Below are 144,179 nucleotides of genomic sequence, written 5' to 3' on the forward strand. Positions count from 1 at the left end.
TGTTGGCTACCTCCTCCTACGCCTCTTCCACCTACACCTCCACCTCAACCTCCTCCACCACTTGAACCTCCGCTTCCTCGTTCAACATTATATTTTTTTTCTTTTTATTCTGTTATTTTAAGTTATTCCTTAATACACATTTGTTTACAGGGCAATTGTCCTCCTCCCTACCCCATTTAGCTTCCCTTTGCAGCCGCTAGCCCTTACTATGACCATTTTACAGCCTTTTTAAAGCACCAAAGTTTGGGTCGCCATTGACTTCTATTGGATTTAGGTTCAGGATCAAGTTTGGATACCGAACCATACTTTCAACTGCAGTTCGGTCTAAACCGACAAACCTGAACATCCATAGTTATAAGTTGTGCTACTGGGCCTACGTTTTACATTTTGCAGAGTATAAAAGACAGTCTCACTTCAATCTTGATGTGAATGCAACTCCATGTGATTTGTCAAATAGAAAGGGTGGACACGTTCACTATCCCTATTAGACAGTATTGCAGTCCTATTCTTACTCTGCTAGGTTACCTTACATAGGTCCTTATCGTCTACCTGGTGCCTTTTGTCCTTTATCAAGGACTTGTCAGGGGACATGAGTTTACAGTGAAAGAGCAGCTCCAGCTAATTAGAAATAGAGGACAAGTTTTAGGGTACCGTTACACTATACGATTTACCAACGATCATGACCAGCGATACGACCTGGCTGTGATCATTGGTAAGTCATTGTGTGGTCGCTGGAGAGCTGTCACACAGACAGCTCTCCAGCGACCAACAATGCCGAGGTCCCCGGGTAACCAGGTTAAACATCGGGTTACTAAGCGCAGGGCCGCGCTTAGTAACCCGATGTTTACCCTGGTTACCAGCGTAAAAAAAAAAAACACTACATACTTACATTCCGGTGTCTGTCCCTTGCCGTCTGCTTCCCACACTGACTCTGATTTCACTTTACGGCCGGCAGTCAGTCAGTGCGGGAAGCAGACGGCAAGGGACCTGACAGACACCGGAATGTAAGTATGTACTGTTTGGTTTTTTTTACATTTACGATGGTAACCAGGATAAACATCGGGTTACTAAGCGCGGCCCTGCGCTTAGTAACCCGATGTTTACCCTGGTTACAAGCGAACGCATCGCTGAATCGGTGTCACACACACCGATCCAGCGATGACAGCGGGAGATCCAGCAACGAAAGAATGTTCCAAACGATCTGCTACGACGTACGATTCTCAGCAGGGTCCCTGATCGCTGCTGCGTGTCAGACACAGCGATATCGTATGGATATCGCTGGAACGTCACGAATCGTACCGTCGTAGCGATCAAAATGGCACTGTGTGACGGTACCCTTAGTCTTCTCCGAAATGTTGGACGGCACTTTGGTGTCTAGTCAGGAGCACCTGCGTGGTGACCTCACTTTGGTCTTACAATTGTGATACTTGCAGCAAGTACTTTTTCTTTATTAAATCTACAATCCATGAATTGCAATAATAAGACCGACCGGGATGATACAGCAGGAAATGGACAGCTCTTAAAGTATTTAGAAGTTATTTATTAAGTTGTCATGCTACTGCTGCTGTTCTATTTTCTAAAAATTATGCTGGTGTACGCTACAGGACATCAATGAATAAATGTACTTGCAGTCACACTTCAGCATATCTTGAAAATCTCAGTAATTTATTATTCCAATTTTCTAATTTGTCTTTGTTTAGTGAAATGATGTGACTTTTTTTTATGACAACTCACCAGTAGGGAAGCGCTTGTTAAATGAGTAATAAGCACACCAACAGTAACAAACATTCTTGCCTTTAGGGGACTACATTCACAGTTCAGTACACTTTTTTTTACTGTCACTTTCATTGCAGCTCTATATAGTCAGCTTGTTAGCTGTGTCACAGCTGATCTCTAGTACCAAGAGACCGCCTTGGAACTGCACCAGATTCCTGTTGTCATATTTTCAAGACAGGTTTTAATTTACTCTCTACTTTACTTTCTTACATTCTCCCATCCAACCTGTTCTGATTTATTCACCATGATGTATTATTCTCCCTTAAAAAATGTAATGGTTTGATGTAAAATTGTATGCAGGTGTTCTTGAATATGTGCTGAGTAGATTATTCACTATTTTCAGAAAATATATAGATATTTGGGCATAATGATTTTTTCTCTCATAATTTAGGTTACATTAGTGTTCATGAAAAATGTGAACATTTTTCAGACAGCATTAAAGACTATTCAACATTCAGACAGGGTTAAACGGTATTGATGAATGAAGCCCTACTGTATATCTGACTAATATTTTAAAACATTTTCTTTCTCTATGTGGAGCTTTGCTCTCATAAGATGATGTGCACCTTCTAGAAAATGGTGAAATAAGGTTATTTGGTACATAAGAGGAAGAGCAAGAGTGAATTTCCTCACCCTTCCAGCCTCATAACCACTCCAATTTGACAGTTTTGCCTGTGGCATAGAGGTTGAGTCTATACCTTAGTTGCCCATATAGCACACACCACCACTTGTATTTTACCATGTCTCATTTTATACAGTCATCTGTTTGAAAACTCACTGTAAATAATATAAAAACAAAATAAGCAAATACCCTTCAGCATATATTAAATACTGTAGAAATAGTGTATGAAAATAATATAAGGGACTTGGTTAACATCATTTTGATAAAAGAAACATAATAGCCATCCCACCACGTCAAGGTGACCCTATTCGGGTTGGTCTGAACCTCTAGTATTAAAACCTCATCACTTTGAAAACTCACTGTAAATTATGTAGCATTAAAAGCAGATATGCACCTAGACACCCGCACACTCTCTGACTCCATCCTACCACTGGCATCCACATCCTCACTCCACGACACAGACACTGCCACTGCTTTCTACAATGCCACCCTCGCATCAGCTATTGACACGGTTGCCCCTCTCGTCCATGGCAGAGTGCGACGTATCAATAGACTACCTTGGCACAATATCACCACCAAAAAGCTCCGGCAAGTATCCAGGGTTGCGGAGCGGCATTGGAAGAAAACACACTCGCAAGATGACTTCACTGTATTCAAACAAGCAACACTCGCTTTTAAATCTGCACTCACCTCTGCTAAACAGGCCTACTTCACAACCCTCGTATCTTCCCTATCCTACAAACCCAAACAGTTATTCAAAACCTTTAACTCCCTCCTCCGCCCCCCACTGCCCCCTCCAACCTCCCTCATCTCTGCTGAGGATTTTGCCACACACTTTAAAAATAAGATCGACCAGACAAGGCAAGTCTTTATTGCTCAACCACCACAACCCCTTTGTATACCAGACCAATGCCCAAACCCCATAACCTCCCTATCCAACATCACTGCAGGAGGGCTTAATTGTCTCCTCTCCAAATCGCACCTCACCACCTGTGCGCTCGACCCCATCCCATCCCACCTCCTCCCCAACCTCACCACCACATTTATCCCATCCCTAACCCACCTCTTCAACCTATCACTAACTTCTGGCACCTTCCCCTCTGCGTTCAAACATGCCACAATCACGCCAATCCTTAAAAAGCCAACCCTCGATCCAACTGCTATGTCCAGCTATCGCCCAATATCGCTGCTCCCATTCGCTTCCAAACTCCTGGAGCAGCACGTCCATGCTGAACTCTCCTCCCACCTCTCATCTAACTTGTTGTTTGACAATCTACAATCTGGTTTCCACCCCATCACTCAACTGAGACTGCCCTGACCAAAATCACTATCGACCTACTTACTGCCAAAGCTATTGGACAATACCCTGTACTCCTCCTTCTAGACCTGTCCTCTGCTTTCAACACAGTTGACCACTGCCTCCTACTACAGATCCTCTCCTCCTTTGGCATCAAAGACCTCGCCCTATCCTGGATCGCTTCGTACCTTTCCAACCGCACATTCAGCGTGTCCCACTCCCACACTACCTCCTTATCCCACCCTCTCTCTGTTGGAGTCCCCCAAGGCTCTGTTCTAGGAGCCCTACTCTTCTCAATCTATACACTTGGCTTGGGACAACACATAAAGTCCCATGGATTCCAGTACCACCTCTATGCTGATGACAATCAGATCTACCTCTCTGGCCCAGATGTCACCGCTCTGCTGTCCAGAATCCCAGAGTGCCTATCAGCCATATCCTCCTTCTTCTCCTCTCGCTTCCTCAAACTCAATGTGGACAAATCTGAACTCATCATCTTTCCTCCATCCTACAAATCTTCCTTACCTGACCTATCTATTGCAGTCAATGACATCATGCTTTCCCCTGTACCCGAAGTCCGCTGCCTCGGAGTAACCTTCGACTCTGCCCTGTCCTTCACACCGTACATCCAAGCTCTTTCCACCTCCTGTCGCCTCCAGCTCAAAAATATCTCCAGGATCCGTCCTTTCCTCAACCCCCAATCTACTAAAATACTTGTGCATGCCCTCATCATCTCCCGCCTTGACTACTGCAACATCCTTTTCTGTGGCCTCCCTGCTAACACCCTTGCACCTCTCCAGTCCATCCTTAACTCTGCTGCCCGACTAATCCATCTCTCTCCTCGCTACTCCTCCACTTCCCCCCTCTGCAAATCTCTTCACTGGCTCCCATTCCCTCAGCGTATCCAGTTCAAATTACTAATACTGACCTACAAAGCCATCCACACCCTGTCTCCTCCATATATCTCTGAACTAATCTCCCGATATCTTCCCTCACGCAATCTCCGGCCCTTCCAAGACCTCCTTCTCTCCTCCACACTTATTCACTCCTCATCCAATCGCCTCCAAGACTTCTCCCGAATATCCCCCATCTTCTGGAACTCTCTGCCCCAACAAGTCCGATTATCAACCACAGTCTGATCCTTCAGACGGAACCTTAAAACTCATCTCTTCAGGAAAGCCTACAGCCTGCACTGAACCCGCTGCCTCCTCATCACTACTGGAGCTACCGCCTCACCAACACCGGAGCACCTGCAACCCTCAACCTACTGTCTCCTTCCCCATAATCCTGTAGAATGTAAGCTCGCAAGGGCAGGGTCCTCGCCCCTGTGTATCAGTCCGTCATTGTTAGTTTGTTTACTGTAAGTGATATCTGTAACTTGTATGTAACCCCTTCTCATGTACAGCACCATGGAATCAATGGTGCTATATAAATAAATAATAATAATAATAATATGTTGTTGAAGTCTCTTCAAATGTCACATTCAATTGGTGAAAGAAGAAATCCATGTGTTTCTCAACAAAGCAAGCCTATCAAGGTGAAGGAACTGATATTCATTTGAAGATATTTGTGGAATAAATAAGACATTTGTGGATATCTCGTAAAATCAACAATGTTTGCAACTTCATTAGTATGAATTTAAACCTCTATGACTCACCTGGGCAAAATGCGTCCCATATCGCTTTTGATGTGGGAGCATCAGTACACATTGAAAAGACCGAGGTAGAGCATGTGTGGGCTCATACTGTATATAGAGGACTATGTTTGGCTTACACTTTATACAGGGAGCTATGTGAGGGCTCACACTGTTTATAGGGGCTAATGCTGTATATAGGGGGCTATGTGGGGATTCGTAATGTATATATGGGCTATGTGGTAGCTCATACTGTTTATCCAGTGCTACGTGGGGGCTTTTACTGTATATAGAGGACTGTATGGGGGCTCATACTGCATAAAGAGGGCTGTGTGGGGGCTCATACTGTATATAGAGAAGCTCTGTGAGGGTTTATGTGGAATATAAGGGCTGTCAGCATACTTAATTCTGCCCAATTTTAAGTGATACAATTAATATAAAATGATAATTACAGTAATATGTTAATACTAATATTTAGCAGATTTTTTCAGCTTATTTCAGGACTCTCATGTAGTCCTTAGGCCTTGGGATGTATTAGTTTCTCTCCCCTGCTCTATGAGATATTGCTCCGTGCAGAAAACCTTATTGGCTAAGGAACTATCTGGATTTTACTGGCAGCCTTTGAACATAATTTCTTAAATCCTATATAACATTTAAAATAAACATATCAGGTCCCCCAATTGTCCCAACCACCAATATGGCAGTAAGCATGAGTTTTCTATAATTTGACAAGGCATTTGATGTGGCTTACTAATGCTACAGTGTTTGAAAAATAACTTTTAAATCCTACAGTTTCTCATCTGCTAATGACTCAGGACTAGGGTTGAGCGAAACGGGTCGTTCATTTTCAAAAGTCGCCGACTTTTGGCAAAGTCGGGTTTCATGAAACCCGATCCGACCCCCTTTCGCGCCAAAGTCGCGTTTCAATGACGCGAAAAGCACTATTTCTCAGCCAATGAAGGTAAACGCAGAGTGTGGGCAGCGTGATGACATAGGTCCTGGTCCCCACCATCTTAGAGAAGGGCATTGCAGTGATTGGCTTGCTGTCTGCGGCGTCACAGGGGCTATAAAGGGGAGTTCCCGCCGACCGCCATGTTACTGCTGCTGATCTGAGCTTAGGGAGAGGTTGCTGCCGCTTCGTCAGAAGCAGGGATAGCGTTAGGCAGGGTCCATTAACCACCAAACCGCTTGTGCTGTAGCGATTTCCACTGCCCAACACCACCTTCGGTGTGCAGGGACAGTGGAAGCTACATTTTTTTTTTTTTCCCCCTCAGCGCTGTAGCTCATTGGGCTGCCCTAGAAGGCTCCCTGATAGCTGCATTGCTGTGTGTACGCCGCTGTGCAAACCAACTGCTTTTTTCAAAGCACAAATCCTCTTGTTCCTTCCTTTCTGCACAGCTATCTTTTTGGTTTGTACACACTTTTTATTTAATTTGTGCATCAGTCCACTCCTTATTGCTGCCTGCCATACCTGGCTGAGATTACTGCAGGGAGATAGTAATTGAAGGACACTCCCTGTTTTTTTTTTTTTTTTTGTGGGAGATTAAGATTGACATTTCTGCTAGAGTGCCATCCCTGTCTGTGTCATCTCTCACTCAGTGGGCCATAGAAAGCCTATTTATTTTTTTGCTTGATTTGGGTTATAAAATCTACCTGAAAAAATCACTACATCAATCAGTGGGAGAAAAATATTGGCCTCAGGGCTTGTGTGCCACTCTTGACTCCTGTGTGCATCATCACTCACTCAGTGGGCCATAGAAAGCCTATTTATATTTTTGCTTGATTTTGGTTCTAAAATCTACCTGAAAAAATCACTACATCAATCAGTGGGAGAAAAATATTGGCCTCAGGGCTTGTGTGCCACTCCTGACTCCTGTGTGCATCATCACTCACTCAGTGGGCCATAGAAAGCCCATTTTTTTTTTTTTTTTTGCTTTATTTGGGTTCTAAATTCTACCTGAAAAAATCAATAAATCAATCAGTGGGAGATTAATATTGGCCTTTGGGCTTGTGTGCCAGTCCTAAGCGTGCCATCTCTCTCTCTCAGATAGTGGGCCATAGAAAGCCTATTTATTTATTTTTTTTTTTTATTGGGTTTATAAATTTTCCCTGGAAAAAAAAAAAAAAGTGGGAGATTAATATTGGCCTCTGGGCTTGTGTGCCAGTCCTGAGCGTGCCATCTCTCTCACAAATAGTGGGCCATAGAAAGCCTATTTATTTTTTTTTTTTTGGTTTTATAAATTCTCCCTTAAAAAAAAAAGGGAGATTAATATTGGCCTTTGGGCTTGTGTGCCAGTCCTAAGCGTGCCATCTCTCTCTGTCTCTCAGATAGTGGGCCATAGAAAGCCTATTTATTATTTTTTTTATTGGGTTTATAAATTTTCCCTGGAACAAAAAAAAAAAAGTGGGAGATAAATATTGGCCTCTGGGCTTGTGTGCCACTCCTGACTCCTGTGTGCGTCATCTCTCACTCAGTGGGCCATAGAAAGCCTTTTTTTGTTTTATTTGTTTTCTAAATTCTCCCTGAAAAAATCATTTTATTTTCTTTGGTTTCTAAATTCTTCCTGAAAAAATCATTTTATTCTATTTTTTTTTTTTCCTAAAGTCTCCCTGAAAAAACAAAAACAAAAAACAAATCAGTGGGAGATTAATATTGCCCTTTCTGCTTGTGTGCCAGTCTTGACTCCTGGGTGTGCCATCTCTCTCTCTCTCTCCAATTGTGGGCCATAGAAAGCCTATTATTTTTTTAGCTTGATTTGGGTTCCAAAATCTACCTGAAAAAATCACTACATCAATCAGTGGGAGATAAATATTGGCCTCTGGGCTTGTGTGCCACTCCTGACTCCTGTGTGCGTCATCTCTCACTCAGTGGGCCATAGAAAGCCTTTTTTTGTTTTATTTGTTTTCTAAATTCTCCCTGAAAAAATCATTTTATTTTATTTGGTTTCTAAATTCTTCCTGAAAAAATCATTTTATTCTATTATTTTTTTTTCCTAAAGTCTCCCTTAAAAAAAAAAAAATCAAATAAGTGGGAGATTAATATTTACATTGGTGCTTCAGTGACAGTCCTGCGTGTGTGGCATCTCTCTCATTTGTTGCCACCAACAACAGAGTGTAACATTGTGCCTGATTTTCGTTGTGGTCTCACTCACCTGTAAAGGGGTAGCTAAATCATACTGAAGTTATAGCTCACCGTGTAATTTGTGTGACAGCAACAAATACCGTTAGTTTGTTTACGTTTTTAAACAATGAGGAAGTATGGTGGAAGAGGTCGTGGCCGGGGGCGTTCATTGTCAGCTGGTAATGAGGGTAGTGGTAGTGGTGGAGCATCAGCTGGTCGTGGGAAAAAAAATATTGCACCTAAGTCTGGAGCTGTGGAGCCAGGTTCGTCGTCTGGCTACACAAGGCCTCGAACACTCCCTTTTCTGGGAGTAGAAAAACCGCTTTTAAAGCCGGAGCAGCAAGAGTAAGTTTTGGCTTATCTTGCTGACTCAGCCTCTAGCTCTTTTGCCTCCTCTCGTGAAACTGGTAAATGTCAAAGCAGCGCATCGTTAGTGGATGTTCACGGTCAGGGACAAGTCGCTTCCTTGTCCTCTTCAGCAAAAACAACAACAGAGAAGAATGCAGCAGGCGACACAACGGGTTACTCCATGGAGCTCTTTACACATACCGTCCCTGGCTTAGAAAGTGAAGCAGTTAACAGTCCATGCCCATTACAAGTTGAATCTGACATGGAGTGCACTGATGCACAGCCACAGCCAGACTACTATGCTGGTCCTTTGACTCAGACCACAACATTGCCCTTGCAGGGTGCTGATCAAGAATCAGACCCTGATGAGACTATGTTGCCCCATCACGAACGCTATACCACCGACCGACACGGTGACACAGACGAAGTTGCACACGAGCTACAAGAAGAGGTAATAGATGACCCAGTTCTTGACCCCGATTGGCAGCCATTGGGAGAACAGGGTGCAGGCGGCAGCAGTTCTGAAGCGGAGGAGGAGGGGCCGCAGCAGGCATCAACATCGCAACAGGTTCCATCTGCCGGGCCCGTATCTTGCCCAAAACGCGTGGCAAAGCCAAAACCTGTTGGAGGACAGCGTGGCCATCCGGTTAAAGCTCAGTCTGCAATGCCTGAAAAGGTATCCGATGCTAGAAAGAGTGCAGTCTGGCATTTTTTTAAACAACATCCAATTGATCAGCGCAAAGTCATCTGTCAAAAATGTTCAACTACCTTAAGCAGAGGACAGAATCTGAAAAGTCTCAATACAAGTTGCATGCATAGACATTTAACCACCATGCATTTGCAAGCCTGGACTAACTACCAAACGTCCCTTAAGGTTGTAGCACCCTCGGCCAATGAAGCTAGTCAGCAACGCAACATCCCTTCCGGCAGTGTAGGGCCACCATTTTCCGCACCACCTGCAGTATCTGTGCAGGTTTCTTTGCCAGGCCAAAGCCGTCAGGGTCAGGGAATCACCAGTTTCGTAGTAGGAAACACTGCATCTAGGGCACCGGTGGCAACAATACCATCTCCCACCGTCTCTCAGTCTGCCATGTCCACCGGCACCCCCGCTAGTTCCACGATCTCCAGCTCTCCAGTCCAGCTCACCCTACATGAGACTATGGTTAGAAAAAGGAAGTACTTAGCCTCGCATCCGCGTACACAGGGTTTGAACGCACACATAGCTAGACTAATCTCGTTAGAGATGATGCCCTACCGGTTAGTTGAAAGCGAAGCTTTCAAAGCCCTGATGGACTACGCTGTACCACGCTACGAGCTACCCAGTCGACACTTTTTTTCCAGAAAAGCCATCCCAGCCCTCCACCAGCATGTTAAAGAGCGCATCGTCCATGCACTCAGGCAATCTGTGAGCACAAAGGTGCACCTGACAACAGATGCATGGACCAGTAGGCATGGCCAGGGACGTTACGTGTCCATCACGGCACACTGGGTAAATGTGGTGGATGTAGGGTCCACAGGGGACAGCAAGTTTGGGACAGTTCTGCCTAGCCCACGGTCTAGGAAACAATTGGCTGTAGCCGTTCGCACCCCCTCCTCCTCCTCTTCGTCCTCCTGCAGAAGCAAGAGCTCGTCCACAGACCGCAGTCGCACAACCACTCCATCCGCAGCTGCCACTGTTGCACACCAGGTCTCCCATTATGGGGCAGCTACTGGCAAACGTCAGCAGGCTGTATTGGCTATGAAGTGTTTGGGCGACAACAGACACACCGCGGAAGTTCTGTCCGAGTTCTTGCAGAAAGAAACGCAGTTGTGGCTGGGCACTGTAGATCTTGAGGCAGGCAAGGTAGTGAGTGATAACGGAAGGAATTTCATGGCTGCTATCTCCCTTTCCCAACTGAAACACATTCCTTGCCTGGCTCACACCTTAAACCTGGTGGTGCAGTGCTTCCTGAAAAGTTATTCGGGGTTATCCGACCTGCTCCTCAAAGTGCGTGGACTTTGCTCACATATCCGCCGTTCGCCCGTACACTCCAGCCGTATGCAGACCAATCAGCGTTCTTTGAACCTTCCCCAGCATCGCCTAATCATAGACGTTGCAACAAGGTGGAACTCAACACTGCACATGCTTCAGAGACTGTGTGAACAGAGGCGGGCTGTTATGTTTTTGTGGGAGGATACACATACACGGGCAGGCAGTAGGATGGCAGACATGGAGTTGTCAGGTGTGCAGTGGTCGAAGATTCAAGACATGTGTCAAGTCCTTCAGTGTTTTGAGGAATGCACACGGCTGGTTAGTGCAGACAACGCCATAATAAGCATGAGCATCCCCCTAATGCGTCTGCTGATGCAAAGTTTGACGCACATAAAGGATCAGGCGTCTGCAGCTGAGGAAGAGGAAAGCCTTGATGACAGTCAGCCATTGTCTGGCCAGGGCAGTGTACAGGACGAGGTAGCGGGCGAAGAGGAGGAGGAGGACGAGGAGGATGATGGGGATGATTATATTTTTAATAAGGAAGCTTTTCCGGGGCCACTGGAAATTGGTGGCGCGGCAAGGCCGGGTTCTGGTTTTTTGAGGGACACAAGTGACGTGGATTTGCCTGAAACTGCCCCTCAACCAAGCACAACCGCAGATTTGAGAACTGGAACTTTGGCCCACATGGCGGATTATGCCTTACGTATCCTCAAAAGGGACACACGCATAACTAAAATGATGAATGATGACGATTACTGGTTGGCCTGCCTCCTTGATCCTCGCTATAAAGGCAAATTGCAAAATATAATGCCACATGAGAACTTGGAACTAATATTAGCAACCAAACAATCAACTCTTGTTGACCGTTTGCTTCTGGCATTCCCTACACACAGCGCCCGTGATCGTTCTCACACGAGCTGCAGGGGCCAGCAGACCAGAGGAGTTAGAGGGGCAGAAATCAGAAGTGGCGTTGGCCAGAGGAGTTTTCTGACCAGGTTGTGGAGTGATTTTGCTATGACCGCAGACAGGACAGGTACTGCAGCATCAATTCAAAGTGACAGGAGACAACATTTGTCCAGTATGGTTACAAACTATTTTTCATCCCGTATCGATGTTCTCCCTCAACCGTCATTCCCATTTGATTACTGGGCATCAAAATTAGACACCTGGCCAGAATTGGCAGAATATGCATTGCAGGAGCTTGCTTGCCCGGCAGCTAGTGTCCTATCAGAAAGAGTATTCAGTGCTGCAGGTTCAATACTAACAGAAAAAATGACTCGTCTGGCTACCCAAAATGTAGATGATCTAACCTTCATTAAAATGAACCACAACTGGATTTCGAAATCTTTTGCCCCACCTTGCCCGGCTGACACCTAGCTTTCCTATGAAAAGGTCTTGCCTGTGGACTATTCTGAATGCCTTTTCCAATCTCGTAATTTTCTGCACCTGATTGTCCAGCATATGACATGTTTACACCTCACTAAATGGCCAAACTCCCCACACGGGGCCGTGGTATCGACACTTGGCGACAGCACCCGTGAGAGTGCAGTTTGTCTGAAGAGGTGGGTGAGCCCGCTTTTGGTCGACGGCACTGCCACTGGGTCCCTCCTAGTACAATAAAGTGTCTCTGGCGGTGGTGGTGCACACCCAACGTCAGACACACTGTTGTAATATTAGGGGCCCTGGGCCTGTACCGACGGCCACAAGACAGTTTCCCCCCACCCCAGCTCAAACAGTGCTCTACCACTTGCAAAATTATCTCACAGCTCCACCAATGTTTAGTCTATGCGCTGACATCCTTCAATGCCTGCCACTGACAATACCATTGTATTGACATTTTTGTTATGTTAGGCCTTCGATGCCTGTCTGTGGTCACTCCTTCCAGTAGGCCTCCACTGACCACACCAGTGCTGCCCGTGTACCCCTGTAACCAATTTAAAATTGCCTACAGCCATGTGTTATTATTTTAGGCCTTCGATGCCTGTCTGCGGTGACTCCTTCCACTAGGCCTCCACTGACCACACCACTGCTGCCCGTGTACCCCTGTAACCAATTTAAAATTGCCTACAGCCATGTGTTATTATTTTAGGCCTTTGATGCCTGTCTGCGGTGACTCCTTCCACTAGGCCTCCACTGACCACACGACTGCTGCCCGTGTACCCCTGGAACCAATTTAAAATTGCCTACAGCCATGTGTTATTATTTTAGGCCTTCGATGCCTGTCTGCGGTCACTCCTTCCACTAGGCCTCCACTGACCACACCACTGCTGCTCGTGTACCCCTGGAACCAATTTAAAATTGCCTACAGCCATGTGTTATTATTTTAGGCCTTCGATGCCTGTCTGCGGTCACTCCTTCCACTAGGCCTCCACTGACCACACCACTGCTGCCCGTGTACCCCTGGAACCAATTTAAAATTGCCTACAGCCAACCCAATTTTTTTATTTTAGGCCTTCGATGCCTGTCTGCGGTCCATTCTTTCTACTACTACTACACTGACCAGGGCACTGCTGCCCGTGTACCCCTGGAACCAATTTAAAATTGCCTACAGCCATGTGTTATTATTTTAGGCCTTCGATGCCTGTCTGCGGTCACTCCTTCCACTAGGCCTCCACTGACCACACCACTGCTGCCCGTGTACCCCTGTAACCAATTTAAAATTGCCTACAGCCATGTGTTATTATTTTAGGCCTTCGATGCCTGTCTGCGGTCACTCCTTCCACTAGGCCTCCACTGACCACATCACTGCTGCCCGTGTTCCCCTGGAACCAATTTAAAATTGCCTACAGCCATGTGTTATTATTTTAGGCCTTCGATGCCTGTCTGCGGTCACTCCTTCCACTAGGCCTCCACTGACCACACCACTGCTGCCCGTGTACCCCTGGAACCAACATCAGAAAATATAAAAATAAGTATTTTGCTTATAAAAAAGAAAATACTGGAGAGATATCAAATGCAGACATTTTAACATTAAAAACAAACACATACAACAAAATCTGGTACAGTACTAAAAATGGCCACCAGCTACAATAACTTTCTCCTGCAAGTAGTTAACTGAAAGGTTTTTTCAATTTTAAACACAGATATGGCATCCACCGAGTGTTGTCCTGTCGCGTCTTCTTTATATTATTGCCAAGAAGATGCAAAACAATGAAAATAATAAAATCATTATTTACCAAAAAAATAGAGTAAGTCAAAACCACATTGCAAATAAACATTCATTACAAATAAAGAAGCAGGGCGCGTCCGAGGGTGAGTATATACCTAATAAGAATATAATCACCCTCGGACGCGCCCTGCTTCTTTCCGAGAGCCTTCCTTCCTAAGAATCAGCCCTTCCGTGGTGTAGAGAGAGGGTTTGTTACACTCCAAGGTGTTCCCTAGGTTGCCTTTCCTGAGCTTCGATCTTCCGGCTCTCGTTTAGTAGTTGTTGGAAACTACGCTGCATTGGGCCTACAAATTGGGTATGGGGTGTAGAGAGATGGTGTGTTCCACTCCAAGGTGTTCCCCAGGTTGCCTTTCCTGAGCTTCGATCTTCCGGCTCTCGTTTAGTAGTTGTTGGAAATTACGCTGCATTAGGCCTACAAATTGGGTATGGGGTGTAGAGAGATGGTGTGTTCCACTGTAGAGAGATGGTGTGTTCCACTCCAAGGTGTTCCCCAGGTTTCCTCGCCAATGCTTCGATCATCATGCTCTCGTTTAGTAGTTGTTGGAAACTACGCTGCATTAGGCCTACAAATTGGGTATGGGGTGTAGAGAGATGGTGTATTCCACTCCAAGGTGTTCCCCAGGTTTCCTCTCCATTGCTTCGATCTTCATGCTCTCGTTTAGTAGTTGTTGGAAACTACGCTGCATTAGGCCTACAAATTGGGTATGGGGTGTAGAGAGATGGTGTGTTACACTCCAAGGTGTTCCCCAGGTTTCCTCTCCATTGCTTCGATCTTCCGGCTCTCGTTTAGTAGTTGTTGGAAACTACGCTGCATTAGGCCTACAAATTGGGTATGGGGTGTAGAGAGATGGTGTGTTACACTCCAAGGTGTTCCCCAGGTTTCCTCTCCATTGCTTCGATCTTCCGGCTCTCGTTTAGTAGTTGTTGGAAACTACGCTGCATTAGGCCTACAAATTGGGTATGGGGTGTAGAGAGATGGTGTGTTACACTCCAAGGTGTTCCCCAGGTTTCCTCTCCATTGCTTCGATCTTCCAGCTCTCGTTTAGTAGTTGTTGGAAACTACGCTGCATTGGGCCTACAAATTGGGTATGGGGTGTAGAGAGATGGTGTGTTACACTCCAAGGTGTTCCCCAGGTTTCCTCTCCATTGCTTCGATCTTCCGGCTCTCGTTTAGTAGTTGTTGGAAACTACGCTGCATTAGGCCTACAAATTGGGTATGGAGTGTAGAGAGATGGTGTGTTACACTCCAAGGTGTTCCCCAGGTTTCCTCTCCATTGCTTCGATCTTCCGGCTCTCGTTTAGTAGTTGTTGGAAACTACGCTGCATTAGGCCTACAAATTGGGTATGGGGTGTAGAGAGATGGTGTGTTACACTCCAAGGTGTTCCCCAGGTTTCCTCTCCATTGCTTCGATCTTCCGGCTCTCGTTTAGTAGTTGTTGGAAACTACGCTGCATTAGGCCTACAAATTGGGTATGGGGTGTAGAGAGATGGTGTGTTCCACTCCAAGGTGTTCTCCAGGTTGCCTTTCCTGAGCTTCGATCTTCCGGCTCTCGTTTAGTAGTTGTTGGAAACTACGCTGCATTAGGCCTACAAATTGGGTATGGGGTGTAGAGAGATGGTGTGTTCCACTCCAAGGTGTTCCCCAGGTTGCCTTTCCTGAGCTTCGATCTTCCGGCTCTCGTTTAGTAGTTGTTGGAAACTACGCTGCATTAGGCCTACAAATTGGGTATGGGGTGTAGAGAGATGGTGTGTTCCACTGTAGAGAGATGGTGTGTTCCACTCCAAGGTGTTCCCCAGGTTTCCTCGCCAATGCTTCGATCATCATGCTCTCGTTTAGTAGTTGTTGGAAACTACGCTGCATTAGGCTTACAAATTGGGTATGGGGTGTAGAGAGATGGTGTGTTCCACTCCAAGGTGTTCCCCAGGTTTCCTCTCCATTGCTTCGATCTTCATGCTCTCGTTTAGTAGTTGTTGGAAACTACGCTGCATTAGGCCTACAAATTGGGTATGGGGTGTAGAGAGATGGTGTGTTACACTCCAAGGTGTTCCCCAGGTTTCCTCTCCATTGCTTCGATCTTCCGGCTCTCGTTTAGTAGTTGTTGGAAACTACGCTGCATTAGGCCTACAAATTGGGTATGGGGTGTAGAGAGATGGTGTGTTACACTCCAAGGTGTTCCCCAGGTTTCCTCTCCATTGCTTCGATCTTCCGGCTCTCCTTTAGTAGTTGTTGGAAACTACGCTGCATTATGCCTACAAATTGGGTATGGGGTGTAGAGAGATGGTGTGTTACACTCCAAGGTGTTCCCCAGGTTTCCTCTCCATTGCTTCGATCTTCCGGCTCTCGTTTAGTAGTTGTTGGAAACTACGCTGCATTAGGCCTACAAATTGGGTATGGGGTGTAGAGAGATGGTGTGTTCCACTCCAAGGTGTTCTCCAGGTTGCCTTTCCTGAGCTTCGATCTTCCGGCTCTCGTTTAGTAGTTGTTGGAAACTACGCTGCATTAGGCCTACAAATTGGGTATGGGGTGTAGAGAGATGGTGTGTTCCACTCCAAGGTGTTCCCCAGGTTGCCTTTCCTGAGCTTCGATCTTCCGGCTCTCGTTTAGTAGTTGTTGGAAACTACGCTGCATTAGGCCTACAAATTGGGTATGGGGTGTAGAGAGATGGTGTGTTCCACTGTAGAGAGATGGTGTGTTCCACTCCAAGGTGTTCCCCAGGTTTCCTCGCCAATGCTTCGATCATCATGCTCTCGTTTAGTAGTTGTTGGAAACTACGCTGCATTAGGCCTACAAATTGGGTATGGGGTGTAGAGAGATGGTGTGTTCCACTCCAAGGTGTTCCCCAGGTTTCCTCTCCATTGCTTCAATCTTCATGCTCTCGTTTAGTAGTTGTTGGAAACTACGCTGCATTAGGCCTACAAATTGGGTATGGGGTGTAGAGAGATGGTGTGTTACACTCCAAGGTGTTCCCCAGGTTTCCTCTCCATTGCTTCGATCTTCCGGCTCTCGTTTAGTAGTTGTTGGAAACTACGCTGCATTAGGCCTACAAATTGGGTATGGGGTGTAGAGAGATGGTGTGTTACACTCCAAGGTGTTCCCCAGGTTTCCTCTCCATTGCTTCGATCTTCCGGCTCTCGTTTAGTAGTTGTTGGAAACTACGCTGCATTAGGCCTACAAATTGGGTATGGGGTGTAGAGAGATGGTGTGTTACACTCCAAGGTGTTCCCCAGGTTGCCTCTCCATTGCTTTGATCTTCCGGCTCTCGTTTAGTAGTTGTTGGAAACTACGCTGCATTGGGCCTACAAATTGGGTATGGGGTGTAGAGAGATGGTGTGTTCCACTCCAAGGTGTTCTCCAGGTTGCCTTTCCTGAGCTTTGATCTTCCGGCTCTCGTTTAGTAGTTGTTGGAAACTACGCTGCATTAGGCCTACAAATTGGGTATGGGGTGTAGAGAGATGGTGTGTTCCACTGTAGAGAGATGGTGTGTTCCACTCCAAGGTGTTCCCCAGGTTTCCTCGCCAATGCTTCGATCATCATGCTCTCGTTTAGTAGTTGTTGGAAACTACGCTGCATTAGGCCTACAAATTGGGTATGGGGTGTAGAGAGATGGTGTGTTCCACTCCAAGGTGTTCCCCAGGTTTCCTCGCCAATGCTTCGATCATCATGCTCTCGTTTAGTAGTTGTTGGAAACTACGCTGCATTAGACCTACAAATTGGGTATGGGGTGTAGAGAGATGGTGTGTTCCACTCCAAGGTGTTCTCCAGGTTGCCTTTCCTGAACTTCTATCTTCAGGCTCTCATTAAATTGTGGTTAAACGGAACAACTGCATTTGGCGTACTAGTTGGTTTGGGGCCTACTATCGGTGTCTGCGGCTCCTTGCTGTTCTCCTGGTTTCCTGTCCTGAAATTCCGTTTTCAGGCGCTCGTTAAGTAGTTGTTAATGTTAGACTGCATTTGGCCCACTAGTTGGGTTGGGGCCTACTATCGGTGTCTGCCACTCCTTGCTGTTCTCCTCCACTGAACAAAGCTGTGCCGCCTGTTTACTACTGTTGCCAAATTTGAACTGCATTTCGACTACTTACTGATTTGGGCCTACTCTCTGTGTCAGCCTCTCATTCCAGTTGTCCTCCACTGCAATGCCCCCTGATTAGTCCTGTGTTACCAATTTTGAACTGCATTTAGCCCACTTTATTCTTTGGGCCTATATCTGTGTTTCCTCCTCATCCTGCCCATTGCCCAGCCAGTGATAGATGAGTCTGCTGGTACATTGACCCATAACGCAACATTTCCCGTGCACGCTACACTGCAAGATTGTGACCCTGCTGAAAGTCAGGTCCCCCTTCCCGCATACCATACCACCTTACACGGGGACAAACAGGAAGGTGCAGATGAAAGTGCAGGTTCCTTCATCAGGTGGGGGGAGGAATACTAGTTGGCGACGTCACTGGCACAGGGCCTCTCATGGTACGCAAAAGTGTTGCTGCCGGTGGGAGGCGCCCTCGCCGTGCAAACTCACCGCTGTACTTTGAGGGGCCCTGTGCCAGTGCCAATGCCAACGAGTGGGCCCCCCCTGCTTGCTCAGGTTCACAGCACTTGCAAAGTTGAAATACTTACCTCTCCCTGCTCCACTGCCGTGACGTGGTCCAGATTTCCTGGGCCCACTAATTACTTGAACCAGCCCTACCCACCACAACTTTAGCCAAATGACCCCCAATTTCAAATGCCTTCCAATTATTATAAGGTAAATTACGCTTGACAAGCTTCATTAAGAAGAATGGATGGTTTTGACATTAAAATGGGCACTCTAGGTGTTTTCCTGGCCCCCACTCACTGCCGACTATGCTGCCCCATTGACTTGCATTGGGTTTCGTGTTTCGGTCGATCCCGACTTTACGTCATAATCGGCCGATTTCACTCGACCCGACTTTTGAGATAGTCGGGTTTCGCGAAACCCGGCTCGACTCTAAAAAGGTCAAGGTCGCTCAACTCTACTCAGGACTAATCCAGTGAGGTGTCTATTCCCCAGACTATTCCTGTATCAGATCTTCTAATCACACTTCCTTGATTGACAACCTATGGAATCCTCATTATGGTTGGACCATTATGCATGCTATCAATCTTGCTGAGGAAGATGTGGTTAGAAGATCCAAGGCAGGGCTAATCTTGAGAGGAAAACCATTGCTGGAATAATCCTGCTTCATTTGCATATGCAATATAAGACTAAAATTTAAACATAGCAGCATACAACATGGGCAAATTGATAAAAAATGCAAATGCAAAATAATGTAAGTTAGACGAATCACATAACATGTGCATTACTTTTGATATAATGTGTGAAAAAATGGCGTAATAGAGTATTATTCTCCCTTAAAAATGTAATGGTTTGTGTAAAATTGTATGAAGGTGCTCTTGAATATGTGCTGAAATGAACCAGTTGTCTATTTTCAGAAAACATATACTGTAGACATATGGGCATAATCATTTTTTCTCTTAAAATTAAAGTTATATTAGTGTTTAGAAAAAATGTGAAAATTGATAAGACAGCATTAAAGACAGTCAGATGAAAATTAATGTCATAAAATTAGGAGCAGAGACTACGTGTTTTCAGCTGTAACCCACTCAATCATTTAATGACTATAAGAGCGGGTTATCCCCTTGAAACACATAGGCTCTGCATCTCATTTTGCGATTTGACTGTTACAACGTGTTTTTACTCAACATGCTATAAAGAAGATGTTATGCTTTACTCATACGGCTGGATTAAAGATTTATTTTTGGATACTCATTGTTATTTTACACAGGATCATGGTCCATGCTTTGGATTAAGCCTATCTACATTTGATGAGCTGGCATACTTTTTGGACTCTCTATATGTAACCATTCTTTTAAATAAGTTGTCTTGTTTTGCATGGAGATGGACATGCTGTGCTGCTCATGTTTCCCTCTTTAAGAAACAAGTTTATTGTTATAAAATGTCATGCAATGCAATGTGAACTGTGATGTGTGTTAAAGGTATTGGTGATATTGATGATGTGTGCTGTTTGACTTTAGGGACCGTTAGAGTAAATGTTTTGGACAAGCCCACAGTAGAAGTGACTGAGCTTCAGGTAAGGGGACAGAGAGTGAGATATGGCCTGGAGTGCATAGCAAGTGGACCTAAAAGTCCAAGGTGAGCAGTGCCACATTCTGGAATGAGCCCAAGTGAGAGGAGACCAAAGAAAAGGGATAGCGAGATCTGGAGCAGAAGGAACTAAGAGACAGAGTGACCGAGAATGGGTCCTGAGAGAGGATGCCTAGTCAAAATACTCCGAGTTTGTAACGCTTGAAGGTAATGGGCCTAAGCAGGACTTGTTACGTAGGATGAGTAAAGTGTCCCAGGAAGGAGTTCCAGAGCATGAGCACTACTGGCCAAACTAACATCCTAAGGAGAAAAGAAAACAGGGAAAGCGGCACAAGTAAACAACTCTAATGGTGTTTCCTTATGCACCACTCCACAGGCTCTGTGCTTCCTTTGGGTATGTTAGTTTTATCTGCCATTTTGTTTATGTTTGAAGCAGGTTGCTTGTTGGCCGAAATAACAAGAACATCAAATAATAAAAAATAATAATAATAAAAAATCTTCAAGCTTTATTCCAAATACATATCTTTACTTTAAAAATCAAAAGAAGGATTATGTGGTGCAGGATCCGCTCTGCAACATTTCTGGCACTATCTGCACCCTTATGACTTAGGGCCTGCGCGTCAAGAAAATATTTTGCAAACTCTGTCTGCCAAGACATCAGTCTGTCCAGTGCATAACATTAGTACATCATAGAAATGTGAGCTATGAATTAATCCAGAATTGATCCAGAAGGGAACTGAAGGTAAGTTGATATAGTCACTGCAAACAATGTTTCTGTATGCTTTCACTCTCATCCCTATAATCTTTAACTTTCTCCTAACTCCCCTAATCCCTGCACCTAGTAACGAGCTGGTCATCTCTCCCTCCATCCTACCCATCCATCTCACCTCCTCCTCAGAACTGTTCCTCAACCTAAAATCCTCTGTCGACAAACACAGACAGCCTCCTCATGCTCCTTCCTGCTCCCACCTGCTATCACGGTCTCTGCTCCTCCTCACTGCTGGTGATATCTCTCCAAATCCTGGTCCTCCTCACCACATCCCCACAGTCACTTCCACTTCCCATCCATGCTCTATCACATACATTTCCATAACCTCATAACCTTAAACCCATTCACCCAGCCCCTGCTTCCTCAGTCCCACTAACATAAGCTCTATGGAACGCACATTCAGCAACAAACTTTCCTACATCCGTGATCTTTTTATTACTAAAAAACTTTCCTTCCTCGCCATCACCAAAACCTGGCTCACCCCCTCTGACACAGCCCCTCCTGCTGAACTTTCGTATGGTGGATTCCACCTTTCCCACACACCCTGCCCCAGCAGCGAGCACGGCAGAGGAGTTGGTTTTCTCCTGTCAGAACTGTTCCTTCGCCCAAATCCCACTGACACCCTCTGTTACCCAACCTCTATGTGCATCTACTCACCCTCCAACCCCCAACTGGCTGTTATTTACCACCCCCAGGACCAAACACCATTTTATTTGACCACTTCACTACCTGGCTACTTCATTTCCCCTCAGCTGATTGTGACTTGTAGGATCACTGCTTCCAACAGGTGTTGCTATAGAGTATAAGTCCTTTTATATAATATGGACACTGCTGCCTCTTTATATAACACCACAATAGCTGTAGCTCTGGAATCGGTCTCCCCTATCACACATACCAAAGATCGCAAAATCAACAGATAACCCTGGCAAACCAGCCTTATCAAAGAACTGAGGCAGTTTCCTACGGTTGCTGATCAGAGATGGAAAAGATCCTACTCCAACAAGCAGTTCATCGCATTCAAGCAGTATTCACTGCTCACTACTCACTATTTTCAAGGCCACACTCGCTGTAGCAAAACAAGAAATCTACTTCTCATCTCTCATATCCTCCCTGTCTCACAACCCTAAACAGCTATTCAAAATGTTCAATTTTCTGCTCTGCCCCCAGCATCTTCTCCCTATCCACTCATCTCAGCTGAAGACTTTGCCTCATTCTTTAAGCAGAAGATTAATAACATCAGAGAAAGCTTTGGCCTGCAGTCCCCACAGACCCTCATCATAACTGCTCAGCCCTCCTCCTAAACCAACTTCTCCACCATTACAGAAGATTGACTCTCCACTCTACTCTCAAGATCACATCTCACCACCTGTGATCTTGACCCTATCCCATCCCACTTTATCCCTAACCTCACCACAGCCTTCATCTCAACCCTAACCCATCTTTTCAACCTATCACTTAAAAACTGGTGTTTTCTCCCATGCTTCAAACATGCCTCAATCACACCCATCCTCAAAAAGCCCTCTCTTAACCCATCCTCTGAAGCCAGCTATCGCCCCACACCACTTCTCCCTTACGCCTCAAAACTACTCTAGCAACAAGTCCATCTTGAACTGTCCTCCCACCTCTCTTCCTTCTCCCTCTTTGACCACTTACAATTTGGCTTCCGACCGCATCACTCCAATGAAACTGCCCTAACTAAAGTCACTAGTGATGAGCGAATATACTTGTTACTCGAGATTTCCCGAGCACGCTTGGGTGTCCTCTGAGTATTTTTTAGTGCTCGGAGATTTAGTTTTTTTTGCCACAGCTGAATGATTTACATCTGTTAGCCAGCATACACTGCATGCAGAATATTAGGCAAGTTGTATTTTAGAGGATTATTTTTATTATTGATCAACAAATATGTTCTCAATCAACCCAAAAGACTCATAAATATCAAAGCTTAATATTTTTGGAAGTTGGAGTGGGTTTTTTTTATTTGGCTATCTTAGGAGGGTATCTGTTTGTGCAGGTAACTATTACTGTGCAGAATTATTAGGCAACTTAATAAAAAACAAATATAATCGCATCTCACTTGTTTATTTTCACCAGGTAAACCACTATAACTGCACAAAATTCAGAAATAAACATTTTTGACATGCAAAAACAAAACAAAAAAAATTAGTAACCAATATAGCCACCTTTCTTTATGATGACACTTAACAGCCTTCCATCCATTGATTCTGTCAGTTACTTGATCTGTTTATGATCAACATTGCATGCAGCACCCACCATAGCCTCCCAGACACTGTTCCGAGAGGTGGACTGTTTCCTTCCCTGTAGATCTCACATTTTATGAGGGACTACAGGTTCTCTATGGGGCTCTGATCAGGTGAACAAGGGGGCCATGTCATTATTTTTTCTTCTTTGAGACCTCTATAGGCCAGCCACGCTGTGTAGTAGTTGGAGGCATGTGATGGAGCATTGTCCTGCCTGAAAATCATGTTTTTCTTGAACGATACCGACTTCTTCCTGTACCACTGCTTGAAGAAGTTATCTTCCAGAAACTGGCAGTAGGTCTGGGAGTTAAGCTTCACTCCATCCTCAACCCGAAAAGGTCCCACAAGTTCATCTTTGATGATACCAGCCCATACCAGTACCCCACCTCCACCTGGCGTCTGAGTTGGAGTGAAGCTCTCTGCCCTTTACTTATCCAGCCTCTGGCCCATCCATCTGGCCTATCAAGTGCCACTCTCATTTCATCAGTCCATAAAACCTTTGAAAAGTCAGTTTTAAGATATTTCTTGGCTCAGTCTTGACATTTTATGTTATGTTTCTTGTTCAAAGGAGGTCGTTTTTCAGCCTTCCTTACCTTGGCCATGTCCCTGAGTATTGCACACCTTGTGCTTTTTGATACTCCAGTAATGTTGCAGCTCTGAAATATGGCAAATCTGGTGGCAAATTGCATCTTGGCAGCTTCACGCTTGATTTTCCTCAATTCATGGGCAGTTATTTTGCGCCTTTTTTGCCCACCTTTTCTTGCGACCCTGTTAGCTATTTGCCATGAATCGCTTGATTGTTCGGTGATCACGCTTCAATAGTTTGGCAATTTCAACACTGCTGCATCCCTCTGCAAGATGTCTCACAATTGTGGACTTTTCAGAGCCCGTCAAATCTCTCTTCTGACCCATTTTGCCAAAGGAAAGAAAATTGCCTAATACTTAAGCACACCTTATATAGGGTTTTGATGTCATTAGACAACACCCCTCCTCATTACAGAGATGCACATCACCTGATTTATTTAATTGGTAGTTGGATCTCAAGCCTGAACAGCTTGGAGTAGGACAAAATGTATAAAAAGTATCATATGATCCAAAAAACAACTTGCCTAATAATTCTGCACGCAGTGTAAGTACATGTGGGGGTTGCCTGGTTGCTAAGGAATCCCCACATATACTTATGCTGGCTAACAGATGTAAATCATTCAGCTGCGGCAATGAAAACTAAATTTCCGAGCACCAAAAAATACTCGGAGGACACCCAAGCGTGCTCGGGAAATCTCGAGTAACGAGTATATTCGCTCATCACTAAAAGTCACCAATCACCTATTAACCGCCAAAGCCAAGCGACACTACTCTGTCCTCCTCCTCTAGGACCAGACCTCTGCTTTTGACACAGTGGACCATTCCCTATTACTACAGACCCCCTCATCTCTTGGTATCACAGACTTTCCTCTGTCTTAAATCTCATCATACCTAATAGTTCGGACATTCAGCGAATCGCACACGAACATCACCTCCTCACCCATTATTGCAAAAGTTGAGTACGTTCAGAGAAGAACTACCAGGATGGTGAGTGGAAAGCTAAGAGGAGACTTAATAGCTGTCTACAAATATCTGAAAAGATGTCATAATGTAGGGGGATCATCATCATTCTCATTTGTACATGGACATATGAGAATCAATGGAATTCAATTTAGAAAAAACTTTTTGGCATTGAGGGTGATCAATGAGTGGATTATGATGCCACAAGAGGTGGGGAGTTCTAATTCAATGGAAGTCTTCAATCAGAGGCTGCACAGACATCTGTCTGAGATGGTTTAGTGAATCCTGCATTGAGCATTGGGTTGGACAAGATGACCCTTGAGGTCCTTTCCAACTAGATTCTATGATTATATCTGTGTGTGCGCAGTAGTGGTGGCAGACTTTACTGTAAGCTACTGGAGTTGTAATTACCGTGGATGCTAGCACCAGGGTTGCCCCTCAACAGATGCTCATTAAAGGATTTAACTACTTATTACAATTACAGAGCGTCTAAAGTGTCATGGATGGCTGTTTCGCCTTGCAACATCAACTGCTGACTCAGTTGACTAGTGGTTAATTTGCTTGACCACTGCTTTCCTTGGATATGGTACCCATTTATAAGGCTGCATCTCAAGATTCAAAACCTGATTCAGTGTACACCAAGGACACAGGCATGTAACGGAGCCCATAAGGCACAGGAGGGGTTGTCGGAAGGTAGAGAGGGCTCGCTGTGGTGGTGGGTCCAGAAGCCAGCAGCCTGGTCTCTAGTGGATATCATGATCAACCTGCCTCATCAACTAACGCACCTACGGCAATGCACAGGGTCACTCGGGAGAGCCTCTGTTATGCTTTCCTTTACCGGTTGATAATTATACAGCTATCTGTAGAAAGAAAATAAAAAAATGTAATCCAAGCTGACTGATTTAATGATCATTCTCAGTTTCAATGTGCCAGCTGTGTATACGCAGCCGTCGTAGTACAGGGCCTCATCTTCAAATTTTTTTTTAATCCAATCCACTTCACAAACTTTTCCGATTTGTCCCAAAATGCGTCCTTTCTTTTGGGGTTTCTATGTTATTTTAAATTATTTTAAGTTGTTTGCATATCCAAATTTGTTTACAGGGCACTTGTCCTGCTTTTACCCTCATTTAACTTCCTTTTGCAGCCCCCTAGCCCTTTCTCTGACCATTTTACAGCCATTTTAAAGCACAGAAGTTGAGGTACCCATTGACTTCTATGGAGCTCTCGGGATCAGGGTAAAATTCGTATACAAAGACAAACCTTTAACACTAGTTCGGAAGAACCAGACGAACCCGAATATCCACGGGTCGGCTCATCCCTATACGGCACATCATAGCAGTTTTCCACTAACTAGCTCAGAGTCAACTGAAAAATAGAGTTTGAGCCTGCAGAGGGGAAAATCAATGAAGATATAAAATGAAGGTCATATAATTTCCAGACAGAGAGTTATTCTTTATGCACACACTTTCCAGCTTATTCTGAAAATTTATCTGAAAGTGCAGGCAAAAAGGTAGCATAATTAATTACATTCTATTCATTGCATGCACAATCAATATCATTGATTGATAGAACACTTGAGGGCAAATGGTCCCTCCGGCAGTTGTTCAATGGAAATGAGATTTGAACATTTTATCTAGTTCTGCTCAGTTATTTACAGAACTGGCTCCTTGGAACACAAGTTATGTTAGTGAAAATGGTAGATGTCACTTGAAGGTGATGGCAGTTTATTTATAACCATTTTGTTTTAATTTCCTCATAACAGAACTGATATTCTTCCCCAAACTTTTGCTTCCTTGGGGAATTTGGCTTATTTCCACCAGAGGAGAATTTGACACCTGCAGAAACTAAATGAATTACAGAGACATGTATGTACAGAAGTCAGTGAGGATCACGTTTCTCTACTACGAATTCATGCTGCTGGTGTATAACGTTAATCTTTTTTTTACTCAGTTCCTATAGACAGAATATTTACAGCTTAGGCTAGGTTCACATTGCGTTAAGTGCAGTCCGCTGACGGCATCCGTTACATAGCGGCACTAACGCTATGTAACAGATACGTTAGCGCACCCATTGACTGCAATTATGTAGCACATCGTTAACGCATGTCATAATCGGCATGCGTTAGTGATGTACCGTCATTCTGTGACGGACCCTCGGATGCAGACTGCAGCGTTTTTGAGTCCGTCACCGCTAGCACAGATAGAGCGTCTGCGCTAGCGCGATCGCATAAATGTGATCTTTTTCGGCACTTGCGTTAATGCAGTCCATTAGCGTATGCGCTGAACGGACTGCACTTATGCACTTAACGCAATGTGAACCTAGCCTTAGTGCATATCCATTTTTACACCAGCTTGCACCTTCATTTTTTCTGTTTGTGGGAACTACAAGTATAATTTTTATCAATTCTAAATTGTTTTAAATCAATTGTAAAGAAATGCTGAAAAAGTTTCCTTTTAAGGCTACTTTCACACTTCCGTCGGCCCAACGTACCGAGGGAGGTTGTGCAAAATAGTGCACAACGTGGGCAGCGGATGCAGTTTTCAGACACATACGCTGCCCATTATGAGTTCTGGGGAGGAGGGGGCGGAGTTTCGGCTGCGCATGTGCGGTCGAAAATGGCAGACGCGTCGCACAAAAAAAAGTTACATTCAACTTTTTTTGTGACGACGGTCCGCCAATTACCGATGCATCCAGTGCACGATGTATGGAATGTGTGTCCATATGTCGCGACGCGTCGGTAATAAAAGTCTATGTGCAAAAAACGCATCCTGCGGGCAGACGGAAGTGTGAAAGTAGCCTAAGTGAAAGTAAAATAAATAAATTAAAAAAATCTTTAATATGTTTATTTTCACGCTCCCATGATGTGTTTTGAGGCTGCACATATTTGCTGAGAAAACATTGTGATGCATTATAGCCGATCAAAGTGAATAGGATATATAGAGCTCTCGTACCGCATTGGTAAAGACAATAAAACTTAGTTCTAAATTAAAAAAAAAACATATCTCTGGAACCGTATAGTGGAATTAAAAAAATGGATAACTCCAGCAGGTAGCAACAGTAAAATAAGAGCTAAATCTGGACATTTTTAACTTAATGACATGTCCTTATAACGCATCCAGTGGGCTATGTGGGGGTTCATACTGTACCTAGGTTGCTATGTGTGAGCTCATACTGTATATTGGGGCTATGTGAGGGGTCATGCTGTATGTAGGGGCTGTGTGTGTGTGGGCTTATACTTTATATAAGGAAGGCTCTGTGGGGGCTTATATTGTATATAGGGGTCTGTGTGGGGGCTCATATTGTAGGTATGGGGCTATGGGGTCATACTGCCTGGGCATGTGAGCTGTTATCCTCACTGCGGTACACCTTATTGTTTCCTTTTCTTGTCCTAATTAAAGGAGTTCTCTAATGAAACCCAGTATAAAAGAGGGGGAAACGCGTCGGGTTTTGGGAGAAGATGCCATTAAGCTAAGTACACAACTGTTCAAGCCATATAGAGTCTGTACATCTATAATAGGATAGCCCATGTCCAAAGAAAAGTGACTTTGAGGTATATGAATGTTTTGTGGTTTTATTTACACTGCCACTTGACTGGCCATTTATAATCTGAAAAGTTATTTTTTGTTTGATAATGACATCAAATATGTTTCTACTTGGACTTTTTTATGGGTTTTTTTTGGTCAGATTGTTGAAAAATATTGATGATCCCCCACTGCCCACTAGTCTCTACATTGTATATATTTATACATGTTCATTAAATATTATCTGATTACCTATTGAGGATGCCTGATCAGTTAGAGTAGCGGTAAGGCTACATAGGGCAGTTGATGAGGAGCTGGGGCACCATGCCGTTTCATCTTAGGGTGCCAACCTAAGTTGACAGGAAGGGAATTGTGAAGAGCAAAATTAGTCCCTATATCCCCTCATTTTTTTTAATCATTGTTTTTCTGTGCTTGTGTGTGTGCATTTATGTCTTTATGTATTGGGTTTTTACACTAAGTAAATAAAGACATAATTTTTAAAGTTTTTTTGTTATTGTTTGCATGTATAAGGGCCCCATAGGCTGATCACTTTGGTTGCTGATTGAAGGGGCTATGGGGGGCTCATACTGTATATATAGGCAGATGTCATCATACTTAATTCTGCTCAATATTAAGTTAAATAATTAACATAAAAATATTTATTATTAATATGATATTAAGAATGAGCAGAATTAATTTCAGTCATGGTCTCTCATGTGGCCCCTTTTAAAAATTAATCTCCCACCCCTGCTCTATTTTATATAGCGCTATGTTTTATATAGTGTTTTACATAAGAGTAAAATTGCTCGGAGTCGGCATGCAATGTGTGCCGCCATCTCTGTCGTTTTCCATCTATAGTTGTCCACCAGAGCACCTGTGTGTTATTCACATTAAATATCACATGACCTATCAAAGAGAATACTTTGACATGTCACATGATACACCAGGTACCTGAGGGAGCCCACACCTTCTAAACTGCCCAGGGCTACTCTTAAATCACACCTGGTTTTTGTAGAAACAAGATTAAGGCAGGAAGCAGTTAATTTTAAATTATATTTTTCCTCATTAAATAAACTCCCAATTAATTAGGTATAATTATAGAAAAAAAAGGGAAAATGTGCTTTGGGTGCCAACAAATACTTTAAAAAATGTCATTTTTTCTTCATGTTTCATTTTGACATAAATTTGAACTTTTTAATAGCAGGATATCTAATTAACTTGCCAGCTGGATTCCACGGAGCCACAAGAAAAACTGCTCTAAAACATTCAATATAATGCAGTTATATATTGGCACAATTCAATGTACAGTAGGATTTACTTTTAGACTTAAAATTGCAAATATACCCAAAATGCATTATCTGATGGTAATTTGCATAGTTATGGAGTTCTACAAAGCTTTATTGTCACTCACAAATAATTCTTCCCACTACTTTATTTTTTTAAATCAGTAAAGCATAGTTTTCATTACACTTCATCATGTAACAATCCTTGATCATGAGGAAGATGAGAGATCAGCCTAAAACTACACATTGGAAACTTGTTAATGATCTCAAGGCAGCTGGGACCACAGTCACCAAAAACCATTGGAAGCACATTACACCACAAAGGTTTCAAATCCTTCAGTGCCCGCAAGGTCCCCCTGCTCAAGAAGGCCGATCTGATGTTTTCCAATGAACACTTGGACGATTCTGTTAGTGATTGGGAGAAGGTGTTGTGGTCAGATGAGACAAAAATGTAGCTCTTTGACATTAACTCAACTCGCTGTGTTTGGAGGAAGAGAAATGCTGCCTATGACCCAAAGAACACCATCCCTACTGTCAGCCATGGAGGTGGAAAAACTATGTTTTGGTGATGTTTCTTTCTTAAGGGCACAGGATTACTTCACCACATCAATGGGAGAATGTATGGAGCCATATAACATAAAATCCTCAGTGAGAACCTCCTTCCCTCTGCCAGGATATTAAAAATGGGTCATGGCTGGGTCTTCCAGCAAGACAATGACCCAAAGCATACAGCCAAGGCAACAAAGGAGTAGCTCGAAAAAGGAGCACATTATGGTCATGGAGTGGTCTAGCCAGTGTTCAGACCTTAATTCCATAGAAAACTTATAGAGGGAGTTGAAGCTCCAAGTTGCCAAACGACAGCCTCAAAATCAAAATGATTTAGTGATGATCTGCAAATAGGAGTGGACCGAAATTCCTCTTGACATGTGTGCAAACCTCATCATCAACTACAAAAAAAGTCTGACTGCTGTGCTTGCCAACAAGGGTTTTGCCACCAAGTATTAAGTCTTGTTTGCAAGAGGGATCAAATTCTTATTTCTCACTGCTAAATGCAAATGCATTTATAAAATTTATACAATGTAATTTTCTGAATTTTATTTTTGATATTCTATCTCTCAATGTTAAAATTAACCTACCCTTAAAATTATAGACTGTTCATGTCTTTGTCAGTGGGCAAACTTACAAAATCTGCAAGGGATCAAATACTTATTTCCCACTGCATATGGATCTTTGGTGCTGCCACATAGGTCTGCAGGTAACATCTACCATTTCATATGTACTCAGAGAGCTGTCACTGTACCATCTGCGGTATTACATAGGTCTGCAGGTATCCTTATCTGCATGATATTAACTCAAAGAGTTATCTCTGTAGTGTCTGTGGTACTATATAGGAGGAGGAGGAGGGGTTTGTCTCTATGTAAAGTCTTGTCTAAAGTCCATTTTAAGGGAGGATATTAGTGAAGGGAATGAGGATGTCGAGTCCATATGGGTCGAAATTCATGAAGGGAAAAATGGTAACAAAATTCTCATTGGGGTCTGTTACAAACCCCCAAATATAACAGAAATCATGGAAAGTCTACTTCTAAAGCAGATAGATGAAGCTGCAACCCATAATGAGGTCCTGGTTATGGGGGACTTTAACTACCCGGATATTAACTGGGAAACAGAAACCTGTGAAACCCATAAAGGCGACAGGTTTCTGCTAATAACCAAGAAAAATTATCTTTCACAATTGGTGCAGAATCCAATCAGAGGAGCAGCACTTTTAGACCTAATACTATCTAATAGACCTGACAGAATAACAAATCTGCAGGTGGTCGGGCATCTAGGAAATAGCTACCACAATATTGTACAGTTTCACCTGTCTTTCACTAGGGGGACTTGTCAGGGAGTCACAAAAACACTGAACTTTAGGAAGGCAAAGTTTGACCAGCTTAGAGATGCCCTTAATCTGGTAGACTGGGACAATATCCTCAGAAATAAGAATACAGATAATAAATGGAAAATGTTTAAGAACATCCTAAATAGGCACTGTAAGCGGTTTATACCTTGTGGGAATAAAAGGACTAGAAATAGGAAAAACCCAATGTGGCTAAACAAAGAAGTAAGACAGGCAATTAACAGTAAAAAGAAAGCATTTGCACTACTAAAGCAGGATGGCACCATTGAAGCTCTAAAAAACTATAGGGAGAAAAATACTTTATCTAAAAAACTAATTAAAGCTGCCAAAAAGGAAACAGAGAAGCACATTGCTAAGGAGAGTAAAACTAATCCCAAACTGTTCTTCAACTATATCAATAGTAAAAGAATAAAAACTGAAAATATAGGCCCCTTAAAAAATAGTGAGGAAAGAATGGTTGTAGATGACGAGGAAAAAGCTAACATATTAAACACCTTCTTCTCCACGGTATTCACGGTGGAAAATGAAATGCTAGGTGAAATCCCAAGAAACAATGAAAACCCTATATTAAGGGTCACCAATCTAACCCAAGAAGAGGTGCGAAACCGGCTAAATAAGATTAAAATAGATAAATCTCCGGGTCCGGATGGCATACACCCACGAGTACTAAGAGAACTAAGTAATGTAATAGATAAACCATTATTTCTTATTTTTAGGGACTCTATAGCGACGGGGTCTGTTCCGCAGGACTGGCGCATAGCAAATGTGGTGCCAATATTCAAAAAGGGCTCTAAAAGTGAACCTGGAAATTATAGGCCAGTAAGTCTAACCTCTATTGTTGGTAAATTATTTGAAGGGTTTCTGAGGGATGTTATTCTGGATTATCTCAATGAGAATAACTGTTTAACTCCATATCAGCATGGGTTTATGAGAAATCGCTCCTGTCAAACCAATCTAATCAGTTTTTATGAAGAGGTAAGCTTTAGGCTGGACCACGGTGAGTCATTGGACGTGGTATATCTCGATTTTTCCAAAGCGTTTGATACCGTGCCGCACAAGAGGTTGGTACACAAAATGAGAATGCTTGGTCTGGGGGAAAATGTGTGTAAATGGGTTAGTAACTGGCTTAGTGATAGAAAGCAGAGGGTGGTTATAAATGGTATACTCTCTAACTGGGTCGCTGTGACCAGTGGGGTACCGCAGGGGTCAGTATTGGGACCTGTTCTCTTCAACATATTCATTAATGATCTGGTAGAAGGTTTACACAGTAAAATATCGATATTTGCAGATGATACAAAACTATGTAAAGCAGTTAATACAAGAGAAGATAGTATTCTGCTACAGATGGATCTGGATAACTTGGAAACTTGGGCTGAAAGGTGGCAGATGAGGTTTAACAATGATAAATGTAAGGTTATACACATGGGAAGAAGGAATCAATATCACCATTACACACTGAACGGGAAACCACTGGGTAAATCTGACAGGGAGAAGGACTTGGGGATCCTAGTTAATGATAAACTTACCTGGAGCAGCCAGTGCCAGGCAGCAGCTGCCAAGGCAAACAGGATTATGGGGTGCATTAAAAGAGGTCTGGATACACATGATGAGAGCATTATACTGCCTCTGTACAAATCCCTAGTTAGACTGCACATAGAGTACTGTGTCCAGTTTTGGGCACCGGTGCTCAGGAAGGATATAATAGAACTAGAGAGAGTACAAAGGAGGGCAACAAAATTAATAAAGGGGATGGGAGAACTACAATACCCAGATAGATTAGCGAAATTAGGATTATTTAGTCTAGAAAAAAGACGACTGAGGGGCGATCTAATAACCATGTATAAGTATATAAGGGGACAATACAAATATCTCGCTGAGGATCTGTTTATACCAAGGAAGCTGACGGGCACAAGGGGGAATTCTTTGCGTCTGCAGGAGAAAAGGTTTTTCCACCAACATAGAAGAGGATTCTTTACTGTTAGGGCAGTGAGAATCTGGAATTGCTTGCCTGAGGAGGTGGTGATGGCGAACTCATTCGAGGGGTTCAAGAGAGGCCTGGATGTCATCCTGGAGCAGAACAATATTGTATCATACAATTATTAGGTTCTGTAGAAGGATGTAGATCTGGGGATTTATTATGATGAAATATAGGCTGAACTGGATGGACAAATGTCTTTTTTCGGCCTTACTAACTATGTTACTATATAGGTCTTCAGGTAACATTTACTACATAATATTTACCTGGGGAGTTATTACACTGAGTAATCTGTGGCATTGCATAGGACTGCGGATTACATCTAGTACCTTATCCATACTCAGAGTGGGATACAAAGTGGGATTGAGTGAACAGAAGGTGTGGAAACAGATGAAAAGATGGGCCAGAATTTAGAAAAGGAGAACAGTGAATAGTAAGTTATATTCGTGAAGTGAGTGGACAAGCCAGTCTATAGAAATGTGCTTTTAGGACACGCTTAAATCTGTGGACATTGGGAATTAGCCAAATCATTCCATCACATACAAAGTAAATAGGTACCGGTAATTGATTTTTTTAGGCAGTTATACAGTACTTACTGTAATAAGTTCCAAGATAGTAGGGGATCCAGCACACATAGGTAGATAAAATTAATGTTTATTTCAATATTGTTAAAACATCTTTATTGGTGTGTATCTCATAGAAAGATTAGGCAAAAGGTCTATAAGACATGGAAATAAATTCCCTATCAGTATGTCTTTGGTGTGGGGAAGGAAAATGGAGAAACCCGAGGAAAACCACACAAACACCGAGAGTACATACAAACTCTTTGCAGATGTTGTCCTTGGTGGGATTTAAACTCCCAAGTTCTTGAAATAAGTGTACAGTAGTTTTTTTTTGTTTCCTATAAAACATCTGTAGTAAAATGCATGTAATGCTATATAATATCCATTTGCAAATTTTAAGACATACCTGACCATAAGATGCACCTCAAACACTGGGGTGGAAAATAGGAAAAAGATGTTTTAAGTAAAATGGTGGTGCCTCTTATATTGCCTTTTATCGGTAGCTTACCTGGGGTCGGTAGAGTGGGGTCACAGGAAGCAGGGTTGCAGCTTCAGGAGGCCGGTGGCGGTGGCAGGAACGGGACAATGCTGTGGTTCCTGGGATCTCAGAAGGTGTCAGTGCCTGTGAGCAGAGTCCATTTTCCCAATGATATCCCTGAGGTGGGTTTTGACAAAATAGCAGCAGGAGGCAGCACATGCGCAGATTGAGATTTCAAGATCTCAATCTGAGAATACATTGCCTTCGTTGGTCATTTTCTCAAAGCTCTCTGCAGGGATATTAAAGGGAAAATGGACTCTTCTCACTGGCGCTGACACCTTCTGAGATCCCAGGCCTCCTACCACAGACGGCCTCCTGCAGTAGCGACCTGCCCCTTGTGACCTTTCTCACCAGCCTCGGTAAGCTTTCTTCAGATTATATTATGGACCCCCATTTTTGTATGAAATTTTGAGGAAAAAAGTGCATCTTATGATCAGGGAAAAGCGGTTTTCCCATTTGTTTGCATTTCGAGGACATTAACACATTTTTTAATTCAACTAAAAGAAGACTATTTAAAATCTTTATTTTAAACTAACAATGTTTGCATGCTACCTTTTACTTATACATTATTCCCTGTGTCACTAAGACATATGTTGCTATTAAGGCAACACTTAGTATGCCCCAGTACAAGCTTAGTGTACAGCCAGCTCTGATGTCCATTCTTGGTCTCCATGGATGACTGCACAGGGGCTCAGAGTCCCAATGTCAGTCCAAGTTAAATCTTGTCCATTTAAGCATGAGCTTGGCTTACATTACACAGTCAGGTGTCTGCTTCAGAGTTGCACAAGACACTTGTACATGGATAAAAAATGAAATTAAAACTACCACTATTTAAAGTATGACTATCTAATCATAAAAGGCAAATTGCCATCAAGAGGTTAAATTTCTTGTAACTGTGTGGATTGTTTTGCCATTGTAATACAATAAATACAAAATGTACTGTAGTTAATGTCTTTCAATTCTCAAGTAGTGATAAAATAAAAAGCAAATATTATCAAAATGTTTGTTTATAGCAATCCCATTGGGGTCTTTTCGAAAGCAACCCAAACTCAATAAGATCGATCATAATAAAAATTCCTTAAAATATGTTTTTATTTTTAAATCTCTCCTGGATTCTTGGTTCAGGAAAACCTTGTAGAAATATTATGTTTTCAGCAGAGAAATCTTTGGGGAAATAAATCGAGACGATCCCAAAACTATTATAAATATAAAGCTTGTGAAGGAAAACAGAGATAAGTAAAGTAATCATCCACAAGTTACATTAATGCTTATACAACTAGGGGATCAAATTACAAACTTGGATGTTGCCCAAGGAAGTTATTTGAAAATAAATAAGAGAAAGAGAAAACTAAGTTTGGATTTATAAAAAAAAATTATAAAAAAGGGTTGGAAAAGGTTTAGTCTTCAAAGGCAGTAGATCAAACCAAGCATGATTAATACATGAAAAACACAATCTTGGTGAGAAACATGATGCCATAGATTCCTAACTTTACCTGCTTTCATTAGACAAGAATTGCCTCTGTATTAGAAAGTGCATTTGCTTAAAAAAAAATCATAACTCTTGAAATTGAGAGGAATAATACAGAATATTCCCAGTGCCAGAGGGCTATGATACTGACAGATTGTGCAGTGGCAATTCCGAGAGCAAGGGTATCAAAGTCCCCTGTTCAAACGAAACTGTAATGTGCATGTGCAACCACTGATTTATTCACTTTTTTGGAACTCACATAACAGCTATCTACATCACTCCCATAAAGGCGAAAGATGCTGTAGTAATGATGGTGCACATGGGAACCTCTCTGTGGTATCCTACCAGGAATGACCATCAAAGGTCATCCCAACTGTACACAGCAGTAGACAAAGTGCTTGTTGTATGACTTCTATTCAGGCTATCTGCCAACATTCGTACCTTTTCATAGACTTAATCATGAGAGAAGATAAGGTAAATAGAATCTTTCACCAAGTTTTTTTCTGATTCACATGAGAGCAATATGATGTAGGGGAAGAGTCTCAGATTTCAGCAATGTATCCCTCACTGACCTGCTTCCTGTAATTTTGATAAAATCAATCTGGAATCTGGAATTGCTTGCCTGAGGAGGTGGTGATGGCGAACTCAGTCGAGGGGTTCAAGAGAGGCCTGGATGTCTTCCTGGAGCAGAACAATATTGTATCATACAATTATTAGGTTCTGTAGAAGGACGTAGATCTGGGGATTTATTATGATGGAATATAGGCTGAACTGGATGGACAAATGTCTTTTTTCGGCCTTACTAACTATGTTACTATGTTACTATGTTACTTCTTTACCTGCTGCAGATTTACCAATTATCTGAATGCTGAGCTCAGTATAACCACACCCCCATCACTGATTGGCAGCTTTCTGTCCATGAGCAGTGTACACAGAAAGTTGCCAATCAGTGATGGGGCTAGGTTATACAGAGCTCATGAATATGAATTACTTCATGTTAGCAGGTTAACTAGTCCTAAAGTAATAATCTCCTGATGATAAAATAGTGATTTTATCAATATTACCCTATGAAGCCCAGTATGTGATACATCGCTGGAAACAGGGTCTATGACACTACATTATGCTGGTTTCAGATTAGATGTCAAAATCCTGGTGAGAGATTACATTTAATACATAAGAATAATACTTAGTGACTTATACAAAAACAGAGCTTGAATTTCAGGATGGAGAAAGGAGAACAAGTTCCACAGACTCTAAGAAAGGCCAGCTGAGAAACAGCCCTGGCTCACATAGCAAACTCAATTTCTCCAGTGATGCTCTAGGAGTGCTGAACGCTTATGGAGGAAAACTCGCACACCAGAAGACTTCATCCACTTCAAATTTATGTTAAAAACCTATAACTCTGCTCTTCATCTCACCAAACAGACCTACTACACCACCCTGATCTCCTCACTAACCAACAACCCCAAGAATCTTTTTTACACCTTTCACTTCCTCCTAAGACCAAAAGCCCAAGCCCCTATCACAGCCATTTGTGCTGATGACCTGGCCTCCCACTTTAGAGAGAAAACAGATAACATCAGTCAGGAAATCCACTCTCAACCACCAAGTTCAGTGACTCCCATCCCTCCCTGCATTTCCCCTAGGTCACTCTCCGCATTTGATCCCATCACAGAAGAAGAAGTCTCCAGGATCCTCTCTTCTTCTCGTCCGACTACATGCACTATTGAACCCATTCCCTCTCATCTCAGTTTCTCCCTCCAGTCATCACAATTCACCTAGGTACAATCCTTAATCTCTCCCTCTCCTCAGGCATTTTCCCATCCTCCTTCAAACACTCTATCATTACTCCAATATTAAGAAACCCTCTCTCGATCCATCCTGCACAAATAACTACAGACCAGTCTCCAATCTCCCCTTCATCTCTAAACCCTTGGAGCTCCTAGTCTACTGCCGCCTTACCCGTTACCACTCCACTCACTCCCTCCTAGACCCTCCACAGTCCAGCTTCCAACCCCTACATTCAACAGAAACTGCACTGTTGGCCACCATCTCCTGCTCTCTAGGCTCCACTCGCTAGGCATTGAGGACACTCTTCTATCCTGGTTCTTTGATGGAATGGTCTGCGGGCATCATGTTGTGTTTGCAGAGCCCCTGATGTGCCTAAACAGTAGAAACCCCCCACAAGTGACCCCATTTTAGAAACTAGACCCCCCAAGGAACTTATCTAGATATGTGGTGAGCACTTTCAACTCCCACGTGCTTCACAGAAGTTTACAACGCAGAGCCGTGAAAATTAAAAAAATCATTTTTCTTTCCTCAAAAAAGATGTTTTAGCAAGCAATTTTTTATTTTCACAAGGGTAAAAGGAGAAATTGGACCCCAGTATTTGTTGCCCAGTTTGTCATGAGTATGCTGATACCCCATATGTGGGGGTAAACCACTGTTTGGGCATACGTCGGGGCTCAGAAGGGAAGTAGTGACGTTTTGAAATGCAGACTTTGATGGAATGGTCTGCGGGCATCACGTTGCATTTGCAGAGCCCCTGATGTGCCTAAACAGTAGAAACCCCCTACAAGTGACCCAATTTTGGAAACTAGACCCCCCAAGGAACTTATCTAGATGTGTGGTGAGCATTTTCAACCCCCAAGTGCTTCACAGAAGTTTATAACGCAGAGCTGTGAAAATAAAAAATAATTTTTCTTTCCTCAAAAATTATGTTTCAGCAAGCAATTTTGTATTTTCGCAAGGGTAACAAGAGAAATTGGATGCCAATAGTTGTTGCCCAGTTTGTCCTGAGTACACTGGTACCTCATATGTGGGGGAAAACCACTGTTTGGGTGCATATCGTGGCACAGAAGGGAGGGAGCACCATTTGACTTTTTAAACGCAAGATTGGCTGGAATCAGTGGTGGCGCCATGTTGCATTTGGAGACCCCTGATGTTACTAAACAGTGGAAACCCTTCAATTCTAACTTCAACACTAACCCCAACACACCCCTAACCCGTATCCCAACTGCAGCCATAACCCTAATCACAACCCTAACCCCAACACACCCCTAACCATAACCCTAACCCCAACACACCCGTAACCCTAATCCCAACCCTAACCCTAATCCTAATCCCAACTCTAACCCTAATCCCAACCCTAACCACAACTTTAACCCCAACACACCCCTAACCCTATCCATAACCCTAACCACAAGCCTAATCTTAACCCTAATTCCAATCCTAACCCTAAGGCTATGTGCCCATGCTGCGGATTCGTGTGAGATTTTTCCGCACGATTTTTGAAAAATCCACAGGTAAAAGGCACTGCGTTTTACCTGCGGATTTACAGTGGATTTCCAGTGTTTTTTTGTGCGGATTTCACCTGCGGATTCTTATTGAGGAACAGGTGTAAAACGCTGCGGAATCCACACAAAATTGACATGCTGCGGAAAATACAACGCAGCGTTTCCGCATGGTATTTTCTGCACCATGGGCACAGCGGATTTGGTTTTCCATAGGTTTACATGGTACTGTAAACCTGATGGAAAACTGCCACGAATTCGCAGCGGCCAATCCGCTGCGGATCCGCGGCCAATCTGTTGCGGATCCGCAGCCAAATCCGCACCGTGTGCACATACCCTAACCCTAACCCTAGCCCTAACCCCAACCCTAACCCTAACCCTAGCCCTAACCCTAGCCCTAACCCTAACCCTCGTTCTAACCCTAACCCTAGTGGAAAAAAAAATATTTTCGTTATTTTATTATTGTCCCTACCTATGGGGGTGATAAAGGGGGGGGGCATTTACTATTTTTTATTTTGATCACTGTGATAGGTTATATCACAGTGATCAAAATATACCAGGAACAAATCTGCTGGCCGGCAGATTTGGCGGGCGCACTGCGTATGCGCCCGCCATTTTGGAAGATGGCGGCGCCCATGGAGAAGATGGACGGACACCAGGAGGCTCGGTAAGTATGAGGGGGGAGTCTCATGATCCTAATGGCAGGGGATCACAAAAGGACAAGCAGAAAAACAAAACAAGCTCTAGGGTGATGGAACCTGAGCTGACCGCGATCCTGAACCTACACACACAACTAGCATTAGCCGGGGAACGTGCCTACGATGATTCCTAGACGTCTCGCACCAGCCGAAGGACTAGCTTCCCCTATAAGAAGAAACACAGACCTCACTTGCCTCCAGAGAAACACCCCACAGAAATAGCAGCCCCCCACATGTAATAACGGTGAAATGAGAGGAAAGCACATACGTAGAAATGAAAACAGAATCAGCAAAATGAGGCCCGCTAAAGCTAGATAGCAGAGGATACAAAAGTGAACTGCGCGGTCAGCGAAAAACCCTTCAAAAAACCATCCTGAAATTACTTGAACTTATGTGCCAACTCATGGAACATGAGGAGTAATTTCAGCCCACCAGAGCAACCAGCAGCAAGGAGTCACATAACTGCAAGCTGGACTAAGACAAAAAGTAAGCAAAACGTAGAACAGGAAAATCAAAACTTAGCTTGTCCAGAAGATAACAGACGCAGGGAGCAAAGGCAAACAGACACGCTGATTACATTGATTGCCGGCGAGGAAATGACAAAACAGCCAGGTTAAATAGGAAACAACCATAACCTGATGGAACAGGTGGACACCAGAGACCGCAGAGAACACAAGTCACCCAGTACCATCAGTAACCACCAGAGGGAGCCCAAAAACAGAACTCACAACAGGGGAGATCGGAGCATGGGGGGATCGGAGGACGGGGGGTGGCATCGGAGCACAGGGGAGCAGGCAGGACACGGGAGCAGACAGGATGACGGAGGGGAGTGGAGCACAGGACGGAGGACTGTAGAGGATCGGTGGTGGTGGGGGGGCACATCAAGGTTTCCAGCCATGGCCAATGATATTGCAGCATCGGCCATGGCTGGATTGTAATATTTCACCAGTTTTTATAGGGGAAATATTACAAATCGCTCTGATTGGCAGTTTCACTTTCAACAGCCAATCAGAGCGATCGTAGCCACAGGAGGGTAAAGCCACCCCCCTGGGCTGAAGTACCACTCCCCCTGTCCCTGCAGATCAGGTGAAATTGGAGTTAACCCTTTCACCCGATCTGCAGGGACGCGATCCCTCCATGACGCCACATAGGCATCACAGGTCGGATTAGCACCGACTTTCATGACGCCTACGTGGCGTCAAAGGTCGGGAAGGGGTTAAAAAGAGGACTAAAAATCCTCAAAAAATTCAAGAATTAATACAGCACAAAGGGGCAGCAGTGCTTACCTGCCCACGTCTCAGAATGAGTGCACTCTGAGGATGCAGCAAATCCATGTAATAAAGATGGTGGAAATACAGGTGCAAAATACTGATGAGGCAACCACTCAAATCCTACCATCTCATGGAGGGGGTGATTGCTTAGTATTAGATTGCCTTGTGAACTAGGGTGTCTGTTCTCATGGTATGCAGTTTGCTGATCTAATAGCATGGGCATTACTAATAGGCTGTAAGCCAGATACTCTGCATTATCTGAGTGTGAACAGTGCCCTATACAAGCCTCTTTTGTGAGACCTAGGCAGGTAAGCACTACTGCCCCTTTGTGATGTATTAGTTCTTGAATTTTCATAGGATTTTTAGTCCTCTTTTGGTGTTTTTTCTATGAAGTTTAATGTTTGATCCACCCGTCACTACTCATCACCAGTGGCTAACACAAAAGATGTTGTGTTTCTATGAGGAGGCAAGTGCAAATCTGGCTGTTGGTCATGTGGCTGATGTGATTTATCTGGACTTTGAAAAGGCATTTGGTACTGTACCACAAAACAGCCAAATATTGAAGCCCCTGAAGCAGGGACTGGAGAAAGCAATATGCCGATGGGTAAAGAACTGGCTAAAATATATGAAACAAACAGTGATCGTAAATGGTACATTCTCCCAATGGGATATAGTCAGCACTAGGGTACCGCAGAAATCTGCACAAAGACTGAGTCCTTTTCATCTCATTATTAATGAACTTGTGGATGGTATTGAGAGTAAAGTGTCAGTTTTTGCTGACGACACCAAATTACAGTGGCATGTAAAAGTTTGGGCACCCCTGGTCAAAATTACTGTTATTGTGAACAGTTAAGCAAGTTGAAGATGGAATGATCTCTAAACGGCCTAAAATTAAAGATGAAACATTTTCTTTGAATTTTATGCAAAAAATATATATCCTTTACATTTTAAAAATTACAAACAGGAAAATACAAAAGAATTGGCATCCTACATAGTTAGTACCCAGTAGTACTTTGAACGTATCACAGCTTGTAAACATTTTTAGTAGCCAGACAAAAGTCTTTAAATTCTTGTTTGAGGGATTTTCATCCAGTGTTCCTTGGAAAATTCTTCTAGTTCTGTGAAATTCTTGAGTTGTCTTGCATGCAGTGCTATTTTGAGGTTTAAACACACAGATTTTCAATGATGTTCAGATCAGGGAACCTTTAAGGGCCATTGTAAAGCCTTCATCATGCACCTTTTGAGGTAGTCTATTGTGAATTTTGATGTGAGTTTATTATCATTATCCATTTGTAGAAGCTTTTTTCATATGGGGTTTTGTTTGCATTAAGAATTTGTGGAAATTTCATTGAATCCATTCTTCCCTCTGCCTGTGAAATGTTCCCCATGCCACTGGCTGCAAGAAAACCCTAACACATCATTAATCCACCCCCATGCTTAATGGCTGGAGAGATTTTATTTCACTGAAAATATATTCCCTTTTTTCTCCATCAATACCTTTGATCATTGTGGCCAAAGATTTCTATTTTATCTTCATTGGTCCATAGGACTGGACTGGTTTCCAAGATGCATTGGGCTTGTTTAGATGTTCTTTGCATACTTCTGATGCTGAATTTTATTGTTAGGACACAGGAGAGGTTTTCTTCTGCTGACTATTCCATGAAGGACATATTTATGCAGATGTTTCAGACCAGTAGAACAATGTATCACAGCTCCAGAATCTGCTAACTTTTTCTGAAGGTATTTTGCAGTCAAGAATGGGTTCTCATTTGCCTCTTTAGCAATCCCATGAGCAGCTCTCACTGAAATTTTCCTTGGTCTTCCAGATCTTATTTTGACCTCCACTGTCCCTGTTAACTGCCATTTCTTAATTTCCTTTGAGGGAAGGGCAATTTTAAAATACTTTGCTATTTTCTTATAGCTTTCTTCTGCTTTGTGGGCTTCCACCATTTTCATTTTTAGAGTGCTAGACAGCTGCTTAAAAGAGCCCATGGCTGCTGTTTTTTTGGCACAAAGTTAGAGGAGGCTGGCTTTTTATAAAGCTGGGAAATTTTCATCACCTGGCCTTTCCTAACAATGATAGTGAACTAGCCATAACCCTATCAAGCTAATTAATGGCAACCTGTCAGGTCCCCTGTGCCCCCAGAACCAAAATCAGTTGCATCTACATAGCTAAATACCCTGTCTAAAAGTCCCTTTATTACATTACACACATAACCAAATTTTAAAAAAAGTATTTCTAAAGTCCATTTATGATAAATAAATGAGGCCTTTGAGTCAATGGGATGTTAGTGTTCCCAGACTTGTTGGCATGTTATCATGCCCCTGAGGACATGGTAACATGACCTGCAAGCGCCGTTGTCATCGCCAGTGCTATAAATGCCTTGCACATGTGCACAACTTCTATGCCTTTGCATTGAACCTCCAAAGCCGAGTGTACGTGTGCCGGCTTCAGAGAAGTACATTGCACATGATCAGAAATCTTTTTCACTTTTGATTATGCGCAGTACGCCGCTCTGAAGGGTGCCCAAACTTTACATCAGCACATTTGCCATTTTTAAAATGTAAAAAATTACTATATTTTTTTCCTAAATTACAAAGGAAATATCTCATCTTTACCTCTAGACCTTTTAGAGATTTAATCTTCAACTTGTTTAAAACCCCTTTACGACCTATGACGTATAGGTACAATACAGACCAAAAGTTTGGACACACCTTCTCATTTAAAGATTTTTCTGTATTTTCATGACTATGAAAATTGTACATTCACACTGAAGGCATAAAAACTATTAATTAACACATGTGGAATTATATACTTAACAAAAAAGTGTGAAACAACTGAAATTATTTCTTATATTCTAGGTTCTTCAAAGTTGCCACCTTTTGCTTTGATGAGTGCTTTGCACACTCTTGTCATTCTCTTGATGAGCTTCAAGGGGTAGTCACTGGGAATGGTCTTCCAATAATCTTGAAGGAGTTCCCAGAGATGCTTAGCACTTGTTGGCCCTTTTGCCTTCACTCTGCGGTCCAGCTCACCCCAAACCATCTCGATTGGGTTCAGGTCTGGTGACTGTGGAGGCCAGGTCATCTGGAGTAGCACCCCATCACTCTCCTTCATGGTCAAATAGTCCTTACACAGCCTGGAGATGTGTTTTGGGTCATTGTCCTGTTGAAAAATAAATGATGGTCCAACTAAACGCAAACCGGATGGAATAGCATTCCGCTGCAAGATACTGTGATAGCCATGCTGGTTCAGTATGCCTTCAATTTTGAATAAATCTTCAACAGTGTCACCAGCAAAGCACCCCCACACCATCACACCTCCTCCTCCATGCTTCTCGGTGGGAACCAGGCATTTTGAGTCCATCCGTTCACCTTTTCTGTGTCACACAAAGACACGGTGGTTGGAACCAAAGATCTCAAATTTGGACTCATCAGACCAAAGCACAGATTTCCACTGGTCTAATGTCCATTCCTTGTGTTCTTTAGCCCAAACATGGCTCTTCTGCTTGTTGCAGTTGTTACAACAGTTGTTGTAGAGATGTGTCTGCTGCTAGAACGCTGTGTGGCATTGACCTGGTCTCTAATCTGGGCTGCTGTTAATCTGCGATTTCTGAGGCTGGTGACTCTGATAAACTTATCCTCAGAAGCAGAGGTGACTCTTGGTCTTCCTTTCCTTGGGCGGTCCTCATCTGAGCCAGTTTCTTTGTAGCGCTTGATGGTTTCTGCCACTGCACTTGGGGACACTTTCAAAGTTTTCCCAATTTTTCGGACTGACTGACCTTCATTTCTTAAAGTAACGATGGCCACTCGTTTTTCTTTTCTTAGCTGCTTCTTTCTTGCCATAATACAAATTCTAACAGTCTATTCAGTAGGACTATCAGCTTTGTATCCACCAGACTTCTGCACAACACAACTGATGGTCCCAACCCCATTTATAAGGCAAGAAATACCACTTATTAAACCTGACAGGGCGCACCTGTGAAGTGAAAACCATTCCCGGTGACTACCTCTTGAAGCTCATCAAGAGAATGTCAAGAGTGTGCAAAGCAGTCATCAAAGCAAAAGGTGGCTACTTTGAAGAACCTAGAATTCAAGATATATTTTCAGTTGTTTCACACTTTTTTTTTAAGTATATAATTCCACATATTTTAATTCATAGTTTTGATGCCTTCAGTATGAATTTACAATTTTCATAGTCATGAAAATACAGAAAAATCTTTAAATGAGAAGGTGTGTCCAAACTTTTGGTCTGTACTGTATATGCACCTCCGATTCCAACGTATAGAATACGTATATACCCCGTACAATCATTGTCAACTGCACAATGACCCAACACTGTTAGCCGCCACTACCGATTGATTTTTACAGGATGACCGGAGGCCTGGTAGGTAGTGTATGGCTTTGAGGCACGATTTACAGAAGGAACACAACTATTAAACTTTATATTTAATCAAAAGGGAGGAAGTGTTTATGAAAAATATACAAAAGATTTTACAAAGGGGTCAAAACAATACTGCATATACAGTACATATAATAAAAGGGATTAACAGAAGAATTTACTGCATCGCTCACAGAAATGAGCCGAAGGTAAGCATTTCGCTTGGAGACGTTCAGTGAACGGGCTTCATGCATACACATTGTGTACAACTCTCTACAGGAACCAAGATCATAATTCGGCTTGACCTTTTATCACTACCTGAGTTTTATGATAATCCCAATTTATGTGATAACTCCTCTCCAGATTATTGCAGAAGTTCGAGATCGCCACCATGTTTTTATTGGGATTTTACCTTTCTCCAGAAATCAAACTTGACATGGCTGTTGTCAGTGATTTGCCCATTATCGATTTGTGGCCTATAGGCTGATCATACAGTTAGGAAAAAATATGCATCTTCTTCCCTGGTTCACCCTGACATTGAAAAGGTCTCATCAATATCAGATTTATACAAACTCCGATATTCCTTATTTTCTTTCGGGGTCTTCATATCTAGCTGATGATGTTCTGATGAAAGACATATGTATCCTGGGTGACAATAGCTATTTCTAAGAAGTGTTAGCTGTTTGCTTTAACAGTCTCAAAGCTTAAAGAGGCTTTTCCTTTGCCGCCACCACCGATCGATTTTTACAGGATGACTTGAGGCCTGGTAGGTAGCATATGGCATTGAGGCACGATTTACAGAACACAGGGAACACAACTATTAAACTTTATATTTAATCAAAAGGGAGGAAGTGTTTATGAAAAATATACAAAGATTTTACAAAGGGGTCAAAACATTACTGTATATACAGTACATAAAATAAAAGGGATTAACAGACGAATTTACTGCATCGCTCACAGAAATGAGGAAAAAGGTGAGTATTTCGCTTGGAGACGCTCAGTGAACGTGTTTCATGCATACACATTGTGTATAACTCTCTACAGGAACCAAGATCATAATTCGGCTTGACCTTTTATCATTACCTGAGTATTATCATAATCGCAACTTGTGTGATAACTCCTCTCCAGATTATTGCAGACGTTCGAGAACACCACCATATTTTTTTATCGAGATTTTACCTTTCTCCAGAAATCAAACTTGACATGACTGTTGTCAGCAATTTGCCCATTATCGATTTGTGGCCTATAGGCAGGGCATACAGTTAGGAAAAAATATGCATCTTCTTCCCCTGTTCACCCTGACATTAAAAAGGTCTCATCAATATTGGATTTATACAAACTCCGATATTCCTTATTTTCTTTCAGGGTTTTCATATCTAGCTGTAAATGTTCTGATGAAAGAAATGTGTATCCTGGGTGACAATAGATATTTCTAAAGGTACCGTCACATTAAGCGACGCTGCAGCGATATAGACAACGATGCCGATCGCTGCAGCATCGCTGTTTAGTCATTGTGTGTTCGCTGGAGAGCTGTCACACAGACAGCTCTCCAGCAACCAACAATGCCTAAGTCCCCGGGTGACCTGGGTAAACATCGGGTTACTAAGCGCAGGGCCGCGCTTAGTAATCCGATGTTTACCCTGGTTACCATTGTAAATGTAAAAAAAAAAAAACACTACATACTTACATTCCGGTGTCTGTCGCATCCCCCGGCGTCATCTTCCCTGCACTGTGAAAGCGCCGGCCGTAAAGCAGAGCGGTGACGTCACCGCTGTGCTCTGCTTTACGGCCGGCCGGCGCTGACACAATGCAGGGACGCTGACGCCAGGGGACGCGACAGACACCGGAATGTAAGTATGTAGTGTTTTTTTTTTTTACATTTGCAATGGTAACCAGGGTAAATATCGGGTTACTAAGCGGGGCCCTGCGCTTAGTAACCCGATGTTTACCCTGGTTACAAGTGAATACATCACTGGATCGGCGTCACACACGCCGATTCAGCGATGTCAGCGGGTGATCCAGTGACAAAATAAAGTTCTGGCCTTCTAGCTCCGACCAGCAATGTCACAGAAGGATCCTGATCGCTGCTGCGTGTCAAACACAACGATATCGCTATCCAGGACGCTGCAACGTCACGGATCGCAATTGTTATCTTCTAAAGTTGCTCAGTGTGAAGGTACTTTAAGAAGTGTTAACTGTTTGCTTTAACACTCTCAAAGTTTAAAGAGGCATTTCCTATTGTGTAAACTCAGTCTTTCACCTAAAAGGTATTTCCTGGGGACAAAGGCTTCTATTGCTCTGCTTAAGTGTAAACACCTGTACCCTATTGTTGTATAACCCGTTGGAAATGCTTTTTATGGCTCAGTTACCTGTCCAAGCTATAACTTTTTATTTATGCACAATATACATCCTCTGTAGTATTGCAGGGGTTCCTTTGTCCTAAGAGGAACTCTTGCATGTTAATTAAGATGGCTCACATCCAATTTTCTACTTGTATCAGACGATTGTACAATCCTACATCTAAAGGTACCTTCACACTGAGCAACTTTACAACGAGAACGACAACGATCCGTGACGTTGCAGCGTTCTGGATAGCGATCTCGTTGTGTTTGACACGCAGCAGCAATCAGGATCCTGCTGTGACATCGCTGGTCGTAGCTAGAAGTCCAGAACTTTATTTGGTCGTCAGGTCGGCGTGATTCGTCATGTTTGACAGCAAAAGCAACGATGCCAGCAATGTTTTTACATGGAGCAAACAACCAGCGAGTGCGATAAGTGAGTCGCCGTTACGTCACTGGATCACTCCTGCATCGTTCTGGTGTTGCCGTGTTTGACGTCTCTACAGCGACCTAAACAGCGACGCTGCAGCGATCGGCTCGTTGTCTATATCGCTGCAGCGTCGCTGAGAGTGACGGTACCTTAAGAGACTGACTCTCCGCTTTTGATTCCTTGCTGGAAATGAGAGAGAGAGGGGAGAATGGGGAGGTGGTGCACTACAGAGTCATAGAGATTTTTGATATTTTCTATGTCACTCCCTGAAAAAGTATTGGAGTTGTTATTGCAGAAATGTGTAGACATAGCCAATAGTTTTTCACATAAATCTGATTGCAAAATTAGATTACTTTAGGGATTATTTGATTTGAGTCACCAAAATATCAGGTGGTTATAAAATTATATTACATAATTGTATGAAAATAGTAAAATAGACTCAAGTTGATCCAGAGGAAAAGTATAAGCAAATTGTTAGTTGTCCATACATAAAATGACAGTTCCTTATGTCACATATGAGATTTAAAATAAATTCTTCAATAAATTTTGTACATCAAGAGTTCAGATTCAAAACTTAAAATGTTATTCATAGTAAAAAGAATATTTGTTATTTGAATTTATATTGTGTAGCCCCCTTCCTGCAAAGGACATTCTATTCATGACTTTTGAAGGGGGTCCAGCTGAGATCTTTTCATGGCTATGCCACATAGTCTCCATCTGGCTCTAACAGCTGCAGTGAGAGTTGGGTTCTGGCCATAATTTGTGTGGCTTGTGTGCACTGGCTGCAGTCAGCCCTCCATGACAAGATTGGGAAGGACTGTTGGGTTACTATAACAGTTGGGCGCCTGTTGAAGGCAAACATGCTTCCATGTAATTTTTTCCACACAATGAAAGCCATAAAAACAAACTTCCACCTCCCCCACAAAAAAATGGCAGAATTGCAAATATCACTATTTCACCACACATGGAATTACATTTTTTCCCACTATTATACACAACTCATAATATTTCACAATGTTTTTTTTTATGACCTGCAGTATTCAGCATTTTTGTTTCAGTTTAATTTTACTGTCAGTCCTGACTTTGATCTTTTTCAGAGCAAAGAGCTTTGAAGATGAGAAAGCCAAACATTATTTTTTAACTTTCCCCTAGGCAAACAAGTATTAATCAGATAAAATTCAGTGTGTATTCTCTGGGACCTAGAATCTCCAGGTCTGAACATATGTAAAAAGCATAATACAGAATTTATTATTATAACATCAGCTGATAAAACACATTATTAGCGCATCAGCAATTAAATATTTAGTATTTTACGTTAATAGTTTAATACTGTAGAAGTATTTTTAGAAACATTACTGTGTATTGTTCCTAGATTGAATCAGTCAAAGTAAACAAGAAGACATATGGTGAATGGTCACCTTATAATAGACTCCTGCGCATTCATGATGGAAGTTTAGTCAAGTAACCACAGACAGCAGAATAAAACCAAGGGATCAAGTGCATTTTCTTTGGATGTTTCATTTTTAATTCATATTTGAATGGACAATCAACATGACTAGTGTTGAGCGATACCTTCCGATATTCGGAAATATCGGGATCGGATTGTATCAATCGATATCCAAAAAATATCGGATATCGCCGATACCGATATCAGAAACCAATGCAAGTCAATGGGACACAAATATCGGAATGAAAATAAGCCCTTTCTTTCCTTGCACATCCTGTTCCGGAGGGGGGAAGAGTGTGAGCGGTGCGTGGGCGGAGACTGCGTGTCTGTGTGGGACCATGGGGGTCTGTGCGGGCCTGCTGGAGGTCTGTACAGGCCTGCTGAGGGTCTGTGCGGCCTGCCGACGGTCTGTGTGGGCCTGCCGGGGGTCTGTATGGGCCTCTCGGGGGTCTGTGCGGCCTGCCAGGTGTCTGTGCAGCCTGCCGGGGGTCTGTACGGGCCTCTCGGGTGTCTGTGCGGCCTGCCAGGGGTCTGTGCGGCCTGCTGGGGGTCTGTACGGGCCTCTCAGGGGTCTGTGCGGCCTGCCGGGAGTCTGTACGGGCCTCTCGGGGGTCTGTGTAGCTTGCCGAGGGTCCATGCAGCCTGCCAGGGGTCTGTACGGTCCTCTCGGGGGTCTGTGCGGCCTGCCGGGGGTCTTGGTGTTTGTGTGCAAGCATCATCTGATGGAACTCCAAGTCCCAACGGGCTATGCCTGCTACAATGGCAGTGATTGACACATTAGCCAATGATGGAACAGTAGTAGTCCCATCATATGGCTAATGTGTTGAATGTAAAAACAAAACAAAAGAAAACTACATACTACATACATACTACATACAAGCATACTACATACATACTACATATATACTACATGCATACATACTACATACATACATACTACATACATAATAAATACATACTACATACTACATGCATACTACATACATACTACATACATACATACATACAACATACTACATACATACATACAACATACTACATGCATACTACATACATACTACATACATACTACATACATACAACAAACTACATATATACTACTTACATACATACAACATGCATACAACATACTATATACTAATACATACATACAACATACATACATAAAACATACATGCAACATACTATATACATACTACATACATACAACATACATACTACATACAAACTACATGCATACTACATACAATACATTCATACATTACATACAATACATTCATACATTACATATAATACATACATATACATACAGTACATATAACATAGAGTACATACTCACCATCACTTGTTATTTTGATTCCCGAAGCCAGTGTCATCTGTAAAAAAGATTAAAATAACAAACAAACAATATACTCCCTGATTCTCAGAAACCAACGAGTGTCCCATGATGATCTCCCGTGGAGAACGGCAACATCAGCTGATGCGACTGCTCTCTAGGGGCTCCAGGAATACAATGACGGGAGGAAGGTATCCTTCCTCACTGTATTCCTCCACCACTGTAAAAAAATAGTCCCTAGTCTCACTTTTGGCATTGCAGTGTGAGAAATTTTCCCACGCAGCAATTGCCATAAAGTGAGACTTTGAACTATAGTAACCTCTCAGTGATGCACTGCATTAGCCATTGTCTCCTGTCAGTGTGTCACTGAAGGTCCTATAGAGTGATGCCACTGTTTTATAGGGGAGATCGTCATGGGACACTCATTATTAATTGGATTACAGTGGACAGGTAGTATATGGTTTAGTATTTTTAATTTTTTGTAGGCACTGAAGTATGGTAAGTATGGTTAAATGAAGAATATTAAAATACGTCTTATTGACGCCTCTCCATTACTAACCGGGCTTAATGTCACCTTACAATAGCAAGGTGACATTAACCCCTTACTACCCCATATCCCACTGCTACACGGTAGTGGGAAGAGAGGGGCTAAGTGCCGGAATTGGTGCATCTTACAGATGCGCCATTTCTGGGGTGGCTGCAGACTGGTATTTGTAGCCGGGGGGTCCAATATCCATGGTCCCTCTCTAGGCTATGAATATCAGCCCTCAGCTGTCTGCATAGCCTTTCTGGCTATAAAATATAGAGGGACCCTACGTCATTTTTTTGGGGGTCCCCCTATTTTAATAGCCAGTAAAAGCTACGCAGACAGCTGCGGGCTGATATTCATAGCAGGCTACAAATATTGGCCCCCAGCCGTCGGCTTTCGGTTCGGTTCCAGACAAACTGCTCCAGTCCCTTTGGGAATAACTGAGACACAGTTCAAGTTTAACTTCAAACACAACAGTTTCCTTTCATTTCTTCGCAGCTCATCCAGTTCCATTACAACAGATACATGGGGTTTTACAATATATGTCACTTTAGCTTTCCCCCTCTTTCTTTCCTCCTCACACGGCTCGAGCCAAGGTCCTACCATCTCATACGGAATTTCAGTTTCCTCCCTGTCCAGATTCCATGAGGGGGTTCCCTCAACAGCTGCTTCGCCTCAGCTCCGAGGGCAACAGCACACTCAATCATCTGCCACATGGCGAGTGACCTGCCCGTCTTTCCTGACGTATCCACTGTAAAATATAGCCTTCATCCAGTAGCTGCTGACGCTGACATGATTCTGACCAAGCTGGTAATGAAGGTGCTGGATGGCTGAGCATTAGGCTTAAGCACCAACGTTGCAGGGTATCTAGCCGACTCCTGAGCATATAAGCCCTTCAGATCTTTATGGGGACCCAGGCCCCTCTGACTACAACCAGGAAGCTCTCCTCCTCCAGCCAAAGTGACCCATCCTACAGTTAACTATTTACACTATTGTTAAACCTTTATCCTATATTATGCTCACCATCTCCATTAAATGGACAATGTGAGGTAACTCACTTTCCCTACTAACAGTGAATGTAAATACACAGCAGTAATGCACATATAAACAACATGATGCATCGGCATGACAACCAGAGGTCAAATGCTGACAGCTGCATTTGACTAGTGCTTCCAGCCATCAGGACGGAAATGAGGGCATCGCTAATCCCCGTCGCGTGATAGGGGGTCAGCGATGCATCGGCATAACAACCAGAGGTCTATTAAAGACCACTATGGTTCTTGATACCAGATTGCTGTGTAAAAATGTTTTAAAAAACATGAAAAATATAAAAAATAAAGGTTTAAATCACCCCCTTTCACCCCATTCAAAATAAAACAATAAAAAAAATAATCAAACCTACACATATTTGGTATCGCCGTGTTCAGAATCACCCGATCCATCAAATAAAAAAAGGATTAAGCTGATCGCTAAACGGTGTAGCAAGAAAAAAATTCAAAACACAAAAATTATGCATTGGAATGTTATCATAAAAAACATCAGCTCACCACTCCAAAAATAAGGCCTCTCCCAACCCCAGATCATAAAAAACTGAGATGCTACGGGTATTGGAAAATTGCACTTTTTTTTTTTTTAAGCAAAGTTTGGAATTTTTTTTACCACTTAGATAAAAAAAGAACCTAGACATGTTTGGTGTCTATGAACTTATAATGACCTGGAGAATCAAAATAAAAAAGTTATGGCTCTGGGAAGGAGGGGAGCGTAAAACGAAAACGCAAAACCAAAAAAACCTGGGGTCATGAAGGGGTTAAAATAGAAGGAGGACCCTCCAGGGAAACTAACACAAAGATAAAAAAATATAAAAGGAAATATTGAAAGATTTGGTAAATTCGTTTTTTATCTCCCCAGACATCATCTCAAAAAGTGTCTCCTCTCTCCAAAGACCTAGCCACTACTACATGGGGCTCAATAGCTGACGACATGGACAGTGACATGGAGGAATTTACTCAAGATACGAGGTCAGTCTTTCGCTCTTTTATTCAGAAGGCTCTTCTCACAGCGTTAAACCCCCTGATGAAAGATATTAAAGACATTAAACAAGAAGCAACCCAAATTGGATCAAGAGTGGAAACACTGGAAAATATTCGAGTCCCTATGCGACCTCAGAGAGTCTTCATAAGCGTCAACACTACTTAAACACAGCTTTTGATGCCTTGGAGGATCAGGAGAATGGAGGACGTCGGATCAACTTCCGTGTCAGAGGCCTTCCTGAGTCTGTGCTTCCTGGGTCTATGCCTACTACAACCAAGACCCACTTTATTCAAATTCCAGGTGATAAATATAAGGAAGAGATTGTTATAAAAAGCGCACACAGAGCGTTAAAAAGAAAACCTAAGCCCTCTGAACCTCCCAGAGACGTAATATGCCGTCTACTAAACTACAAAGTAAAGGAGGATATTCTCAAAGAATCTAGAAAAGTAGACAATATCTATTTTGAAGATTCTCATATTAAGATCTTCCAGGACATCTCCCCGGGACTCTTCAGAAAATAAGGATCCTCAAACCTCTCACGGAAGCTCTATGAAAGAAGAAGATTCTTTATTCATGGATGTTTCCATTTGGGATAGCGTTTTCAGTGGAGGGGAAAAGAGTGACCATCTGCAGTACAGAGGCTCAAGTGGCTGATCGAAGATTGACTTTCAGCCCCCTGTGTTCTAGTTTTCCTGCCTTTTCGTCTGAGATAATTCGTTCAGAGCCCAGCAGCCCAAGAGCTGTTGGTCTCTTTTTGTAATGACTATTTTGTTAACTAATTACTTCTAAATACAAAAAAAATTGCTGTTTTAGTATAATTCATAAATAGAAGAGTTCAGGTGCCGTCTCTGATGACGGTCATTCAGATTCTAATTCATTTTCATGAATTCAGATTCAGATTCAGATTCAATTCAGATTCATGCCTCACTTGTAAGGGTTCTTAGAGCTTATATTAAGTTACCTGTTAGGGTATGTTTCTATGGTCAGGAATGGCTCAGTATTTGCTCAGGATTTGACGCAGGTAAAATCTGCACCAAATCTGCATCTGAGGTCACTGACAAGTCACCTGCGTTTTAGATGCATTTTTGATGCGTTTTCATGTGGTTTTTTTCATGCGGAATTGTGTGTGTTTTGTAAGCTAAATAAAGATATACAAAAAAAGAAGTGTGATGTAATTTCCTTGTCCAACCTCTTCTTTTACATATAATCACAAAAAAAATGGTGTAAAAATGTCCAAACCAACATATTTAGAAGTAAAACATACAAAATGTATTTATTAACAATATAAATATCAAAAATCTACATATACACGTCCTTCTCAAAAAATTAGCATATAGTGTTAAATTTCATTATTTACCATAATGTAATGATTACAATTAAACTTTCATATATTATAGATTCATTATCCACCAACTGAAATTTGTCAGGTCTTTTATTGTTTTAATACTGATGATTTTGGCATACAACTCCTGATAACCCAAAAAACCTGTCTCAATAAATTAGCATATTTCACCCATCCAATCAAATAAAAGTGTTTTTTAATAACAAACAAAAAAAACCAACAAATAATAATGTTCAGTTATGCACTCAATACTTGGTCGGGAATCCTTTGGCAGAAATGACTGCTTCAATGCGGCGTGGCATGGAGGCAATCAGCCTGTGACACTGCTGAGATGTTATGGAGGCCCAGGATGCTTCAATAGCGGCCTTAAGCTCATCCAGAGTGTTGGGTCTTGCGTCTCTCAACTTTCTCTTCACAATATCCCACAGATTCTCTATGGGGTTCAGGTCAGGAGAGTTGGCAGGCCAATTGAGCACAGTAATACCATGGTCAGTAAACCATTTACCAGTGGTTTTGGCACTGTGAGCAGGTGCCAGGTCGTGCTGAAAAATGAAATCTTCATCTCCATAAAGCATTTCAGCCGATGGAAGCATGAAGTGCTCCAAAATCTCCTGATAGCTAGCTGCATTGACCCTGCCCTTGATGAAACACAGTGGACCAACACCAGCAGCTGACATGGCACCCCACACCATCACTGACTGTGGGTACTTGACACTGGACTTCAGGCATTTTGGCATTTCCTTCTCCCCAGTCTTCCTCCAGACTCTGGCACCTTGATTTCCGAATGACATGCAAAATTTGCTTTCATCAGAAAAAAGTACGGTACTTGGGACCACTTAGCAACAGTCCAGTGCTGCTTCTCTGTAGCCCAGGTCAGGCGCCTCTGCCGCTGTTTATGGGTCAAAAGTGGCTTTACCTGGGGAATGTGGCACCTGTAGCCCATTTCCTGCACACGCCTGTGCACGGTGGCTCTGGATGTTTCCACACCAGACTCAGTCCACTGCTTCCTCAGGTTCCCCAAGGTCTGGAATCGGTCCTTCTCCACAATCTTCCTCAGGGTCCGGTCTCCTCTTCTCGTTGTACAGCGTTTTCTGCCACATTGTTTCCTTCCAACAGACTTACCATTGAGGTGCCTTGATACAGCACTCTGGGAACAGCCTATTTGTTGAGAAATTTCTTTCTGGGTCTTACCCTCTTGCTTGAGGGTGTCAATGATGGCCTTCTTGACATCTGTCAGGTCGCTAGTCTTACCCATGATGGGGGTTTTGAGTAATGAACCAGGCAGGGAGTTTATAAAAGCCTAAGGTATCTTTTGCATGTGTTTAGAGTTAATTAGTTGATTCAGAAGATTAGGGTAATAGGTCGTTTAGAGAACCTTTTCTTGATATGCTAATTTATTGAGACAGGTTTTTTGGGTTATCAGGAGTTGTATGCCAAAATCATCAGTATTAAAACAATAAAAGACCTGACAAATTTCAGTTGGTGGATAATGAATCTATAATATATGAAAGTTTAATTGTAATCATTACATTATGGTAAATAATGAAATTTAACACTATATGCTAATTTTTTGAGAAGGACCTGTATAGTAACCTAGTAGTGTGGTAGCTGATGACAAACTCAAGACCAAGGAACTAGAGATAATGCAACTGCCGTAAAAAATATTAAAAATATATTAAAAATGCATTTGTAAATAAGATGTACCTGGTGAGGCTACCGCAATAAGGTGCAATCTTCCGTCGCTGAGTCCACTTGTGTTGCCAAAGAAGGGTAGAATCAAGTGAATACCGCATGCTGCCTTCAGGAGTGCGGGCTGCAGGCACTGCCCCGGCCGGCGACAGAAAGTCCTGCACTCGCTTCCTCCGTGGAGTGTGTCAGTGCTGCTGGGCTGAGCCGCTAGGTACTCTGCTGTTGCAGGACCTTACGTGACGTCATGGTCACGTGATTGCTCACGTGACAGGCTAAGGAGAGCGTAATGGACCAAATCCTTGTGAATAGTGAGGTCTGCTAATATGCTAACTCTGCATTGTGTTACAGAGCTAGTTTGTTGACTTCGAAAGCAGAGAGGGAAAATCTATGCAAATAGTTTATGTCACGCCGATTACAGCGATAAAGGGGCAGGACGGAGTATTTGGAACCCGCACCTGTCCCTGCCACTATAAGGGGCCCTGGCTTTCCCTTATCTCAGGGGTACCTATGAAGGTTAAGAGGCCCGAGCCGCCAGCGTATCCCTGTCTCCTATGCAGGCCCTATAGTGACCCCCACTTCCCCCAAGGGAGATGGCCTGCACCAGTGTATAACTATAAAATAAACAGGAAAACAGACAATGTAAAGGTAAACCAAACTTAGCTTAATGCTGCAAGGCACAGCACAGCAGAAAGAAACACCAGATAACAACGGACACAGCTGTAGAACAGCAGTTCCCAGCTAGCTCCTACTCCTGGCTTGGTCGCTGAAGAATGAACTAACACCAACAGTCAGCTGATGAACCAGGTGACCTCTTAAAGGATGGAGGGAGTGGTCATCACAAGCATCAGCTGAGCCAGCAGCAATGCAGTAACATCAGCGGCCACCAGGGGGAAGAAACTGCATTAACCCCCGATGACCAGAAAGGAAAAAATGTCTTTAACTGAGGCAAACCAGATCTGCCGCAGATCCAAACATGGATCGTGACAGTACCCCCCTTTCAATGAGGGGCCTCTGGAGCCTCAACACTATACCTCACCAGTAAACAACCTACAGTGCGAACGTCTCGATTCACCAGAGTTCACCTCCTCAGTCACCTGACCCTTAGGTTTACAGTGGACACAGCACATTGGAGATGACAACGTAGGCCGCACAAATCTCCAGAGCGCCGACCTGTGGAATGAGTTGTGTATGGGCATTACAGAGGGTAACTCCAACTGGTAAGTCTTCGGACCGACAATGGCTGACACCTGGTATGGCCCGATTACCCTCGAACTCCAGATTCCAGTTCCACACTTCCACCTGATATTTTTGGTGGACACCCATACGTAGTCATTCACACACAGGTCCGGACCTGAACGTTTATTTTCGCGCATGCATCTGCCACAAGATGATGAACTCTTTATAGAACCAACAACAGAGGTGTCCCCCTGTGTCTCCAAACTCACACCCCCACTATGCACCGAGGGAACCACCACTCTCCTCCGACCTCTCCTCCTAAGAGGTCTCTGACATACTGGGTTAGAATGTAATGAGGGTAGAATCTTGCCCCTACTCCCTTCAAACACCTCTACTGCCCCCAAAGGAGAAGAAGGGGTAGGTTGTAGAAGGACGGCAGAGATCGTAGCTCCTGGACAGCAGTCCTTACACGACTGACCCCAGCTGACTACTTCTCTGCACCGCCAGTCTATTACTGGGTTGTGTTTACTCAACCAAGCGAGACCTAAGACAATGGGAGTTGGTATGTTCTCCAAGATATAGCATGACAGGAACTCTTCATGACAAGCCCCTATACGCAAATGTATCTTGTCAACGACTTGGGTAATGCTCCCCTGGCTGAGCGGGACAGAGTCAATGGCCTGAACGCTTAGGGTTCTAGCTAGCGACCTACTCATCAGGCCATGATTCTGGACAAAATGAGCATCCACCAAATTGACTCCTGCTCCACTGTCCACAAGCACCGGAATATTCTCAGTTACCCCACCTACAACCATCTCAGCAGGTAAGGTACACTGAGACGAGAAAATGGAGGAAATATACACTCCGTGGTCGCTTCCTTCCACACAACCAGGGGGACGTGGCTTTTTAGATGGAACAGGTATCTTGGCGCGAGCTGGGCAGACATTGATAAAATGACCAGTCTGCCCACAGTAAAAACATGCCCCCACACCACGGGGAACCCCAGACAACCCCGTTTGGGAAGCAACTCCTCCCACCTGCATGGGTTCGTCCACCTGGTCAGGTGTGTCCTCCTCCCTAGCAAGGACTAACGGGGGCACATTTGGTGTATGCCTCTCCCTCAAACGTCTATCCACCCGGATGGCAAGAGACATGACGGCCTCCAATGACTTGGGAGCGGCATACTGTACCAGAGTATCTTGCAACCTAGGGGACAGACCCTGCACAAAATGGCTCCTAAGGGCCGGGTCGTTCCACTGTGTGTCAGTGGCCCACCTCCTGAACTCTGAACAGTACTCCTCCGCCAGCCGAGCCCCCTGCTTGATCTTACGGAGTCTGATTCCGCCAAGGAGACGCCGTCTGGGTCACCATATACCAGCGCCAGAGCCGCAAAAAACTCGTCCACTGACCGTAGAGATGGAGAACCGGTTGGCAGGGAGAAGGCCCAGGATTGGGGATCACCCTTAAGAAGGGAAACAATGATTCCCACCCGTTGTTCCTCACTCCCTGATGAACAAGCACGGAGCCTGAAGTATAACTTACAGGCCTCCTTAAAAACCAAAAATGTATCTCTCCCACCAGAGAACCTGTCAGGAAGAGATAACGTGGGCTCAGGTTGAGCATTTACCTGGGCCGAAGCCCAAAACCCCACCAACTGCTGCAGCTGCTGCACCACCTCACCACGCAGCACCTTAAACTTATCGGTGAGGGTCTGAAGCAGTTGGGCAAAGGCCTGCATTTGAGCCATAGCTCACCAGAGAAAATGTGAAGGTCGGTGTTAATGTCACGCCGATTACGGTGATAAAGGGGCAGGACAGCGTATTTGGAACCCGCACCTGTCCCTGCCACTATAAGGGGCCCTGGCTTTCCCTTATCTCGGGGGTACCTATGAAGGTTAGGAGGCCCGAGTCGCCAGCGTATCCCTGTCTCCTATGCAGGCCCTATAGTGACCCCCACTCCCCCAAAGGGAGGTGGACTGCACCAGTGTATAACTATACAATAAACAGGAAAACAGACAAAGTAAAGGTAAACCAAACTTAGCTTAATGCTGCAAGGCACAGCACAGCAGAAAGAAACACCAGATAACAACGGACACAGCTGTAGAAGAGCAGTTCCCAGCTTGCTCCTACATCCGGCTTGGTCGCTGAAGAATGAACTAACACCGACAGTCAGCTGATGAACCAGGTGACCTCTTAAAGGATGGAGGGAGTGGTCATCACAAGCATCAGCTGAGCCAGCAGCAATGCAGTAACATCAGCGGCCACCGGGGGGAAGAAACTGCATTAACCCCCGATGACCAGAAAGGAAAAAATGTCTTTAACTGAGGCAAACCAGATCTGCCGCAGATCCAAACATGGATCGTGACAGTACCCCCCTTTCAATGAGGGGCCTCTGGACCCTCAACACTGGACCTCACCAGTAAACAACCTACAGTGCGAACGTCTCGATTCACCAGAGTTCACCTCCTCAGTCACCTGACCCTTAGGTTTACAGTGGACACAGCACATTGGAGATGACAACGTAGGCCGCACAAATCTCCAGAGCGCCGACCTGTGGAATGAGTTGTGTATGGGCATTACAGTGGGTAACTCCAACTGGTAAGTCTTCGGACCGACAATGGCTGACACCTGGTATGGCCCGATTACCCTCGAACTCCAGATTCCAGTTCCACACTTCCACCTGATATTTTTGGTGGACACCCATACGTAGTCATTCACACACAGGTCCGGACCTGAACGTTTATTTTCACGCATGCATCTGCCACAAGATGATGAACTCTTTATAGAACCAACAACAGAGGTGTCCCCCTGTGTCACCAAACTCACACCCCCACTATGCACCGAGGGAACCACCACTCTCCTCCGACCTCTCCTCCTAAGAGGTCTCTGACATACTGGGTTAGAATGTAATGAGGGTAGAATCTTGCCCCTACTCCCTTCAAACACCTCTACTGCCCCCAAAGGAGAAGAAGGGGTAGGTTGTAGAAGGACGGCAGAGATCGTAGCTCCTGGACAGCAGTCCTTACACGACTGACCCCAGCTGACTACTTCTCTGCACCGCCAGTCTATGACTGGGTTGTGTTTACTCAACCAAGCGAGACCTAAGACAATGGGAGTTGGTATGTTCTCCAAGACATAGCATGACAGGAACTCTTCATGACAAGCCCCTATAAGCAAATGTATCTTGTCAACGACTTGGGTAATGCTCCCCTGGCTGAGCGGGACAGAGTCAATGGCCTGAACGCTTAGGGTTCTAGCTAGCGACCTACTAATCAGGCCATGATTCTGGACAAAATGAGCATCCACCAAATTGACTCCTGCTCCACTGTCCACAAGCACCGGAATATTCTCAGTTACCCCACCTACAACCATCTCAGCAGGTAAGGTACACTGAGACGAGAAAATGGAGGAAATATACACTCCGTGGTCGCTTCCTTCCACACAACCAGGGGGACATGGCTTTTTAGATGGAACAGGTATCTTGGCGCGAGCTGGGCAGACATTGATAAAATGACCAGTCTGCCCACAGTAAAAACATGCCCCCACACCACGGGGAACCCCAGACAACCCCGTTTGGGAAGCAACTCCTCCCACCTGCATGGGTTCGTCCACCTGGTCAGGTGTGTCCTCCTCCCTAGCAAGGACTACCGGGGGCACATTTGGTGTATGCCTCTCCCTCAAACGTCTATCCACCCGGATGGCAAGAGACATGACGGCCTCCAATGACTTGGGAGCGGCATACTGTACCAGAGTATCTTGCAACCTAGGGGACAGACCCTGCACAAAATGGCTCCTAAGGGCCGGGTCATTCCACTGTGTGTCAGTGGCCCACCTCCTGAACTCTGAACAGTACTCCTCCGCCAGCCGAGCCCCCTGCTTGATCTTACGGAGTCTGATTTCGCCAAGGAGACACCGTCTGGGTCACCATATACCAGCGCCAGAGCCGCAAAAAACTCGTCCACTGACCGTAGAGATGGAGAACCGGTTGGCAGGGAGAAGGCCCAGGATTGGGGATCACCCTTAAGAAGGGAAACGATGATTCCCACCCGTTGTTCCTCACTCCCTGATGAACAAGCGCGGAGCCTGAAGTATAACTTACAGGCCTCCTTAAAAACCAAAAATTTATCTCTCCCACCAGAGAACCTGTCAGGAAGAGATAACGTGGGCTCAGGTTGAGCATTTACCTGGGCCGAAGCCCAAAACCCCACCAACTGCTGCAGCTGCTGCACCACCTCACCACGCAGCACCTTAAACTTATCGGTGAGGGTCTGAAGCAGTTGGGCAAAGGCCTGCATTTGAGCCATAGCTCACCAGAGAAAATGTGAAGGTCGGTGTTAATGTCACGCCGATTACGGTGATAAAGGGGCAGGACAGCGTATTTGGAACCCGCACCTGTCCCTGCCACTATAAGGGGCCCTGGCTTTCCCTTATCTCGGGGGTACCTATGAAGGTTAGGAGGCCCGAGTCGCCAGCGTATCCCTGTCTCCTATGCAGGCCCTATAGTGACCCACACTCCCCCAAAGGGAGGTGGACTGCACCAGTGTATAACTATACAATAAACAGGAAAACAGACAAAGTAAAGGTAAACCAAACTTAGCTTAATGCTGCAAGGCACAGCACAGTAGAAAGAAACACCAGATAACAACGGACACAGCTGTAGAAGAGCAGTTCCCAGCTTGCTCCTACATCCGGCTTGGTCGCTGAAGAATGAACTAACACCGACAGTCAGCTGATGAACCAGGTGACCTCTTAAAGGATGGAGGGAGTGGTCATCACAAACATCAGCTGAGCCAGCAGCAATGCAGTAACATCAGCGGCCACCGGGGGGTAAAAACTGCATTAACCCCCGATGACCAAAGAGGAAAAAAGGTCTTTAACTGAGGCAAACCAGATCTGCCACAGATCCAAACATGGATCGCAACAGTTTAAATATTCAAGTATCTATAATGCTAGACTGAAGGACACTTGCTAGATCTAAAAATAGGTTACATGCCACTATTTATAGAGACTTTTCCTTCTTTTCAGGAAGACTCTTCAGAATCTCAGCTGAGGGTACGTCGGTCCTGGCTGAAAGAACACAGGACTGCTTCATTGACCATCACTGAAACCTAGAGATGTCTTAAAGAATCCAGGTTGGGACAATCGGTTCACCTAGCCACTTAACTCACTGCTCTCGGTTAGCTTGGCCACATACCTCACTGCTTCCTAAGTTTGTTGTTACCGCCTCGCTGTGGGGGCCTGCAAAAAGTGGGGTGCCACTGGTGGAGTTATGCGACAATGGAAGTGGCTCTAATCCTGGCGAGACATTGGAAGGGTGAGACTCTGTAAATTGCACTAACTTGGGTATTTGCTGGGACGGTTCTGTTTGCTATTGTGTGTTGTGGTTCAATAAAGTATTGCCACACGGTTTTACCCTCAGTCTGTGTTGTCTGAGTAGTGTCCTGCCCATGGGGAGAGAGCGCGGGCGTTCAGTGGTATGAGCCTTAGTCCATGCAGTGTTGCTAAAGACACTTGAGCACCCACTGACTCCTGTTTCTCCACATCCACATTCACAAAAATGGATTAAAGTTTCCCTGGATGATATCAGCTATATCATAGTTATACCAAGGTTGCACATCTATGGTTACATAAATGCATATAGTATAGCATATCTTACATAATGATGTGGATATTATTCTTCTGATTAGATGTTCTTCACACATCTTATTCAAGAATTCATTGGGAGTAGAACAAGTCTGTTCACATGTATAACTCATCTAACTTCATCTTGTATCTCAATTCATCAAGATCTTTTGGAACAGGTAGTATGGTTCAGAATATGTCAGCACCGCTATCTAATTTGGGGAAACTAATGAAATGGAATCTAATCTTTAAAAAATTGCTGTAGATCCAAAGGTGAAAGGATATCCAATATCTGTTATGTGGGTGGCTCTAATAAAGTGTAGTCAAGTCTGTACAGATGGAAATTAGTCTTCCTGAAGTTTGGGCTTTTTGTAGCCCCTCTACTAAAAATCTTATTATAAGATAAGTGAAAGCTCATACATTTATGATCATCATAACACAAATGCACATTTGATACTTTGTTTGCCTAATAGTTATTAGTAATTGCACCAATTATGAGAGGTACCGTATGTTGCAGATTGTAAGACCGGATTATAAGATGCATCCCGAATTTTGAGGGGAAAAATAGGAAAAAAACGTTTTTTAATAAAATGTTGGTGCTTCTTATAATCCATGCATCTTATTGGTTACCGGGGTGGTGGCTGCGGTGAAGCGGGGTCCCAGGTTCGCTGCTGGAGGAGGCAAGAGTGGAGCGTTGCTGCAGACCATTGGCTGGGATGAGGGGGTGTTCTGATGTGCGCCGCTGTGGGTGTTCGGTGCTGTGGGGGCTCTGCCAACATTTTGTGAAAGCCCAGAGCTCCCACTTACGGTACAAGGTTTACTGTGTGGTGGCCTCTGGGAAAATGGATGCCGGGGGCGGCGCATACACAGATGGAGATCTCAGCACCAAGATCTGGGCAGATGAGATCTCAGCTCTGAGATTTCCATCTGCACATGTGCCGCCCTGGTAGCCATTTTCCTGGAGTCCAGTGCACAGTAAGCCATGTACCGTAAGTGCGGGGGCTCTGGGCTTTCAAAAAATGTCAGAAGAGCCCCAGTACCACCGAACACCTGTAGTGGTGCACATCAGAACACTCCCCTCATCTCAGTCTGCGGTCTGCAGCAATGCTCCACTCTTGCCTTCTGCAGTAGCGACCCTGGGACCCTGCTCCACTGCGGCCGGTAAGGTATATCTGCATTATAAGAAAAAATTGGGAAGGGGAAAAAGTGTGTCTTAGAACCTGAAAAATACGGTAATTGTCTTTTATTGTCAAAAACCTGTTTACTTTGCTGGACCTGCTTTCAATTTATATTAGGGTAGTCAAAATCCCCCATAACAGTTATATCACCCTGATTTGAATCCCATCCATTTGTTTTATAAGTAGATTTTCAGCTTCTTACACTATACTTGTACACTAAATAAAAAATATACTATCAATAGCTTATTATTCTTTCTCTTTCTCCTAATCCTCATTTCCTAATGGATTTATTTATGAATCATCAGTCTTAAGTGTCTTACCAATAAATATTGGTTCATCACTCCTAATTATTCTTCTTGTTGTCTACTGAATCTTTTGTCCTATTGGCTCAGTTTTCAAATGGTAAAAAGATCTAAAAATGAAAGGCAAAACTAATCAGGAGAAACCTTTGCTCACTTGCCAGTGAACAGCATGATGCTGCTGGTCTATTCTACAGGTGTTTCTCACAAAATTGCAATATCATCAAAAAGGTAATTTATTTCAGTTCTTCAATACAAAAAGTGAAACTCGCATAATATATAATGTCATGACAAACAGAGTGATGTATTGTGTTTATTTCTATTAATGTTGAGGATTATGGCTTAGAGCCAATGGAAACCCCAAAGTCTTTATCTCAGTTAATTAGAATACTATATAACACCAGCTTAAAAATGAATTTAAAATCTGAAATGTTGGCCTCCTGAAATGTACGCTCAGTAAATGCAGTCAATACTTGGTCGGGTCCCATTTTGCATCAATTAATGCATTAATGTGGCGTGGCATGGAGGCGATCAGCCTGTGGCACTGCTGAGGTGTTATGGAAGCCCAAGTTGCATTGATAGCAACTTACAGCTTGTCAGCATTGTTGGGTCTGGTGTCTCTCATCTTCCTCTTAACTAGGGTTGAGCGACCTTTGCTTTTATAGGATCGGGTCGGGTTTCACGAAACCCGACTTTTTCAAAAGTCGGGTCGAGTGAAATCGGCCGATCCTATAAAAAAGTCGGGGTTGGGGTCGGCCGAAACGCGAAACCCAATGCAGTGCATTGGGTTTCCATGGTTCCCAGGGTCTGAAGGAGCGGAAACTCTCCTTCAGGCCCTGTGATCCATATTTTAGTGTAAAATAAAGCATTAAAATAAAAAATATCGCAATACTTACCCTCTGACGCGCCCTGGTACTAACCGGCAGCCTTTCTTCCTTAGAATCAGCCTTCCAAGACCTTGCGGTGACGTCGCGGCTTCTGATTGGTCGCGCGGCGGTCACATGGGCGGCCGCGCGACCAATCACAAGCCGCGACGTCACCGCGACGTCACCGAAGGTCCTTCCTAAGAATCAGCGCTTCCAGGACCTTCGGTGACGTCGCGGCGACGTCACCGCAAGGTCTTGGAAGGCTGATTCTAAGGAAGAAAGGCTGCCGGTTAGTACCAGGGCGCGTCAGAGGGTAAGTATTGCGATATTTTTTATTTAAATTCTTTATTTTACACTTAAATCTGAATTCCGATACCAATTCCCGATATCTTAAACATATCAGGAATCGGTATCGGAATTCCGATTCCAGATTCAAAAGATCGCCGACTTCATGGCCGACCCCACACTGGGGTCGGGTCGGGTTTCATGAAACCCGACCTTGCCAAAAGTCGGCGACTTTTGAAATATTTCGACCCGTTTCGCTCAACCCTACTCTTAACAATACCCCATTGATTCTCTATGAGGTTAAGGTCAGACAAGTTTGCTGGCCAATCAAGCACAGTGATACTGTTGCTTTTAAACCAGATATTGGTACTTTTAACAGTGTAGAGAGGTGCCAAGTCTTGCTGGAGAATGAAATTTCTATTTCCAAAAAGCTTGTCGGCGGAAGGAAGCATGAAGCTTCCTGGTAGACTGTTGCGCTGACTTTGGTCTTGATAAAACATAGTGGACCTACACCAGCACATGACATGGCTCCCCAAACCATCACCGATTGTGGATACTTCACACTAGACCTCAAACAGCTTGGATTGTATGCCTCTCTACTCTTTCTCCAGACTCTGGGACCTTGATTTCTAAATGAAATGCAAAATTTACTTAATCTAAAATAACACTTTGCACCACTGAGCAACAGTCCATTTTTTTTCTCTTTGGCCCAGGTAAGACGCTACTGGCATTGCCTATTGGTCATGAGTGGCTTGACACAAGGAATGTGACACTTGTAGCTCATGTCCTGGATATGTCTGTGTGTGTTGGCTCATGAAGCAATGACTCAAGCAGCAGTCCACTCCTTGTGAGTTTCCCCAAAATTTTTGAATGGGCTTTTTGTCAACAATCCTTTTCAGGCTGCAGTTATCCCGATTGCTTGTACACATTTTTCTACCACTCTTTTACCTTCCACTCAACTTTTGATTAATATGCTTGGATACAGCACACTATGGAAAACCAGCTTCTTTAGCAATGACCTTTTGTGGCTTACCCTCCTTGTGGAGTGTGTCAATGACTGCCTTCTGGATATCTGTCAAGTCAGCAGTCTTCCGCATGATTATGGAACCTACTGAAACAGACTGAGGCAGGTTTCACACTTGCGTAGGGCAGAGCTGCGGAGGGCTGCATAGTTCCTCCATTAAGCCCCGCCCACTGCCACACATCTTCCATTCAGTTCGGCCTACGTTGGCATGTGTCCTGCATATCTATCTTTAACATTGAGTACTCAGGCCATGCAAATGAATGTGGATGCCTCCGTATGCATCATTTTGATGCTGCGCCGAACTGCACCAAATGCAACATGTTGCATTTTGTTGAGGTCAGCGCAGCATCAAAGCAAAGCATGCGGAGGCATCCGCATACATTCGCATGGCCTGCGTACCCAATGTTAAAGATAGGTAAGCAGGATGCATGCTGATGTAGGCGGAGCTGAGTGGAAGAGGTGCGGCAGTGGGCGGGGGTTAACAGAGAAACTACGCAGCCCTCCGCAGCTCTGCCCTTCGCAAATGTGAAACCAGCCTGAGACCTTTTTAAATATTTAGGAAGCCATTGCAGGTGTTTTTTTTTTTGCAAATTATTGTATTATATGTACTTCTCTGATCCCAAATAAATAAGTCCAGATTTCTATAGAGGGACTGGAGCATCTGGCAGTGTCTTCACACAGTAATGTAGTAGGTTAGCACAACAACAGAGAGCTGGATCAGGGTTAATGTAGATCCTAATAAATAAAAAATCTTACACATGGAACACTTAAAATTGCAAAAAGAAAACAAAGTTAGAATTTATCTTTCTTGCTCTTAAATAATAATTGGATGACTAAAATATTATGTTAATCCTAAAAATTATGTTAATTGGATAATTCATTGGATAATTCCTAGTTAGAATATTCTTCAGTTATAGCAATTGGCACTGAAGCAGTAAAACAAGCTTTCTTCAGCTTGTTGCGATTTCATAGCATCAGTATTTGTGGATATTTTAGTGTAGAATTAGAGATTTCCCCAAAAACATGTCTGTCTCTTGTTCATTTTTACAAAGCTATGGGGCTAGATTGATTAAGGTGTTTTTGCCAGTATTTTGGTAAAAACCCTCAATGAGTTGCAAAATGTTATGACTTTTGGCTTTTTTATGACATTTTACCAAAATGGCTGGAGCAATAATGGAATGGGGCATGCCTACACCCACTCATCGAATTGATGAAAAGTTACTCTAATTTAGAGCTATAACTTTTGTTAGAATTCTACTCCAGTCCCAGACTGGAGAACATCTCTGGTGTAAGCACACGGCCCTTGTAATACGTACCTAACTCATTAAGTGGCACACGCATCTTAATGAAATACGCGCATCTTACTCCTGCATGAAAATTCTGAATAAACTATGACCTCACTAGGGACTATTCCCCAAGAATCAACCTGACTAGGGAATTGAAAATCACTCTACTCCACTGTCAGTTTCCCATTGAAGAGAACAGTACAACTTTTATATCAGAGCACTAAAGTCCTATCAGTCTCTCCAGGGGATTTAGGGGAAGATTAAGAGGATTATCTTGAGAAAACCTGCCATTGATCAAACTTCTATTATCATACACACTGGAGCATGGAGAGGAAGTAGCGCATAACTCCTTCAATGCTCTGAACCACCCGGGAAATTCCCATTAACCGCTTCACTATCAAGGCATCACGTGGCACCATTATTTGAAACAGCAGTTTATTTAAGCATTGAATGACAGTATTGTATGAGAAATATACAGAAATTTCATCTGTGCCTTTATAATAGTCTTTTCGGATACTGTAGTATGAAGGTATTAAATAGTCAAAGCATGGCGATATTATTTGAGTGGAGAGTTTCTGTTTTTATACATTGTATGTGTTTCTACATCTGACATATTACTCCAGAATCTATTGTGTGCATTTTTACCATAACTACTGGGCTGCAGCTGAGAATTAATGGCAGCCCTGACAACCTCTTGCATCTTTTACATTCATTTCAGGTTTGAAGGAAAAAACCAACTCAACACTTAAATAAAAGCCTCTTGACGTTATGCCGAAATTGTTTTCCCTAAAGTCAAATGACAAAACAAATGTGACCCATACTTTTCCATACAATGATCTCGTTCCATGTTCACTGGCAGCTTAAAGAATGAAATACAAACTCTAACTCTTCGTGGAATACAAAATGCAAGGAGCACAGAGGTTAATTAATAAGGACAGGCTTTTGCTGGCGTGAATGAGCTGGCAAAGTCCAGACAACTCTATCTGTGCATTCTATATGTGTCCCGAGAAATTCATTTTAAGAACAATAAGTCACATGAACTCTAACAAGGCTGGTTTGTTCATTAACTACAGTGTCTATACTGTAGCATCACCAATACACTGCCGGCTTCCAGTTATCACAGTTGGCAGAGCTTCCAGCAGCCCCCTTTTGGTTAGGCTCAATACAGGTGGTTAGGTAAGATAGGGGAAATCAGTGCCAAGCCTCTTGCCGGAAGCTTTGTGAAATGATTGCAAGCTGGCAGCCATTGTGCATAAGTAAAATGAAGTCCTTTTGGCAATATTAGACAATTACATGCAAATATAGGCCTAGTAGGGAATCTTTTATCAGAAAATGATGCTGTTTCACAAAGAGCAACAACACTGTTAATAGATAAGCAGAGATGTTAATATCCATAGAAACACATCATAAACTACGGATACAGAGAAAGGAAACCAGATGCAGTTTGCCTTCTACTAAACTATTTCAGCTAACCGAGTAACCGAATGTACCTATGAAACTGAGTTAATCAGCCAAAAAAGGGATTAAGGGAGTACTGGTTCCACTTAAAGGGAATGTGTCATGCTGGATGAAGAGGAGGAGAATGAGTCATGAAGAGGTTAAGGCTGCCTCCACCTCCTTGCTGGCGATATCATCCCCCCTCAGAGTGCAGCTGATGAATGCTGCGCACTTAGAATTATAGGACAGCGAGGAGTCGCTGGCAGTCACGCAAAAAAGCAGAACATACAAGTGCTATCTCTATGGCTTATCAAGTGAGTGCTATTACCAACCCATGCAGACACTGAGACTGTTGTCAGTAGAAGGAGGCTGGTTCTGTCCATGACATGTAATGCTGCTGAGTAGGGTTGAGCGACCTTGACCTTTTTAGAGTCGAGCCGTGTTTCGCGAAACCCGACTATCTTAAAAGTCGAGTCAAGTGGAATCGGCCGATTATCGCGAAAAGTCGGGTATCGACCGAAACACGAAACCCAATGCAAGTCAATGGGGGAGCATAGTCGGCAGTGAGTGGAGGCCAGGAAAACACCTACAATGCCCATTTTAATGGCAAAAACATCCATTCTTGTTACAGAAGCTTGTCAATAGTAATTTAGCTTATAATAATTGGAAGGCATTTGAAATTGAGGGTCATTTGGCTAAAGTTGTGGGGGGTAGGGCTGGTTCAAGTAATTAGTGGGCCCAGTAAATCTGGACCACGTCACAGCAGTGGAGCAGGGAGAGGTAAGTATTTCAACTTTGCAAGTGCTGTGATCCTGAGAAAGCAGGGGGGGCCCACTCATTGGCATTGGCACTGGCACAGGGCCCCTCAAAGTACAGCGGTGTGTTTGCACGGCGGGGGCGCCTCCCACCGGCAGCAACACTTTTGCGTACTATGAGAGGCCCTGTACCAGTGACGTCGCCAACTAGTATTCCTCCCCCCACCTGATGAAGGAACCTGCACTTTCATCTGCACCTTCCTCTTTGTCCCCGTGTAAGGTGGTATGGTATGCGGGAAGAGGAACCTGACTTTCAGCAGGGTCACAATCTTGCTGTGTAGTGTGCACGGGGTATGTTGCGTTATGGGTCAATGTACCAGCAGACTCATGTATCACTGGCTGGGCAATGGGCAGGATGAGGAGGAAACACAGATATAGGCCCAAAGAATAAAGTGGGCTAAATGCAGTTCAAAATCGGTAACACAGGATTAACCAGGGGGCATTGCAGTGGAGGACAACTGGAATGAGAGGCTGACACAGAGAGTAGGCCCAAATCAGTAAGTAGTCGAAATGCAGTTCAAAATTGGCAACAGTAGTAAACAGGCGGCACAGCTTTGTTCAGTGGAGCAGAACAGCAAGGAGTGGCAGACACCGATAGTAGGCCCCAACCCAACTAGTAGGCCAAATGCAGTCTAACATTAACAACTACTTAATGAGAGCCTGAAAATGGAATTTCAGGACAGGAAATTAGGAGAACAGCAAGGAGCGGCAGACACTGTTAGTAGGCCCCAAACCAACTAGTACGCCAAATGCAGTTGTTCCATTTAACAACTATTTAACAAGAGCAACCTGGAGAACACCTTGGAGCGGAAGACACCGTCTCTACAACCCAGACCCAACTTGTAGGCCTAATGCAGTGTTGTTTCAACAACTACTTAACGAGAGCTAGAAGATCGAAGTTATGGAGAGGCAACCTGGAGAACACCTTGGAGCGGAAGACACCGTCTCTATGACCCAGAACCAACTTGTAGGCATAATGTAGTGTTGTTTCAACAACTACTTAACACGAGCATGAAGATTGAAGCAATGGAGAGGCAACCTGGAGAACACCTTGGAGCGGAGGACACCGTCTCTACAACCCAGACCCAACTTGTAGGCCTAATGCAGTGTAGTTTTCAAGAACTAGTAAACGAGAGTAGGAAGATCGAAGCAATGTGGACGAAACCTGGGGAACACCTTGGAGTGTAACACACCCTCTCTCTACACCCCATACCCAATTTGTAGGCCTAATGCAGTGTAGTTTTCAACAACTACTAAACGAGAGTAGGAAGATCGAAGCAATGTGGACGAAACCTGGGGAACACCTTGGAGTGTAACACACCGTCTCTCTACACCCCATACCAAATTTGTAGCCCTAATGCAGTGTAGTTTGCAACAACTACTAAACGAGAGTCGGAAGACCGAAGCAATGGCGAGGAAACCTGGGGAACACCTTGGAGTGGGACACACCGTCTCTACACCCCATACCAAATTTGTAGGCCTAATGCAGTGTAGTTTTCAACAACTACTAAACGAGAGTCGGAAGACCCAAGCAATGGAGAGGAAACCTGGGGCACACCTTGGAGCGGCAGACACCGTTAGTAGGCCCTGCCAAAGTAGTAGCCCCAATGCAGTTTTCAAATTCCTAGAGGCTGAAAACAAGACTATTGACGCTCTGCTTTTTTCAAAGGAGGACAGCTGTATTGAGTGGCGCAGATAGACACAGGTAGTAGGCCTTAAACCAAAAATGTGGCCCACTGCAGTTTAAAAAAGGTTACAAGGGTACACAGGCAGCATTGCTCTGGGCAGTGGAGGACAATTTCAATAGTGGACCACAGACAGACTTTGTACGCCTACTATTAAAAAAAGGATGCTCTATGCAATTAAAAATAGGTTCCAGGGGTCCACGGGCAGCAGTGGTGTGGTCAGTGGACCAGTATTGGAAGGAGGGACCGCAGACAGGCGTAGTAGGCCTAACATAACAAAATTAGGTTGTAGGCACTTTAAAATTGGTTCCAGGGGTACACGTGCAGCAGTGGTGTGGTCAGCGGAGGACAATTTGAATTAGGGACTGCAGACAGACTTTGTAGGCTGTCCCCTGTTGACCATGCATCCAACACATTAACCCAGTGCGCCGTAATGGACACGTAACTTTTTGTGGACATGCCTACTGGTCCATGCGTCTCTTGTCAGGTGCACCTTTCTACTGTTTGATTGCCTGAGTGCTATGACAATGCAGACTTTTTCATGCCGGTGGAGGGCTGGGATGGCTTTTCTCGCAAAAGAAATGTCGACTGGGTAGCTTGAACCGTGGTACAGCGTAGTTCATCTGGGCTTTCTAAATATAAAACAAAGAAAAAAAAGAGGCTCCATGCACTTTCAGCTGGGTTCCAGGGGTACACGGCCAGCATTGGTCTGGTCAGTGGAGAACTATTGGAAGGAAGGACCGCAGACAGGCGTCGAAAGCCTAACATAATAAAATATGGATGTAGGCACTTTAGAATTGGTTCCAGGGGTGCACGGGCAGCAGTAGACAGGTCAGTGGAGGCCTAGTGGAAGGAGGGACCGCAGACAGGCTTCGAAGGCCTAACATAAAAAAAATTGGGCTGTAGGCACTTTAAAATAGGTTCCAGGGGTACACGGGCAGCAGTGGTCTGGTCAGTGGAGGAGTAGTAGAAAGAACGGACCGCAGACAGGCTTCGAAGGCCTAACATAATAAAATTGGGCTGTAAGCACTTTATAATTGGTTCCAGGGGTACACGGGCAGCAGTGGTTTGGTCAGTGGAGGAGTAGTAGAAAGAACGGACCGCAGACGGGCTTCGAAGGCCTAACATAATAAAATTGGGCTGTAAGCACTTTATAATTGGTTCCAGGGGTACACGGGCAGCAGTAGACAGGTCAGTGGAGGCCTAGTGGAAGGAGGGACCGCAGACAGGCTTCGAAGGCCTAACATAAAAAAATTGGGCTGTAGGCACTTTAAAATAGGTTCCAGGGGTACACGGGCAGCAGTGGTCTGGTCAGTGGAGGAGTAGTGGAAAGAAGGGACCGCAGACAGGCTTCGAAGGCCTAACATAAAAAAATTGGGCTGTAGGCACTTTTAAATAGGTTCCAGGGGTACACGGGCAGCTGTGGTCTGGTCAGTGGAGGAGTAGTAGAAAGAAGGGACCGCAGACAGGCTTCGAAGGCCTAACATAAAAAAATTGGGCTGTAGGCACTTTTAAATAGGTTCCAGGGGTACACGGGCAGCAGTGGTCTGGTCAGTGGAGGAGTAGTAGAAAGAACGGACCGCAGACAGGCTTCGAAGGCCTAACATAATAAAATTGGGCTGTAGGCACTTTATAATTGGTTCCAGGGGTACACGGGCAGCATTGGTCTGGTCAGTGGAGGAGTAGTAGAAAGAAGGGACCGCAGACAGGCTTCGAAGGCCTAACATAAAAAAATTGGGCTGTAGGCACTTTTAAATAGGTTCAGGGGTACACGGGCAGCAGTGGTCTGGTCAGTGGAGGAGTAGTAGAAAGAAGGGACCGCAGACAGGCTTCGAAGGCCTAACATAAAAAAATTGGGCTGTAGGCACTTTTAAAGGGACACTGTCACCTGAATTTGGAGGGAACAATCTTCAGCCATAGAGGCGGGGTTTTCGGGTGTTTGATCCACCCTTTCCTTGCCCGCTGGCTGCATGCTGGCTGCAATATTGGATTGAAGTTCATTCTCTGTCCTCCATAGTACACGCCTGCACAAGGCAATCTTGCCTTGCGCAGGCGTGTACTCTGGAGGACAGAGAATGAACTTCAATCCAATATTGCAGCCAGCATGCAGCCAGCAGGTAAGGAAAGGGTGGATCAAACACACAAAAACCCCGCCTCTAAGGCTGAAGATTGTTCCCTCCAAATTCAGGTGACAGTGTCCTTTTAAATAGGTTCCTAGGGTACACGGGCAGCAGTGATCTGGTCAGTGGAGGAGTAGTAGAAAGAAGGGACCGCAGACAGGCTTCGAAGGCCTAACATAATAAAATTGGGCTGTAGGCACTTTATAATTGGTTCCAGGGGTACACGGGCATCAGTGATCTTGTCAATGGAGGAGTAGTAGAAAGAACGGACCGCAGACAGGCTTTAAAGGCCTAACATAATAAAATTGGGCTGTAGGCACTTTATAATTGGTTCCAGAGGTACACGGGCAGCAGTAGACAGGTCAGTGGAGGCCTAGTGGAAGGAGGGACCGCAGACAGGCTTCGAAGGCCTAACATAAAAAAAATTGGGCTGTAGGCACTTTTAAAATAGGTTCCAGGGGTACACGGGCAGCAGTGGTCTGGTCAGTGGAGAAGTAGTAGAAAGAAGGGACCGCAGACAGGTTTCGAAGACCTAACATAAAAAAATTGGGCTGTAGGCACTTTTAAGTAGGTTCCAGGGGTACACGGGCTGCAGTGGTCTGGTCAGTGGAGGAGTAGTAGAAAGAAGGGACCGCAGACAGGCTTCGAAGGCCTAACATAATAAAATTGGGCTGTAGGCACTTTTAAATAGGTACCAGGGGTACACGGGCAGCAGTGGTCTGGTAAGTGGAGGAGTAGTAGAAAGAACGGACCGCAGACAGGCTTCGAAGGCCTAACATAATAAAATTTAGCTGTAGGCACTTTATAATTGGTTCCAGGGGTACACGGGCAGCAGTGGTCTGGTCAGTGGAAGAGTAGTAGAAAGAACGGACCGCAGACAGGCTTCGAAGGCCTAACATAATAAAATTGGGCTGTAGGCACTTTATAATTGGTTCCAGGGGTACACGGGCAGCAGTGGTCTGGTCAGTGGAGGAGTAGTAGAAAGAACGGACCGCAGACAGGCTTCGAAGGTCTAGCATAATAAAATTGGGCTGTAGGCACTTTATAATTGGTTCCAGGGGTACACGGCCAGCAGTGGTCTGGTCAGTGGAGGAGTAGTAGAAAGAACGGACCGCAGACAGGCTTCGAAGGCCTAACATAATAAAATTGGGCTGTAGGCACTTTATAATTGGTTCCAGGGGTACACGGGCAGCAGTAGACAGGTCAGTGGAGGCCTAGTGGAAGGAGGGACCGCAGACAGGCTTCAAAGGCCTAACATAATAAATTAGGGCTGTAGGCATTTTAACATTGGTTCCAGGGGTACACGGGCAGCAGTAGACAGGTCAGTGGAGGCCTAGTGGAAGGAGGGACCGCAGACAGGCTTCGAAGGCCTAACATAATAAAATTTGGCTGTAGGCACTTTAAAATTGGTTCCAGGGGTACACGGGCAGCAGTAGACTGGTCAGTGGAGGCCTAGTGGAAGGAGGGACCGCAGACAGGCTTCGAAGGCCTAACATAATAAATTAGGGCTGTGGGCACTTTAACATTGGTTCCAGGGGAACACGGGCAGCAGTAGACTGGTCAGTGGAGGCCTAGTGGAAGGAGGGACCGCAGACAGGCTCCGAAGGCCTAACATAATAAATTAGGGCTGTGGGCACTTTAACATTGGTTCCAGGGGTACACGGGCAGTAGTGGACTGGTCAGTGGAGGCCTAGTGGAAGGAGCGACTGCAGACAGGCTTCGAAGGCCTAACATAATAAATTAGGGCTGTGGGCACTTTAACATTGGTTCCAGGGGTACACGGGCAGCAGTAGACTGGTCAGTGGAGGCCGAGTGGAAGGAGGGACCACAGACAGGCTTCGAAGGCCTAACATAATAAAATTGGGCTGTAGGCACTTTGAGTTCTCTTGCAGGGGTACACAGGCATTGGGCACCATTGGTGTTGTCAGCGGCGGCCGATTGTAATGAGTGTCTGCCAGTTAGTAGTCCCAAAAACTCAATACATGTTAATGTCTCGCATTACAACAAAAAGAAAAAACAAAATGGTGCAATCATTAGGTACAGGGTTGGGCTCCTCTGCGTAGTTTCAGACCTAGTAATCTTGCACAAAGTATTTACTTGGGTAAATATAGGACACTGCCCCTGACTATGTTAAGTACCATCATACATGTCAACGCAATGGTATTGTCAGTGGCAGTAATTTACGGATGTCAGCGCATAGACTAAACATAGGTGTAACTGTGAGAGATAATTGTGCAAGTGGTAGAGCAATGTTTGAGCTGGGGGTGGGTGAACTCTCTTGTGGCTTGCGGTACATGCCCAGGGCCCCTCATGTTACAACAGTGTGTCTGACATTGGGTGCGCACCACCACCGCCAGAGACACTTTATTGTACTATGAGGGACCCAGTGGCAGTGCCGTAGACCAAAAGCGGGCACACCCACCTCTTCAGACAAACAGCACTCTCACGGGTGCTTGCGCCAAGTGGCGATACCACGACCCCGTATGGGGAATTTGGCCATTTAGGGAGGTGTAAACATGTCGTATGCTGGACAATCAGCTGCTGCAAATTACGAGATTGGTAAATTCATTCAGAGTAGTCCACAGGCAATACCTTTTCATAGGAAAGCTAGTTGTCGGCCGGGCAAGGTGGGGCAAAAGAATTCGAAATCCAGTTGTGGTTCATTTTAATGAAGGTTAGATCATCAACATTTTGGGTAGCCAGACGAGTCCTTTTTTCGGTTAGTATTGAACCTGCAGCACTGAATACTCTTTCTGATAGGACACTAGCTGCCGGGCAAGCAAGCTCCTGCAATGCATATTCTGCCAATTCTGGCCAGGTGTCTAATTTGGATGCCCAGTAATCAAATGGGAATGACGGTTGAGGTAGAACATCGATAAGTGATGAAAAATAGTTAGTAACCATACTGGACAAATTTTGTCTCCTGTCACTTTGAATTGATGCAGCAGTACCTGTCCTGTCTGCGGTCATAGCAAAATCACTCCACAACCTGGTCAGAAAACCCCTCTGTCCAACGCCACTTCGGATTTCTGCACCTCTAACACTTCTGGTCTGCTGCCCCCTGCTGCTCATGTGAGAACGATCACGGGCGCTGTGTGCTGGGAATGCCTGAAGCAAACGGTCAACAAGAGTTGGTTGTTTGGTTGCTAATATTAGTTCCAAGTTCTCATGTGGCATAATATTTTGCAATTTGCCTTTATAGCGAGGATCAAGGAGGCAGGCCAACCAGTAATCGTCATCGTTCATCATTTTAGTAATGCGTGTGTCCCTTTTGAGGATACGTAAGGCATAATCCGCCATGTGGGCCAAACTTCCAGTTGTCAAATCAGCGGTTGTGCTTGGTTGAGGGGCAGTTTCAGGCAAATCTACGTCACTTGTGTCCCTCAAAAAACCAGAACACAGCCTTGCCACGCCACCAATTTCCAGTGGCCCCGGAAAAGCTTCCTCATTAAAAATATACTCATCCCCATCATACTCCTCGTCCTCCTCCTCTTCGCCCGCTACCTCGTCCTGTACACTGCCCTGACCAGACAATGGCTGACTGTCATCAAGGCTTTCCTCTTCCTCTGTTGCAGACGCCTGATTTTTTATGTGCCTCAAACTTTGCATCAGCAGACACATTAGGGGGATGCTCATGCTTATTATGGCGTTGTCTGCACTAACTAGCCGTGTGCATTCGTCAAAACACTGAAGGACTTGACACATGTCTTGTATCTTCGACCACTGCACACCTGACAACTCCATGTCTGCCATCCTACTGCCTGCCCGTGTATGCATATCCTCCCACAAAAACATTACAGCCCGCCTCTGTTCGCACGGTCTCTGAAGCATGTGCAGTGTTGAGTTCCACCTTGTTGCAATGTCTATGATTAGGCGATGCTGGGGAAGGTTCAAAGACCGCTGATAGGTCTGCATACGGCTGGAGTGTACGGGCGAACGGCGGATATGTGAGCAAAGTCCGCGCACTTTGAGGAGCAGGTCGGATAACCCCGGATAAGTTTTCAGGAAGCACTGCACCACCAGGTTTAAGGTGTGAGCCAGGCAAGGAATGTGTTTCAGTTGGGAAAGGGAGATGGCAGCCATGAAATTCCTTCCGTTATCACTCACTACCTTGCCTGCCTCAAGATCTACTGTGCCCAGCCACGACTGCGCTTCTTTCTGCAAGAACTCGGACAGAACTTCCGCGGTGTGTCTGTTGTCGCCCAAACACTTCATAGCCAATACAGCCTGCTGACGCTTGCCAGTAGCTGCCCCATAATGGGACAACTGGTGTGCAACAGTGGCAGCTGCGGATGGAGTGATTGGGTGACTGCGATCTGTGGACGAGCTCTCGCTTCTGCAGGAGGATGAGGAGGAGGGGGTGCGAACGCCTACAGCCAACTGTTTCCTAGACCGTGGGCTAGGCAGAACTGTCCCGAAATTGCTGTCCCCTGTGGACCCTGCATCCACCACATTCACCCAGTGTGCCGTGATGGACATGTAACGTCCCTGGCCATGCCTACTGGTCCATGCATCTGTTGTCAGGTGCACCTTTGTACTCACAGATTGCCTGAGTGCATGGACGATGCGCTCTTTAACATGCTGGTGGAGGGCTGGGATGGCTTTTCTCGAAAAGAAGTGTCGACTGGGTAGCTCGTAGCATGGTACAGCGTAGTCCATCAGGGCTTTGAAAGCTTCACTTTCAACTAACCGGTAGGGCATCATCTCTAACGAGATTAGTCTAGCTATGTGGGCGTTCAAACCCTGTGTACGCGGATACGAGGATAAGTACTTCCTTTTTCTAACCAGAGTCTCATGTAGGGTGAGCTGGACTGGAGAGCTGGAGATCGTGGAACTAGCGGGTGTGCCGGTGGACATGGCAGACTGAGAGACGGTTGGAGACGGTATTGTTTCTGCCTGTGCCCTAGATGCAGTGTTTCCTACTACAAAACTGGTGATTCCCTGACCCTGACTGCTTTGGCCTGGCAAAGAAACCTGCACAGATACTGCAGGTGGTGTGGAAAATGGTGGCCTTACAGTGACGGCAGGGATGTAGCATTGGTGAGTAGCTTCATTGGCCGAGGGTGCTACAACCTTAAGGGACGTTTGGTAGTTAGTCCAGGCTTGCAAATGCATGGTGGTTAAATGTCTATGCATGCAACTTGTATTCAGACTTTTCAGATTCTGACCTCTGCTTAAGGTAGTTGAACATTTTTGACAGATGACTTTGTGCGGATCAATTGGATGTTGTTTAAAAAAATGCCAGACTGCACTCTTTCGAGCCTCGGATCCCTTTTCAGGCATTGCAGACTGAGCTTTAACCGGATGGACACGCTGTCCTCCAACAGTTTTTGGCTTTGCCACGCATTTTGTCCCATCTACGGGCCCGGCAGATGGAACCTGTTGCGATGTGGATTCCTGCTGCGGCCCCTCCTCCTCCACTTCAGAACTACTGCCGCCTGCACCCTGTTCCCCCAATGGCTGCCAATCGGGGTCAACAACTGGGTCATCTATAACCTCCTCTTCTAGCTCGTGCGCAACTTCGTCTGTATCACCATGTAAGTCGGTGGTAGAGCGTTCGTGACGGGGCAACATAGTCTCATCAGGGTCTGATTCTGGAGCAGTACCCTACGAGGGCAATATTGTGGTCTGAGTCAAAGGACCAGCATAGTAGTCTGGCTGTGGCTGTGCATCAGTGCACTCCATGTCAGATTCAACTTGTCATGGGCATGGCCTGTTAACTGCTTCACTTTCTAAGCCAGGGACGGTATGTGTAAAGAGCTCCATGGAGTAACCCGTTGTGTCGCCTGCTGCATCCTTTTCTGTTGTTGTTTTTGCTGAAGAGGACAAGGAAGCGACTTGTCCCTGACCGTGAACATCCACTAACGACGCGCTGCTTTTACATTTACCAGTTTCAAAAGAGGAGGCAAAAGAGCTAGAGGCTGAGTCAGCAAGGTAAGCCAAAACTTGCTCTTGCTGCTCCGGCTTTAAAAGCGGTTTTCCTACTCCTAGAAAAGGGAGCGTTCGAGGCCTTCTGTAGCCAGACGACGAACCTGGCTCCACAGCTCCAGGCTTAGGTGCAATATTTTTTTTCCCACGACCACCTGATGCTCCACTACCACTACCATCATTACCAGCTGACAATGAACGCCCACGGCCACGACCTCTTCCACCAGACTTCCTCATTGTTTTAAAAACGTAACCAAAGTAACGGTATTTGTTGCTGCCAAACAACTTACACAGTGAGCTATAACTTCAGCATGATTTAGATATCCCTTTACAGGTGGGTGAGACCGCAAGGAAAATCAGGCACAATGTTACACACTCTGTTTTCGGTGGCACCAAATGAGAGAGATGCCACACACGCAGGACTGTCACTCAAGCAGAAATGTCAATATTGATCTCCCACTTTTTTTTTTATTTGTTCAGGGAGAATTTAGAAACCAAATAAAAAAAAAAAATAGGCTTTCTATGGCCCACTATTTGAGAGAGAGAGATGGCACACCCAGGAGTCAAGACTGGCACACAAGCAGAAAGGGCAATATTAATCTCCCTCTGATTTCTTTTTGATTTTTTCAGGGAGAATTTAGAAACACAATAAAAAAAAAAATAGGCTTTCTATGGCCCACTAGCTGAGAGAGAGAGATGGCACACCCAGGAGTCAGGAGTGGCACACAAGCAGAAAGGGCAATATTAATCTCCCACTGAGTTCTTTTTGATTTTTTTCAGGGAGAATTTAGAAACACAATAAAAAAAAAAATAGGCTTTCTATGGCCCAGTGCCCACTATTTGAAAGAGAGAGATGGCGCACCCAGGAGTCAGGAGTGGCACACAAGCAGAAAGGGCAATATTAATCTCCCACGGATTTCTTTTTGATTTTTTCAGGGAGAATTTAGAAACACAATAAAAAAAAAATAGGCTTTCTATGGCCCACTATTTGAGAGAGAGAGATGGCACACGCAGGAGTCAGGAGTGGCACACAAGCAGAAAGGCCAATATTAATCTCCCACTGATTTCTTTTTGATTTTTTCAGGGAGAATTTAGAAACACAATAAAAAAAAATAGGCTTTCTATGGCCCAGTGCCCACTATTTGAGAGAGAGAGAGAGATGGCACACCCAGGAGTCAAGACTGGCACACAAGCAGAAAGGGCAATATTAATCTCCCACTGATTTTTTTTTTTTTTTTTTCAGGGAGAATTTAGAAACACAATAAAAAAAAAAAAAAGGCTTTCTATGGCCCACTATTTCAGAGAGAGAGATGGCACACCCAGGAGTCAGGAGTGGCACACAAGCAGAAAGGGCAATATTAATCTCCCACTGATTTCTTTTTGATTTTTTCAGGGAGAATTTAGAAACACAATAAAAAAAAAATAGGCTTTCTATGGCCCAGTGCCCACTATTTGAAAGAGAGAGATGGCACACCCAGGAGTCAGGAGTGGCACACAAGCAGAAAGGGCAATATTAATCTCCCACTGATTTCTTTTTGATTTTTTCAGGGAGAATTTAGAAACACAATAATAAAAAAAATAGGCTTTCTATGGCCCACTAGTTGAGAGAGAGAGATGGCACACCCAGGAGTCAGGAGTGGCGCACAAGCAGAAAGGGCAATATTAATCTCCCACTGATTTTTTTTTATTTTTTTCAGGGAGAATTTAGAAACACAATAAAAAAAAAAAAAAGGCTTTCTATGGCCCACTATTTCAGAGAGAGAGATGGCACACCCAGGAGTCAGGAGTGGCACACAAGCAGAAAGGGCAATATTAATCTCCCACTGATTTCTTTTTGATTTTTTCAGGGAGAATTTAGAAACACAATAAAAAAAAATAGGCTTTCTATGGCCCAGTGCCCACTATTTGAAAGAGAGAGATGGCACACCCAGGAGTCAGGAGTGGCACACAAGCAGAAAGGGCAATATTAATCTCCCACTGATTTCTTTTTGATTTTTTCAGGGAGAATTTAGAAACACAATAATAAAAAAAATAGGCTTTCTATGGCCCACTAGTTGAGAGAGAGAGATGGCACACCCAGGAGTCAGGAGTGGCGCACAAGCAGAAAGGGCAATATTAATCTCCCACTGATTTTTTTTTATTTTTTTCTGGGAGTATTTAGAAACCCAATAAAAAAAAAATTAATAGGCTTTCTATGGCCCACTATTTGAGAGAGAGATGGCACACTCAGGACTGGCACAGAAGCCCAAAGGCCAATATTAATCTCCCACTGTATTTTTTTTATCAGGGAGAATTTATAAACCCCACAAAAAAAACCAGAAAAATGAAAATGCTTTCTATGGCCCACTATGTGAGAGAGATGGCACACACAGGGATGGCACTCTAGCAGAAATGCCAATCTTAATCTCCCACAAAAAAAAAAAAAAGCAGGGACTGTCCTACAATTACTATCTCCCTGCAGTAATCTCAGCCAGGTATGGCAGGCAGCAATAAGGAGTGGACTGATGCACAAATTAAATAAAAAGTGTGGACAAACAAACAAGATAGCTGTGCAGAAAGGAAGGAACAAGAGGATTTGTGCTTTGAAAAAAGCAGTTGGTTTGCACAGCGGCGTACACACAGCAATGCAGCTATCAGGGAGCCTTCTAGGGCAGCCCAATGAGCTACAGCGCTGAGGGGAAAAAAATGTAGCTTCCACTGTCCCTGCAAACAAAAGGTGGTGTTGAACAGTGGAAATCGCTACAGCACAAGCGGTTTGGTGGTTAATGGACCCTGCCTAACGCTATCCCTGCTTCTGACGAAGCGGCAGCAACCTCTCCCTAGGCTCAGATCAGCAGCAGTAACATGGCGGTCGGCGGGAACGCCTCTTTATAGCCCCTGTGATGCCACAGACAGCAAGCCAATCACTGCAATGCCCTTCTCTAAGATGGTGGGGACCAGGACCTATGTCATCACGCTGCCCACACTCTGCGTCCACCGTCATTGGCTGAAAAATGGCGCTTTTTGCGTCATTGAAACGCGACTTTGGCGCGAAAGTCGCGTACCGCATGGCCGACCCCACACAAGTGGGTGACTTTTAAAAATGAACGATCCGTTTCGCTCAACCCTACTGCTGAGCAGTCACTGCCTGTGCGGCCATTACTTACACTCACTTGAAAGGCCCTGGACACAGCACAGATCTCCCCTAACTCCCCATCAGTTCTGAAAGAAAATTGTGTATTCCTCACCCTGTGACTGGATAAGCAGCATATGTGACCACTATATGATAATGAACAGCCTCCAAATCCATTATATTAACCGCTTACTAGGGAGAAGCAAACGTGCTCAGTGATACCCGGTTATCACTAGAGTATCACGGTGCTCAGATGTAATGGGCATGTAATACAAGTAATGGGCAGTGCTTGATGTAAAACTAAGTAAAAGAGAAAAATGTTCCAGCTTCTTGATAAAATGTAAAACTTTAATCCATCATATAAAATAGTAGAAGACACACTCCTGGGACAATGCCATATCACAAGTGAAGAAAGCTACGCTTTTCGACCTTACGGTCTTTGTCACAGCTGATCTACTCAGCAGTCCATCCAGTATAAGAAGGACTGACCTGCCAATGGAAAGGTAAAAAAAAAAAAAAAAAAAAAAAAAAAAAAAAAGGGGGTTCACCTGACCAAGAGTACTTATAATCACAAAAACATATAAACCATTGCCAGATATTCTAAGAAATATAAACAATATATATATATATATATATATATATATATATATATATATATATACATACAATGGTAAGATACAATAAATCCCATATATATGAAAAAACAAAAAAAGACAGAAAAAATGACACAAAAAAAGGGCTAAAAAACATGCAATATATAAATGCATGAATCTGTGCCTGCACTGCAATTTACCATATCTAATAGTGAAACATAAGTTCACTCTTTTTATTCAAACCATGCGGAAATCTAGTACCCAAATTGAACATCCAAAAGGCTTCCCGTGTGAGTAAAGACCTATGCATGTCTCCTCCCCGCGGAGGTTTTTTTATTTTTTCAATGCCCGTTACTCTTAAAGTGAACCTGTCACCTGAATTTGGCGGGACCAGTTTTGGGTCATATGGGCGGAGTTTTCAGGTGTTTGATTCACCCTTTCCTTTCCCGCTGGCTGCATGCTGGCCGAAATATTGGATTGAAGTTCATTCTCTGTCCTCCGTAGTACACGCCTGCGCAAGGCAAGATTACCTTTCGCAGGTGTGTACTACAGAGGACAGAGAATGAACTTCAATCCAATATTGCGGCCAGCATGCAGCCAGCGGGTAAGGAAAGGGTGAATCAAACACCTGAAAACTCCGCCCATATGACCCAAAACTGGTCCCGCCAAATTCAGGTGACAGGTTCCCTTTAAGGAATCAGTGCTGCGTGAATGCATTTCAATGAAGTGTCTCGCTGCTGAGGAAACGGTACGATTGCTGTTAGTTGTACATTTGATATCGTACAAATGTTCAGAGATGCAGTTTTTTAGTTTTCTAATTGTGCAACCGATGTATGATTTGTCGCAGGAAATGCAATCTATTTTGTATACTACAAATCGTGTGTTACAATTAATAAAAGTTTTAATTTTATATTTATTTTCCATACTCCTGGTACCAAAAAATTTTGTGACTATTAAATGCTTACAGGTAGTACAATTAGTGATATTGCATTTATAGCAACCCGTACAACTAAGCCAGGTGCTATTAGGTTGTTTGGACATAAAGCAATTAGGGGATAATATGTTGCCTAGCGTACGTGCCCTTCTTGCTACAACGTTGCAACCATTATTCAACAATACAGCAAGAGTGGGATCTTCAAAAAGAATTGGAATAGCCCGATTAATAATTGTTTTAATCTCATTAAATTGCGGGCTGAATTGTATACAGACATATGGCTTGGTTGCCACATTTTTATGATTGTCATTTTTATTTTTATTTTTCTTATGACTAGATTCCACATCTAAAAGATCTGACTGATTCTTCTGTTTGGCAACATTTAATGCTCTATTGAGCATCCAGTTGGGGTACTCCCGCTTTCTGAATTTATTTCCTGCTTGAAGTAAATCATTATTAAATTACTATTGTTTTTGCAATTCCGCTTCAATCTGGTAAATTCCCCCACGGGAATGGCTTTGATTGTATGCCTAGGATGGTTACTTTTGGCATGGAGCACCGTATTCCCTGCCATTGGCTTTGTAAACGTACGTGTAGATACCAACTCATCAGGAATCCCTGTCAATTCCAAATCAAGAAATGAAATTCTGGAAACCGCATGCACAAACGTAAATTTTATGTTGAAATCGTTATTATTAATGTACTCCACAAATTTTTGTATGGCAGATACATCGCCCTTCCAGATAATCAACGTATCATCGATGTATCTGCCATACCAGTGGATAAAAGAAGAAAAAGGATTTACTGCTGAAAATAAATATAAATATTCCCAATGGGCCATCATCACCAGATTTGCCAGAGATGGAGAAAATTTAGCGCCCATAGAAATGCTTGTGCGCTGCAAATAATACTCCTCATCAAAAGAAAAAAATTATGTGTTAATAAGAAGAAAGTGACCTGTAAAATAAAATTAACCAAGTCCTCCGAATAAATGCTATATCATGCGGAATACAAGTATACAATGATACTACATCGCAGCTTAGCCATGTAAAATCTGAATTCCACTGTTTTTGTGTTATGATACCCAAAACATCTTTAGTGTCTCTAATATGTCCAGGAGTTCTAGAAACCAACGGCTGCAATACCGAGTCCAGCCACTGACCTAAAAATTCATTCAGTGAACCAATACTAGAAACAATGGGTGTCATTGAAGGAAATGCTGCTTGCTTGTGCATTTTAGGAAGCCCATATAATATGGGCGTTACTGGATGAGAGACGTGTAAATAATCAGCTTGTTTAGATGTTAAAACTCCCAAAGCTACACCTTCCTCTATCATTACATCAATCTGTTGTTTGAAAAGGATAGTGGGATCAGAATTTAATTTTTTATAGACATTACTGTCAGAGATTAATTTCAAGATCTCATTTTTATAATCAATAGAGTTCATTATAACAATGATCCCCCCCTTGTCACTTGTTTTTATCACTATGTCTTTCATAGCCTTAATTTCTTGAATGGCTTTTTTCTCCTTTCTAGATAAATTGTTTTTAATCGATAGTTTATTTTCATGTAGAGATTTAAGATCTCGTTCTACTATTTCCTGGAATTTATTCATGCACTCTACTCGAGAGTTTATAGGATAAAAATAGGAATTTTTTGTACTGAAATTATTTGCTTGATTAACCGCTTAGCGACCGCCGATACGCCTTTTAACGGCGGTCGCTAAGGGTACTTAAACCACAGCACCGTTAATTAACGGCGCTGTAGAAAAAGTAAATAGCGCCCCCCAGAGTCGGATTTTCTCCGGGGTCTCGGCTGCCGGGGGTAGCCGAGACCCCAGAGAACATGATTCGGGGGTTTTTAACCCACCCCGCATTTGCGATCGCCGGTAATTAACCGTTTACCTGCGATCGCAAAAAAAAACCGCAATCTCTTTTTAATTTCTCTATCCTCCGATGTGATCGCACATCGGAGGATAGAGAAAAGGGGTCCCAGGTAGCCCCCCAATACTTACCTATCTCCCCCGATGCTCCTCGTGGCTCCCGGTGGGCGCCGCCATCTTGAAAATGGCGGGCGCATGCGCAGTGCGCCCGCTGGCCGGCCCCGCGAGAATCTTTGGGGTCTCGGCTGCCGGGGGTAGCCGAGACCCCAAAGAGCATGATCGGGGGTCGGTTTTAGCGACCCCTGTTTTGCGATCGCCGGTAATTAACTGTTTACCGGCGACCCCCAAAAAAAAAAAAAAGCTAAGTGTAATTCTCTGTCCTCTGATGTGATCGCACATCAGAGGACAGAGAAATAGGGGGATTCGGGGACCCTGCCATACTCACCTGTGTTTCTGGATCCTCCTGCTGCTCCTCCTCGCCGCCGGCATCTTATGGGCAAAAGAAAATGGCGGGCGCATGTGCAGTGCGCCCGCCATCTGTCTCCATCTGCCGGCCGGCAGAAGAAGAGCAGTTGGGGCTAAAATTAGGGGTAGGGTTAGGGGTAGGGTTAGGGGTAGGGTTAGGGGTAGGGGTAGGGTTAGGGGTAGGGTTAGGGGTAGGGTTAGGGGTAGGGTTAGGGCTAGGGGTAGGGTTAGGGGTAGGGTTAGGGCTAGGGTTAGGGGTAAGGTTAGGGTTAGGGGTAGGGTTAGGGCTAGGGTTAGGGGTAGGGGTAGGGTTAGGGGTAGGGTTAGGGCTAGGGTTAGGGCTAGGGGTAGGGTTAGGGGTAGGGTTAGGGCTAGGGTTAGGGGTAGGGTTAGGGCTAGGGGTAGGGTTAGGTCTAGGGTTAGGGCTAGGGTTAGGGCTAGGGTTAGGGTTAGGGGTAGGGTTAGGGGTAGGGTTAGGGCTAGGGTTAGGGCTAAATTTAGGGTTAGGGTTGGGGCTAAATTTAGAGTTAGGGTTGGCGCTAAATTTAGGGTTAGGCTTCTTTCACACTTATGTCGGTACGGGGCCGTCGCAATGCATCGGCCCGACATACCGACGCACGTTGTGAAAATTGTGCACAACGTGGACAGCGGATGTAGTTTTTCAACGCATCCGCTGTCCAATCTATGTCCTGGGGAGGAGGGGGCGGAGTTACGGCCACGCATGCGCGGTCAGAAATGGCGGATGCGACGTACAAAAAAAGTTACATTGAACGTTTTTTTGTGCTGACGGTCCGCCAAAACACTGATCCAGTGCACTACGGACGCGACGTGTGGCCATCCGTCACGATCCGTCGGCAATACAAGTCTATGGGCAAAAAACGCATCCTGCGGGCACATTTGCAGGATCCGTTTCTTGTCCAAAATGACGGATTGCAACGGATGCCAAACGACGCAAGTGTGAAAGTAGCCTTAGGGCTAGGGTTAGGGTTGGGGCTAAAGTTAGGGTTAGAGTTGGGATTAGGGTTAGGGTTGGTATTAGGGTTAGGGTTGGCATTAGGGTTACGCTTGGGATTAGGGTTAGGTTTGGGATTAGGGTTAAGGTTAGGGTTGTGATTAGGGGTGTATTGGGATTAGGGTTAGGTTTGAGGTTAGTGTTGAGATTAGGATTAGGGGTGTGTTGGATTTAGGGTTTTGATTAGGGTTATGGTTAGGGTTGACATTAGGGTTGTTTTGGGGTAAGTGTTGGGATTATCGTTAGGGTTAGTGATTAGGATTATGGATCGGGTTGGGATTAGGGTTAGGGGTGTGTTGGAGTTGGATTGGAGCTAGAATTGGGGGGTTTCCACTGTTTAGGTACATCAGGGGGTCTCCAAACACGACAGCCAATTTTGCGCACAAAAAGTCAAATGGTGCTCCCTCCCTTCTGAGCTCTGCCGTGCGCCCAAACAGTGGGTTACCCCCACATATTTGGCATCAGCATACTCGGGATAAATTGGACAACAACTTCTGGGGTCCAATTTCTCTTGTTACCCTTGTGAAAATAAAAACTTGGGGGCTACAAAATCCTTTTTGTGGAAAAATATATATATTTTTTTATGACTCTGCATTATAAACTTCTGTGAAGCACTTGGGCATTCAAAGTTCTCACCATACATCTATATAAGTTCCTTGGGGGGTCTAGTTTCCAAAACGGGGTCACTTGTTGGGGGGTTACTACTGTTTAGGTACATCAGGGGCTCTGCAAACGCAACATAATGCCCACAGACCATTCTATCTAAGTCTGCATTCCAAAACGGCGCTCCTTCCCTTCCGAGCTCTGCCGTGCGCCAAACAGTGGTTTACACACCCACATATGGGGCATCAGCATACTCAGGATAAATTGGACAACAACTTTAGTGGTCCAATTTCTCCTGTTACCCTTGTAAAAATAAAAACTTGGGGGCTACAATATCTTTTTTGTGAAAAAAAATATATTTTTTATTTTCACGACTGCATTCTAAACTTCTGTGAAGCACTTGGGCATTCAAAGCTCTCACCATACATCTAGATAAGTTCCTTGGGGGGTCTAGTTTCCAAAATGGGGTCACATGTGGGGGGTTACTACAGTTTAGGTACATCAGGGGCTCTGCAATCGCAACATAATGCCCACAGACCATTCTATCAAAGTCTGCATTCCAAAAAGGCGCTCCTTCCCTTCCGAGCTCTATTGTGCGCCCAAACAGTGGTTTACCCCCACAAATGAGGCATCAGCATACTCAGGATAAATTGGACAACAACTTTAGTGGTCCAATTTCTCCTGTTACCCTTGTGAAAATAAAAACTTGGGGGCTACAATATCTTTTTTGTGAAAAAAAATATATTTTTTAACTTCACGACTCTGCATTCTAAACTTCTGTGAAGCACTTGGGCATTCAAAGTTCTCACCACACATCTAGATAAGTTCCTTGGGGGGTCTAGTTTCCAAAATGGGGTCACTTGTGGGGGGTTACTACAGTTTAGGTACATCAGGGGCTCTGCAATCGCAACATAATGCCCACAGACCATTCTATCAAAGTCTGCATTCCAAAAAGGCGCTCCTTCCCTTCCGAGCTCTGCCGTGTGCCCAAACAGTGGTTTACCCCCACATATGGTGCATCAGTGTACTCGGGATAAATTGTGCAACAACTATTGCAGTCCAATTTCTCCTGTTACCCTTGTAAAAATAAAAACTTGGGGGCTACAATATCTTTTTTGTGGAAAAAAAATATTTTTTATTTTCACGACTCTGCATGCTAAACTTCTGTGAAGCACTTGGGCATTCAAAGTTCTCACCACACATCTAGATAAGTTCCTTGGGGGGTCTAGTTTCCAAAATGGGGTCACTTGTGGGGGGTTACTACAGTTTAGGTACATCAGGGGCTCTGCAATCGCAACATAATGCCCACAGACCATTCTATCAAAGTCTGCAGTCCAAAAAGGCGCTCCTTCCATTCCGAGCTCTGCCGTGTGCCCAAACAGTGGTTTACCTCCACATATGGTGCATCAGCGTACTCTGGATAAATTGTGCAACAACTATTGCAGTCCAATTTCTCCTGTTACCCTTGTGAAAATAAAAACTTGGGGGCTACAATATCTTTTTTGTGGAAAAAAAAATTATTTTTTATTTTCACTACTCTGCATTCTAAACTTCTGTGAAGCACTTGGGCATTCAAAGTTCTCACCACACATCTAGATAAGTTCCTTGGGGGGTCTAGTTTCCAAAATGGGGTCACTTGTGGAGGGTTTCTACTGGTTAGGTACATCAGGGGCTCTGCAAACGCAACATAATGCCCGCAGACCATTCTATCAAAGTCTGCATTCCAAAACGGCGCTCCTTCCTTCCGAGCTCTGCCGTGCGCCCAAACAGTGGTTTACCCCCACATATGGGGTACCAGCATACTCAGGACAAATTGGACAACAACTTTTGGGGTCCAATTTCGATTGTTACCCTGGTGAAAATAAAGACTTGGGGGCTAAAAAATCTTTTTTGTGGAAAAAAAAAATATTTTTTATTTTCACGACTCTGCATTATAAACTTCTGTGAAGCACTTGGGCATTCAAAGTTCTCACCACACATTTAGATAAGTTCCATGGGGGGTCTAGTTTCCAAAATGGGGTCACTTGTGGGGGATTTCTACTGTTTAGGCACATCAGGGGCTCTCCAAACGCGACATGGCGTCCAATCTCAATTACAGCCAATTCTACATTGAAAAAGTAAAACGGCACTCCTCTTCCAAGCTCTGCGGTGCACCCAAACAGTGGTTTACCCCCACATATTGGGTATCAGCGTACTCAGGAGAAATTGCACAACAACATTTGTGGTCTAATTTCTCCTGTTACCCTTGTGAAAATAAAAATTTGTGGGCAAAAAGATCATTTTTGTAGAAAAAATGCGATTTTTTTTTTTCACGGCTCTACATTATAAACTTCTGTGAAGCACATGGGGGTTCAAAGTGCTCACCACACATCTAGATAAGTTCCTTAAGGGGTCTAGTTTCCAAAATGGGGTCACTTGTGGGGGATTTCTACTGTTTAGGCACATCAGGGGCTCTCCAAACGCGACATGGCGTTCAATCTCAATTCCAGCCAATTCTACATTGAAAAAGTAAAACGGCACTCCTTCTCTTCCAAGCTCTGCGGTGCGCCCAAACAGTGGTTTACCCCCACATATGGGGTATCAGCGTACTCAGGAGAAATTGCACAACAACTTTTGTGGTCTAATTTCTCCTGTTACCCTTGTGAAAATAAAAATTTGTGGACAAAAAGATAATCTTTGTAGAAAAAATGCGATTTTTTTTTTCCACGACTCTACATTATAAACTTCTGTGAAGCACATGGGGGTTCAAAGTGCTCACCACACATCTAGATAAGTTCCTTAAGGGGTCTAGTTTCCAAAATGGGGTCACTTGTGGGGGGTTTCTACTGTTTAGGCACATCAGGGGCTCTCCAAACGCGACATGGCGTCCAATCTCAATTCCAGCCAATTCTACATTGAAAAAGTAAAACGGCACTCCTTCTCTTCCAAGCTCTGCGGTGCGCCCAAACAGTGGTTTACCCCCACATATGGGGTATCAGCGTACTCAGGAGAAATTGCACAACAACTTTTGTGGTCTAATTTCTCCTGTTACCCTTGTGAAAATAAAAATTTGTGGGCAAAAAGATAATTTTTTTAGAAAAAATGCGACTTTTTTTTTCCACGACTCTACATTATAAACTTCTGTGAAGCACATGGGGGTTCAAAGTGCTCACCACACATCTAGATAAGTTCCTTAAGGGGTCTAGTTTCCAAAATGGGGTCACTTGTGGGGGGTTTCTACTGTTTAGGCACATCAGGGGCTCTCCAAACGCGACATGGCGTCCAATCTCAATTTCAGCCAATTCTACATTGAAAAAGTAAAACGGCGTTCTTTTACTTCCAAGCTCTGTGGTGCGCCCAAACAGTGGTTTACCCTCACATATGGGGTATCAACGTATTCAGGAGAAATCGCACAACAACTTTTGTGGTCTAATTTCTCCTGTTACCTTTGTGAAAATAAGAATTTGTGGGCGAAAAGATCATTTTTGTGTAAACAAAAGCGATTTTTTATTTTCACGGCTCTACGTTATAAACTTCTGTGAAGCACATGGGGGTTCAAAGTGCTCACCACACATCTAGATAAGTTCCTTAAAAGTCAAACGGCGCTCCTTCACTTCTAAGTTCTGCGGTGCGCCCAAAAAGTGGTTTACCCCCACATATGGGGTATTGGCGTATTCAGGAGAAATTGCATAACAAAATTTATGGTTACATTTCTGTTTTTACACTTGTGAAAATAAAAAAAATGGTTCTGAATTAAAGGGAACCTGTCATCTGAATTTGGCGGGACTGGTTTTGGGTCATATGGGCGGAGTTTTCGGGTGTTTGATTCACCCTTTCCTTACCCGCTGGCTGCATGCTGGCTGCAATATTGGTTTGAAGTTCATTATCTGTCCTCCATAGTACACGCCTGCATAAGGCAAGAGTCCCTTTAAGATGTTTGCAAAAAAAAGTTAAATGTTTATTTTTTCCTTCCACATTGTTTCAGTTCCTGTGAAGCACGTAAAGGGTTAATAAACTTCTTGAATGTGGTTTTGAGAACCTTGAGGGGTGTAGTTTTTAGAATGGTGTCACACTTCATTATTTTCTATCATATAGGCCCCTCAAAATGACTTCAAATGTGATGTGGTCCCTAAAACAAAATGGTGTTGTAAAAATGAGAAATTGCTGGTCAACTTTTAACCCTTATAATTCCCTAACAAAAAAAAAATTTGTTTCCAAAATTGTGCTGATCTAAAGTAGACATGTGTGAAATGCTATTTATTAACTATTTTTCGTGACATATCTCTCTGATTTAAGGGCATAAAAATACAAATTTTGAAAATTGCAAAATTTTAAAAATTTTCGCCATATTTCCGCTTTTTTCATAAATAATCGCAAGTAATATCGAAGAAATGTTACCACTACCATGAAGTACAATATGTCACGAAAAAACAATCTCAGAATCAGCGGGATCCATTGAAGCGTTCCAGAGTTATAACCTCATAAAGTGAAAGTGGTCAGAATTGCAAAAATTGGCCTGGTCATTAAGTACCAAATTGGCTCTGTCACTAAGGGGTTAATAACTTTATTTTCTGTACCACTATCCTGCAAATCCTGCAATATAACAAGTGACATTTGCTCGTGAAAGTCTAATGTGTGAAAGTCATTTTTAACTTTTTCCTCCCTTTCAGCACAATTTTCTTGATCAGTGGAAAAAAAATGTTTTTTTATGGCTAAGTTCCTGATAAATTTATTGACATCCAAAATGGTGGAAAACAAATCAAAGTCTTGGTCCGGTGCAAAATTTAAGCCATAGGTCAAAACTTGCAATTGTTCTTCTGAAAAAGACTTAGAAGAGAGATTGACTATATTACGGCTTATCTCATCATGCCCTTCTTGCGGCGGGTTAGCACACCAGGATGATTTTCTGTGCTTCCTCCCACCGCGCCTTTTGCGTTTTTTGATTTGATTGTTTAGCTGAATTATGTTCTATGGGCTCATTGAGAGAGATATCAGATGTACTAAAGCCGTTGTCGTCCGAATCGCCATCACGTGAACTAAAACTCACATAGCGTCTATTTGATTTCCTACGACGATTGGAAAAACGCAAGATAGATCTGAGAGTCTTGGAAGAATCCTTATCTTCGTGCCAATTGTATACTCTATTATTGGCATAGTCTTCCAAATCACGTTCAAATTTGCGCTTTTTCCTAGATATAATTTCATCTTCCAATGTTGTAATTTCCTCCCGTATTTTCTTGTATGTGTCACTGTTTTCACACATGACATTCATACTATGTAAACTTTCCTTGGAGGTTTCAATTTCCTTTTGCACGTCCTGAAGTTTTTTCTCTTCATATTTGACAATAAGTCGCATGAGGTTCAGTGAACAGCTGGTTAAAATTTCATTCTATTCATTAGAAAATGTTGAACCAAAATCGGTGGTGGCTTTTTTCTTCAACCGTAAACCTCTTGGAATCATGTCTTTAGACACGTAATTCTGGAGGGTGGTTAAATCCCACCAGATTTTCGTCTCGTGAATCATAGTCTTTTTCAGAAGAGTCCATGTGTTGGAAATATCAGAGCCAAGATTCGTCTCATTAAGTCCACCAGAAAACACATTAGCCGCCTTTTGCATGCGGTTTTTGGTATAGTCCGACATGGTGCAGTGCAGAGTTAAATTCTGTCACAAAAGCAGATCGAAACTTCACTCGCTTAATCTAGTGTGGTAAGTCCCATATAAGGAGTATATATCAGGTGCACGGCAGTCAATTTAAAATTAAGTACAAAGAAAGAAAAAAGCCAGCTCACCGATATGTGCAAGGAGCACGGAACTTCGTCCTGACTCGACGTAGTGCAAATCCAAGTAAAAGAGAAAAATGTTCCAGCTTCTTGATAAAATGTAAAACTTTAATCCATCATATAAAATAGTAGAAGGCACACTCCTGGGACAATGCCATATCACAAGTGAAGAAAGCTACGCGTTTCGACCTTACGGTCTTTGTCACAGCTGATCTACTCAGCAAGCAGTCCATCCAGTATAAGTAGGACTGACCTACCAATGGAAAAGTAAAAAAAAAAAAAAGGGGCTCATCTGACCAAGAGTACTTATAATCACAAAAACATATAAACCATTGCCAGATATTCTAAAAAATATAAACAATATATATATATATATATCTATATATATAATTGTCTAAGGGTTTTTCCGTCTGTCTGTCTGTCTGTCTGTCTTTCTGTCTGTCTGTCCTGGAAATCCCTGGCGGCCTCGACCAATCAGAGACCGGCACAGCATCGACGTAGAAATCCCGCGTCTCTGATTGGTCGAGGCCGCCAGTCTGATTGACACTTCTATATTGATCAGTCCTCCTGACACTTCTGTATTGATCAGTCCTCCTGACACTTCTATATTGATCAGTCCTCCTGACACTTCTATATTGATCAGTCCTCCTGACATTCTATATTGATCAGTCCTCCTGACATTCTATATTGATCAGTCCTCCTGATACCTCTATATTGATCAGTCCTCCTGACACTTCTATATTGATCAGTCCTCCTGACACTTCTATATTGATCACCAATCAGAGACCGGCACAGCATCGACGTAGAAATCCCGCGTCTCTGATTGGTCGAGGCCGCCAGTCTGATTGACACTTCTATATTGATCAGTCCTCCTGACACTTCTATATTGATCAGTCCTCCTGACACTTCTATATTGATCAGTCCTCCTGACACTTCAATATTGATCAGTCCTCCTGACACTTCAATATTGATCAGTCCTCCTGACACTTCAATATTGATCAGTCCTCCTGACACTTCAATATTGATCAGTCCTCCTGACACTTCAATATTGATCAGTCCTCCTGACACTTCTATATTGATCAGTCCTCCTGATACCTCTATATTGATCAGTCCTCCTGACACTTCTATATTGATCAGTCCTCCTGATACCTCTATATTGATCAGTCCTCCTGACACTTCTATATTGATCAGTCCTCCTGACACTTCTATATTGATCAGTCCTCCTGACACTTCTATATTGATCAGTCCTCCTGACACTTCAATATTGATCAGTCCTCCTGACACTTCAATATTGATCAGTCCTCCTGACACTTCTATATTGATCAGTCCTCCTGATACCTCTATATTGATCAGTCCTCCTGACACTTCTATATTGATCAGTCCTCCTGATACCTCTATATTGATCAGTCCTCCTGACACATCTATATTGATCAGTCCTCCTGACACTTCTATATTGATCAGTCCTCCTGACACTTCTATATTGATCAGTCCTCCTGACACTTTAATATTGATCAGTCCTCCTGACACTTCAATATTGATCAGTCCTCCTGACACTTCTATATTGATCAGTCCTCCTGACACTTCTATATTGATCAGTCCTCCTGACACTTCTATATTGATCAGTCCTCCTGACACTTCTATATTGATCAGTCCTCCTGACACTTCTATATTGATCAGTCCTCCTGACACTTCTATATTGATCAGTCCTCCTGACACTTCAATATTGATCAGTTCTCCTGACACTTCAATATTGATCAGTCCTCCTGACACTTCTATATTGATCAGTCCTCCTGACACTTCTATATTGATCAGTCCTCCTTACACTTCTATATTGATCAGTCCTCCTGACACTTCTATATTGATCAGTCCTCCTGATACCTCTATATTGATCAGTCCTCCTGACACTTCTATATTGATCAGTCCTCCTGACATTCTACATTGATCAGTCCTCCTGACACTTCTAGATTGATCAGTCCTCCTGACACTTCTATATTGATCAGTCCTCCTGACATTCTACATTGATCAGTCCTCCTGACACCTCTATATTGATCAGTCCTCCTGACACTTCTATATTGATCAGTCCTCCTGACACCTCTACATTGATCAGTCCTCCTGACATTCTATATTGATCAGTCCTCCTGACACTTCTATATTGATCAGTCCTCCTGACACTTCTATATTGATCAGTCCTCCTGACACTTCTATATTGATCAGTCCTCCTGACACTTCTATATTGATCAGTCCTCCTGACACTTCTATATTGATCAGTCCTCCTGACACTTCTATATTGATCAGTCCTCCTGACACTTCTATATTGATCAGTCCTCCTGACACTTCTGTATTGATCAGTCCTCCTGATACCTCTATATTGATCAGTCCTTCTGACACTTCTATATTGATCAGTCCTCCTGACTCTTCAATATTGATCAGTCCTCCTGACACTTCTATATTGATCAGTCCTCCTGACACTTCTATATTGATCAGTCCTCCTGACACTTCTATATTGATCAGTCCTCCTGACACTTCTATATTGATCAGTCCTCCTGACACTTCTGTATTGATCAGTCCTCCTGATACCTCTATATTGATCAGTCCTCCTGACACTTCTATATTGATCAGTCCTCCTGACACTTCTATATTGATCATTCCTCCTGACACCTCTATATTGATCAGTCCTCCTGACTCTTCTATATTGATCAGTCCTCCTGACACTTCTATATTGATCAGTCCTCCTGACACCTCTATATTGATCAGTCCTCCTGACTCTTCTGTATTGATCAGTCCTCCTGACACCTCTATATTGATCAGTCCTCCTGACACTTCTATATTGATCAGTCCTCCTGACATTTCTATATTGATCAGTCCTCCTGACACTTCTATATTGATCAGTCCTCCTGACATTCTATATTGATCAGTCCTCCTGACACTTCTATATTGATCAGTCCTCCTGACACCTCTATATTGATAAATCCTCCTGACACTTCTATATTGATCAGTCCTCCTGACACCTCTTTATTGATAAATCCTCCTGACACTTCTGTATTGATCAGTCCTCCTGATACCTCTATATTGATAAATCCTCCTGACACTTCTATATTGATGAGTCCTCCTGACACTTCTATATTGATCAGTCCTCCTGACACTTCTATATTGATCAGTCCTCCTGACATTCTATATTGATCAGTCCTCCTGACACTTCTATATTGATCAGTCCTCCTGACACCTCTATATTGATCAGTCCTCCTGACACTTCTATATTGATCAGTCCTCCTGATACTTCTATATTGATCAGTCCTCCTGACACTTCTATATTGATCAGTCCTCCTGACACTTCTATATTGATCAGTCCTCCTGACACTTCTATATTGATCAGTCCTCCTGACACTTCTATATTGATCAGTCCTCCTGACACTTCTATATTGATCAGTCCTCCTGACACTTCTATATTGATCAGTCCTCCTGACACTTCTATATTGATCAGTCCTCCTGACACTTCTATATTGATCAGTCCTCCTGACACTTCTATATTGATCAGTCCTCCTGGCCGCCAGGCCTCGACCAATCAGCAACGAGCACAGCGACGATGATGTCATAAAGGACGTAGATATACCGCGTCTCTGATTGGTCGAGGCTGCCAGGCCTCGACCAATCAGCAATGGGCACAGCGACGATGATGTCATAATGGTTGCCATGGCGACGATGATGTCATAAAGGTTGCCTCGACCAATCAGCGACGGGCACAGTCTGCCGCGAATTCTGGAATCATCATTGTCCATATATTACAGGGACATGCATATTCTAGAATACCCGATGCGTTAGAATCGGGCCACAATCTAGTATATATATATATATATATAATGGTAAGATACAATAAATCCCATATATATGAAAAAACAAAAAAAGACAGAAAAAACACACAAAAAAAGGGCTAAAAAAACATGCAATAAATAAATGCATGAATCTGTGCCTGCACTGCAATTTACCATATCTAATAGTGAAACATAAGTTCACTCTTTTTATTCAAACCATGCGGAAATCTAGTACCCAAATTGAACATCCAAAAGGCATCCCGTGTGAGTAAAGACCTATGCATGTCTCCTCCCCGCGGAGGATTTTTTTTTTTTTCAATGCCCGTTACTCTTAAAGAATCAGTGCTGCGTGAATGCATTTCAATGAAATGTCTTGCTGCTGAGGAAACGGTACGATTGCTGTTAGTTGTACATTTGATATCGTACAAATGTTCAGAGATGCGGTTTTTTAGTTTTCTAATTGTGCAACCGATGTATGATTTGTCGCAGGAAATGCAATCTATTTTGTATACTACAAATCGTGTGTTACAATTAATAAAAGTTTTAATTTTATATTTATTTTCCATACTCCTGGTACCAAAAAATTTTGTGACTATTAAATGCTTACAGGTAGTACAATTAGTGATATTGCATTTATAGCAACCCGTACAACTAAGCCAGGTGCTATTAGGTTGTTTGGACATAAAGCAATTAGGGGATAATATGTTGCCTAGCGTACGTGCCCTTCTTGCTACAACGTTGCAACCATTATTCAACAATACAGCAAGAGTGGGATCTTCAAAAAGAATTGGAATAGCCCGATTAATAATTGTTTTGATCTCATTAAATTGCGGGCTGAATTGTATACAGACATATGGCTTGGTTGCCACATTTTTATGATTGTCATTTTTATTTTCATTTTTCTTATGACTAGATTCCACATCTAAAAGATCTGACTGATTCTTCTGTTTGGAAACATTTAATGCTCTATTGAGCATCCAGTTGGGGTACCCCCGCTTTCTGAATTTATTTCCTGCTTGAAGTAAATCATTATTAAATTACTATTGTTGTTGCAATTCCGCTTCAATCTGGTAAATTCCCCCACGGGAATGGCTTTGATTGTATGCCTAGGATGGCTACTTTTGGCATGGAGCACCGTATTCCCTGCCATTGGCTTTGTAAACGTACATGTAGATACCAACTCATCAGGAATCCCTGTCAATTCCAAATCAAGAAATGAATTTCTGGAAACCGCATGCACAAACGTAAATTTTATGTTGAAATCGTTATTATTAATGTACTCCACAAATTTTTGTATCTGCCATACAAAAATACATTAATAATAACGATTTCAACATAAAATTTACGTTTGTGCATGCGGTTTCCAGAATTTCATTTCTTTGTCCCAGTGCACGCGCGCCGATCTTTTGCTTGTACGGATGGTGCGTGCGCACTGGTCTTTTGATCTCCGGTGTGTCTGGTGCGCCCGCGCCGCTCCTACGCTTCTTGTGGGATCGGGCGCATGCGCGGTTCACTAAATTACATCAAACATGGCGGCGCCCAGCACGAATCATGTGTGCCCTGGCGTCTGGAGTCTTTTGGTATGTTGTGCGCGCGCGCCTCCTTCCTGGCTTTTGCTTGTGGGCCGGGTGCAGGCGCGATCTGGTGTCTGATATACATGATGGCAGCGCCCAGCACGCACCATGCGGCGGTGAACGTATTCGGGGATCAGTGCCCAGTGCGGTATGTGATTCATCTTTCATTTGATCAATGATCCGTTTGTTTATTTGGGGATGGGAGCCCTATATTGCTATGGACATATGCTTGTTTATTGGTACATTTTTATGGACTATGTTTGTCGGTCTATTATACCCGGTGTTTCCGGAAATTGGGGGATAGGAGCGAGTGGCTTCCTACTGATTGGTCAGCAGGTGTCACACTTTACTATATATAAGTCTCCTCTCCAGGGATCTAACCAGGTCTGCCTCGGCATCAGGGCACCTGCATCTTTGACCTCCGGTTCATCATCTTTTTTGCCCCCTGAGGAACCGTATGACGGGGAAACGCGTCGGGGCGTTCTACTGACAGCTAAGTGTTTGCTTTGAGGTTAATACCCCCTTCACTGGCTGCTTCTGGAACCATTTACTTTGGTCTACCGTACTGTGCATGTATATAGGCACCTACCATTAGTTATTAATGCTTATTGGCGTCTGCATATCATTTCATCCAATGTGCAGCTGAGTACATTTGTTCACTATTCCCCCTTGTCCAGTATTGCACGAGGAAACTATTGTGGGCCTATAGGGACCAGTAACTATACTGAGATACGCAATATTGTTGAACATTCTTTAATGCACGGACTATAAGTACTGTTTAATTTCAACAGGGGAGTGCTGTCATGCACAGGTTTTTACTCGGACTGAACCAGGTCAGCTGTTACGTTATATCTTTCCTCCTATTGAATGTCTTATTATCTATGCACACAGTTGTATTTTTTCAGCAGTGCAATAGGATCGCTATACCAAAAAACGCTATGAGCATAATTATCTGTGTGCTCTAAATGCATATTTATAGCGTTTTATCGTCCTATATGGGACTTTAATACAGGAGGTTGATATTTTACATTTTGTGTGCATCTTAGTTTTCTTTTACCCTACGCTTTTTTCATTTCTTTCAATTGCTCATTGTTTTCCCCCCTATAGCTGGTTAGCTACTTAATAGGGCTAGCAGGTGTCAGCCGTCGCGGAGTGGGGGTGCCAAATAATCTATCAGGGTGCCAACCTCCACTGATAGGAAGGGACAGCAGGCGAGCGCAGGGTTATTGTATGAGGACAAGTGCACTAAGTAGATTCAAGTATATATCTATATATTTTTTTCTGTTTTCACTGGGAAGTGGTATTTTTAAAAATATTTGAATAAAATATATATTTTAAGGGGATTATATGTTACACAAACAGTAAGCTCCACATTGGGGGAAAAAACTCCTTCCCGAGTCCACATACGGCAATCAGACTAGTTCATTGGATCAACGCCCTATCAAGGAATCTAGTATAGATAACCTGTAACATTATACTTTTCCAAAAAGGTATCCAGTCCCCTCTTAAATTTTAGTAATGAATCACTCATTACAACATCATACACAGAGAGTTCCATAGTCTCACTGCTCTTACAGTAAAGAATCCGCGTCTGTTATTATGCTTTAACCTTTTTTCCTCCAGACGTAGAGGATGCCCCCTTGTCCCTGTCTCGGGTCTATGAGTAAAAAGATCATTAGAAAGATTTTTCTACCGTCCTCTCATATATTTCTACATTAAAATAAGATCACCCCTTAGTCTTCGTTTTTCCAAACTAAATAGCCCCAAGTGTAATAACCTATCTTGGTATTGCAGACCCCACAGTCTTCTAATAACCTTGGTCGCTCTTCTCTGCACCCGCTCCAGTTCAGCTATGTCTTTCTTATACACCGGAGACCAGAACTGTGCACAGTATTCTTAGTGTGGTCGAACTAGTGACTTGTATAGAGGTAAAATTATGTTCTCCTCATGAGCATCTATGCCTCTTTTAATGCATCCCATTATTTTATTTGCCTTTGTAGCAGCTGCCTGACACTGGCCACTAAAAGTGAGTTTGTCATCCACCCATACACCCAGGTCTTTTTCATTGATGATTTTACCCAGTGTTTTACAATTAAGCACATAATTATACATCTTCTTTCTTCTGCCCAAGTGCATGACCTTACATTTATCCCCTTTAAAGCTCATTTGTTATTTATCAGCCCAAGCTTCTAGTTTACATAAATCCTCCTGTAATATAAAATTGTCCTCCTCTGTATTGATTACCCTGCAGAGTTTAGTGTCATCTGCAAATATTGTTAAAAAGAAGTGGGCCTAATACTGACCCCTGTGGTACCCCACTGTTATCCGTGACCCAGTGATGCACAAAGCTTAGAGCAGCCACGGCCACAAGAACATGAGAAATAACAAATATTGTGATAATGAGGAGGAAAATAATGACGAGCCACAGTTGCTGCTAAGTCTTGTTATTGTTAAATCACAAAGTTTGGAGGACCATCGTGCATTGGTGGAAGATGAAGTGGTGGATGACAAAGTCCCCAACCCAACCTGAAAAGCTGGCTTGCAGATCGAGGTACACGTTATCTAAGCACCCAACTTTGTGGGCAGAACTCGTGGGTATGCAATTGGTGCCATCAGGTGACACCATTGCTTCTTTCCCTGTGCTAGGTGCTTCCCAATCCTCTGTGCAAAACTGGCACAGATACGTCCTGCCCTGCACCTATCCTTGCACATTCGGACTCATCAGGAACTTCAAAATCCAGCTGTCCCTAACCAAAGCCTTGGAATGAAAAATAGTTTCCAGCCAACCACCCACAAGCCCAAATGCTAAACGGGCACATTCTCAGGTTGCTCACCATAAAAATGTTACCACTTAGGTTTGTAGACACAGAGGATTTCTGCTGACTCATGGTAGCAGCCTTCCCTCCGTACTCCGTACACTTTTTCTCTCGGCTACGCATTCTTGTCTTGTACCAACATGTGTCCAGGAACATTACCCTTGCCCTTACCAATGCACTTACTGACATTGTCCACTTAATGACTAACACAAGAACAAGCACTTGAGGCCATGGAAGCTACATTACCCTGATGGCACACTGGGTGAACATAAAAGTAAGTTAAAAAAAGGGATTAACACAAGTATCCTATTTTCACTCCTTGAAAAAGCCACGTCCAGGCGAAACGTGCGTTGGAGCTAGCAGGATATTACTGGGTATGGACTGTTCTATGTTATAGGGTACTTGTGTTAATCCCTTTTTTGCCTTACTTTAATCTCTTTGAATGCATGTCTGCAAAATAGATGTTGGCTATGTGCTAGAAGATTTACCATGTATACCCTTTTACTTATTTACTACTATGTCTATGAGCCCACTCCAATTATTGCACTATGGGGATTTTTTGCATTGTCCTGGTGTTTTCTCTTTTCCCCTCTTTTAATGTGTTTTTTAACATTATATAATAAAAATGTATATATTTTTACCATATTGGTTTTGTATGTTTTATTCTTTCACCCTTTTCTTGAGGAGGTATTAGTAGTTATATGGGGTAATATTTGATTTATTCATATATTATTTACTGTAGGAGTTGTATGCAGAAAATAATCTGCTGCATGTCAGTTTTCTGTTCATTTCTGCTCTGTGTTTTTTACTATTGACTTCACTCCAATCAATCAAAAATGCAGGCAAAAAGCCCCCAAAAAAGCATGTTCTGCAGCTACATTTTTCCTGCCAAAAGATGCAGAAATGGTGCAGAAATTTTACTTAATGTGTGCACATATCCTTACCGGTATTACAGGTGCTTCTCACAAAATTAGAATATCATTAAAAGGTTAATTTATTTCAGTTCTTCAATAAAAAAATTTAACTTATATATTATATAGAGTCATTACAAACAGAGTTATCTATTTCAAGTGATTATTTCTGATAATGTTGATGATTATGGCTTACAGGCAATGAAATTGCAAAAGTCATTATCTTAGAAAATTAGATATATTAACAAAAAACACCTGCAAAGGCCACCTAAGCATTTAAAAAGGTTCCTTAGTCTGTTTAAGTAGGTTCCACAATCATGGGGAAGACTGCTGACTTGACAGATGTCCAGAAGGCAGTCATTGACAAACTCCTCAAGGAGGGTAAAGGTACCTTCACACTAAACAACTTCACAACGATATCGCTAGCGATCCGTGACGTTGCAGCGTCCTGGCTAGCGATATCGTTGTGTTTGACACGCAGCAGCGATCAGGATCCTGCTGTGCCATCGTTGGTCGGAGCTAGAAGGCCAGAACTTTCTTTCGTCGCTGGATCTCCCGCAGACATCGCTGAATCGGCGTGTGTGACACCGATTCAACGATGTCTTCACTGGTAACCAGGGTAAACATCGGGTTACTAAGCGCAGGGCCGCGCTTAGTAACCCGATGTTTACCCTGGTTACCATCGTAAAAGTAAAAAAAACAAACACTACATACTTACCTTCAGCTGTCTGTCCCCGACGCTCTGCTTCTCTGCACTCCTCCTGCATCCTGTGTCAGCGCCGGTCAGCCGGAAAGCAGAGCGGTGACATCACCGCTCTTCTTTCCGGCCGCTGTGCTCACAGTCAGTGCAGGAAAGCAGAGCGCCGGGGACAGACAGCAGAAGGTAAGAATGTAGTGTTTGTTTTTTTTTACTTTTACGATGGTAACCAGGGTAAACATCGGGTTACTAAGTGCGGCCCTGTGCTTTGTAACCCGATGTTTACCCTGGTTACCGGGGACCTCGGCATCGTTGGTCGCTGGAGAGCTGTCTGTGTGACAGCTCTCCAGCGACCAAACAGCGACGCTGCAGCGATCGACATCGTTGTCGGTATCGCTGCAGCGTCGCTTAGTGTGAAGGTACCTTAAGCCACAAAAGGTCATTGCTAAAAAAGGTGGCTGTTTACAGAGTGCTGTATCCAAGCATATTAATGGAAAGTTGAGTGGAAGGAAAAAGTATGGTAGAAAAAGGTGCACAAGCAACCAAGATAACCGCAGCCTTGAAAGGATTGTTAAGAAAAGGCCATTGCAATATACAGTATATAATATATGAGTTTCACTTTTTGCATTGAAGAATTTAAATGGTCTGGAGTATATTTTGTTGGTATATAATCCTCAAAAACTTGTTAAAAATGTATCGGTATTATATTGGTCACCCATAGACTCTGCCACGGTCTGAAGTACATAACCCTCAAAAGTGCATCGCATTTATGATTTTAGGAGTACCAATACATGACAATTGAAACAGAAAGTGTATTAGGCCCTCTTTTATGTCTAATACGGGGTGCATTTGAGTCCATAATGTTTGGCAATTCTTGCTTCCTTCATAAATTTAACTGAGATTTCCTTTTACTTAAATAAAATATAACTTGGTTTAGTTAAATTATATAAAAAAATACTTTTAAAAATTTGCCTTATAAACAATACAAGTCATTATACAGGAAAAAATTTTACTTACCATTTTCTTCCTTTAATTTCTGTTTTTAAAAATGTGAAAAAAATAAAAATATCAATTCAAATCACCAATTTTTTGTTCCATAAAAAAATACACTTATTTGGCATCGCTGCATTCGTATAAGTCTGATTTATCAAAAGATAAAATAAATTAATCTGATCAGAAAATAAAAAAAAATCCAAACGCCAGAATTCCTTTTTTGGCAGCCACAACATTGCAATAAAATCTTTTATTTTTCTTTTTTTTCTTTTCTTTTTTTTTTATATAGCCCTAACATATTCCGCAGCGCTTTACAGGTTGCACACATAATAAATAATAAAATGCAATAAGAGGCAATTTAAACATTGTATTTGCTCTAAAAAGTAAAAATGTCAGATCAGGCGCATCACACAGCCTGAAAAATAAAAATATTATAGGTCTCAGAAAATGACATTTTTCTTTCCCAATTTTAGCACACTTGAAAGTGAAATTTACACTGTTTGGTAAAATGAATGGTGTCATTCAAATGTACAACTCGTTCCACTAAAAACAAGCCCTGATATGTCTATATGGACAGAAAAATAAAAATGAAGCTGAAAATGCAAAAAGGAAAAAAACTAAAAATTGCCTGGTCATGAATGGGTTTAAGAGGATGTCTATGTTCAGTAAAGTGTGAAAAGTACATAATGCAACAAACTCTTCAGGTACTCACCCCACCAGGGCCCAGCAAACACTTCTGCTATTGTCCTATGGTAAGATAATTATAGGAGGTTGTGTGCAAAGAAAAGTAACAGAGTCAGTCTATTTCCAGAGATATGCTATGCAGCTATAGAGATGGGGACCAAAATATGTAGTACAAAACAACTAAAGCACCTATAAAAGTCATTGAATGGAGGCAGAATAGTGCCAAGATCAAAAGTTGACATTTACTGGACTAGAAGCTATCTGGGTGAGTCCTGCATCCTTCTGCCGCAATGCACGTGGTCTAGTTTGTCACAAACCACCTCGCATAGACCATCATTCCCTGCTAGGATGGGTCTGCTGGGAGGGTTGAGTGCATCCTTATGAATTTTTGGAATAAGGTAAATAGTGGGTAGGTGGGGGTCTTGTGTCAAAACCATCTCGAGCATCTGTTTTGGAATTATACTTTCCGAATGAGCCATTTCCAGGATACAGATCAGTTCTGCTTGGAAGACAGTAAGGGGGTTGGAGGATAATTTTTTATAACATTTGGTGTCTCTCTGCAATTTTTTGTAAAGTAAGCTGCGGAGACACCATCACGTGTTTCTCAACGCAAGCAATGAATAGCCAGGCCTTTCTCCAGGAAGGAACAACCACGAGAAGGGCAGCATCCAATAAAGGAAAACCACCTATGCCAAGCATGGTATCCATCCACAGACAGCTGTTTCGGGGTTTTTGCCCCTCATCAGTGTGGAGTAGGAAACTGTAGGAAACTGGCTATTTGGAGCAGTGCCTAGTAAAAGGCTGTGAAGGTACAGATGAATGACCTCAGGGAGACCAAAACATCCAACACCGTGGAGACACCATCACGTGTTTCTCAACGCAGTGATCCAGAACACTGCCCCCATCCCTTATGGGAAATATGCAAATGCATGTAAAGTAAGCTGCGGAGACACCATCACATGTTTCTCAACGCAAGCAATGAATAGCCAGGCCTTTCCCCGGGAAGGAACAACCACGGGAAGGGCAGCATCCATTAAAGGAAAACATCCAATAAAGGAAAACCACCTATGCCAAGCATGGTATCCATCCACAGACAGCTGTTTCGGGGTTTTTGCCCCTCATCAGTGTGGAGTAGGAAACTGGCTATTAGGAGCAGTGCCTAGTAAAAGGCTGTGAAGGTACAAATGAATGACCTCGGGAGATCAAAACATCCAACACCGCGGAGACACCATCACGTGTTTCTCAACGCAGTGATCCAGAACACTGCCCCCATCCCTTATGGGAAATATGCAAATGCATGTAAAGTAAGCTGCGGAGACACCATCACATGTTTCTCAACGCAAGCAATGAATAGCCAGGCCTTTCCCCAGGAAGGAACAACCACGGGAAGGGCAGCATCCAATAAAGGAAAACATCCAATAAAGGAAAACCACCTATGCCAAGCATGGTATCCATCCACAGACAGCTGTTTCGGGGTTTATGCCCCTCATCAGTGTGGAGTAGGAAACTGGCTATTAGGAGCAGTGCCTAGTAAAAGGCTGTGATGGTACAGATGAATGACCTCGGGGAGACCAAAACATCCAACACCGCGGAGACACCATCACATGTTTCTCAACGCAGTGATCCAGAACACTGCCCCCATCCCTTATGGGACATATGCAAATGCATGTAAAGTAAGCAGCGGAGACACCATCACGTGTTTCTCAACGCAAGCAATGAATAGCCAGGCCTTTCCCCGGGAAGTAACACCCACGGGAAGGGCAGCATCCAATAAAGGAAAACATCCAATAAAGGAAAACCACCTATGCCAAGCATGGTATCCATCCACAGACAGCTGTTTTGGGGGTTTTGCCCCTCATCAGTGTAAACATCCTTTATTGGATGTTTTCCTTTATTGGATGCTGCCCTTCCCGTGGTTGTTCCTTCCCAGGGAAAGGCCTGGCTATTCATTGCTTGCGTTGAGAAACACGTGATAGTGTCTCCGCAGCTTACTTTACATGCATTTGCATATTTCCCATAAGGGATGGGGGCAGTGTTCTGGATCACTGCGTTGAGAAACACGTGATGGTGTCTCCGCGGTGTTGGATGTTTTGGTCTCCCCGAGGTCATTCATCTGTACCTTCTCTGCAATTTTTGGGCCTACATTTCATGCATCTCATTCAACTAAATTACCAAATTATTCTCCTGATCCACTGGTTCAAACAAAACATCTTTATAACTCTGGAGCTCCTTAATTGCAGTTTGTTGGTCTCCATTCTGATTTTGCATCTAATTTTCCATTAGCTCACTGCCGGCTTGGGGGTCACCTGCCAGAGACGTTGGGTCACATGACTGGGTGGGTACACGATGATGGGCTCTGTGACACATCATCACTAACCCCCATCATTCAGATATATGAACAGGTCACATGTCACGCTTCAAGCCCGCTCATTGATGCATCTCTTACTCTTAAGGTCTGGCATCTCCCTCCTCTGACATGACCCCTAAAGAAATTTGCATGAAACGTGCATCAGAGCAGAGAGATGCAAGACTCATCCAGCTAGCAACTAGTCCAGTAAGTGGCAAAGCTTTGATCTTCGCACTACAACGCCTCTATTCAATGACTTTTAAAGGTGCTTTAGGTGTTTTATACTACATATAGCAGTCACAATCTCTACAACCACACAAGCCTTGTTTCAGGATCTCCTTAGTATTTCGCAGGTGATGGAATTATCACCTGGCAATACTAAGGAAATCTTGAAAACATGACCTGTTGGTGACTCTTGAGGACCGGAGTTGGGGAAACTGATCTACAGCATCTGCATATCTTGATCTGTAATATACATAGCATATCTCTGCATATAGACTGACTCCATTGCTTTTTTTAGCACGCAAGCTCTTACAATTATCTTACCATAGGACAGTACTAACCCACCAGGGAAAATTTGTTAATCTTTTTCATGCACGATGCACTATAAACACTTTTTTGTTTAAAGTGCTACGTCATACACCCTTTCCTATACTGGAAATTCTCTACTGTTTGCACCATTGCATTTAAAGATATGTAAGGTTTAGTGATGAGCGAGTATGCTCATTACTCGAGTTTCTCCAAGCATGCTCGGGTGGTCTTCGAGTATTTGTGAGTGCTCGGAGATTTACTGTAGTTTATGTCGACACAGCTGCATGATTTGCGGCTGCTAGACAGCTTGAATACATGTGGGGGTTGCTTACGAAACAGGCAATCCCCACATGTATTCAAGCTGTCTTGCAGCCCGAAATCATTCAGTTACATCGATATAAACTAAATCTCCGAGCATGCTGAAATACTCAGAAACCACCCGAGCGTGCTCGGTGAAACCCGAGTAACGAGCATATTCGCTCATCACTATTACGGATGTATTTGCTCGCTTATGCTGGATAGCTTGTCCTGTGTCCCAAGAGGCATCTGGGACATTTGTTGTTATATTTTTGTTTGTCTACAAATAAAATAACATATTTATGTATTTGTTCTCAGTGTTTACTGTGTCCATTTAGTTCATTGGGGGAATTGAGGAATTATGCTAAGTGGCACGTTTGGATTTACTAATAGCGTAGTGACACTTTATTAGATAACGAAAATGTACCTATTGATTTAATATTTAGTAATGGGACAGTCTGAGAGAGGGCTTTTCTCCACTACTATCCCTTGGGCTTGATGCAAGCTGACATTACACAACTGACTTCAACTGCCAAAAATTTTACTCCTATTGCCACCGCACCAAGGAAATCAAGAAGAGCCGAGTCTAAGGGCCAGAACTGGCTAATCTAAAGGATGCGCCATTTCTGAGGTGGCTGAGGGATGGTCTTATTACATTGGGAAGGGAACAATATCCATGGACCTTCCCGGCCTATTAATAGGCTGCAGCTCTCTGAATTGCCGTAGCTGGCTATTACATTGGTAATTGTAATCAAGCATATCTGGGTTGAATTATGATTAGTTATGATGGAAATCACATCTACGGGAAGAGAAGTAAATTCTCCACTTCCCTTTCTAGTAGCAGAGGCCGGCATCCCATAGAGAACGCAGTGGCGCTCCCGCTCCACGTCGGCTCATTCCATCCGACCTCACAAGGAATTCCCTCACCAAGCCATCGCCAACACCCATTAAAGTGCTTAAGTGCAATGCATATCAGAAATCTGACACAATCATCTGTAAAAAGTAACTCAGTGAGTGCTCCTTATTACACGTCATTTAAAAAGTGCTCACTGCCTCAGTCTCAATATCAAGAACGGAATCTATATATATATATATATATATATATATATATATATATATATATATATATATATATACTGTATACAGAATATATATATATATATATATATATATATAGATATATAGATATAGATAAATAGATTGTAGGAATTCCTCCCACACTAATATAGAATATTCAGGGTTATAACCACATACATAGCAAATAGTGTGATGTTCCAATAAAATAGTCAAAATGGACTTGAAATATACTTCTATCTGCGCGTAATCTGGCAGTTGATAATTTAAATTTCAATAATAGGTTTGGCTTTGTGACAGTGTTAGATATGAAATAGCATAACAAAAGAGTAATAGACTTATTGCAGCAGATGTAATTCATTATATAATGAGCATTCAAAAACAGGTTTCAGATGAATAGTACAAAGAAGATCAATATTCAGATGAATAGTACAAAGAAGATTATAATAAACCCTTAATAGAAAATATATTAACACTCATGACTTATCTCAAAACCATGAGTACCTCATTCCGATGCGTTTCTCCCCTCAATGTGATGCAAAGAAGGGTTCATCAGGGGAAAGTAAATGAGGGGCTCAAAAGTAGCTCCTGCTGGTCTTGAATGCATGTGTCCTGCAGGACCATCCTTATGCACATGGGACTGTAAGGGCCATAGTAAAACCTTCAGCTTGCACCTTTGAGGCAGTCTATTGTGGATTTTGACATTTGTTTAGGATCATTATTCATTTGCAGAAGAAATCAACTTTTCAACTTCAGCTTTTTACAGAAGGTGTTATGTTTGCATCTAGAATTTGTTGAAATTTCATTGAATCCATTCTTCCCTCTACCAGCAAAATGTTCCCTATGCCATTGTCGGCAACAAAACCCTAAAGCATGATTGATCCACCCCCATGCTCAATGGTTGGTGAGATGTTCTTTTCTTGAAATTCTGTGCCCTTTTTTCACACATTCCTTTTAATCATTGTAGCCAAAGAGTTAAATTTAAACCTCATTGGTGCACAGGAGTTGTTTCCAAAATGCATCAGTCTTGCCATTTCTTAATTATATTCATACTGAGTAAAGGGCAACTTGAAAACGCTTTGCTATCTTCTTATGGCCTTCTGCTTTGTGTGCCACCACCATTTTCATTTTCAGAGTGTTAGGCAGCCGCTTAGAAGAACCCATGGCTGCTGTTGTTTTGGCACAAGGTTAGAGGGGCCTGGGTTTTTATAAAGCTGAGAAATTTGCATCACCTGACTTTTCTTAACAGTGATCGTGAACAAGGCATAACTAGTGATGAGCTAATGCATTAAGCACTGTTCATTACTCAAATAAATGACCCACCCAGCTTGTTTGGTGCTTTATTAGCAGCCAATGAACATGCTGGGTTGGCTTGCCAATCACAGTAATGCTGGCGCCATCTTTGAAGTGGCATTACTGTGATTGGCAGCCTTCCAGTGTCATAGGGACCATTTAAAGGCTGCCGGCGCCGTCTTGTGCACATTGCAGCCGGAAACAGCATAGGTAGAGCATAGTTCCAGCTTAGGGACAGTTATCAAAAGTTATAGTGAGCGTTATTTATTCCAAAAAAGCTCTTTTAATAGCTGAAGACTATCGTTTTTGTCTGTTAGGTGGGGATTTAGTAGGGAGATATTTAATAGAAGGGACGGATGGAGGGAGGATGGGTGAAAGGCAGGCAGGCACCAGGGTGATCTCATCACTGGAAGTAAATGCTGCAGCTCTCTGCTATTTTTCACTTAAAATACCTAACATTTGTTATATGCCAAAAAAAAGAGCATGAACCGCAACTCCAAAAATATGTTTGAGCCAAAGCCGCCAGGCAAAAATATTTAAAACTGAACATGAGGTTCTTAGTTTAACTTTCGGATTGGACTGTATTAAGCCCACTGCCATGTCAAACCTCGTAGTGGGTCCCTACCACCCTAACAGAGCAGAGCCGCGTGCCGACCGCCATCACAGCGGCAGAGCACAGGCAGGGCAGACGGCCAGTGTCTTCAGACCCTGCCGCCCCACCAGCACAAACCACAGCAACAATGGCCACCACACAGCACCAACTCCAATCAAAGGAGTCCCCATTGCCCCCACGGAGTGGAGCCGCATGCTGACCACTGTCACAGTGGCAATTGAGCTGCAGGGCAGACGGACCGGTGTCTCACAGCACCCATGCTAAAAGAAAGAGTCCCCATGACACCAGACCGCTCTGCCAGACCTAATATTTGTGTAGCAATTGTGCAACTACTGCAATCTGCGTGTAGATAATCGTATGTGACAATTTAGGCTATGTGCACACGTTCAGGTTTTTTCGTGTTTTTTCACGGTAAAATAGCTGTAAAAACTCATTAAAAGCACATACATTATGCATCCTATCATTTAGAATGCATTCTGCATGTTTTGTGCACATGATGCATTTTTTTCCGCGAAAAAAATGGATCGCGGTAAAAAAAAAGCAGCATGTTCATTAATTTTGAGGATTTTCTGCGTTTTTCCCGCTATTCTATTCATTTGGGAAAAAACGCACCAAAACGCATCAAAAACGCGTGAAAACGCTGTAAAATCGCGGTAAAAACGCATCCTGACGTGTGCACATACCCTTACAGGGGTAATAATCTTCATTACTCTGCATTTGGGGTGTCAGCAAGATGACTGAAAAAAAAATCATCATTTTCTATTGTTTTAAAAAATTGCTTTTCTGTATCTAGCAGTTGTGTGAATGGAGCAATCTGGGTAGAGATAATCGCACTTGACAATTTAGCAGGGGCAATAATCTTCATTACTCTTCATTTAAAGTGTGTCAGCAAGGCGATCTCCAAAAAGTAGCCACACATTGCTAGATACAGTGAATTTGTACATAAAACCTTTGTAAGGGTACTTGTGAAAAATAAAACCAGTATTTTTTGGTTTATTAAGCATAATGTATTCAATATGAGAGAGGGTGAAGTTAACCCCTTTACCCCCAAGGGTGGTTTGCACGTTAATGACCGGGCCAATTTCTACAATTCTGACCAATGTCCCTTTATGAGGTTATAACTCTGGAACGCTTCAACGGATCCCGGTGATTCTGACACAGTTTTCTCGAGAAATATTTTACTTCATGTTAGTGGTAAAATTTCTTTGATATTACTTGCATTAATTTGTGAAAAAAATGGAGATATGGCGAAAATTTTGAAAATTTTGCAATTTTCCAAATTTGAATTTTATGCCCTTAAATCACAGAGATATGTCACACAAAATACTAAATAAGTAACATTTCCCACATGTCTACTTTACATCAGCACAATTTTGGAGTCAATTTTTATTTGTTGTTAGGGAATAATAAGGGTTTAATTTGACCAGCAGTTTTTCATTCTTATAACACCAATTTTTTCTTAGGACCACATCACATTTGAAGTCATTTTGAGGGGTTATATGATAGAAAATAACCAAGTGTGACACCATTCTTAAAACTGCACCCCTCAAGGTGCTCAAACCCACATTCAAGAAGTTTATTAACCCTTCAGGTGTTTCACAGGAATTTTTGAAATGTTTAAAAAAATGAACGTTTAACTTGTTTTCACAAAAAATTTACTTCAGCTCCAATTTGTTTTATTTTACCAAGGGTAACAGGAGAAATTGGACCCCAAAAGTTGTTGCACAATTTGTCCTGAGTACGTCAATACCTCATGTGTGGGGGTAATCCACTGTTTGGGCGCATGGTAAAGCTCGGAAGGGAAGGAGCACCGTTTGACTTTTCAATGCAAAATTGACTGGAATTGAGATGGGACACCATGTTGTGTTTGGAGAGCCCCTGATGTGCCTAAACAGTGGAAATCCCCAATTCTAACTGAAACCCTAACCCAAACACACCCCTAACCCTAATCCCAACCCTAACCACACCCCTAACCCCGACACACCCCTAACCCTAATCCCAACCGTAAATGTAATCCAAGCCATAACCCTAACGCTAGCCCTAACCCTAGCCCTGACCCTAACCCTTACCCCTTTACCCTAGCCCTAACCCTACCCCTAACCCTAGCCCTAGCGGGAAAATGGAAATAAATAAATTTTTTTATTTTTTTTTTAATTTTTTCCTAACTAAGGGAGTGATGAAGGGGGGTTTCATTTACTTTTATACCGGGTTTTCTAGCGGATTTTTATGATTGGCAGCCGTCACACACTAAAAGACGCTTTTTATTGCAAAAGTTATTTTTTGCGTTACAACATTTTGAGAGCTATAATTTTTCCATATTTTGGTCCACAGAGTCATGTGAGGTCTTGTTTTTTGCAGGACGTGTTGACGTTTTTATTGGTAACATTTTCGGGCATGTGACATTTTTTGTTCGCTTTTTATTCCGATTTTTGTGAGCAAAATGATCGAAAAACAGCTATTCATGAATTTCTTTTGGGGGGGCAGGGGGCGTTTATACCATTCCGCGTTTGGTAAAATGGATAAAGCTGTTTTATTCTTTGGGTCAGTACAATTACAGCGATACCTCATTTATATCATTTTTTTATGTTTTGGTGCTTTTATACGATAAAAACTATTTTATAGAAAAGATAATTATTTTTGCATCGCTTTATTCTGAGGACTATAACTTTTTTATTTTTTTGCTTTTGATGCTGTATGGTGGCTCGTTTTTTGCGGGACAATATGACGTTTTCAGCGGTACCATGGTTATTTATATCTGTCTTTTTGATCACGTGTTATTCCATTTTTTGTTCGGCAGTATGATAATAAAGCGTTGTTTTTTGCCTGCTTTTTTTTTTTACGGTGATCACTGTTAACTAGTTAACTAGTGGGACAGTTTTATAGGTTGTGTCGTTACGGATGCGGCGATACTAAATATGTGTAATTTTATTGTTTTTTTATTTAGATAAAGAAATGTATTTATGGGAACAATATATATATATATATTTTTTTAGGATTTTTTTTAATTTTTTTTTACACATGTAAACATATTTTTTTACATTATAACATTTCCCCGGGGGGTGGGGTGGGGGGGCATCATGTTATAGTGTAAGATCTCTGATCTGACACTTTGCTGTGTACTGTGTGAAATCAGCGATCTGACTTGCAGTCCTGAAGGCTTCCCGGCGCCTGCTCTGAGCAGGCGCTGGTAAGCCACCTCCCTGCAGGACCCGGATGCAGCCCCGTGGCCATTTTGGATCTGAGGGCTGCAGGGAGAATACGGTAGGAGACTCTCGGAGCAACGTGATCACATACGCGGCATACGGGCCCACCCCACCTCGACGAAATAGTATGTCTAATGTCAGAAAGGGGTTATGGGATGTGGTGGTGCCCACCAAGGTTGTGTGACAGATTCAAAGGTGACTGTATCTCATTCTATGTTCCTGTCAAAATTTGGTAAACGGGCTACACCACTAACAAACCCAGACAAGTGAAATGATGTTGTGGGTTGGATTGCATACAAAGGATCCAGTTTGTTGACAAGCAGCGTCATGAAGTCTTTCACACGGTCCAGTCTCAGTAGCCAAGAAGCTGGGCATCTGAGTCCTCAACCTGGTTCTTCTTCCCCCCACCAACAAGAGTCCCAGGAGACATAACTCCAGCGATGGCCACTCTGAGGAACTGTTTACATTCCCTTGTAATTTGTCAGGTCTCTCAACATGCATCACTAAAGAGGGTCATGAGGAGATGGAGTGCAGTGAAGCCCAAACAATTGAGCTCCCACTGCCAGAAGAAAGCCACATTGGGGAAGATCAATTGATGTCTGAAGAGGTGGAGGATAATCATGAGGCACGGTAGCCTTCAAGTCAGCCTGAAATTGCAGCTCAGAAGGAGGAATAGATTGAGGAATTGGAAGCCAACGTCGTCAATGATGAGGCCACTGATCCAACTAGGCACAGTGGCATGCCTAGCGAGCACAGCAGTCCAGAGAGGGTTGGATCCATAGCAAGAAAACAGGCAAGCAAAGGTAGTGGTTTGTCAAGAGGTAGAACATGGTCAACTGTTCCACAAAGCCCCACCATTTGGCTAGATAACAGGCAGAGTGTGCGTCTTTCCCCTGTATGTCAGATAAAAAAATGTAATTTGCAGCATCTGCCAAACTAAGGTAAGAAGAGGCAAGAACACTGCCAACCTGAACACCAGCAGCATGCAAAAGCACATGGCAGTCAAGCACCTTAGTAAGTGGGTGGACCCCCTGGGTACCAAATCTGTTTCTGAGGATGAAACCACTGCCCCTACCCCTGTGTTACGGCCTTCCCAAACTGCTTACTATGAAGCAGGTGCTGATGCCTCCTGTCCTCAACCAGCGTTCACACACACAACAGTTAGCAACCACGTCCCCTTTGTTGTCCCAGTGCAGCGTTCAGTTGTCCCTGTCCCAGACATTTACTAGAAAACAGAAATATCCAGCCACCCACCCACAGGTCCAAATGCTAAACACCCACATTGCCAGATTGCTAACCCTGGAAATGTTGGTGTTTAGACTTGTGGGAACTGACTCTTCCCGCAACCTCTTAGTAGTGGCAGAACCACAATACTGGATTACCAGCAGACACTATTTTTCCCACTGTGCTGTCCCCGCTTTACATAAGCACGTGTTACACAATATCATCCGTGCTCTGGCCTACTCTATCACAGGGAAAGTCCACCTAACCACAGACACGTGGAAAAGTTCTAGTGGATAGGGACAATACATTTCCCTAATGGCACACTGGGTTAACCTGGTGGAGTCTGGGACAGAGTCAAAGGCTGGGACATCACACATCTTACCCACACCAAGAATAGTGGGCCCAACTTCAATTAGGGTTTCAGTCTCCTCGTATTCCACTTCCTGTCTCTCCTCCTCATCCTCAGCGGAACTAACTTCCACATCAATTCTCAGCTGGGAAATCTGCAGCACTGCCTTGACGAAGCGACAGCACACTCTGCTCAAGCTCATCTGTTTAGGTGATAAAGCTTACAATGCAGCCAAGCTGTTGAAAGGGATTAAAGAACAGGTCGATCAGTGGCTCTCCTCGCTGAACCTCCAACCAGATCTGGTTGTTTGCATTAATTGATGTAACTTGGTGGCTGCTTTAACGTTTGGCAATCTGGTACACGTTCCATGCATAGCCCACATGGTGAACTTGGTTGTACAGTGGTTTTTAAAAACATACCCTGACTTGCCAGACCCACTTGCCAAGGTACACCGTGTCAGCACACATTTCCAAAAGTCATCTCAGGCTTTCGCCGATCTAGCTTTGATGCAGCAGCACTTTAATTTGCCTCTTCACTGACTGATTTGTGACCTGCCCATGTGCTGGAATTCGACCTTCCATATGTTGGTAAGGCTTAATGAGCAGCAGAGGGCAGTGTCTGAATTCCAGCTTCTCAATGCCCGTCAGTGTAACACTCAGCTCTCACACATAACAACTGCGAAGTATGTGTGGATTGCTGACCTTTGCGAGGTTCTTCAAAACTTTGAATACTACACCAAGATGGTGAACACTGATGACGCTATTATGAGCGTAACCATCCCACTGCTCTGTTTATTAAAATGTTTGCTGCAGAATCTCAAAGCGGAAGCTTTGAATCCCCATCAAGTGGCTATGGAGCAAGATTGCACAGTGGCTGATACCACACAGTCCAGCCTCACACAGTATTCTCTGGCCACATTGGGTGACGACGAGGAACAGGAGGAGGAGTAGGAATTTTTGATCTGCGGTACAGAGGGGACTTCCAATCCCAGCTTCAAACCTGTCCAGCATGGATGACCTTAAGAGGAGGAGGAGGCTATACATCGGGAGGAGGCTATACATCAGGAGGAGGAAAGGGTGGTTCCTGTTCTTCCTGGCAAGGACACTGAACATTTCAAGGGAACCTGTCACCCCCCAAATCGAAGGTGAGCTAAGCCCACCGGCATCAGGGGCTTATCTAGAGCATTCTGTAATGATGTAGATAAGCCCCCAATGTATCCTGAAAGGTGAGAAAAAGAGGTTAGATTATACTCACCCAGGGGCAGTCCCGGTTCTGTTCTGGTACGATGGGTGTCGCGGTCCGGTCCGGGGCATCCCATCTTCTTACGATGACGTCCTCTTCTTATCTTCAGGCTGCGGCTCCAGTGCAGGTGTACTTTATCTGCCCTGTTGAGGGCAGAGCAAAGTGCTGCAGTGCGCAGGCGCTGGGCCTCTCTGACCTTTCCCGGCACCTGCGCACTACAGTACTTTGCTGTGCCCTCAACAGGGCAGACAAAGTACTCCTGCGCCGGAGCCGCAGCGTCATTGTCACACTAAGGCCTTCACGTGAGCTCTGCAGCCTGTCACCTGAGTAATACACTCCACAGACCTTGACACTCTCTGGGACATATCCTGTAATTACTCCATTGTTGTTCAAAACCATGCAAAAGATATATTTTGCCTGGTTAGGTAGCTTCCAGAAGAAATGCTTGGTCTTGTGCAAATTGGTCAATGGCACTCCTGTCTCTTTCTTTTGAGGAGGCTGCTTCCAAGTAAAAGGAGGCTTGCACATGTTTCAGAGATGGGTTTCAGGCCTGACAGACTGACCACCAAACAGGCCCTCGCTTGAATACGCTGTATTTCAATTTTAATTCTAATGCTTTTGGTGTTGGTATAATCCAATTTACTGACATTGATCATACAACTCACCCAACTCATGTCAGCTTACAGCGGTTTCACCCACTATGAAAGTGGTTCTATTGGGATCCGGTGTCAAAAATGAACTGTGGACCTTACAAAACGCAGGTTTCACAGCACCTGGTGACCCTCTGAAAATGAAAAGCCACATTATAACATGGCGGTGAACATGGTGGTTTTGCTGGGCAAAGCCCAAAATTCAAATGTCATGTTTTAGCTGGCATTGTAAAGTAATGCGGAATATGTATTCCACTATCTGGCTAAATATTTGGCATGAGGGAGGGTCCTCCAAAATGTATGATACAGGGCCATCTAATTGCCCTTACCAAATTCAGGTTTCACAGCACCATCTGGCACTCTGCTAATTGTCAGCAAGGGCCGCATAATGAACTGGCGGTGGACATTGTGGTGGTGGCGGCGGGCAATACCAAAAATTCAAGCGAGCATGTTTTAGCGGACATTGTAAAGTGAAGGGGAATATGTGTTCCACTATCTTGGTAACTAACTATTCGCATGAGGGAGGGTCCTCCCAAATGTAGGAGTGAGAGCCCTTACAAATGTTAAAGTAAAAAATAAATCAAAATGCTCCATGTGAACATATGCTAAAGGGGAGGTATTTTTTTTTTCATTTTCATTTTGTTACATACAAGTTAGGGCCAGAAATATTTGGACAGTGACTTGAGTTTTGTTATTTTAGCTGTTTACAAAAACATGTTCAGAAATACAATTATATATATAATATGGGCTGAAAGTGCACACTCCCAGCTGCAATATGATAGTTTCCACATCCAAATCGGAGAAAGGGTTTAGGAATCATAGCTCTGTAATGCATAGCGTCCTATTTTTCAAGGGACCAAAAGTAATTGGACAATGGACTCTAAGGGCTGCAATTAACTCTGAAGGCGTCTCCCTCGTTAACCTGTAATCAATAAAGTAGTTAAAAGGTCAGGGGTGGATTCCAGGTGTGTGGTTTTGCATTTGGAAGCTGTTGCTGTGAGCAGACAACATGCGGTCAAAGGAACTCTCAATTGAGGTGAAGCAGAACATCCTGAGGCTGAAAAAAAAGAAAAAATCCATCAGAGAGATAGCAGACATGCTTGGAGTAGCAAAATCAACAGTTGGGTACATTCTGAGAAAAAAGGAATTGACTGGTGAGCTTGGGTACTCAAAAAGGCCTGGGCGTCCACGGATGACAACAGTGGTGGATGATCGCCGCATACTTAATTTGGTGAAGAAGAACCCGTTCACAACATCAACTGAAGTCCAGAACACTCTCAGTGAAGTAGGTGTATCTGTCTCTAAGTCAACAGTAAAGAGAAGACTCCATGACAGTAAATACAAAGGGTTCACATCTAGATGCAAACCATTCATCAATACCAAAAATAGACAGGCCAGAGTTAAATTTGCAGAAAAACACCTCAAGAAGCCAGCTCAGTTCTGGAAAAGTATTCTATGGACAGATGAGACAAAGATCAACCTGTACCAGAATGATGGGAAGAAAACAGTTTGGAGAAGAAAGGGAACGGCACATGATCCAAGGCACACCACATCCTCTGTAAAACATGGTGGAGGCAACGTGATGGCATGGGCATGCATGGCTTTCAATGGCACTGGGTCACTTGTGTTTATTGATGACATAAGAGCAGACAAGAGTAGCCGGATGAATTCTGAAGTGTACCGGGATATACTTTCACCTCAGATTCAGCCAAATGCTGCAAAGTTGATTGGACGGCGCTTCATAGTACAGATGGACAATGACCCCAAGCATACAGCCAAAGCTACCCAGGAGTTCATGAGTGCCAAAAAGTGGAACATTCTGCAATGGCCAAGTCAATCTCCAGATCTAAACCCAATTGAGCATGCATTTCACTTGCTCAAATCCAGACTTAAGACGGAAAGACCCACACACAAGCAAGACCTGAAGGCTGCGGCTGTAAAGGCCTGGCAAAGCATTAAGAAGGAGGAAACCCAGCGTTTGGTGATGTCCATGGGTTCCAGACTTAAGGCAGTGATTGCCTCCAAAGGATTTTCAACAAAATATTGAAAATAAAAATATTTTGTTTGGGTTATGTTTATTTGTCCAATTACTTTTGACCTCCTAAAATGTGGAGCGTTTGTAAAGAAATGTGTACAATGCCTACATTTTCTATCAGATATTTTTGTTCAACCCTTCAAATTAAACGTTACAATCTGCACTTGAATTCTGTTGTAGAGGTTTCATTTCAAATCCAATGTGGTGGCATGCAGAGCCCAACTCGCGAAAATTGTGTCACTGTCCAAATATTTCTGGCCCTAAATGTACATGTAATTATGAAGGAAATAATGTTTTCGCATTTTCAAAAAAATTGTTAGGTTTGTAGATCTTTCTAAAAATCCGTAAAACCGGCACAATAGACTGACAACATTATTCCCAGATGCCATATGTTAGTCAGAAATTCATGCAGGCATCTTCTCCACGCTCCATTTAGTTTTAGTTCTTTCCCATTAATTTCAGCTTTTTTCCTATGCCCCCAGACCTGCTCGTTGGTTCCAATGGAAAAATATTCGGCTTTCCATTTGACTTGCATTGGAATCGTTATTTGGCACGAATACACAGATATTAGAAATTATTTGTGCTAAATCCGAATATTTCACTATTTGTTCATCACAATCCATAACTCTAACAGGTTAATTTACGTCTGTAACCTTGGTCAATTTTATCTTAGCACACGAATCTTCTAGGGTGTCCAAACTTTTGCATCGATTCTTTTTTATTTTTGTAATTTTTAAAATGAAAAAAAAAAAAAGGACTATACACACGTGGTCAAAATTGTTGGTACCCCTTGTTTAATGACAGAAAGACCCACAACGGTTATAGAAATAATTTGAATCTGACAAAGAGTAATAATAAATAAAAGATCTATGAAAATGAACAAATGAAAGTCAGGCATTGCTTTTCAGCCATGCTTCCACAGAATTTAAAAAAAAAAAAAAAACTCATGAAATAGGCCTGGACAGAAATGATGCCACTCTTAACTTAATACAGTATTTTGTTGCACAACCTTTTGAGGCAATCACTGCAATCAAACGATTCCTGTAACTGCCAATGAGACTTCTGCTCCTCTCGACAGGTATTTTGGCCACGTAGCAGAAGAAGAAGCATGAATGCGGCACTCACCCTTATCGTAGCTGTGTAATCGTGCTCTTTATTGGACAAAAATGTTAATACATCCGTTAGGACATCAGGACTGCAAGAGGGTGCGGGGATGGAGTGTGGACGACGGCCTTTTCGCACGGCTTGTGCTTCACCTGGACCCGTTGAAGCACAAGCCGTGCGGAATGGCCGTCAAATAGTGTTCATAACAGTAATTTTGTCAAGGGGTGTCCAAGCTTTTATACTGTATCTATGATTGGTTGCAATATGGCTTCTATGATTCTTGGCACAGATTGTTGCTAGCAGTCATCTCTCAGAGTGGAATGTGTCTCTGAAAGTTAAAAAGGTTGAGGACCACTGGTCTAAAATATGAAAAATAATTAAAAATGTTTTTCATAAGTTTAAACACTAGACTCAGCATCTGCCTACTTTAGACATTAAAATAAAGTGTAATTCTAGCTTGTATTACGACTGCAGTAAATGTGAGCAGCATCTGATCACATGTAATTGATGTTATTCCTCTCCTCCTCTTCTGGGTGTTTGCAAAAGGAGGGGGAGGATACAGTTTAGGAAACTTGGAAACTTTCCTGGGAACAGATAGGTTCTTTAGCCACTGCTAGTTGCATCTATTTCTGGGAAACCTGTTCATAGGAATGATTCCCAGTAACAGATACAACTAAAAGCAGTTGAAGATCATAACATAATAATAGGTGTTAGAAATGAGAGGTGTAGTTTGCACTGGTCCTGTTCATCACTTAGGCTACTTTCACACTTGCGTCAGTACGGGGCCGTCGCTATGCGTCGGCCCCACGTACCGACGCAAACTGCGAAAAAAAAGAACAACGGGGGCAGCGGATGCAGTTTTACAGCACATCCGCTGCCCCATTGTAAGGTCCAGGGAGGAGGGGGCGGAGTTCCGGCCGCGCATGCGTGGTTGGAAATGGCAGACTCGACGCACAAAAAAGTTACATGTAACTTTTTTTGTGCCAACGGTGCGCCAAAACACGACGCATCCGTCGCACGACGGACGCGACGTGTGGTCATACGTTGCAATGCGTCGCTAATGAAAGTCTATGGAGAAAAAAGGCATCCTGCGGGCAACTTTGCAGGATGCATTTTTTCTCCAAAACGACGCATTGCGACGTACAGCAAACGACGCTAGTGTGAAAGGAGCTGTCCTATCATTGTCAGTGTCTGCTGAACTTGCAGTGTGTAATTGTCGTGTTATGACATTGTATAGAGTGTGTAGTGTTATAGGTAATGCTCCATAGGAGAAAAGTATGCAGACTAGCTAATATATAAGATTACTATAAACATCACTAGTTGGTGGCCCGTTTCTAACGCATCGGGTATTTTAGAATGCACAGCCACATAGTATATAACACAGCCCACATAGTATATAACACAGCCCACGTAGTATATAACACAGCCACATAGTATATAACACAGCCACGTAGTATATAACACAGCCCACATAGTATATAGCATAGCCACATAGTATATAACACAGCCATGTAGTATGTAACACAGAACACATTGTATATAGCATAGCCACGCAGAATATAACACGGCCCAAGCAGTATATAGCATAGCCATGTAATATAGAGCACAGCCCACGTAGTATATAGCACAGCCCACGCAGTATATAACACACCCACATAGTATATAGCACAGCCACGTAGTATATAACACCAGCCCATGTAGAATATAGCACAGCCCACGCAGTATATAACACAGCCACATAGTATATAACACAGCCACATAGTATATAGCTTAGCCATGTAGTATATAACACAGCCCACGTAGTACATAGCACAGCCCATGCAGTATATAAAACAGCCACATAGTATATAGCACAGCCACATAGTATATAACACAGCCCACATAGTTTATAGCACAGCCCATGCAGTATATAACACAGCCACGTAGTATATAACACAGCCCACGTAGTACATAGCACAGCCCACGTAGTATTTAACACAGCTCACATAGTATATAACACAGCCCACGTAGTATATAGCACAGCCCACGCAGTATATAACACAGCCCACGCAGTATATAACACAGCCACATAGTATATAACACAGTCCACGTAGTATATAACACAGCCACATAATATATAGCACAGCCCACTCAGTATATAACACAGCCATGCAGTATATAGCACAGCCCACACAGTATATAACACAGCCAATGGTATAATGGCACCATACATGAGACAGGGTCTGGGCCAGCATTAACAGCCTTGAAATTAAGTTGAAATTAGGAGGTGGGTGAGGGAGCAGTAAGGGCTTTCTGTGCTGAGAGCCCTGCCAAATTCAGGCAACACACAGGCCTGCTATACTGGGAGCCTTCATTCCTCATAAAACAGCTCAAATTGCTTTTCTGCTCATCCACACTCAGGTGGCACAAATATCAGCTTGGTAGACTACCATTGTTAGAAAATGTAAGGATAGTAATACAGGTATTTGACTGAAAGTAAGTGCAGGCCTGTCGGTCTGGGAGCCCTACTGCTTCAGGCAACATACATGAAGGAGACCCAACTTGGAGTCCAAACATTTCCAAAAATTATGGGCAGACACTGGGAAAAGTGGCATCAATTTCTGCAGAGTAGAAATAGTGTAATGGGGCACTGACACCCCTTCGATTACAGGCAACCTACCAGATGGTGACCCAACTTGAAATCTCCACATTTCAAAAAATTGTTTGTAACATCAGCAGCAGAATCAACAGCAGGCACAGAAGCCACGACAAAGGTGTCACAGACTGCAATAACCCGAGATCAGTGCAGCACAATAAGAAATATACCATCATCTAGTCTGTCCAGTTTGAGACTGGGGTGCAAAAGTCATTGGAGATCCATGACTATTTGATCTTTATGAAAGTTAGGCGTTCCACACCAGGTATGGACTGGGGCTGAAATGCAGTCCTGGCATTTGAAATCACACAGGCCCATGTTGTCCCTGTACCCATGAACCTGATGGGATATATTACTAATGTGACCCTGGATGGAGGAAAGGGAGATTTTCTACAAGACCAATATTTCTAATTATTCCTGTGGCCTGCTGGGGTAAACGACGTAGTCAGTGACTTTGTGCTCCATCACAACTCTTAATAGTATGAGTGTCCTGAGAACACCGATTCTGTTAACATAGCAGACAAGGCAGCCACGACCAGACAGGCCCTTCTGGCATTTGCCAGAATTGCCAGATGGCCAGTCCAGCCCTGTTCCACACTGTCAGGAGATAGCCTGATGCGCTGACTGTGTATCAGACATGTACTCTGTTTTGCTGGTGCACAGGCTGGTCGAAGAAAATGTGTGAAATGACTCACAGAAATTGCTTCTTCCACTTACACTGCTGCTAATGTTTTTGCGTTGACGACTCAACATTCTTAGGGTTGGAAAGTTAAAACTGAGATGCACACTGTGTGCCTCACTGCAGTATTGGGGAAAACCACCCTTAAGATTGTCTACAAGCTTGTTTCAAAACTTCAGCATTTGACTGGGTGGAGCATATGGCAACCCAGTCTTCATCACTATTTCTAATCCACTGTGTCTGCACATTGAATATCAACCTGTTAACCAGAAGGCCGAAAGACCTCTGTAGAGATGAAAATCGATGGCCCGCTGGGTGTCAATGGTGGAAGTGAACAGACAGTGACCAAGCTTTCTGCAGCAGTGCATGCAGGCCGGGATAGTGGTGGAGACATTGCAGTACCACCAGCTTGAGGACATGAGTCATGCAAGGCACGTGTGTGAGGTTGCCCTGGCATTGGTCCGTTATCACACACAGCCTTCCGTGGCTCCAGGTTCAGTGGAGACAGCCATTGTTCAAACTCAGCCTGGATAGCTGTCCACAACTCTTGAGCTGTGTGACTGCAATCTCCAAGGTATATTAATATTAACACTGCCTGATTACAGTGAGCACTGGCTGTGCAGTACGAGGGTGGTGGGGATTCTCTCTGCACAGTTGGAATGTGTGTCTCATTAAGGTAGAGGTTGATGATGCAGGTAGAGGCCATAGAAGAGGTGGAGGGGACATGAGCAGTGCAGTAAGTGTTAAATACAGAAGTTTGTCTCGCAAGCCTTAGGGATTCCAAGACTTGTGACCAGAGTCACCCAGTGGCCAGTCAGGGAGATGTAATTCCCCTGGCATGCTTGCCCATTTATGTGCCAGTGGTGAAATGCACTCTGTCAGACATAATGGGTGATGTTGTCTGTGACATGGTGTTGTAGTGCAGTCACAGCTTTCTTTGTGAAGCAATGGTGACTGGGCAGTTGTTACTGGGGTACTGTGACGGCTGTCAGCTTTCAGAGACCGACTATATCAACCAGGCAGAAAAGCAGCACTTACGTAGACAACAGATTGGAGATGATAAACTTGAAGCTCTTAGCTTTGGCATGTGTAGTCAGAAACAATCTTTTACACAACCACAACTGCGGGACCAAAGGCTAGCTGCTGTGCTGAGAGAGGGAGGATAATGATGAAGAAGACAAACTGTTAGTGAAGTGCAGGCAGAGATGTTATGGTTGATTGAGAAAGATGTAGTGTGCTCGGTGTCTGAGATCGGTCAAAAACAGCTAGCATGTCCACTTCCATAACAGCTGACTGGCTCTCACACACCCCGACTGTTGTGGGTAAACAAGTGGAGGTTCTGCTGCCATAGACCTGTGTGAGAACACTTACCATGGTGACTGAGGAGGAAGAAGCAGCAGATGCGGTTGATTTGGCAGTCGGTGGTTGGTGAGACCCATTAGGCCACATTTTAGCGCAGTGAGATTCCCAGACTATTGCATGTTGATCACACATGTGTCAGTTCATGCATGTAAAAATAAAATTAATGGAGTTTGTGCCTCTATTTATTCATTTTTTACAAAGTAGGCAAATAACATGAGTTATCATTTTCGTTCTCAAAAAAGGCCCATGCTAGATAATCCTTGCCACCCCAGCGAAGAGCAGACCCGAGACTATTATTGGCCATTGCCACATTTGTGGCTGAGGATGCAGGGCTTGTCATGGTTGCATCATTCCGTGTCTGCTTGGGAAGCCGCAATGTAACTTCCTCATCTTCCTCCTTCTACACCTTATCTGCTGAGCTAGTAAACTGCATGCCTCTGAGTTCACATCAAGTGGGATCTACAACTTCATCATGATCCTCTCTGTTTTCCCAATCCTTGTCCTAAGAGACACCCTCCTCCTTCTCGTCCTGCCCTGAAAGCACAGTACAGTCCGCGTGCGTCTCAGGTATCTCAGTCTCATGAGGATCATGTCCACAACGGGGGTTGATGTCTCATGACAAGGGTCTGGATTCTGCTCAGACCCTACTTCGTGCGGCCCCGGATACAACTGAAAAAAAATTTGCACATTGCTGCAAATGCTTTCCCTTTCTTGAGTTTGTTGACTTTGAAGCAGACCTCTGATTCCCATGGTATAAAATGTGCAAACAGCTCTGCAGAGTCGCCCATCTGTGGTTCTCCACAGTCAGTAGGCGAGAGGAGAGTTCTGATGCTGTGGGAAACAAGGATAATTGGGGTGCAACTTCTGAGGACTATACTGTGTGTGATGTCATTGTGGAGGAAGAAGAGGAGAGCCCATTTGATACAAAGCTTGGAATGCACTGGAACACATGCTCTTTCTGGCCCTCATCTACAAGGCGTACCTCTGTGCGGCTGCCAAAGAAAGGGGGTTGAGTAGCCCGTCTATTAACAGAAGTTGTCAAAATGCTACTCAGTGACTCACTTCATTTCTCATATCACCCCTTTTTCACAACCCTAAACAGCTATTAAGTGCTTTTAATTCACTCCTTCGTCCCCTAGCTGCCCCTCTCTCTCCACTCATTTTAGCTGCAGACTTCACCTCATTCTTCAAGCAGAAGATTGACAACATATGGCATACCAAAAGTGCCCACAGCCCCTCCTCATAACTACTTAACTCTCCTCCTCCAAAACCAACTTCTCCACCATCATGGAAGATCAACTTTCACCTTTTTCTCTAAATCACATCTCAGAATATTAGAACTTGACCCAGTCCTATCCAACCTCATTCAAAACCTTCCCATAGTCATCATCCCAACCCTAACCCACATCTTCAACCTGTCACTAACAACTGGTGTCTTCCCCTCATTCTTCAAACATACCTTGATTGCTCCCATCCTGTTTTTTCGCACTGATTGGCTGCCAGAATCTTCACACATTAACATAATAATACAAAAATAGCAATTCACCACTCCTCTGACCTATCCCCAAATCTTCCCCTCATCAGACAAGTCGGGGATGCTCATCATACAGCACAAAGTCCTAACAAAAGCATTAGTGTAAACTAGTTCATTTATTGAACTTTGGCTGAATTTTGCTGATTTTGAGGAAGATGCTCTGGAATTCGCACATGAATCTGAATGTGCAACGTTTGTGACGAATTTGAGATTGGCAACGTTTTCCGAACAAGTTCGCTCATCTCCAATCCTGAAGAGTGGTGAGTTTGGAGGTGAATACATGTAGTAAATCTGATGCAGATTGGTTTGGAAAGTTTTGGATGTTTCTGTAAAAGGGAAGCTTGAGAACTGGCAGCTAGTTATTACAAGGGTGGGTGGTTACAAAACATAAGTAACTGAAAAGGTAAATGTGGCAAATGTCAGTGTCAAGCAGTTTAAAATTTCTAATTCAACAGTTGTGCAATGAGTATATTGTCCCTATTCACCAAGACCGACATTGTGCGTGTCAGTCTTGATGAGGCAGTGGGGTGAAGTCAGAGGCACCTCATTATTTAATAGACATATGCCACTTATTGAATCAGTCATGTCTTAATGTGAGCCAATCAGTTGATACATGCTGCCCAATCCACGGACAGCATGTATCAGTCTCCGGCTGTATGATCTCTACTCTATCTCTACTAGCAGTATAGAGATGTCTCTGGCGTTCTTTGGATTTGTCACCATCATAGACTAGGGAAATATACCCTAGCTTATTACTTTATTTGTCAGGATGCATTTACTCTTTAAATGTTACAGTCAAGAATATTCATGAAAAACATCAATTTCTAGAGAATCTCAGTAAATGCATTTATTATGAAATATGAAGAACGTATATCTGCAAACAGCAAACAGCTTGAGCCTGATGAATAATCTCAATGTATTAGATTCAGAAACTAATATCTGCAAATCTTTCGTGCCACTTTCCTCCACTTAAATGACTAGCATTAAAGTACACAATGATCCTTTTTTTTCTCATGAAATTAAAAATAAATAACCAATGAAGACGATATCTGCCGCTCAAGAATCAGCCTTAAGAAGAAAACAAACATTGTGTATTCCAAACATGCATGTTGTTCCTTCGACAATGTAAGGCGTTCAGTTCTCCGTGTCTCCATCGCTCCCTTAGAACTCCATTATGTGCTTGTAACAGAGACATTACAAGGTATTGTACCATTTTCAACTCTATGGCAGTAACATTTGCAGCATGTAATTGTTTTCTCACAAATCTGTACATTCAATTACTTTTTGTGGAGAATACTGAGAATTTTAAATGTACCAAGACAACTTTCAATAGCAATAGGCGAACATTCAAGCATAAAAAAGAAATAATTGGACAACCCCAACCTAATTTATTCAAGACTAGTGTTGAGCATTCCGATACCGCAAGTATCGGGTATCTGCCAATATTTGCGGTATCGGAATTCCGATACCGAATTCCGATACTTCCCGCGTATCGGATACCGGAATCGGAAATTCCCAGAATTCAAACTGAACGCAGCAGCCAATGAGGAATGATTGGAAGTGTGGGCACATCCTGTTTAGCATGGTGGGCATGTAAGTACTGGCAAGGCTGTGATTGGCTGCTGAAATGATGTCACTCTGCACTATAAAAAACGCTGCCGCCATTTTGCGCTCACTCTGCTGTGATTTCAGTTAGGGACAGGACGCTATGTTCTAACTGAGGGCCAGTTGAGATAGCTAATTGCTTTATTTTCCTTTCCCAAGGCTAATTTAGCAAAACGCTGTGTGTTCTTCACTGTTCACCTTGCTCTTGCCTTGCAGCGCTGTTTTAACAGCGTTCTGCAAGGTCTCTGTGTGTGTGTGTGCAGCTCACTCTGTAGTCTGTGTGCAGCCATATACCCGGTTGTATTCAGCTCAGGGGGGGGTCCACACTGCCTCACACAGTTGTCCTTTTTTGCTCATAGTGCAGCCTGCTGCAATTTTTTTCTCAAATTTCCTATTAGTGTTTTTCCACCCGTCTCCAGCTAAATTGTGGAAAAACACCACATAGGATAACCTAGAGGGGTTTTTTTGGGCCTTGCAGCGCCGTTTACGGCTGTCTGCACGGTCTCTGTGTGAGCGCAGCTCGCCCTGTAGTCTGTGTGCAGCCATAGCCGGTTGGATTCAGCTCAGGGTGCAATACTGCCTCATACCTTGAAAAAAAATTTCCTTTTTTCAAATAGTGCAGCCTGTTTAAAATTTAAAAAAAAAATTTCCTATTAGTGTCTTTCCACCCGTCTCCAGCTAAATAGTGGAAAAACACTACATAGGATAACCTAGAGGAGGGTTTTTGGGCCTTGCAGCGCCGTTTACGGCTGTCTGCACGGTCCCCGTGTGAGTTAAACTTGCTCTGTAGTCCGATCTGCAGAAAAAAAAAAAGGAAAGTTCACCAAACACAACTTAACACTTGTGTAGGCCACATTTGAAAAATAATAAAGTTTAGTCCACACTTTACAACATTAGTGTTTCTTACACCTGTTAGGAGGAGCATTTCAGGAATAAGCACACTAAGGCCTTAGTACTTTTCTGCTTATCTTTATCTGTCAACCAAGATGAAGAGGGCAGGGAGTAAGGCACGTGGGCGTGGGCGCGGAGCAGGGAGAGGAGCAGGGAGAGGACGTGGTGATTCTGTGCCTGCTGCGGGCACCGGTGACTCATTGTCACTCAGTTTCAGCAGGGAACAGTCCTTCATGCGCAGCTTTGTCGGAGAGCGCCGTGCACCGCTGCTGCGTGAAGACCAAATTGAAGCCGTAGTCGGGTGGATGGCAGCTAACGCCTCAACATCGACTTCAGTTAGTGCCACATCCTCTCAGGCACAGAGCACTGGAGAGCAGCCATCTGTCTCTTCACCACCTGCCAAATTGGCCAGGCAGTCAGAGAGCCCAGGACTGGAGCCGTCTCTACTTCTGTTCTCTGAATCTCTTGGCTTGGAAACAGGGGGCCAGCCAAGCAGCATTGGAGAAATGGAAGAAGAGGCAGTGTGCAGTGATGCCCAACAGTTTTGTCTCTCTGACTCTAAAGAGGCGGGTGGGCCAGTGCCTCCGGTGACCACAGCGCAGTACGCATCTGATGATGAAACTCAGGTGCCGCTTTCTGGTGCGTACTGTGCTGCCGAGACTACCCAGGAGGAGCAGTTGGTGGCAGAGGGTAGTGGAGATGATGAGGTCGTTGACCCATCGTGGTGTGAGGAACAGGAAGGTGGTGGGAGCAGCTCTGAGGAAGAGATTCCCCTTACGGGCCAAAGAGGGAGAGGGAGGGGGAAGACTGCGGAGCCTGTAGCCTCCACTTTGGCACCCGTTAGGAGCCTGTCTCTTTCCAAAGCCAAAAAGGGTGCTCCCAAGACTTGTAGTGCCTGGTCCTTTTTTGACACAGTTGCAGATGACATTTGTTTTGTCAAATGCAAGCTGTATCATCAGAAAGTAAAAAGAGGGAAAAATGTCAGCAACCTCAATACCACAAATATGTGGAAACATGTGCGGACCAGGCACGCGGTAGAGTTACAGAAACACACTAAAGATGTAGGCCAACCAACAGCGGCAGCCACCACCTCTTCAGCTCGTGTTGCCTCTTCCTCCAGCTCACGCACAGCTGGTTTGGCTTCCTCCCAGGATCGCCATGGAAGAACCTCTGGCACTGTTGTCCAGAGACCTTGTGTAATTCCACCCACAGCACCACCTTCCCAGTCATCCTCACACTCCCAGTCTACTCTACAGCCATCGGTAATACAGGCATGGGAGAAAAGGCGGGCATTCTCGGCCAACCACCCCCGAGCACAGGCTCTGAATGCAGGCATTGCCAAACTGTTGTCCCTGGAAATGCTCTCATTCAGGCTGGTGGAGACTGACAGCTTCCGTGACTTGATGGCATTGGCAGTCCCACAGTACAAGGTGCCCAGCCGCTTTTACTTCAGCAGGCAAGCTGTCCCTGCCCTGCACAGGCATGTTGAGGGAAACATAAAACATGCGCTACTGAACGCCGTCAGTAGCAAGGTCCACCTCACCACCGATGCGTGGACCAGTCAGCATGGACAGGGGCGATACGTTTCCCTCACTGCCCATTGGGTTAATGTTGTTGAGCCAGGTACAGATTGTGCGAGTGGCGCAGGACGTGTCCTGCCCACTCCAAGGATTGCAGGAATCCAGTCTGTACGCATTGTCTCCTCCTCTTACACAAGTTCCTCAGAATCATCTCTGCAGGAGCCGTCACAGTCCACCTCCACATGGACCCGTGAACGTTTACCTATGACTGACATGAGCACAGCCGTGGCCAAACGTCAGCAGGCCGTCTTGAAACTAGTTTCATTGGGGAATCGAAGCCACACAGCGCAGGAGCTCTGGAATGCCATCAAGCAGGAGAGCGATGTGTGGTTACTGCCAGCGAATCTCCAGCCAGGCATGGTAGTGTGTGACAATGGCCGAAATCTGGTGGCAGCTTTGGCCCTTGGCAACCTCACTCACATCCCATGTCTGGCACATGTGCTCAATTTGGTTGTGCAGAGTTTTCTGAGGGACTATCCGGATCTTGATGCCCTGCTGCACAAGGTCCGCCTAGAGTGTGCTCACTTGCGGCGTTCCAGCATGGCAAGATCCCACATTGCTGCTCTGCAGCGCCGATTCCGCCTTCCGGAACACCGCATCATATGTGACCTACCTACCCGGTGGAATTCCACGTTACATATGTTGGAGCGGTTGTGTGAGCAGCAGCAAGCAGTTATGGAGTACCAGCTGCATCAGGCGCAAAGAAGTCGCAGTCAGCGCCGATCAGACTTCACAACCACAGAGTGGGCCACTATGAAGGACGTCTGCCAGGTTTTGCGTCATTTTGATTATTCCACGCGGATGGCAAGTGCAGATGATGCACTAGTCAGCATGACTGTCCCCCTTATCTGCCTGCTTCAGCAAACTTTGCAAGGGTTAAGGGATGATGTTGTGGAAGAGGTGGAGGATGAGGAGTCACCTTTTCCATCAGCTTCTGAAGAGTCAGCGCCATGTGGTTCCTCACAAAGGGGTACGCAGGGGCCACTTTGTGAGGAGGATGAGGAGGAGTCAATGGAGGAGGAAGAGCTCCGTCCAGAGAAGGGAGCGACACAATTGTCCAGTGGTCAGTGTGTACAGCGAGGGTGGGGTGATGACGAGCGGGCATAGATCATGTCTCAAGCAGGGGACAGCGTTTCTGGGCCAGTTGGCACTCTGCAGCACATGGTGGATTTCATGCTGCAGTGCCTGAGAAACGACCGCCGCATCGACCACATTCTCAACATGCCTGATTACTGGGTGTTCACCCTCCTCGATCCTCGCTACCGGAACAACGTCCAAAACCTCATCCCAGCGTTGACCCGGGAGCGTAAATTGCGGGAGTACCACGACACACTGGTGAATTCCATCATCTTCTCCAGTCCAACTGAGAGGAGTGCTGCTAGTGCTTTACAAAGCAGCTCAGTGCGTCGAGGCAGTGGGGGAGGCTCTGCCCAAAGAGGGAGCAGAAGCAGTGCCTCTGCCCAAGGCAAGCCCAGTATGGCACAACTCTGGCACACTTTTGTGTGCCCGCCCCAAATGTCTACACCATCACCGGCGGCTCCAGTCAGCAGGAGGCAACGGTTCCGTCAGATGGTGACAGACTACATGGCTTGCCCTCTTACTGTACTCCCAGACGGCTCTTCCCCGTTCAAGTTTTGGGTCTCTAAGCTGGATACATGGCCAGAGCTAAGCCAGTATGCATTGGAGGTGCTGGCTTGACCTGCGACTAGTGTCTTATCGGAACGTGTCTTTAGTGCCGCAGGTGGTGTACTAACAGACCGTCGCATGCGGCTATCCTCCGATAACGTTGACCAGCTTACTTTCCTGAAAATGAACCAGGCCTGGATCTCGCAGGAATTTGCCACTCCTCTGCCTGATTAAGTAATTGGGTGTCATCCAGGTCTCCTGCTGTGTTCATCTTTCTACCACCTGAACTGCTATTCCTGGGCTCCAACACCGCCAGTTGCGGCTCAGAAGTGCAGGCTGCACAGTAAAAACATACGACCCAGTGTTATTGGGTTTCAGTAACGTCAGCTGATACCCAGCTGTGTAGCCGGCAATGTGTCCTGCGACCGCCACGCTGGCACAACAACCTAAATGTAAGGGAACCTGTCCCCCCCCCCGTCGTTTGTTACTGATAGAGCCATCTTGTGCAGCAGTAATGCTGCACAAGGAAAAGGTAGCTCTTTTAGTTTAGCTCCTTGCACACGCAGAACTTAACACTTATAAAATGTGTTCACTGATACCGTTATACCGTCCCGGAGCTGGGACTTTCCTTCGTAATGTGACGCAGCACAGCCGTCATTCCTACCCCCTTGGTGCCGTGCGCTGCCTCCTCAGCGTTGTTTTAAGCTGTCACGGAGCCTGCGCTGTTCTTTTATCCCTTGGCCATGCCCTATTTGCGCTGCCTGTCTTCTGACATAATTTGGTGTCAGGCTGGCTGCGCCTGTGCGGCCGCGCTGCCCGAGATCCCGCCTCGCAGTGTCTTCTGATTGAATCACACTGCGGGCCTGGGATCCATGGGCATGCGCAGTGCATATCTTCCCCTCGGGCTCTCGCTCATCTCCCTCCGCCTTCTTTAGACTGTGCGCCGTCAGCTGATCCCTAATAGCATGCCACGGCCATGACACCGCACAGTCTGAAGAAGAGGGAAGGAGGGGAGTGAGAGTCGAGGATATGCACTGTGCATGCCCATGGATCCAAGGCCCGCAGTGGGATTACGTTAGACGACACTGCGAGGTGGGATCTGGAGCAGCGTGGACGCACAGGCACTGACAGCCTGACACCAAATTATGTCAGAAGACAGGCAGCGCTAATTGGGCATAGCCAAGGGATAACAGAACAGCGCAGGCTCCGTGACAGCTTAAAACAACGCTGAGGAGGCAGCGCACGGCACCAAGGGGATAGGAATGACAGCTGTGCTGTGTCCCATTACGAAGGAAATTCGCACCTCCGGGACGGTTTTATGGTATAAGGGGACACATTTTTAGTGTTTACTTCTGTGTTTGCAAGGAGCATAATTAAAAGAGCAACCTTTTCCTTTTGCATCCTTAGTGCTGAACAAGATGGCTCTTTCAGCTACAAACGTCTTGGGGGGGGTTAAAAGTTCCCTTTCAACTTGCTCCAATCAGGCTTCGGCGTACACTCTGTTCCTCTGCTCCTCCTGCTGTCCCTGGGCTCTAACACCGCCAGTTGGTGCCTGGAAGTGCTGTCTGCATAGTCAACAGTCGCTCCTCTGTTATTGGGGTTCAGTAACGTCAGCTGATCCCCAGCTGTGTGTGCGGCAATACCTCCAATCTGCTCCTCCTGCTGTCCCTGGGCTCTAACACCACCAGTTCGTGCCTGGAAGTGCTGTCTGCACAGTCAACAGTCGCTCCTCTGATATTCGGGTTCAGTAACGTCAGCTGATCCCCAGCTGTGTGTGCGGCAATACCTCCAATCTGCTCCTCCTGCTGTCCCTGGGCTCTAACACCGCCAGTTGGTGCCTGGAAATGCTGTCTGCACAGTCAACAGTCGCTCCTCTGTTATTGGGGTTCAGTAACGTCAGCTGATCCCCAGCTGTGTGTGCGGCAATACCTCCAATCTGCTCCTCCTGCTGTCCCTGGGCTCTAACACCGCCAGTTGGTGCCTGGAAGTGCTGTGTGCACAGTCAACAGTCGCTCCTCTGTTATTGGGGTTCAGTAACGTCAGCTGATCCCCAGCTGTGTATCCGGCAACGTGTCATGCGACCGCCACGCTGGCACAACTAAAATGTAAGGGGACCTGTCCCCCCCCCCACCCTAGGCGTTTGTTACTGAAAGAGCCACCTTGTGCAGCACTAATACTGCACAAGGAAAAGGTCGCTCTTGAAATTATGCTCCTTGCAAACGCTGAACTACACACTCATGTAATTTGTCCCCTCACACCGTCCAACCGTCCCGGAGGTGGGACTTTCCTTTGTAATGTGACGCAGCACAGCCGTCATTGCTACCCCCTTGGCACCGCGCGCTGCCTCCTTAGCGCTGTTTGATTCCGTCATGGACCCTGCGCTGTTATGTTATCCCTTGGCCATGCACAGTTTGCGCTGCCCGTCCTCTGACATCATTTGTTGTCGTCCTGGCTGCGCCTGTGCGTCCACGCTGCCCGAAATCCCACCTCGCAGTGTCGTCTAATGTGATCCCACAGTGGGCCTGGTATCCATGGCCATGCGCAGTGCATATACTAGCCTCTCACTCCCCTTCTTCACGCTTCTTCAGACTAGGTGGCGTCAGCTGATCCCTAATAGCATGCCACGGCCGTGACGCCGCACAGTCTGAAGAAGCAGGAAGGAGGTGAGTGAGAGGCGATGATATGCACTGCGCATGCCCATGGATCCCTGGCCCGCAGTGGGATTACATTAGATGACACTGCGAGGTTGGATCTCGGGCAGCTTGGACGCACAGGCACTGCCAGCCTGACACCTAAATGATGTCAGAATACGGGCACCGCTAACTGTGCATGGCCAAGGGATAACATAACAGCGCGGGCTCCGTGACAGAACCAAACAACGTTGAGGAGGTGGCGCACGGCACCAAGGGGGTTGGAATGACGGCTGTGCTGTGTCACATTACAAAAGGAAAGTCCCACTTCCGGGACGGTTTGACGGTGTGAGGGGACACTTTATATGAGTGTGTACTTCAGCGTTTGCAAGGAGCATAATTTTCGGAGCCACCATTTTCCATGTGCAGTATTACTGCTGTACAAGATGGCTCTTTCAGCAACAAATGCCTGGGGGGGGGGGGGGGTTTAAAGGTTCCCTTTCAACTTGCTCCACTGCAGGCTTCGGCCTACACTCTGCTCCTCTTTGATTCCCTGGGTTTCAACACTGTCAGTTGCCACCTGGAAGTGTTGTCTACACAGAAAAAACACTAGCTGATGTGTCAGTGGGGTTCAGCACCGCCAGCTGTTCCCCTGCTGTGTAGTCGGCAACGTGTCCAGCACAAGCCACGCTGGCACAACAGAACAAAAGCTGCCACCAGTGCAGGCTTCGGCCTACACTCTGCTCCTCTCCTCCTGCTGCTGCCCCTGGGCTCAAACACCGCTAGTTTTGGCCCGGAAGTGCTAGCTGCACAGAGAAAAACACCAGGCAATGTGTTAGTGGGGTTCAGCACCGCCAGCTGTTCCCCTGCTGTGTAGCCGGCAATGTGACCTGCAAACGCCACGCAGGCACATGAACTGAAATTGAAGGGAGCCTGCCCCCCACCCCCAGGTGTTTCTATGTATAATAGCCACCTAGTACAGCAGTACTGCTGCATTTGTACAAGGTGGCTGACTTTTTCTCCTTGCCCACGTTTAATTAAACACGTACTAAATGTGTCTCATTGACACCATTCCACTGTCCCTGAGGTGTGACTTTCCTTTTTAATGACACGCATCACCCCCATTGTTAGCGCTGCCCGTCTTCTGACATCATTGGTTGGCTGGCTGTGCCTGTGCGTCCGCCCTGCCCGACACAACGCCCCTCGTTGTCTCATATATTATGACTGCGAGGGTGTGATTGATGGGCACGAGCAGTGCATATCTTCGCCTGTCTTCACTCCCCTCCTTCCGCCTTCTTCAGACTGTGCGGCCTCATGGCCGTGGCAGGCGATAAGGGATCAGCTGAGGCCGCCCAGTCTGAAGCAGGTGTAAGGACATGTGTGAGCGGCAAACATATTTACTGCACAAGGCCACGAATCCCAGCCACGCAGTGTTATTTTTTGAAAACCCACAGCGGGCTTGGGATTCATGGCCATTGCTAACCGCACCGGCCAACATGAAATGAGGTGAGAAGACAGGCAGCGCTCACAGCGCATGGCCAAGGGATCACAATAGCGCAGACTCCTGTACAGCAAATAACAACGCTCAGGAGGCTGCGCCCAGCACCAAGGCGTTATTTATGTGCACCTGTGCTGCGTCTCCTTAAAAAGACAAGTCACGCCTCCAATACAGAACTGAACTACTGTTCAATGGGCTAAATTGTGTGCGTCTTTCATTCTGCGTGTGCAATGAGCAAAACTTAAAGAGCAACCTTTAACTTGTGGAGCTTTACTGCTGCACAAGGTGTGGCTCTTCAACATTGTAACACATGAGGGTGGGTTAAAGGTTACCTTTGAAATTGGTTCAAGTAGGCTTCCGCCTACACTCTGCTCCTCCTGCAGACCCTGGGCTCTAACTACGCCAGTTAGGGCCCGGAAGTGCTGGCTGCACAGAGAAAAACACCCACCATTGTGTCAGTGGGGTTCAGCACCGCCAGCTGTTCCCCTGCTGTGTAGCCGGCATCGTGTCCAGCACAAGCCACGCTGGCACTACAAACCAAAAGCTGCCACCAGTGCAGGCTTCGGCCTACACTCTGCTCCTCTCCTCCTCCTGCTGACCCTGGGCTGTAGCACCGCCAGTTGTAGCCTGGAAGTGCTAGCTGCACAGAGAAAAACACCCGCCTATGTGTTAGTTGGGTTCAGCAGCGCCAGCTGTTCCCCTGCTGTGTAGCCGGCATCGTGTCCAGCACAAGCCACGCTGGCACTACAGACCAAAAGCTGCCACCAGTGCAGGCTTCGGCCTACACTCTGCTCCTCTCCTCCTCCTGCTGACCCTGGGCTCTAACACCGCCAGTTGTAGCCTGGAAGTGCTAGCTGCACAGAGAAAACCACCCGCCAATGTGTTAGTGGAGTTCAGCAACGCCAGCTGTTCCCCTGCTGTGTAGCTGGCAACGTGTCCTGCAAACGCCATGCAGGCACATGAACTGAAATTAAAGGGAACCTGGCCCCACCCCCCCAGGTGTTTCTATGTATAACAGCCACCTAGTACAGCAGTACTGCTGCATTTGTACAAGGTGGCTGATTTTTTCTCATTGCCCACGTTTAATTAAACACGTAAAATATGTGTCTCATTACAGACCATTACAATGTCCCTGAGGTGTGACTTTCCTTTTTAATGACACTCACCACCCCCCTTGGTTGCGCTGCCCGTCTTCTGACATCATTGGTTGGCTGCCTGTGCCTGTGCGTCCGCCATGCCCGACACAACCCCCCTCGTTGTCTCATATATTTTGGCTGCGAGGGTGTGGTTGATGGGCATGTGCAGTGCATACGTTCGCCTGTCTTACCTCATCTCCTTCCGCCTTCTTCAGACTGTGCGGCCTCATGGCCGTGGTAGGCGATAAGGGATCAGCTGAGGCCGCCCAGTCTGAAGCAGGTGTAAGGACATGTGTGAGCGGCAAACATATTTACTGCACAAGGCCACGAATCCCAGCCACGCAGTGTGATTTTTTGAAAACCCACTGCGGGCCTGGGATTCATGGCCATTGCTAACCGCACCGGCCAACATGAAATGAGGTGAGAAGACAGGCAGCGCTCACAGCGCATGGCCAAGGGATCAAAATAGCGCAGACTCCTGTACAGCAAATAACAACGCTCAGGAATCAGCGCCCAGCACCTAGGTGTAAATTTTGACACCTGTGCTGCGTCTCCTTAAAAAGACAAGTCACGCCTCCACTACTGTTTGACAGTATAATGGGCTAAATAGTGTACGTGTTTTATTCAGCGTGTGCAAGGAGCAAAATTAATAGAGCAACCTTTTACTTGTGCAGCATTAATGCTGCACAAGGTGTGGCTCTTGTACCTTGCAACACCTGAGGGGGGGTTAAAGGTAACTTTTGAAATTGGTTCAACTAGGCTTCGGCCTACACTCTGCTCCTCTCCTCCTCCTGCTGACCCTGGGCTCTAACACCGCTAGTTTTTTGCTGCACAGAGAAAAACACCAGCCAATGTGTTAGTGGGATTCAGCAACGCCAGCTGTTCCCCTGCTGTGTAGCCGGCATCGTGTCCAGCACAAGCCACGCTGCACAACAGACCAAAAGCTGCCACCAGTGCAGGCCTCGGCCTACACTTTGCTCCTCTCCTCCTCCTGCTGACCCTGGGCTCTAACACCGCTAGTTTTTTGCTGCACAGAGAAAAACACCAGCCAATGTGTTAGTGGGATTCAGCAACGCCAGCTGTTCCCCTGCTGTGTAGCCGGCATCGTGTCCAGCACAAGCCACGCTGCACAACAGACCAAAAGCTGCCACCAGTGCAGGCCTCGGCCTACACTTTGCTCCTCTCCTCCTCCTGCTGACCCTGGGCTCTAACACCGCCAGTTTTTGCCCGGACGTGCTAGCTGCACAGAGAAAAACACCAGTAAATGTGTCAGTGGGGTTCAGCACCGCCAGCTGTTCCCCTGCTGTGTAGCTGGCAACGTGTCCTGCAAACGCCATGCAGGCACCTGAACTGAAATTAAAGGGAACCAGGCCCCACCCCCCCAGGTGTTTCTATGTATAACAGCCACCTTGTACAGCAGTACTGCTGCATTTGTACAAGGTGGCTGACTTTTTCTCCTTGCCCACGTTGAATTAAACACGTACTAAATGTGTCTCATTGAGACCATTCCACTGTCCCTGAGGTGTGACTTTCCTTTCTAATGATACGCAGCACCACCCTTGGTAGCGCTTCCCATCTTTTGACATCATTGGTTAGCTGGCTGCGCCTGTGCGTCTGCCCTGCTCGAAACAACGCCCCTCGGTGTCTTATTTTTTTGGACAGCGAGGGTTTGATTGATGGGCATGTGCAGTGCATATTTTTGCCTGTGTTCACACATCTCCTTCCGCCATCTTCAGACTGGGTGGCTTCATGGCCGCGGCATGCGATAAGGGATCAGATGAGGCCGTCCAGTCTGAAGCAGGTGTAAGGACATGTGTGAGCGGCAAACATATTTACTGCACAAGGCCACGAATCCAAGCCACGCAGTGTGATTTTTTGAAAACACACTGTGGGTCTGGGATTCCTGTCCATCGCTAACCGCAACGGCCGTCATGAAATGAGGTCAGAAGACAGGAAGCGCTCACAGCGCATGGCCAAGGGATAACAATAGCGCAGTCTCCTGTACAGCAAATAACAACGCTCAGGAAGCTGCGCCCATGCACCAAGGTGTTATTTTGGACACCTGTGCTGCGTCTCCTTAAAAAGACAAGTCACGCCTCCACTACTGTTTGACAGTATAATGGGCTAAATAGTGTACGTGTTTTATTCAGCGTGTGCAAGGAGCAAAATTAATAGAGCAACCTTTTACTTGTGCAGCATTAATGCTGCACAAGGTGTGGCTCTTGTACCTTGCAACAACTGAGGGGGGATTTTTGAAATTGGTTCAACTAGGCTTCAGCCTACACTCTGCTCCTCTCCTCCTCCTGCTGCCCCTGGGCTCAAACACCGCTAGTTTTTGCCCGGAAGTGCTAGCTGCACAGAGAAAAACACCAGCCAATGTGTTAGTGGGGTTCAGCACCGCCAGCTGTTCCCCTGCTGTGTAGCCGGCATCGTGTCCAGCACAAGCCACGCTGGCACAACAGACCAAAAGCTGCCACCAGTGCAGGCCTCGGCCTACACTCTGCTCCTCTCCTCCTCCTGCTGCCCCTGGGCTCAAACACCGCTAGTTTTTGCCCGGAAGTGCTAGCTGCACCAAGAACAACACCAGCCAATGTGTTAGTGGGGTTCAGCAACGCCAGCTGTTCCCCTGCTGTGTAGCCGGCAACGTGACCTGCAAACGCCACGCAGGCACATGAACTGAAATTGAAGGGAGCCTGCCCCCCACCCCCAGGTGTTTCTATGTATAACAGCCACCTTGTACAGCAGCAATGCTGCATTTGTACATGGTGGCTGACTTTTTCTACTTGCCCACGTGGAACTCAACACGTACAAAATGTGTCTCATTGAGACAATTCCACTGTCCCTGAAGTGTGACTTTCCTTTCTAATGATACGCAGCACCACCCTTGGTAGCGCTTCCCGTCTTCTGACATCATTGGTTGGCTGGCTGCGCCTGTGCGTCCGCCCTGCCTTAAACAATGCTCCTCGTTGTCTTACTTATTTTGACTGCGAGGGTGTGATTGATGGGTACGAGCAGTGCATATCTTCGCCTGTCTTAACTCATCTCCTTCCGCCTTCTTCAGACTGTGCGGCCTCATGGCCGCAGCATGCGAGAAGGGATCAGCTGTGGCCGCCCAGTCTGATGCAGGTGTAAGGACATGAGTGACAGGTGAAAAAATTTACTGCGCAAGGTCACGAATCCCAGCCCCGTAGTGTGACTTAAACAAAAGACACTGCGGGTCTGGGTTTCATGGCCATCGCTAACCGCACCGGCCAACATGAAATGAGGTCAGAAGACAGGCAGTGCTCACAGCGCATGGCCAAGGGATAACAAGAGCGCAGACTCCTGTACAGCAAATAACAACGCTCAGGAATCTGCGCCCAGCACCTAGGTGTAAATTTTGACACCTGTGCTGCGTCTCCTTAAAAAGACAAGTCACGCCTCCACTACTGTTTGACAGTATAATGGGCTAAATAGTGTACATGTTTTATTCAGCGTGTGCAAGGAGCAAAATTAACAGAGCAACCTTTTACTTGTGCAGCATTAATGCTGCACAAGGTGTGGGTCTTGTACCTTGCAACACCTGAGGGGGGGTTAAAGGTAACTTTTGAAATTGGTTCAACTAGGCTTCGCCCTACACTCTGCTCCTCTCCTCCTCCTGCTGCCCCTGGGCTCAAACACCGCTAGTTTTTGCCCGGAAGTGCTAGCTGCACAAAGAAAAACACCAGCCAATGTGTTAGTGGGGTTCAGCACCGCCAGCTGTTCCCCTGCTGTGTAGCCGGCATCGTGTCCAGCACAAGCCACGCTGGCACAACTGACCAAAAGCTGCCACCAGTGCAGTCTTCGGCCTACACTCTGCTCCTCTTCTCCTCCTGCTGACCCTGGGCTCAAACACCGCCAGTTTTTGCCCGGAAGTGCTAGCTGCACAGAGAAAAACACCAGCCAATGTGTTAGTGGGGTTCAGCACCGCCAGCTGTTCCCCTGCTGTGTAGCCGGCAACGTGACCTGCAAACGCCACGCAGGCACATGAACTGAAATTGAAGGGAGCCTGCCCCCCATCCCCAGGTGTTTCTATGTATAATAGCCACCTTGTACAGCGGTACTGCTGCATTTGTACAAGGTGGCTGACTTTTTCTCCTTGCCCACGTTGAATTAAACACGTACTAAATGTGTCTCATTGACACCATTCCACTGTCCCTGAGGTGTGACTTTCCTTTTTAATGACACGCATCACCCCCATTGTTAGCGCTGCCCGTCTTCTGACATCATTAATTGGCTGGCTGTGCCTGTGCGTCCGCCCTGCCCGACACAACGCCCCTCGTTGTCTCATATATTATGACTGCGAGGGTGTGATTGATGGGCACGAGCAGTGCATATCTTCGCCTGTCTTCACTCCCCTCCTTCCGCCTTCTTCAGACTGTGTGGCCTCATGGCCGTGGCAGGCGATAAGGGATCAGCTGAGGCCGCCCAGTCTGAAGCAGGTGTAAGGACATGTGTGAGCGGCGAACATATTTACTGCACAAGGCCACGAATCCCAGCACCGCAGTGTGACTTTATGAAAAGGCACTGCGGTTCTGGGATTTATGGCCATCGTTAACCGCACCGGGCAACATGAAATGAGGTCATAAGACGGCCTGCACTAACAGGGTATTGCCAAGGGATAACACAAGAGCGCAGTCTCCTGTACTGCAAATAACAACGCTAAGGAATCTGCGCCCAGCACCTAGGTGTAAATTTTGACACCTGTGCTGCGTCTTCTTAAATAGAAAAGTCACGCCTCCACTACTGTTTGACAGTATAATGGGCTAAATAGTGTACGTGTTTTATTCAGCG

This window comes from Ranitomeya imitator, chromosome 3 (assembly GCF_032444005.1).
Source record: "Ranitomeya imitator isolate aRanImi1 chromosome 3, aRanImi1.pri, whole genome shotgun sequence".
In the NCBI taxonomy this organism is placed as follows: domain Eukaryota; kingdom Metazoa; phylum Chordata; class Amphibia; order Anura; family Dendrobatidae; genus Ranitomeya; species Ranitomeya imitator.